General features: G+C 32.5%; 7 protein-coding genes, 3 long non-coding RNA genes and 2 other non-coding genes across 14 annotated transcripts in view; 7 read left to right on the top strand and 5 right to left on the bottom strand.

Moving 5' to 3' along the window:
* Nucleotides 1-6,394: 6,394 nt before the first annotated feature.
* Nucleotides 6,395-9,551, top strand: LOC133038739 (uncharacterized). The gene is made up of 3 exons (XR_009688256.1): nucleotides 6,395-6,592; nucleotides 8,492-8,556; nucleotides 8,952-9,551. It is a non-coding gene; the product is annotated as an uncharacterized LOC133038739 (long non-coding RNA).
* Nucleotides 9,552-16,628: 7,077 nt separating this feature from the next.
* LOC133038738 (uncharacterized) lies at nucleotides 16,629-20,643 on the top strand. 2 transcript variants are annotated; one of them, XR_009688254.1, is made up of 8 exons: nucleotides 16,629-16,963; nucleotides 17,046-17,157; nucleotides 17,632-17,706; nucleotides 17,830-17,912; nucleotides 18,033-18,113; nucleotides 18,894-18,985; nucleotides 19,702-19,770; nucleotides 20,629-20,643. It is a non-coding gene; the product is annotated as an uncharacterized LOC133038738 (long non-coding RNA). The 2 variants fall into 2 exon arrangements; XR_009688255.1 differs by lacking the exons at nucleotides 18,033-18,113; nucleotides 18,894-18,985 and having other exon boundaries at nucleotides 16,657-16,963.
* Nucleotides 20,644-39,994: 19,351 nt separating this feature from the next.
* On the top strand, nucleotides 39,995-40,663 carry LOC133039123 (disease resistance protein SUMM2-like). Its single transcript, XM_061117941.1, has 2 exons — nucleotides 39,995-40,425; nucleotides 40,555-40,663. The coding sequence occupies exons 1-2, from the start codon at nucleotides 39,995-39,997 to the stop codon at nucleotides 40,661-40,663; spliced, it is 540 nt and encodes a 179-aa protein (XP_060973924.1).
* Nucleotides 40,664-43,998: 3,335 nt separating this feature from the next.
* Nucleotides 43,999-44,106, bottom strand: LOC115711743 (small nucleolar RNA R71). The gene has a single exon (XR_004010621.2). It is a non-coding gene; the product is annotated as a small nucleolar RNA R71 (small nucleolar RNA).
* Nucleotides 44,107-56,769: 12,663 nt separating this feature from the next.
* Nucleotides 56,770-116,333, top strand: LOC133038992 (disease resistance protein At4g27190-like). The gene is made up of 6 exons (XM_061117746.1): nucleotides 56,770-59,633; nucleotides 78,337-78,774; nucleotides 81,082-81,483; nucleotides 108,240-108,765; nucleotides 108,893-108,977; nucleotides 115,969-116,333. Exons 1-5 carry the CDS (start codon nucleotides 56,841-56,843, stop codon nucleotides 108,940-108,942), a joined length of 4,209 nt encoding a protein of 1,402 aa, XP_060973729.1. The 5' UTR covers nucleotides 56,770-56,840; the 3' UTR covers nucleotides 108,943-108,977; nucleotides 115,969-116,333.
* Nucleotides 88,267-97,523, bottom strand: LOC133038993 (uncharacterized). The gene is made up of 3 exons (XM_061117747.1): nucleotides 96,746-97,523; nucleotides 95,762-96,011; nucleotides 88,267-88,796 (listed from the first exon to the last, which is right to left on the bottom strand). Exons 1-3 carry the CDS (start codon nucleotides 97,040-97,042, stop codon nucleotides 88,663-88,665), a joined length of 681 nt encoding a protein of 226 aa, XP_060973730.1. The 5' UTR covers nucleotides 97,043-97,523; the 3' UTR covers nucleotides 88,267-88,662.
* Nucleotides 91,787-92,309, bottom strand: LOC133038995 (uncharacterized). The gene is made up of 2 exons (XR_009688541.1): nucleotides 92,261-92,309; nucleotides 91,787-92,163 (listed from the first exon to the last, which is right to left on the bottom strand). It is a non-coding gene; the product is annotated as an uncharacterized LOC133038995 (long non-coding RNA).
* On the bottom strand, nucleotides 93,101-94,484 carry LOC133038994 (uncharacterized). The gene is made up of 4 exons (XM_061117748.1): nucleotides 94,108-94,484; nucleotides 93,718-94,002; nucleotides 93,550-93,615; nucleotides 93,101-93,438 (listed from the first exon to the last, which is right to left on the bottom strand). The coding sequence occupies exons 1-4, from the start codon at nucleotides 94,261-94,263 to the stop codon at nucleotides 93,295-93,297; spliced, it is 651 nt and encodes a 216-aa protein (XP_060973731.1). The 5' UTR covers nucleotides 94,264-94,484; the 3' UTR covers nucleotides 93,101-93,294.
* A 5,854-nt stretch (nucleotides 116,334-122,187) lies between the features above and the next one.
* LOC133039122 (uncharacterized) lies at nucleotides 122,188-124,124 on the top strand. The gene is made up of 5 exons (XM_061117940.1): nucleotides 122,188-122,861; nucleotides 122,994-123,115; nucleotides 123,482-123,776; nucleotides 123,924-123,983; nucleotides 124,103-124,124. Exons 1-5 carry the CDS (start codon nucleotides 122,188-122,190, stop codon nucleotides 124,122-124,124), a joined length of 1,173 nt encoding a protein of 390 aa, XP_060973923.1.
* Nucleotides 124,125-133,491: 9,367 nt separating this feature from the next.
* On the top strand, nucleotides 133,492-136,625 carry LOC115725764 (uncharacterized). 2 transcript variants are annotated; one of them, XM_030655370.2, is made up of 5 exons: nucleotides 133,492-133,717; nucleotides 134,200-134,393; nucleotides 135,336-135,420; nucleotides 136,014-136,079; nucleotides 136,184-136,625. In XM_030655370.2, the coding sequence occupies exons 1-5, from the start codon at nucleotides 133,634-133,636 to the stop codon at nucleotides 136,274-136,276; spliced, it is 522 nt and encodes a 173-aa protein (XP_030511230.1). In that variant the 5' UTR covers nucleotides 133,492-133,633; the 3' UTR covers nucleotides 136,277-136,625. The 2 variants fall into 2 exon arrangements, with proteins under 2 accessions (XP_030511230.1, XP_060973728.1); XM_061117745.1 differs by lacking the exon at nucleotides 135,336-135,420 and having other exon boundaries at nucleotides 133,495-133,717.
* LOC115696132 (U6atac minor spliceosomal RNA) lies at nucleotides 134,712-134,836 on the bottom strand. Its single transcript, XR_004007726.1, has one exon. It is a non-coding gene; the product is annotated as a U6atac minor spliceosomal RNA (small nuclear RNA).
* Nucleotides 136,626-138,382: 1,757 nt separating the features above from the next.
* LOC115725261 (uncharacterized) overlaps nucleotides 138,383-144,179 on the top strand; it is a 7,727-nt gene continuing 1,930 nt past the window's right edge. The window contains exons 1-11 of the mRNA XM_030654715.2: nucleotides 138,383-138,759; nucleotides 138,869-138,908; nucleotides 139,071-139,319; nucleotides 139,421-139,557; nucleotides 139,672-139,821; nucleotides 140,531-140,632; nucleotides 141,432-141,596; nucleotides 141,752-141,862; nucleotides 142,368-142,465; nucleotides 143,165-143,288; nucleotides 143,408-143,497. Of these exons, the coding sequence (XP_030510575.2) occupies nucleotides 138,712-138,759; nucleotides 138,869-138,908; nucleotides 139,071-139,319; nucleotides 139,421-139,557; nucleotides 139,672-139,821; nucleotides 140,531-140,632; nucleotides 141,432-141,596; nucleotides 141,752-141,862; nucleotides 142,368-142,465; nucleotides 143,165-143,288; nucleotides 143,408-143,497 (1,314 nt within the window). The 5' untranslated portion in view covers nucleotides 138,383-138,711. The remainder of the gene's footprint in view (nucleotides 138,760-138,868; nucleotides 138,909-139,070; nucleotides 139,320-139,420; nucleotides 139,558-139,671; nucleotides 139,822-140,530; nucleotides 140,633-141,431; nucleotides 141,597-141,751; nucleotides 141,863-142,367; nucleotides 142,466-143,164; nucleotides 143,289-143,407; nucleotides 143,498-144,179) is intronic.

The following is a 144,179-nucleotide window of genomic DNA, read 5'->3' as shown; positions in this document are numbered from 1 at the left end:
CTAACAAACTTTTTATAGAACTTACCTTCGCGCGGAACGGAGGAATGGGCTGGACGGGCAGTGGGTGAAGCATCGGACTCGTCGACCTGCAGAGGAACGAGCTTGGACGGTTGGGACAGGTCCTTCGTGCGGATGGAAAGGGACATGTCTTCATGCAGCTGGAAAGGGACGAGTCTTAGTGTGGCTAAAAAAGGACGAACGACTAGGACGAGTCTTCGCGCGGGCAGAGTGGGGGATTGGACGGGTGACGAATGGGAAGGGACCAAACTAAAGAGGCAGAGCTACAAGGGACCGACTGTAGGTTTTTTTTGTTGTTTTTTTGGCAAAGAAGGGAAGCGCTAAAGTGATGAGGTTAGAGGGAAAGAGATTTGATTATTTTCAGGTTTTGAAAAATAATTAAACATTAAGGGCATTTTAGGTAAAATAAGAAATTATTAGAATAGTATTATATAAAAAAATTAATGAAGTATTTTTTGTAGTAAATTTTTTTATTAAGTATAAGAAATAAAATTTTCTCTTTTCAAATAGCTGTCTTTTGTAACTTATTATTTTTTTTTTTATGGGTATGTTGTAACTTGGAGTATTTATTGTTTATTTTTTAATAATAATGAAGTTACAAATGTGGCGTTTGGTAACACTTTTATTCATAAAACTTTTATCCATCGGACGGGCATCGGGCCCCATCGGACCCGACCCCTTAAAAGCCTAGAAAAATTGAAAAAAAAAAAGAGTTTTTGAGAGGGGTATTTTTGGGGTTTTGGAAAAGTGGTCATATATTTTCAATGTAGAAAAGTATTAGTTTAGGGAAAAAATATTAGGTATATGTAAGTATAGAAAATTAAATTTCACAACAAAAATGTTTTATAACCACTTTTGTTTTTCAATTTTTAAAATATAAAACAAAAGTGTGTTCTGTAAATTTTATTTTTATTTTTTATTTGTTGATTTTATTTAAGTTGGGTCCAGAGTTGGGTCCGAACTCGGGACCGGGGGCGGGTCCAAGTTCGGGGTTGGGGTCGGGTTCGGTTTCTAAGATTTAAGTTGGGGTCGAAGTCTAAAATATTGATTAAAAAAATTGTGTAAAAAAAATTGAAAGTGATTTTTTTTTGTTATTAAAATTTAGATTCTTAATTAAAAAATTAAAAAGTAAAAACAGTTTTATAAACATGATTTTAAAAAATATTTTAACTTTTTCAATTTTAAAAATAAAAAATTAATTAAAAAAATATTAGCAAACACACTCAAAGTTTTTTTTTTAGAAAAATACAAGGTCTCCAAAACAAATTACCCTTACAGACCAAAAAGCTAACAAACATTTGGAAATTGGACAGTGACTGAACAAAGAGAAAAATCGTGAAGGAAAAATATGTAAATAATTTATGCACCGCACACAACTATACAACCTTTCTTTTTGACTTTTCCCAAACATTACACAATACATTGAGGAAGAATCCAATATTTATAAAACTCATATACATGTTAAATAATATTATATATCTCAACATTAACCAGATACATATTCAAATATATTATATTTTGCTAATATATTACGATATACTCAAATACATGTTACATATACACTAATATGATATATATATATATAAAAAGATAGTACTAAATAATATTAATTTTTATTTGAGTGGAATACTAAATAATATTAAATGACAATATGAAATTAGACCCCCAATTTCAGTGGAAAAGGAAGTAACATACGTGAACAAAAAGAAAAAGAAAAACAGAACACTCAATTTAAGCTTTCTTTAGCTCTCATGTGGTGTTGGAAAATACAATTCTTTAAAATAATTTTAGGTAGTTGGTTGGGAATTTATGTCTCATTAATGAGTGGGTCATCTTAGAGCATCATACAAAACTCATTAATTAATTATATTAAGAGATACTATAAATGCTTCGTAACAATACTCCAAAACAAAACAAATTACCCCTACAAATAAGAAAGCTAACAAACATGGTCACTGACTGAACAAAGAGAAAACGCGTGAAGGAAAATTAATGTAAATAATTGAATATTGATATTGAGAAACTAGTGGTATCTATTGCAGATGTGTCACTTTGCGATTTCATTGATATTTTTTAAAAATTATTATATTAAATTATATAGAATTATATACTTAATTAATAATAATTAATGCACTGCAGACAAGGACAGCCTTTCTTCTTTACTCGTCCTAAGCATTACACAATACATTGAGGAAGAATCCAATAATTTATATATAATATTTAGAAATAGCTACTTGTATTATAAAAAGAAAGTAGTATAGTAATTAATATTGGTTAAGTAAGTTTACACTCCACAGTTATTTCAGTAGATTTTTTATCCGTTTTAATATTTAGGAAAATTTTTTAGTTTATTTTTTTTTTATAACCACATACGCTCTAGTTATTTAGGATTACTCTGTAAATATTTTAGAAAATTTTGAGTAATTTATAATGTCAAAAATAAAATTTAAATATTTTTTTACACACACAATTACTTTTTAGGCAATTTTTATTTATATACAAGTAAATGTATAATGTTACGAAAAAAAAATGTGAAAAAGATATAATTATATATATTTTTTTTTTAGGGAAGATATAATTATATAATTCTATACAATTTTATAAATATTTACAAATAAACATATATGTTTACAATTTTAACTTGTTGATTACTTTCAATTGATTTTCTAAAAAATACGCATCAAGCTGAATATGTAAATATAAAAGTTAATATTTATATTTTGATATATTACTAAAATAATATGTTTACTAAAATCTAATATAAAATTAAATAAAACAATATACAAATACATTTATAAATTTTATTTATATTTTATAAACAATCCATATATATATGTTTGTTAAACATTTGATTAGTATTATTAATATTTATAATGCTATTATTAATCTAGTATGTTTATTATGATAATAACTTGTTTATTAAAATATCATAATAATTTTAAAAATGGAACACTTAATTTTATTTATTTATTTATTTAAATAAATACTTTAATTAACACTTATATTTATTAGTTATTAAAAAATAATCTCCGACATATGAGATTAGCTGGATTAATTATCAAGATTTTGACATGTCCAAACATTAGATTGAACAAATTAGCATGTCTAATGCAATCTAATCCTACGTACCAAACGGGACCAAAAAGTACTATTTTCACACTAATTTTTTTTTTCAATTCTAACTACAACACTATAAATTACAAATAAAAAAACACTAAATTTAAGTTTTTAATATGGGTGTTCGCGGTGCGGGTGGTGCGGTTTTTGACTATTTTTTCAAACCAACCCGCACATGTGATTTTTTTCAATTTCTCAAACCGCACCCGCACTGCGAAATTAAAAAATCGCAAACACTGCACCGTAAAAAATGGTGCGGTGCGATTTATGCGGTTTGGACCATCATTAAATAATTAAACTATCCCAAATACAACAAAGTTTGAGCAACACTTGTCAAAAATACCATAAGACTTGAAAATAAATATGAAAAAAAAAATTCAAGTTTCAACAATACAATAATTAGTGGGCTTAGGTTGGGCCTTCACATATTAGACCTAAATATACATAAAAATTGGTATTTTTATAATATGCGGTGCGGTTTAAACTGCATATTAAAAACTCAAAACCGCAAATCGCATCACACCGCGCGGTTTAGGAAAAACTCAAACCGCGACTGCACTGTAAAAAATTTCAAACCGCATTTTTTGTGCGATGTGGTGCGGACTATGAACTTAAAAAGGGAAAGATGAACTACCATAATAACCCATAAAGCAACACGAGAACAAAAAGGAAAAGAGCACCCAATTTAAACTTTCTTTAGCTGACACGTGTTAAAAACCTCGGTATTTCTAAAATCAACTTATCTCAATAATCCAATCTATATTTTTAACGAAAACCGTTGTGACATTTTGGCCTCCAATCGAGTCTCCAGTTCGTCGAACCTAAAAATATTTTTATTTCACAAATAACTCATATTATATCCACATATTTCAAATAAATCTCCATAATTAACAAATTACGCTTATTTATCCACTTATTAGATCTTCAAGGTCGCCAGACCTAAAAATATTTTTATCCCACATATAGCTCATATTACAATCACACATGCTATATAAATTCCCGTAATTTATAAATTGCGCTTATTGACTCACTTATAGAAAAATTTAAATTTTTTGTTAAAATAGATTAGTATGATCATAATCCCACTTAATACCTGATTAACACATAATATAAATAAAAACTCTAACTATTTACCATTAAACTTATCAGGATATTACACTGCCCAACCTTATTGATAACCTATGTACAACTCGTCGATAATCACTTGATATTCAAACAAGAATTAATAAAAAAAAACATAATTAATTTTTTTATTCAATGTTTCAACTATTGAAAACCTGTCGATAACATATCAGTAACCCGTCGATAATATCTAAACTTACTGACCCTCAACAAAAATCTGTCGATAACCTATCGAAAATCCATCGATAAATAATTAAGAATATACAATATTTTTATTTTTCTCAACCAACACCATCGGATCAAAAAACACCATAACCACCATTCAAAATTGACCAAAAATTCCAAAAAAATCCATAAAAAATAAGTGTATTTCAACACAAACATTGACAATCATTCTAAATCAACTACAACAAAATAAAAATGAAAAATTTAACTAACAAACTTTTTATAGAACTTACCTTCGTGCGGAGCGGAGGAATGGGCTGGACGGGCGGTGGGTGAAGCATCGGACTCGTCGACCTGCAGAGGAACGAGCTTGGACGGTTGGGACAGGTCCTTCGTGCGGATGGAAAGGGACATGTCTTCATGCAGCTGGAAAGGGACGAGTCTTGTGTGGCTAAAAAAGGACGAACGACTAGGACGAGTCTTCGCGCGGGCGGAGTGGGGGATTGGACGGGTGACGAATGGGAAGGGACCAAACTAAAGAGGCAGAGCTACAAGGGACCGACTGTAGGTTTTTTTTGTTGTTTTTTTGGCAAAGAAGGGAAGCGCTAAAGTGATGAGGTTAGAGGGAAAGAGATTTGATTATTTTCAGGTTTTGAAAAATAATTAAATATTAAGGGTATTTTAGGTAAAATAAGAAATTATTAGAATAGTATTATATAAAAAAATTAATGAAGTATTTTTTGTAGTAAATTTTTTTATTAAGTATAAGAAATAAAATTTTCTCTTTTCAAATAGCTGTCTTTTGTAACTTATTATTTTTTTTATGGGTATGTTGTAACTTGGAGTATTTATTGTTTATTTTTTAATAATAATGAAGTTATAAATGTGGCGTTTGGTAACACTTTTATTCATAAAACTTTTATCCATCGGACGGGCATCGGGTCCCATCGGACCCGACCCCTTAAAAGCCTAGAAAAATTGAAAAAAAAAAAAGAGTTTTTGAGAGGAGTATTTTTGGGGTTTTGGAAAAGTGGTCATATATTTTCAATGTAGAAAAGTATTAGTTTAGGGAAAAAATATTAGGTATATGTAAGTATAGAAAATTAAATTTCCCAACAAAAATGTTTTATAACCACTTTTGTTTTTCAATTTTTAAAATATAAAACAAAAGTGTGTTCTGTAAATTTTATTTTTATTTTTCATTTGTTGATTTTATTTAAGTTGGGTCCAGAGTTGGGTCCGAACTCGGGACCGGGGGCGGGTCCAAGTTCGGGGTTGGGGTCGGGTTCGGTTTCCAAGATTTAAGTTGGGGTCGAAGTCTAAAATATTGATTAAAAAAATTGTGTAAAAAAAATTGAAAGTGATTTTTTTTTGTTATTAAAATTTAGATTCTTAATTAAAAAATTAAAAAGTAATAACAGTTTTATAAACATGATTTTAAAAAATATTTTAACTTTTTCAATTTTAAAAATAAAAAATTAATTAAAAAAATATTAGCAAATACACTCAAAGTTTTTTTTTTAAAAAAATACAAGGTCTCCAAAACAAATTACCCTTACAGACCAAAAAGCTAACAAACATTTGGAAATTGGACAGTGACTGAACAAAGAGAAAAATCGTGAAGGAAAAATATGTAAATAATTTATGCACCGCACACAACTATACAACCTTTCTCTTTGACTTTTCCCAAGCATTACACATTGAGGAAGAATCCAATATTTTATAAAACTCATATACATGTTAAATAATATTATATATCTCCACGTATTAACCAGATACATATTCAAATATATTATATCTATAAACCTTTATAAAAAAGAGGATAGCTCTTTGGGCTTTTCATAGTCTATTTACAAAAATAACCTTTCCTAATTATTTATTTACCTATAACTAAAATAACAACTGTCAACTATCTAATGACAGGTGTGATAAGTTATGTTGCATGTTAGCCTTTTCATAACCCATATTGTTTAGTGAGATAACATCTGTCTATATATTGCATGCTTGGCTTTTCATGGTGGACCTATTACATAAAGCATTCATATGTAGACATATTCTTGATGGGCTGTCAATTAGCAAAAAAAAGAACATTACCGCTACCCCAAAATTTAGAATTACCAGTCGAAGTGATCATCGCTTAATCAGATATTTTCGCCGATATTTTTTTCAGGTACGATCAACAACCCAGAAAGCTATCATCTTTAATCCAATTATCCTTTCAATGATCCTTAATTCTTATTGTTTTTAATTACATAATCAATTGTCAATATCCAAGTTTCAATTTTTCTGCTGGCTAAACACCGATTGAGCTAGGTTTTCTTTAAAAAATAAATCTTTGTTAAAGTTCTATATATTGATTTTTGTATATGTTTTCTTAGAGATTTTTGGGTTGCATGCGTTTTGTTGAGGTTTAATAAAGATGTTTACTTTATATGTGATTGAACTTGTATTGTTATGAACTTATCTGGGAATATTGAATTTAGGGTTATGCCAAATTGATAACTGAGTGTATGCACAACATGTTTATATCATGTATCTCTATTTGATATTTCTTTGATGAATTGTAAGAACTCAAGTTGAAGATCCTTTTGATATCAGATTTGATTAGCTAGCTCTCTCTATCCTGTTAAGTTGGTTGATTTGGTCTTGAAGGAGGTAAGAGACCATTTTATTTTTCTCTAGATTTTGTGAAGTTGCTTATCTGATTTTGTGTAAAGTTACTAACTTAGTATTTTGATGATTACCTTATTTATTTAGGAGTTTTGGTCCTGTTTTCTCTTGTTTTATTTTTTCCATAATCTCTTCCATTTAAGAAAACATCAAGAGAAGGGTCTGGCTTTTTTAGAAAAAGCTGTCCGAGTTATTTTTTTGGTTTGGTTATTGAGGAAACTATTTGAAAAGAAAAGTAAAAAAGAGAAATAAATAAAAGAACAAAAGTGATTAATGAATGATGAAATGGGGTATTTTGGAAGGTCTAAGTGAATTAGATAGATGGGAATATATCATATATGCATTGAATATGAGCTATGGGTGAATAAAATGAAAATTAAGGCCTCAAAGTAAAAATTTATTAAGGCCTAAACAAAGAAAAGGTAAAACTAGGAAGAAAGATCAAGGCATTTATTAAGGCCTCAAAGTAAAAATTTGTAATTTCAATTTTGTATTTTTATATTTACACTTTATTGTTTACACATAATTTTCATGGTGCTTCGTAAAAATACCATTACACAAATTCGTCAAAAAAATAATTCATAATTTGTAAAAATATATAATATATATTTTAAAAAAAATGGTGACAGGTGTAAAATGCCTATTACTATTATGACAAAAAGAAAAGAAAAGACTTATTGGGCATAAGCACAATTATAGTGGGAAATGTGCTTACTGTGAAGCTGTACCTGGCAATGGCATGACACAACACAAGCACAAGGCACAAATAAAATCTAAAAATAAACAGATCAAGATCAAAATCAATCAAATGTCCAATAAATAACTCACCAAATCTAAAATAAACACAAAGATTAGAGGGTATAATTAGGGGAGAAATGAGTGAACGTTGTACAAATAAAATTAATAAAGTACTCACCCATGCGAGCTTGAGACCGAGATGAGAGTTTGAGAGCTTGAGATCGAAATGAGAGTTTTAGAGATTGAGTTGAGCCGAGTGAATGAGAGCTGAGGAGAAAGAAGAGAGTGGTGTGAATGGAGAAAGTTCTATTCCCTTCAGATATTTAGGTGCTTACATGAAGGTTATGAATATATTTTTATGTACTTTTTATCTTTTGATTGTTTTGTCTGGTTTGTTTTTAGTTTTGCTGGTTTGGTATTTGACTTGTTAGGTTGTGTTTTATATGTTTTTATTTTTGAACAAAGAGTTTTTTTTAAAAAAAAAAAATTATAGAAGTTTGACTTATTTTACAAAAGTTTTAATAAAAATAGTAATTCTAATCCTCTTTAATCTTTTGAACTTTTTTTTTATTACTAATCAACAACGTAGTATTCCCTAATTTATTTTTAACCTTTGTCTAGAATGATAGCTGATTGTAATTCAAATACATTTTCCATACAGCAAAAATCAGAGCAGGACTAATTGCATTTGGCTTTCACTATCAAGTAATATTTTAGCATTCAAAGGTTAGTCATTTTATTCTGCATAATTACATAATTTTGCATTGATTATGAGACACTCATTGAATTTGCAAGCTTTTTCTTATAATTTTTTCTTTCTTTTATTTACAGTATAAGATTAAGATTATGTATAGTGAGTATTTTGATGATTGCACTTTTTTTTACTGTTTTGGTCTTTAAAGTTGTTTGTTGAGCTATATTGTTTTGACAAATGAACTTTTTTGGATTCCTACGAAAGAGGGTGCATAGCTGGAAGAGATTGTGCACAAAAAAGAAAAATGCCTTTGATTCAAAAGCTATCCACTTGATATGAAAGAGATCCCCAAAGAGGGTTGCTGTCGAGACTAGATTCGAAACTTTTAAACATTCTCTTACTAATAAATTAAATTGTTATTTTATAGGCAAGTGACAGCATCATTCCTAACGAACTTCCCAAACTCCATCACAACAAAGAGATAATAGCTTACATCAAGGCAGTAAAACAAGACTCCGGTGAAGGATAGAAATTCAACATCACTTCATTCCTTAATACAACTCCAGCCTCAAATAAAGAATGAATTGCTTCAACTTTCCATCCTAATCCAACTCCACTTGTGACTCTTCCTGAAAAGAAATACAAAGTTACAGCTGATGATGAAGGGAAAAAACATGAAGCTACTGGCGAAGATGAAAACAACCACAACGCTTCTAATGAAAGATCAGATGCAATAGAAAGCTTGGGTGTGCATCTCTTCTAAATAGGCTTGCTCTTTTGAAAGTTATTTTGAAAGTTCCATAATAGAATATATATGTAAAGAGGCCACTTGTTGGAACACTATATTATAGGCTTTCACTTTTGAAAGCTCCATCACTACTAGATTGAATGATTATGTAAATAAATAGCCACAATTTGGGAACTCTTAAACAATCTTTTGAGTTCCATTACAACTTGGAATGAATGTAAGTTACAACTTTAAAAGCTACCATCATGTTGCAACATTAAAAACTTTTGTCACCTTAAATTACTATGAAGTAAATTATTATAATATCAATATTTTACATCCTATGTGCTATCCACGTTTGGAGCACGTATAGCTTCACTAGTATTGCTAATATATTACGATATACTCAAATACATGTTACATATACACTAATATGATATATATATATATAAAAAGATAGTACTAAATAATATTAATTTTTATTTGAGTGGAATACTAAATAATATTAAATGACAATATGAAATTAGACCCCCAATTTCAGTGGAAAAGGAAGTAACATACGTGAACAAAAAGAAAAAGAAAAACAGAACACTCAATTTAAGCTTTCTTTAGCTCTCATGTGGTGTTGGAAAATACAATTCTTTAAAATAATTTTAGGTAGTTGGTTGGGAATTTATGTCTCATTAATGAGTGGGTCATCTTAGAGCATCATACAAAACTCATTAATTAATTATATTAAGAGATACTATAAATGCTTCGTAACAATACTCCAAAACAAAACAAATTACCCCTACAAATAAGAAAGCTAACAAACATGGTCACTGACTGAACAAAGAGAAAACGCGTGAAGGAAAATTAATGTAAATAATTGAATATTGATATTGAGAAACTAGTGGTATCTATTGCAGATGTGTCACTTTGCGATTTCATTGATATTTTTTAAAAATTATTATATTAAATTATATAGAATTATATACTTAATTAATAATAATTAATGCACTGCAGACAAGGACAGCCTTTCTTCTTTACTCGTCCTAAGCATTACACAATACATTGAGGAAGAATCCAATAATTTATATATAATATTTAGAAATAGCTACTTGTATTATAAAAAGAAAGTAGTATAGTAATTAATATTGGTTAAGTAAGTTTACACTCCACAGTTATTTCAGTAGATTTTTTATCCGTTTTAATATTTAGGAAAATTTTTTAGTTTATTTTTTTTTTATAACCACATACGCTCTAGTTATTTAGGATTACTCTGTAAATATTTTAGAAAATTTTGAGTAATTTATAATGTCAAAAATAAAATTTAAATATTTCTTTACACACACAATTACTTTTTAGGCAATTTTTATTTATATACAAGTAAATGTATAATATTACAAAAAAAAAAATGTGAAAAAGATATAATTATATATATATATATTTTTTTAGGGAAGATATAATTATATAATTCTATACAATTTTATAAATATTTACAAATAAACATATATGTTTACAATTTTAACTTGTTGATTACTTTCAATTAATTTTCTAAAAAAAATGCATCAAGCTAAATATGTAAATATAAAAGTTAATATTTATTTGAACTTCAATCAAGGTAAGAATCCCTAGGTATTTTATTTGAGCTTTAGTTAAAGTTAGGTTGCATATAGCATGAATTTTGGTGTTTAAGTTGCTGTAGGATCTAAGGAGGTTTGATTTGATAATCTGGAGATTATTTGATATTGTTTAAGTTTATTTGAACTGAATTTATATGTTGATTTGAGGTTTGAGCTAAGTTAGAGTTTGGGAACTCAAACCTAGCTCTTTAATGGTGAATTGGAAATTTGTGGGAATTGTTGAATTCTAATGCTTGGGATTGGTTTAATATAGTGTATACAGGTATTCTGGAAGTTTTTAAAAAATTTAGGATTAAATTGAGGTGTGGAGGTCGGATTTTTGGTTCCCAATCCAGAACCGGAATTCCGGTTCCTGGGAGCCTGTGGCAACCAGTTGACCGGTTGGTCCCAGGAATCGGACTTCCGGTTGGGAACCGTTCTGCCGGTTGGGGCTTTTTTCCGAGCCTTAGTTTTTCTCGTTTTTGCGTAATTTAGGGTATTGGCACCCTATTTATCAATAGGGTTAATCTTAGTTTGGTTTTTAAATCCCCGATAAGTGTTTTAGCGTGTCTATCATCGAGTTCTCAATATTATGATTTAGGACCCTGTAAAGCGTCGAACCGCATTTTCCACTCAGGCTGACCGGCACACTTGAGCACGGAACGAGGTAAGATAGCATAAGAATATATATATATATGAATATATGTTTGTTTTAGATATTTGCACTACTAGCACTAGTTTAAATGTGATTTATAGAGTGTTAGTATAGTGTTGTTTATAAATGTGGATACGGTGTTACCAACACGACGTACCCTCGTGGTACAACACTTAGTAATTTCCGGGAGTACAGTTAGGGCTCTACCAACACGAGTACAGAATTGGTACTTTAGTGCATTTGGTACAGTAGTCGTACTTCCCTTAAGAACATTCTTATCCATTTGGTGAGCTTAATTATTGAGCTCAGGGCGGGCGGCTTAATCATTAAGCCGGCATCGCATTATTTTTACATATATATATATCTTGCATATCTTACTGAGTCTGTTGACTCATCAGTTTGGTACCTTATGTAGGTAAAGGAAAAGCAAAGCTGGAGGAACAGTGAGATAGAGCTCGGCAGTGATTGTACATATCGCGGCAGTGCAACCCGGAGGGTTTCGGTCTTTTACTATTTTGGAGTCTGTATTTTGATGTTGCATGCTAGCAAGTTTAAAAAAAAATTATATATGTACATATTAGTAAAGTACTTTTAAATCGTATTTTGATACTCGGGATCCCGACCTATATAAGTATGAAGTTATGAAATATATTAAAATATCGTTTGAGTTTAAAAATATTTAAATACGGGCGTTACAATACAAATACATTTATAAATTTTATTTATATTTTATAAACAATCCATATATATGTTTGTTAAACATTTGATTAGTATTATTAATATTTATAATGCTATTATTAATCTAGTATGTTTATTATGATAATAACTTGTTTATTAAAATATCATAATAATTTTAAAAATGGAACACTTAATTTTATTTATTTATTTATTTAAATAGATACTTTAATTAACACTTATATTTATTAGTTATTGAAAAATAATCTCAGACATATGAGATTAGCTGGATTAATTATCCAGATTTTGACATGTCCAAACATTAGATTGAACAAATTAGCATGTCTAATGCAGTTTAATCCTACGTACTAAAAGAGACCAAAAAGTACTATTTTCACACTAATTATTTTTTTCAATTCTAACTACAACACTATAAATTACAAAAAAAACACACTAAATTTAAGTTTTTAATAGGGGTGTCGCGGTGCGGGTGGTGCAGTTTTTGACTATTTTTTCAAACCAACCCGCACATGTAATTTTTTCAATTTCTCAAACCACACCCACACTGCGAAATTAAAAAATCGCAAACACTGCACCGTAAAAATGGTGCGGTGCGATTTATGCGGTTTGGACCATCATTAAATAATTAAACTATCCCAAATACAACAAAGTTTGAGTAACACTTGTCAAAAATACCATAAGACTTGAAAATAAATATGAAAAAAATTTCAAGTTTTAACAATATAATAATTAGTGGGCTTAGGTTGGGCCTTCACATATTAGACCTAAATATACATAAAAATTGGTATTTTTATAATATGCGGTGCGGTTTAAACTGCATATTAAAAACTCAAAACCGCAAACCGCATCACACCGCGCGGTTTAGGAAAAACTCAAACTGCGACTGCACTGTAAAAAATTTCAAACCGCATTTTTTGTGCGATGTGGTGCGGACTATGAACTTAAAAAGGGAAAGATGAACTACCATAATAACCCATAAAGCAACACGAGAACAAAAAGGAAAAGAGCACCCAATTTAAACTTTCTTTAGCTGACACGTGTTAAAAAACGTTCCAATAATAAAAAATAGTTAGGTAGTTAGTTGGGAATCAATTTAGGCCCATCTCTCTTTGCAATGTGATGTATAAGGTTATTTCCAAAATCATTGCAAATAGAATTAAGCCTATCCTCCCGTCGCTCATTTGTCCAACACAAGCTGCTTTTGTCCCAGGTAGGAATATTCAAGATAATAATGTGTTGGTTCAAGAGATCATCCACTCGTTCAATAGGAAAAGAGGAAAAGAGGGTTTTTTTGCAATAAAGATTGACCTGGTTAAAGCCTATGATAGGCTAAGTTGGAAGTTTATCGATCATGTCCTTGGGTGTTTCGGATTCCCTCAAAAGTTTTGCAGTTGGGTCTCTCAGTGTATCTCCACCGCTTCCCTCAATATTTGTCTTAATGGTGGTCCGGTAGGAAAGATCCTACCCTCGTGTGGTGTCCGCCAGGGGGACCCGTTATCTCCCTACCTGTTCATCTGTGCAGCGGATGTGCTCTCTAGGCTGGTAGAAGAAGCTATTGGGAAGGGAGCTATCCATGGAATTAAGCTAAGTAGGGGGGGCCCGGTGCTATCCCATCTGTTCTTTGCTGATGACCTCATTCTGGTAGGTCGGGCTAACCTAGCTGAGGCGAAAGCCTTGTGGGATTGTCTCGACCAATTCTGCTCTTGGTCGGGTCAGGCGGTAAACAAGCTTAAAACATCTATTTTTTTCAGCAAAAATACCCCTTCTGGTATGAGAACAGGAATTAAGGAAGCCTTGGGTATTGGTACTCCAGAGGGAGTAATCAAGTATTTGGGTTTGCCGATGTTCAGATCTAGACAAAAAGATGCTGATTTTAACTTCATCCTTGATAATCTCACTTCTAAGCTCCAGGGATGGAAGGCCAAAACCTTATCAAAAGCGGGAAGGGCTACTTTGATTAAATCTGTTGGGCTTTCCATGCCCATCTATGCTATGCAATCCACCAAGTTGTCTAGCCGGCTTGTTACTAGGATTGACGCCTTGATCCGCGACTTCTGGTGGGGTTTTGAGAAAGGGAACCATGGCCTCTATCTCAAGGCCTGGGATAAGTTGTGTCTCCCTAACTCCTTAGGAGGCCTGGGTTTTCGGAAAACCAAAAAAATGAATCTCGCTTTTTTGGCTAAGTGGGGTTGGAGCTTACTGAATGGTAGTCAGTCGCTTTGTTGTAAAATCCTGGAGGCTAAATACCTAAGGGGAAAAGAATTTCTCCATTGTAAGTATAAAGAGTCGGACTCTTGGTTCTGGAAGAACGTTGTTAAAGCTAATGTAATCCTCCGGAAAGGGGCCTGTAAGAGGGTAGCTGATGGAAGAGGCACTAGCATCTGGAGGGACCCTTGGATCCCTCACTTAAAAGGTTTCGTCCCGAGACCAAACAGAAGTGTTGGAATGGATAATATGTGTGTGGCTGACCTCCTTTCCCCCATGGGTGGGTGGGACACTCTTAAGCTATCTAGTTTGTTCGATCAGGAAACTGTGTCAGCTATCCTGAAAATGGGCCCACCTCGAGGTTCGGGAATTGACGGTTGGATGTGGACTTTGGAAAGTAATGGGAATTTCTCCACCAAATCAGCCTACGTGGCCCTGGCCATGGAGAGAACTCCTCAGAGTAGTGTCGCCCCTGCTCTTTGGAATAAGCTTTGGAATAGTAACATAATGGAGCGACATAAGGTTCTTTGGTGGTGTATTCTTTCCCAAGCTCTCCCGGTTCGTGCAGTGATTAGAAGAAGATTTCAGATTGAAGACACAAGATGTCCGTTGTGTGGTTTGGGCGATGAAACTATGGAACATCTGTTTCTTACCTGTGATGTAGCGATGCATTTATGGCGGTCCTCCCCCTGGGGGATTTTCCCTGTGGGTGACACTGGTATTAGAGTCTGGGATTGGGTGAAGTTTATTTGGAGCCTTAATAATAGGGGGCTCCGCGTAGAGGAAGTGTTCCTTTATGCCTCGATAGTTGTGGACAATATATGGAGAATGCGCAATGACGTGGTACATAACAACTGTTCCCCTAATATCCATAGTTGTATTGACCTTATTTGCTCTTCTTATGCAGAGGCACATTCTTCTCTCTTGCCTAGTCCTTCGCCTCCCGGGAAGGACATCTGGACGCCTCCACCTCTGGATTGGATAAAGTTAAATTGTGATGTTCGTGTGGGCTTGGAGAGTATGTGCACAGCTGTTGTTGCGAGGAATCACCTGGGGAGGGTGATTGCTATTCACACATCCCGATTGGACTTCTCGGAAGCTCTGGTAGGAGAAGCGGCGGCCTGTTGCCTGGCGGTATCAGTAGCTCTAGATTTAAAACTTAATTATGTTATTGTGGAGAGTGACTCGAGGCTAGTTATCAACGCTCTCAATGGGAAGGCGTCCCACTGGGCTCTTGAGAACTATGTCTCCTTTTGTTCTAAGTCTTCTCCTTCTTTCATGTGTTGTACTTTTTCTAATATTAGTAGAAACTGTAATTTTGCGGCTCACAATGTCGCTAAGTGGGCTTTTACCCACCAGGTTTATGGATCGATCCCGATCAGTTCTGTTCCGGTAAACATTTTATGTAATGACCATGAGGTCTAGATTTTATCTATTTTAATATAAAACTACGCTTGTTTCTCAAAAAAAAAAAAAAGAGTGGGTCATTTTTCTTACGTTTATATTTGTCACTCTCTCATTTCTCATTTTTAACTCTCATTCTCTCTCTCACTCTCAGCTCAATTCTCATTCTCACTCTCATTTCTTCTACTCTCATTTTTCTTTCTAAGATCTGATTTCAAAACGTTTTCTTTCTTCTTCATTTCTTTCGTAAAATTATATATAAACATAAAAAAGCAAAAAAAAAAAAAAAATTGTTCTATTTATTTCTTTGTTCTCTTAATTTGTTTTGTCGTGAAAGAAAAGCTTTAAAAAAAAAAAAAACAACCAGCGTGTCCTCTCCTCTGTTTGAAATGAAGAATCTTAGTGTGTAATTTAGTACTTCAGTCGCTTTTGATTAATCTCATTCAAAAAAAAAAAAAAAAGAAAAAAAAAACCAGTGTGTCCTCTCCTCTGTTTGAAATGAAGAATCTTGGTGTGTAATTTAGTACTTTAGTCGCTTTTGATTAATCTCATTCAAATAAATAAAAAAAGAAAAAAAAACCAGTGTGTCCTCTCTTCTGTTTGAAATGAAGAATCTTGGGGCTCGTTTGGAACGTCGTATTAGGTCGTATTGTATTGTATTGTATTATATTAAATTGTATTTTATGCAATATTTTTATGTAAAACTATATGTGGTATTAACTTGTATGGAGACCTAAATATATAATATTTTAGTATAAATTAAAGTTTAATATAGTATTATATAAAAATATGATATATAATCCAATTCAATATAATACAATACAATACAATACGACCTAATACGGCATTCCAAACGAGCCCTTGGTGTGTAATTTAGTACTTCAGTCGCTTTTGTTTAATCTCATTCAAAAAAAAAAAAAAAAAAGAAAAGAAAAGAAAAAGAAAAACAATGATCTTTTCCAAAGTTAAGGATTTTGTGTTTTATTCTTAAAGAAAAGAAAGAAAAAAAGATTTTGGTTGTTATTTTGTTTAGTGTCATTCATTTCATTGTTGAACCTTTTCCTTAACGTAAAGGAGAGAGAGATCTAGCCTTTAATAAGTTGTGTTTTGATTCTGCAAAGACCAATTCCTGTCCTAACCATTAAAAGGTACATTTTTTGTTTTACTCCTTTAATCCTTTTTAGTTTTACTATCTCTACTAAACCATTCTACTCTTTCTTTTTTCCAAAGGTAGCATTAAAATTGGTTGCTTTGCTTGAGATAATTGTTCTCTTATATGTGGTCAAGTCAACGCAGCAAGCGTGAACCAGTTGATGAGCTGACCATAAATCACATGGCTTGGGTAATTTCACTAACTATTCTTTTCATTTTCTTTTTAATAATAAAAAAATGAATTTACCGTGCAGAATATGTGATTGAAGTAAAGATGTAGTTTTGGTTACATATTTATTTGGGAAATTTTTAAAAATATTTATTTTATGTTTTATTTAGAATTTTACTGCTTAAAATTTTTTATTACACAAATAATTTTGTAAAATTTTAAAATTATAAAAATGTACTTTACTTAAACAAAAAAAAAAAGAAATTAAATTTCACAACAATTATAAATAAACTATAAAATAACTAAAAAAAAAATTAAAAACGTATTTTTATAAATAAATTATAAAATATAGTTTAATATTTTGATTGAAATTGTATTTTTATAAATAAAAGATTTTAAAAAATAAAAGTTTGTGTTAACTATATATTTTTGTAATTTTTTTTTAAAATTTTTGGCAAATATTCTATTTATTATTATTTTGTTTGGTATTGTCAGGTTCTTTCACTTTAACTTGTGCTTTACTTCAGATCTGCTTGGCTCCTTAATATATAAGTTTCATTTCAATCATAGGTTAGTAATATCATTTTATTTTATTTGTTTCTTTTACTCCTTTTTACTATCTCTACTAAACCATACTATATATTTTTTTTTCTTAAAATTAAAATTGTCAAAATGAAAAATTGGTTGCTTCAGAGAAGTGGTCCCTTATGTGTGGTCAAGTCAACGTCAAGAAGTGTGAACCAATTGATGAAGTAATCATAAATCACATGGCTTGGGTAATTTCACTAACTCTTTCTTTCTTTTTCTTTTTTATTTACTGCATGTGATTAAAGTAAAGATGTACAGTTTTAGTTACTTTACATATTTATTATAATTATTTAGTTTGGTATTGACAGGTTCTTCCACTTTAACTTGTGCTTCACTTCAGATCTGCCTAACTCTTGATCCTAAATATATAAGTTTCATTTTAATCATAGGTTAGTAATATTATTTTATTTATATATGTATTCACAACAGAGAAAGAAGGTCCACTACTCCTACCTACTGTCCAAAATAGTGACATTAAATTATGAAAAATTTAAGTTGTGCACTTTATACTAAAAATAATTATGAATTTTAGAGTGCGTTTGGTAATATTTTTTTAATTAATTTTTTGTTTTTAAAATTAAAAAAGTGAAAATATTTTTCAAAATCATGTTCTATAAAATTGTTTTTACTTTTCAATTTTTTAATTAAGAATCTAAATATTAAAAACAAAAAAAAAAATTACTTTCAAAATTTTTTTAAACAACTTTTTTCTAAATCAATATTTTGGACTCCGACCCTAACTTGGACCTTGGGACCCGGAATCGGACCACGGCCCCGGCCCCTGACTCAAATCTAAACTGGACTTAAATAAAATTAAAAAATAAAAATAAAATTGAAAGTTATAGAACACACTTTTATTTTTTGTTTGAAAAATATAAGTGGTTATCAAACACATTTTTATTTATTAAAAATACAAATTTTACTTTTATTTTTTGTTTTTAAAATTAAAAAAACAAAAAGATTACCAAGCGCTTAAGGACTCTTATGTAAATATTAAATAACTTAAATAATCAATATTTAAATTTTAATAACTTTGTTATAATACCTAAATATATTTTTTATTCAATCCGTGTATCTTATTTATTATTTTTAGACATTAAATTTATTTTCTTATTTGCATTTTATTGTTAATTGATTAATTATTTTTTGCTTATTTTGTATGACAATAGGTGGACTGGTGGTGTGAATAAAGTGAGTATTCAATCAGTGATCTTTTGGTGTTTGATGGAAGACTGAACTACAAATTTCAATTTACTTAGTGGTAATTAATCTTTATCAGTTTAGTTGCTAAATATTTTATAATATTTAATTTTTTATATGCAAACTAATAAGTAGTTAAGTGATTGTGTTAATTTTTATTATACATGATTATATATTAGACTTCAAAGAGTACAAAATATGTTCCAAAAAAATCCAATTTTGGGGTTATAAGCATAGGGTTAATAGTTTCACACTTCTCCTCACAAAAAAAAGGTTTCAAGTTCGAATCCCCTCTCAATATCAAAAAGAAAAAAAAAAGCGCAATTTTGAGGAGGATAGAAGAAAACAACATGAATTGAATATGACTTAAAAGAAGCTGAAGGCTTATTTTAAAAGCAAAAAAGAGAAAGGTATTTGGTAAATGGTATACATACAACAATATAATGAGAAAGGTCCTAGAGGATTAAGCTAATAAGGAGGGACTCTCTATAGCCTGATGATAAGATAAATTTTGATTTGGATGCATATCAAGATTCAATCTCACAATGTACTTACTCAAAATGTGGGTTTGAGATCTATATGATTAAAATGTGTATTAACATTTTGTTATAGATTTTTTTTTTTATGAAGAAAATTAGTTTTATTGAAATCAAAGATCAGTAATATAAACTAAACAAACATTAAGTGGAACAATAAACTGCACAAAACTACAATCAACTAATTAAATATCTACTTTTGTTTAATATATTTTCCTTGTTTTGGTATTGCCAATGCTAGGTTGGACTTTGATTTGTGCCTTCATTGTGGCTCTGTTTCTGAAGATATAAGTTTCAGTTCCACGCATAGGTTAGATCATTTTATTAATGCTTCAAATTATTTTATTAAATCGTGTATTTTGAACTTGTGTGTTTCGTTTATAAATTTGACTCTCACAAAAATAATATAGTTATATAATTTATTTATATCAGATTGAGGAGAGTGCACATAACTTGAAAAATGAACTTTTTATGCAAATAATTGCTTATATGCCTATGATGCTACATAATACTTATAACATAAACATTAAAAGTGATGCAGCATATTAGAATGGTGAGCTATGCTCAAGCTAAATCTGTGTCAGCAAAAGGGGATAACCTCTAAAATAAGAAACTATTGTGTTTGCGGTGCGGGCAGTGTATTTTTTTTGGCTATTTTTTCAACAATTTCTCAAACCTTGATCACACCACAAGATCTCAAAACTACAAACACTAAAATGTGGTGCAGTGTGGTGCGATGTGTTAGAGATAGGTTATATTAGCCTTGTTCGTTAGCAAGTTCGTTAATAACTAATCTAGTTGGTTTATGTTAAATTAACTATAATCACAGTTGTTAGCTTTCTTGTTACTTTTCTATGAATTTTTGTAATTATTTTTAGCTTTCTTTTTTAGCTGATTTATTTAGTTTTGTATAAATACGATTCTCTTTGTAATTCTCATCAGACAATCAAATGCAATTTCTTTCATCTCTTTTCAAAATTTTTACATGGTATATGAGCTAATTTCTTTTTATGAAATGGCTGAATCTTTCGGGGGTGGCCCTAGCGATTCTTCCAAGTCTGCTACTCTAGGCCTCACAACTTCTGTTCCTAAAACTTCTCTAGTTACATTTTCTCATTCTCTCTTAATTTGTTTGGATAATCCCAACTATCTCCCATGGCGGCACCAGATCTTTGCTGCTATCAAGGCGAGTCTACTCGAAAAGTATCTTAATCCAGTTCAAACTCCTCCGCAATTCCTCAACATGTGCTAACAGAGTGAGTCCAGAGTATGATGGGACCAGCAGGATTGTTGTGATCGAAGATCACCTTTGCAATCGAGATTGAACACTAGGAATTAAAGACAAAGATTAACACAACTAACAGCAGCAATGCTGCAGCAATGTTCCAGCAATGCTGGTACAAAACCAGTCAAGAACTAATGAACAAAATTGATGAACAGATTGAATAATCTTGAATTGTTTTATTAATCTTGGAGAGAATTACAATTAGAGAGTATGTACAAGGCTTAACTAAAAAATGAGTTGACAAGCTATTTATACAAGCTGAAAAATAAAAAGGACAAAAATGCAAAACTGTCAAAAATTAACAGTTAACAGAATTAACTGTCAAAACCGAACAACCAACTAACTAACTCCTAGTTTGCACGTGTGAATTTGGTTTGCATGTGACAGATCATAAACAACAAATCCTCCTTGATCTGACACAAATAACCAAAAGGATCAACAGAAAATTGAACCCCATAAAACCTGGTCAGAATTAATCTCAGCCTGCAATGTTAAGTAGATCGAGGCAGTGTTTGAATTTGGCATGAGGCACTGCCTTGGTGAACATGTCTGCAGGATTGTGATTAGTATGGATTTTCTGAACTTGAACTTCCTTGCTTGAGATTATGTCCCTAATGAAGTGCACCTTAATGTCAATATGTTTTGATCTCTCATGAAACATAGGGTTCTTCATTAGGTGAAGAGCACTCTGATTGTCACAGAATACAGTGACATTTTTAGTCTCGAAACCCATCTCCTTTGCTAGACCCTTTAGCCAAATTGCTTCTTTGATTGCCTCAGTAGCAGCCATGTACTCAGCTTCTGTTGAGGACAATGCTACAACCTTTTGAAGGTTTGCCTTCCAACTCACACATCCTCCTTGCATTGTGAAAACATAGCCAGTAATAGATCTTCTTGTGTCAATGCAGCCTGCATAGTCTGAGTCAACATATCCTGAAACTTGAATTTCTGAATTGTAGCTTTTGCTGTAGGTGAGGCCTAGGTTAAGAGTGCCTTTGATGTATCTCATAATCCCCTTCAGTGCATCCCAATGCTTCTCTCCTGGGTCTGCAATGAACCTACTCACAATGCTCATTGCATATGCTATGTCTGGCCTGGTACAGACCATAGCATACATTAAACTTCCAACCCCACTGGCATATGGAATTGAATCCATTAGCTCTTTGTCTTGCTCTGTTTTGGGTGCTTGATCTTTAGACAGTTTGAAGTGAGCAGCTAATGGAGTTGACACAGGTTTTGAGCTGTCCATCTTGAACTTCTGCAGTACCTTTCTAAGGTAATTTCCTTGTGTCAAAGTTAGGGACTCAGGTCTATTCCTTCTTATTTCAATTCCTAGGATTTTCTTAGCCTTTCCTAGATCTTTCATCTCAAATTCTGAGCTTAGAAGTGCCTTCATTTCTTTGATTTCACTCTTGCTTTTCCCTATCAGCAGTATGTCATCAACATACGGGAGAAGAAAGAGTGTATCATTGAAGTAAACACAAGGGTCATAGGCACTTTTAGTGAAACCACTTTTCAGCATGAAATCATCAAACATGAGATTCCATTGCCTAGGAGCTTGTTTCAACCCATACAAGGACTTCTGTAGCAAGCATACTTTGTCCTTGTCTTCATCAAACCCCTCTGGTATCTTCATGTAGATGGTTTCATCTAATTTTCCATTGAGAAAAGCAGTCTTCACATCCATTTGCTCGATTTCTAGATCTTCAGATGCAGCCTTGGCCATTATTGCTCTAATTGAAGCCTGCTTCACAACAGGTGAGAAAATTTCATTGAAGTCTACCCCTTCTCTTTGAGTAAACCCCTTTGCCACAAGTCTAGCCTTATATCTCTTGCAATCATCACTTGACAGACCCTCCTTTTCCCTAAAAATCCATTTGCAACTAACCAGTTTGCATCCTTCTGGTTTTCTGACAACAGTCCATGTTTTATTCTTTAACAAGGATTGTTTTTCTTCATCAATGGCCTGCAGCCATTTGTCTTTATTCTTGCAGTTTATGGCTTCATCATAGGTTGCAGGTTTAGCATTTTCTATTTTCACTAGCTATGGTTAAAGCATATGCAGTGTAATCTGCAAATCCAAACCTAGCTGGTGCTCTTGATTCCCTTCTAATTCTGTCTCTGGCAAGCTGATAGTTGTCAAGTGAGCTATCTTGTTGCTGATCAGTTTCTTCTTCAACTTCCTGATCAGTATTTTCACTGGTTCTTGCATCTGATCTGACTTCAACATGAACCTGTCTAGCCTCAGTGCTAGTTTCAGCTTTGTCTTCTGGTTTCATGGCTATTGCCTTTTCATTAAAAACCACATCCCTGCTCACTATGCACTTCTTGAAACCAGTTTCTAAACACCAAAGTTTGTACCCTTTAACTCCATCAGGGTACCCAATGAACATGCATTTAATTGCTCTGGGCTGCAATTTGTCTTGTTTGACATGCACATATCCAATACAACCAAAAACTCTCAGATTCTCTAGAGTAGGAACCTGACCTGTCCACATTTCTTGTGGAGTTTTAAACTCAATTGCAACAGATGGGCTTCTATTTACCAAGTAGCAAGCTGTTTTGACAGCTTCTCCCCAAAACTTTCTCTCCAAACCAGCACCCTTCAGCATGCATCTAACTCTTTTAATAAGAGTTCTATTCATCCTCTCAGCCAAGCCATTCTGCTGTGGTGTCCTTGGTGCAGATTTGTGTCTTCCAATACCAGTTTCTTTGCAGTAGTTTGTAAACTGTGTAGAGCAAAATTCTAAGCCATTGTCTGTTCTTAGCTTCTTAATTTTCTTGCCAGATTGGTTTTCAACCAATGTTTTCCATTCCTTGAAAGTCTTGAAAGCCTCATCTTTGGTTTTGAGCAAATGTACCCAAACCTTTCTTGAGTAATCATCTACAATACTCAGAAAGTAGCTTGACCCTCCCAAACTTGTCACCTTAGATGGACCCCACAGATCTGAGTGTATGTACCCAAGTGGCTCCTTGGTAGTGTGTTTCCCAGTACTGAACTTTTGCCTGCAACATTTTCCATAGACACACTCTTCACAAAAATCAAGCTTACCACCAAGTTTACCCTTAAGAATTCCTTGCCTTTCTAATTCCAACAGACCTCTTTGACTTACATGGCCAAGCCTTAGATGCCATAATTTAGTTTGATCTATATCATGATTAGATGAAACTGTGTTGACACAGCCAGAGGCAGTTTCACCAATCATGATAAAGAGTCCATTTCTAAATTCTCCTTTGATCACTGTTTTGGAATTCTTCATGACTTTAAGAAACTTGTCATCAATTTCAACCTTACAACCAGTTTCAGTTAGTACACCAATTGACAATAAGTTTCTTTTGAGGTCTGGTACATACCTGACATTCTGAATCCTCCTCTTGATACCATCATGCATTTTGAGCATAACTTATCCAGTACCATGTATCTGACAGGCCCTGTTGTCTCCAAGAAAAACTGTTCATCCTTTTCTTTCTTCAAGATCATTGCACAGTTCCTTAATTGGACACATATGAAATGAGCATCCTGAATCAAGAACCCATTCATGACCAGAATCTGCATTAGAGGCCACCAATACATCTGCAGATTCATAGCCATCTGCTACAACATCAGCTTCTCCTTTCTCTTTGTTCTTTCTGCCTTCTTTCTTAAGTTTGGCCTTCAAAGCCAAGCATTCATCTCGAAAATGGCCTTCCTTCTTGCAGTAAAAACACTTCTTGTCTGTTGTTCCCCTCGAGTCATCCTTTGACTTTGTTTTCTGGTTTCCCTTGTAGCCTCCTTTCTGGTTCTTGAAGTCTTTCTTTTGTGTCTTTCCTCTAGCAAACAAACCCTCTCCATTTTCACCTTGATTGTCCTCTGTTTTCTTCTGAATTTCTTTTGAATTCAAAGCAGCCTTGACTTCGGACATTGTTAGAGTTTCTTTACCATAAAGCATCGTATCAACAAAGTGTTCATAGGATCTTGGCAAAGAACTCAAAAGTATAATTGCTAGATCCTCCTCTTCCTGTTTCACTCCAATATTGCAGAGATCAAGAGTGATCTTGTTGAACTCATCTAGGTGATTCCTCAAATCTTTCCCCTCATCCATTCTAAGAGTGTACATTCTCTTCTTCAAATACAATTTATTTGCCAGGGACTTCTTCAAGTATATGGAACTGAGTTTGTTCCATAAACCAACAGCCTTGTCTTCACTAGATACCTCCCTTAGGACTTCATCACCTAGACTGAGAAGAATGGCACTATGTGCCTTGGTTTCTATCTCTTTCTTCTTCTTCTCATCTTCAATTTCTTTGAGACTCTCTTCATCAATTGCTTCTGAGATTCCATTATGAACAAGCAATGCCTTCATCTTAATCCTCCATAACCCGAAATCATTAGTTCCATTGAACTTGTCGATTTCAAATCTTGCTGCAGCCATCTTCTTGAGTTTCTTGATGTCTTTGAGTTCCAATCTTGATTGAGCTAAACACCTTGCTCCGATACCACTTGTTGTGATCGAAGATCACCTTTGCAATCGAGATTGAACACTAGGAATTAAAGACAAAGATTAACACAACTAACAGCAGCAATGCTGCAGCAATGTTCCAGCAATGTTGGTACAAAACCAGTCAAGAACTAATGAACAAAATTGATGAACAGATTGAATAATCTTGAATTGTTTTATTAATCTTGGAGAGAATTACAATTAGAGAGTATGTACAAGGCTTAACTAAAAAATGAGTTGACAAGCTATTTATACAAGCTGAAAAATAAAAAGGACAAAAATGCAAAACTGTCAAAAATTAACAGTTAACAGAATTAACTGTCAAAACCGAACAACCAACTAACTAACTCCTAGTTTGCACGTGTGAATTTGGTTTGCATGTGACAGATCATAAACAACAAGGATAGTGCTATTGTATCTTGGCTTCTTTCTTTGATGTCCGAAAAGATATTGGTGAGGATGTTGGGCTGTGATATTGTTTCTCAAATATGGACTAATCTCCGTGAATACACTGCTTTCAATCAGGCTAACATCGGGCAATATAAACTTAACTCTGCAATACGCACATGCAAGGTTCTTTGGAGGATTATGTGCATAGTCTTTTTTTCCCATGCACATGAACTAAATAGTGTTACTAAATATAAACATAGGCACATAGTTAAAAGTGGTCTCACCCTACTCAAGCCTCCTTACCCCTAAGATATTGGGATGAGGCTTATCACATTGCTGTTTTTCTCATAAATTGAATGCCAACACCAAAGCTTAATTTTTCTATCCTTCTTGAGCTTTTATGTCACACCAAATCAGATTACACAACTCTTCGTGTGTTTGGTTGCTTGTGTTATTCTAATCTTAGGCCTTACAATAAAGTCAAACTTCAATGTAGATGTTTATACCTTGTGTGTTATTAGGCTGTAGCTTATTTTACAAAGGTTACAAGTGTTTGGCTAAAGATGGGTGCCTATACAAATCTAGGGATGTCTTATGCGATGAAAATGTGTTTCCTTTTGCACGGGCAACAACTATTGAAAGACAACAAACTCATTTTAGGCCATCCTTACCATCTGCTAATCTTGTTTCTACCTCAAATTTTACGAACAACACTACTGCCTCCATCCCTCCAAATGACCTTGTCCATTGATTAATCTGTATTCCGTTCAACAATAACCTTGTGTGTTAGTGTTAGTTAATCTTGTTATTTATTTAGTTAGTACAGCTGTCATTTGTAACTAACTTATACCTGATTGTAACTAACTTATCTTATATATACTCTGTACAAATGCTAAGCAATTCAACTAGTGAGAAGTAATTTCATTCATCAGATCTTTTGTTCAAAAATGGTATCAAATCTATTTTTCTCTCTATTTTGTCCCTAGTTTTTTTTCACTTGGTGATCACTTCTTTTCCTCAAGCTTCTCCAATGGCAGCACCTATTCAAGTTTCTCCTAAATTGTCAGTCAAACTTGACAATCAAAACTTTCTTCTCTAGCAACCTCAAGTTATTGCTGCCATTCAAGGTCACGATCTCATTGATTTTATTTCGGCAATGCCTCTTGTTCCTCGGCGATTTCTCACTGAAGCCGATGAACAAATTGGTACTCTCAATGCTACTTATCTTGTATGGATTAAACAAGATCATTTACTTTATGCTTGACTGTCATCATCCATGCCTGATACAATACTCATGCGCATTTTTGACTGTGAAACCTATTATGTTGTTTGGAACATTCTCGATCAATACTTTGCATCTCAGTCTGCAGCCAAGATCAATCAGTATCAAACTCAGGTTCACAACTTTAAGAAAGGATCCAAATCAACGATTATCTCCTTGGTGTCAAGTCTCTGGTTAATCTTCTTGGATTTGATGGCCAATCTTTGACGCCTAAAGAACACATCTGTGCAATCTTCAATGGTCTACCACAAGATTACGATATCTTCATCATTTCGATCAATTATGCGATGAAGATTACACCATTGGAAAAATATAGTCGCTACTTTTGGCTCAAGAACATCTGATTGAGAAACACAGTCAAGATCTGGATTCTGCTCCCTCTACTAATCCTGCTTACAATTGAGATGCATTTGAGAATTGCACTTCCTTCTCAGATCAGTCTCATCAATCAAATACTAGTACGAATCGTGGAAATTTCTCTCAGTCCCCACGAGCTCCTTACTGAAATCTCTATGCTACTAGTCCTCGGAGTTCAACTATTGGTAATTTTTGTTCACCATCTACAACATCCTTCAGTAATCCTCGTGGACCTTCTCTTGCTCAATCCACCTCCAGACCTATTTGTCAGCTATGTGGCAAAGTTGGTCATGTCTCCTCCAAATGCTACCAGCGATTCAACATGGACTTTCCAAGTCTTGGTGCTAGAAATATGGACAAAAGTCCCTAACAAATGCAGACTATGCCTGCCTCAGCTACCACAGTGACTGATCCAGCTTGGTACCCAGAGTTTGGTGCCACTAACCATTTTACATTCAATGAGCGAAACCTGATGCAAAAGCAGGAATACTATGATACAAATCAAATTCATGTTGGTGATGGTGCTGGACTCCCTATCAATAATGTTGGTAAGACTTTCTTTGAAACCTCTCGTAATCCTCAAATTCTTATTCTTAATAATCTTTTTCATGTCCACCAAATCACTCGAAATCTCCTCAGTCTATCTCAATTCGCAGAAGATAATCATGTTTTCTTTGAGTTTCATCTAGATTTTTGTCTTGTGAAGGATCAGGTCTCTCACCAAGTTCTGATGGAAGGCAAACTTAAGAATGGCATGTATGCCTTCAACTCTAATTATGTGTCTCCTTGCCATTCAAAAGACACTTCTCTCCCATTTGCATTTACTATTAATAATAGTATATTTGTCTACAAATGTAGCTTATCCTACTTCTAATGTTTTCACATTTTCTCTTTGGCATGGTAGATTGGGTCATCCATCTCCAAAACTTGTTAAGAATGTATTACACCAATGTAATCTTCCCAATGCTAATAAAATCATGTTCGATTTTTACATTGCTTGCTGTCAAGGTAAAATTCACAAATTATATTTTCCTAACTTTGAAACATAGTACACTAAACCTCTACAACTAATACATTCGGACCTATTGTTGTGGTATTTTCAACGCAAGTATACATCTCGTTAACAAGTAATAGACTCACTAGAGTGAGGTTGATCCTACAAGGATTGTAGTTAAGTACATTAAAATTAAACTTTTAATTCTATTTGGCTATATCAAAATTTAAGAGAAAATTAAAACTGAAAAAATAATAAAAATAAAAAGCAAGTAAATTAATGTGTAAATTAACAATGATTAGAACTAGGGTTATTGATTTCAATTGTATTTATCTATTATGGTCTAATATAATTTAATTCTCAGTACCAATTTCTATGAAATAGTAGGTTTACTCAAGTAATTTATAGTCTTTTCAGATATATAAATCTCAATTTCATGCAAATAATTTTTTACTTTCGTGATAAATTTAAACATGTAAAAGACATTAGGCACATAAACTCTATAAGCTATCCAAACCACATAGGTACTCACATCCCATATTAAAATTTATTCTTCTTTTACTATGGCATAATTGACACTCACTTCTCAGATCTCGTATCAAAATCATGAATTTAATTGATGACCAGACAATTAAAAGAAATAAGTACGAATGTAGAATACATAAAAAATTCGGGGAAGAATCAAATCATATTAAAATCAAATAAAGATGTCAAACAATCTCCATCAATACTGTGGAAAAATTACGACTAAATGCGTAAAATCAAATCAATGAAACTCTAAACAATCGAGTGATTAGCAATGACAAGATTATCAAATCGAGAACAACATTTGTATAAAAACAAGGGCAAACAGAGTAATGAAAAACCAAAAAATAATAAATGCAGAAAATAAAGAAATCAACACCAAAAAATATTTAGGTTTAAATCTTATAGATCGATTTGATCTATGACTCTACTCCAGTTCTAGAACACTACCCGAAATCTTTCTTTATTGATTGAGCAAGAATAGATACAATACAGTCGAGACGAGATTCTCTGTAGAGTTCTCACAAAGTGTTTCAACTTTCACACTTACACCCAAGAATCTTCTTCATCTAGAGAAGATTCTTCTTACAAAATCCAATCTCAATCTCTCTCTTTTCTCTGCACCTCTCTCCCTCTCAATCTTTTCTTTCTCAAACTCTATCTCATCTCTATTTCGTGTCTTCAAATAACTGGACAAGATGGTATTTAAAGGCTTAGGATCAAGATCCTAAAGTCGGTGGTTGCAAGAAACAAGGTTGTTAAGTTAGTTAGAAATAACTAACTTAACCAATTCCTTTTAGAGTGAAGTCTCCACATTAGTTTAAGTATCAGAGCCTCCGGGAGTATATATGAGCATCCAAACTCATGGACCAAGGATACTCGCTGATGACGCTTCTGGGTAGGATATGGACTGCTGAAGTTGACTATCCGGATCTACCATTCCAAGAGTGGCAACTAGCCAGCTGGAACTCATTTCTAGAGGAGGGCTAGCTAAACTGGAGTGGACATGACAGTCATTTGGGAACATCCTTTCGAACTCGACTATCATTCCTCAAGACTCCTTCAAGGAATGACAACCGTGAGTGAAGAACTTTCCAGAAATGATGCTTGTGAAGACCTTTTTATTTGGAGGAACTATACCACAAATTCCACGTAGTTAGTTCAAATTAGAAGAATGTTGATGATGAAGAAAGAATGCAGCCATCATTGGTTGGTGTTCCAGGAATCTCAGTATACTAACTTCTGAGATTGATCAAGTTCAAGTAATGCTTGAACTTGTTTAAGGTTAAGACCTTACTCCCAACATCAGCAAGATTATCTTTAGTTCTGACCTTCTCTAAATCAACCAATCTTTCTTCTATATTCTCTCTAATCCAGTAGAGTCTTATATTTATATGATTATTCTTTTCATGAAAAACTGGATTGGTGGATGGACGACTGGCTGTCCAGGAACACAGTCACTCTCCCTTTGATTTGTTTAAACTCATAAAGAACTCCCCGAAGCGATAATGCTTCATTGAATGCTTCCGTAGTCACCATAAATTCTGCTTCCGTGGTGGAAAGAGTAACTACGGACTATAATTGGGCCTTCCAACTTACACAGTTCCAGTTTGTAAAGAAAACATAAGAAGTAGTTAATTTTTTGGTATCTCTATTCGAGTCGTAGTCCGCATTCACAAACCCTTTTAACTCCAATTCTCCTTTTCCTTTCTCATGAGTCAGACCATAATCCCATGTGCCCTTTAAATATCTCAATAACTATTTAAGGGTTTTCCAATGTCCCATGCCCGAATTGGACATGAACCGGCTTAGGATGCTTAAAGCGTGAGCTTTGTCCAGTCTCGTGCTCACCATCACGTACATTAAGCATCCAAGAACCACTGCATAGGGTACATCCTTCATTTCTTCTTTTTCTTTCGTACTGTTAGGACATTGTTCATTTGAGAAAATAAACTGTCCCCTAACAAAACAGATGTACTCTTTGCATCTTCCATGTTGAACTTCTGAATAATTTTCTTGATGTACCTGGACTGCTTTAAGCTAATAGTCTTTTCTTTCTGGTTTTGTGAGACTTCGATACCAAGTATCTTTTAAACTGGCCCAAGCTTTTCCATCTCAAATTCTCTCTTGAGCTTGGCTTTAATACTTTTGATCACGAATTTATCCTTGCTCATGATGAGCATATCATCCATATAGAACAGAAGAGCATGGGTGTAGATTGCTCCAGATTCTTGAAATATAAGCAGTGATCGTATGCAGATTGTTAAAATCCAATTTGATGCATGTACATGTCGAATCTTTTATTCCATTGTCTTGGGGACTATTTCAAACATACAGAGATCTGTTGTGCTTGCAAACTGATTCAACTCCTTTCCCTTCCACCTGAAACCCAAATGGTTGTCTCATGTAGATCTCTTCATCCAAGAATTCATTCAGAAAAGCAGTTTTAACATCAAGCTGTTCAACTTCAAACTCCAAATGTGTTGCCAAGGACAACATCAACTTTATTGTCTTGTATTTTACCACAAGTGAGAAGATTTCAATATAGTCTATGCTTTCCACCTAAGTAAAACCCTTTGCCACTAACTTGGTTTTGAATCTCACGGGTTCATCCTTATTGATTCCCTCTTTCACCTTAAGAATCCATTTGCACTCTACAATCTTCTTCTCCAGTTTCAGCAAAACTACTCAAGTTTTGTTTTTTCGTAGTGAATCGATCTCCTCATCCATGGCTTGAAGCCATTTAGACTTGTTTCCACCTGAAGTTGCCTCTTCATAGCTTCGGGGCTCTTCAATTTCAGTCTATTGAACCACCGCCAGTGCAAATGCTATTATGTCTGCTTCCGCGAACCTTGCCGGAGGTTGAATCTCTCTCTGGGTTCTATCACAAGCCAACTGATAACCTTCCAGACCTCTCTGTCCGAACCCTTCTGGCTTCTTTGTTTGGTCTTCGTTATCTTGTTCTTTCGACTCCACAACAGCTTCCGTTTATGCATTGTTTTCTGGTTCCACACTACCTTTCGCATGTGAACCTTCTTCTCGGAGCTTCATTCCGTACTCCACTTCCACACTTGAGGTGTCTTTGTTTCTTGTTTTTCCTGTAACACACACTACCCTTCCCGAAAGTCAAGTAAGCATATTCTAACTCATAAAAATAACATTTCTAGCAATCACAACCTTTGGTTTACCCTTCCTAGAAATGTAGATTCTATAACTCTTGGTTCCTAAGGCATAACCTAAGAAAGTTCCCTTCACGGACCTAGGTTCCAGCTTCTCTATAGATTGGTGTACATATGATGTACAACCAAATATTCTTAAATGCATTAGGTTGGGGATTTTGTTGTACCACATTTCATAAGGTGTCTTAAGGTCTATAACTCTATTTGGGCTCCTGTTTATAAGGTAGGTTGCGGTTGCTAAAACTTCCCTCTAAAATGGTTTTTTTGATTCGAAACTAAAGAGTAAACATTTAATTTTGCTCAACAAGGTTCAATTAATGATTTCAGAAACACCATTTTACTCTGGGGTCTTAACTACGGTTCTATGCCTAGTGATCCCAAACTCTTGACACATCTTGTCAAATTCAGAGTTAACCAACTCCAATCCATTATCAGTCCTAAGGTTCTTAATTTTAAGATCAGTTTGGTTTTACACCTGAGTTTTCCAAATTCTAAACTGTTCCAGACACTCATTTTTGGTAGTTAACAAGTAGGTCCAAACACACCGACTATAATTATCAACTATTAAAAGAAAATATTGCTTAGCTGAGTGAGTAGGCACCTTGTATGGCCCCCAAAGGTCAGCGTGCACATATTCTAGTATCATTTTTGGTTGTCTTCCTTGCCAGAGTGAATTTCAGCTTATGTTGTTTCCCTAAAACACAAGCTTCACAAAATGGTAAGGCACAAGAATTTAAATTTTCAATTGTACCTTGTTTGTGTGGTTCTTTGAGGCCTTGTTCACTAATATGTCCATGTCTATGATGCCATAACTTCATATTCGATTATAGCCCTTTCACCATACTTGCCTCTCTAACTGGGACATTCTTTCCTTGGAGAACATATAGATCATTGATCGTTTCACCTTTCATCACTACCAAAGAACCTTTGCTGATCCTCAAGCTTTCGTGCATGGACTTGTATCCGTATCCTTCATCCTCAAGAGCATCTAGGGATATGAGGTTTTGTCTAAGGCCTGGGGTGTGCCTTACGTTTATCAGCACCTTAATTTTGCCATCATACTGTTTGATGGCCACCTTTTCGGTTCCAATGACCCTGTATTAATGATCATTACTCATTAGAACTTTAACTCCATCAACTAATTTGTAATCAAAAAATGACTCTCGATTAGGACACATGTGATAAGTGCATCCAGAACCGAGAATCTACTCACTGTTCATTGAAGACTCTAAGATAAAGAACAGCTCTCCGTCCGTGGAGCAGTCGTCACTATCTTCAGCGATTGCAACAAAATCCTTCCCGTGGTGATGGTGCCGAAAGTCCTTCCTATCTCCTTTGTGAGATTTGTTAAAGCCTTGTTGCTCCTTGTACTTCTTGCAAAATCTTTGCAAGTGTCCAGACCTTCCACAGAAGTGACACTTCCTTGTTTCCTTCTCTCTGGATTTCGATCTCGATTGAGAGTGATGGTGTTTATTCTTCAAACTCACTTTCTTGAGTGATCTTCCTCTTCCAAAATACACTTCTTTCTTGGATTCATTCTCTAACTGTAATCCGAGATCTTTCGAGTTAAGTGCGGCAAGAACATCTTCCAAGGCAATAACATTTATGCCATACTTTATGGTTGCATCGACTTCTTGATATGCGATTTGAAGTGATCTCAACAGAATGATGGCTTGACTTTCTTCATCAACCTTGTGATTTATATTAGCCAAATCTACAATAATCTCATTAAATCTATCAATATTCTCATCTAAAAAAAGGGAAGAAATCAGTTTAAAACTGCATAACATTTTTAGCAAATTAATCTTGCTAGCAATTGATGGCTTTAAGTGCAATTCTTCCTATTTATCCCAAACTCCTTTTGCTGTCTTTTCTGCAATGAGTTTCCTTCGAATACTATTTTATAGATAAATGATGATCGTGTAGTATGCCATCTCCTCCATTTTTGCTTTTTCCTTTGGTTTCTTTTTTGGTGTACTAGGATTCCTTTTAGACTTTCTCTTTATAGGGCAAAGTCCCTAGTTCCATCGAATCTCTCCAATTCGAATCTTGCCATTGATGATATTTAAAGTTCCTTTAAGATTGCAGCGGAAAGAATCTTGATTCTGAGATCTTGATCGATTACCAAGCTCTAATTTGTGGAAAAATTACGACTAAATGTGAAAAATTAAATCAATGAAATTCTAAACAATCAAACAATTAGCAATGACGAGATTATTAAATCAAGAACAACGATCGTATGAAAACAGGGCAAACAGAGTAATGAAAAACCAGATAATAATAAATGGAGAAAATAAAGAAAGCAACACCATGAAATATACTGGTTCAAGTCCTATAGATCGATGTGATCTATGGCTCTACTCCAATTCTGGAACACCACCAAAATCTTTCTTTATTGATTGAGCAATAATAGGTACAATACAGTCGAGGTGAGATTCTCTGTAGAGTTATCACAAAGTGTTTCAACTTTCATACTTACACCTAAGAACTTTCATCTATAGAAGATTCTTCTTACAAAACTCAATCCCAATCTATCTCTTTTCTCTGCACCTCTCTCTCTCCCTCTCAATCTTTCGTGTCTTCAAATAACTGGACAATGTGGTATTTAAAGGCTTAGGATCAAGTTCCTAAAGTCGGTGGCTGCAAGAAGTGAAGTTGTTAAGTTTGTTAGAAATAACTAACTTAATCAACTCCTCTTAGAGTAAAGTCTCCACGTCAGCTTAAGTATCAGAGTCTACAGGAAAATATATGAGCATCTGGACTCATGGACCAAGGATACTTGTTGATGACGCTTTCGGATAGGATATGGACTACTGAAGTTGACTATCCGGATCTACCATTGCAGGAGTGACAACTAGCCAGCTGAAACTCCTTTTCAAAGGAGGGCTAGCTGTCCTGAAGACTGAACCCGGAGTGGACATGAAAGTCATCCAGGAACATCCTTTCGTACTTGACTATCATTCCACAAGACTCCTTCCGGGATAGGCAACCGCAAGTGAATAACTTTCTAGAAATGACGTTTGCGAAGACCTTTTTATTTGGAGGAACTATACCACAAATACCCTAATAACTATTTAGCTACTCATCTTCATTGTAAACAATCGATAAAAATTAAAGAAGTGCATAAGAAGGAAATAGAAGAGAAGAACACCACAAATACCCTAATAACTATTTAGCTACTCATCATCTATTGAAAAGTGTTGAAAAGAGGCCTTTATTTTATATAGCTAAAAAAAGATTAAAAAAACCTAATTTTTGCAATTTAAAAGAGGCGTGCCACGACACTATCTTGTAGTGTCGTGGCCCTTGAAGCACGATTGTTGGCAGCGAGCTTCTTGATACGTTGACTGATAATGTTTATGCCATAACTCTTTTAATATTGCTCGGAATTAGACGATTCAAGATGTTTTGGAAAGATAAAAGAGAGACTTAGAACTTTTACTCACAATATTTTTCCTTAAAGTGAGCACACCATAGTCAAAAAATTACTTTAAGCTTTAGACTTGGTTTTTGATCACAAACGGAACGTGTTGAGCATCCAAAACTTAGAATTTTTCACTAATTATATCCTAGAACTCCAAATTCTATGATAATTCATCATATTCATTTCATTTAACATATTTCTTCTCATTTTCAATTCAAATTATGAATTTTATGATTTAAACCTGAAATAAATAGAAAACAAACGTAATTTTGCACAAAATGAATATAATCAATTGAAACACACCTTTAAAATACTTTATTAAATGCACCTAAAACTAGCCTATCACCTGTGTGGTCCATCTACATTTATCAATTTCAGAACTCAAGTTGAAAATGAATTTGATTGTAAAATCAAGGCTCTTAAATCTGATTGGGGAGGAGAGTTTCAGGCCTTTGAAAATACTTCTTACTCATGGTATTTCCCATAGACTCTCATGCCCCACCACTCATGAGCAAAATGGAGTGGCCGAGAGGAAACAAAGACATCTTATTGAGTCCGACCTCACTCTTCTTGCTCATGCCTCTCTCCCACTTCAATTTTGGGATGAGGCTGTTAGAGCATTTGCATACCTCATTAAAAAATTACCCTCACCTATAATTGACAATATCTCTCCATTTCAGATCCTTTACAACATTAAACAAGATTACTCCAAGCTGAGAATATTTGGATGCTCTTGCTATCCTAATATCAGAACTTACAATAGAATTAAATTACAATTTAGGTCTAAACAATGCACCTTTCTATGATATAGAATCAAACATAAAGGTTATAAATCTTTAGCTAAATCTGGTAGAGTATACATTTCCAGAGATGTCCCGTTTTTTTTAAAAAAAAAGAGAAAAGACCCACTTATCCAGGGTCCTTCCCATTATTTATTAATAAACCTCACTTATGGCGGAGGAAAACCATGGTTACAATTAGCATCGAAAAAAGTCCTAAGACAGGATTATACTAGAAAACTTATAAGAATGTTTTCCATTCTCTGCATAAGTCTAAAAAGGAGTATGCTTTTCCCAGAGATGTCCCATTTGATGAGTATGCTTTTCCCTATTCTCTAACTCCATCTACATCTTCTCCATCACCACACTTTTCTGCATCTGGTTCATCAGTTCCTATTCCCATGGTTCCTTCACCTCCTCCCAATACAGATTCATCTAGTCCATCCTCTCTCAATTTTGTTCCATCTCAGTCCTCTACAATCTCTGATTCATCTCCATCTCCATCAAACTCTCCCACATATTCACTGTCCTCTACCTCTGCTTCCGCACAACAACCCTCTCATGAGTCTTTATCAACATCAAAGTTCTCCACCACTGCACCTACAACTGTGAACAATCACAACATGATTACTAGATCAAAAGTTGGAGTCTATAAGCCCAAAGTTTACATTGCATCCAAAGAACCACTGACTTTAAAAGAAGCTTTACAAGATCCAAAGTGGTTCTAAGCTATGCAACATGAGAATACAACCTTGAAAAAGAATAAAACATGGATTTTAGTACCATAGAAAATCCGGATGGTAGTGTCAATAAATACAAGACTAGACTGGTTGCTAAGAGATTTCTCTAAACCTATGGCTTTGATTTTCATGAGACTTTTAGCCCTATTATCAAGCACGCTAATGTCAGGGTCATTCTCACCATAGCTCTCTCAAATAGTTGGGGTTTACATCAGCTGGACATTACTAATGTGTTTCTAAATGGAGACTTGTTTTACATTGTCCAGCCACTAGGGTTTGAAGACACTTTCAACCCAAATCCAGTATGCAAGCTAAACAAAGCTATGTATGGATTAAGACAAGATCCTTGAGCAAGGTATGACAAACTAAGTGTTACTCTCAATTCATTTGGATTTCATACTGCAAAGTCAGACTAGTCTCTTTTCACCAGAATTACACCTCAACACACTACTTGTTTTAGTTTATGTCGATGACATAATAATAACAGGGAGTTCTTCCTCTGCAATTACTGGTCTTATACAATGCCTTCGGTCAAAATTTGCATTAAAGGATCTAGGCTCCCTCAAATACTTTCTTGGTATTAAGGTTCATTACACTAATGATGGTATTGTGCTCTCTCAAAAGAAGTACATCACAGATGTTCTGTTGTGCCAAGATGCAATTCGCCAATCCTATAACTGCTCCAATGACTGGTGGTGAGACACTTTCAGCTATAGGTAGTGATCCTATACCAGAACCTCATGTGTATAGAATCTTGGTTGGTGCACTTTAGTATGTATGCATTACCAGACTAGAGATAGCTTTCTCTGTCAATAAAGTCTCTCAATCCATGCAAAACCCCTTATAGTCCCTTTGGAAATCAGTTAATAGGCTGCTGAAATATCTCAAGGGCACACTTGATCATGGTCTTCATCTTTAGAAGCCCTCAAATTTGGATATACTGGCTATTGTGATACTGATTGGGCCAGTGATCCAGATGATAGAAGTATTTCTGGGTACTATGTTTTTCTTGGTCCAAATCTAGTTACACGGTCCTCCAAAAAGCAGCAGATTGTTTCCCGTAGCAGCACTGAAGCGAAATATTGAAGCTTGGCTCCCTCAACATCAAAAATTACATGGCTTCAGTCTCTGCTCTCAGAAATCAAAGTCCCTCAAAATAGACCTTCTATAGCATGGTGTGATAATCTTAGCACAGTTCTAATGTCAACTAATCCTATGTTACATGTTAGAGCAAAGCATATTCAGCTTGATCTTTTTTTTTTGTGTGGAAAAAAGTTCTCAGCAAACAACTGAGTGTTCATCACTTACCTGATGGATGTGATCAAGTAGCTGATATCTTTACCAAAGCTTTAGGCTGCTCTAAATTCACTCTTTTGAGGTCTGAACTTAGTATTCATGATTCTACCACACTAAATTTGAGAGGGGCTGTTAATGTTAGCTAATCTTGTTACTTAGTTAGTTAGTACAACTGTCATTTGTAACTAACTTATACCTGAATGTAACTAACTCATCTTATATATACTCTGCACAAATGCTAAGCAATTCAATTAATGAGAAGTAATTTCATTCATCAAATTTTTTGTTCAACATTGTGCACCTCTACCTCTTAATAAAACACCTTAAGTCACTGTCAACCCTTTTCTTCAACCGCCAGTTATTCCACCCAATTCAGCTCCTGTTGCTCCAGTTATCTAAGAACAAACCAGTACTCAGGTGCTACCACCTTCTGCTATTCCAAAAAATCGTGTTTCAGCCATTTTTGAACAAGCCACCAAATTCATAAGACCCTGAATGTTAGACCGCAAGAGAGAGTAAACATTCATTGATATATCAAATGTGGAATATTCTACTAAATTTGTTACAACATTTTTCTGTATCACTACATATTTTATATCATTTTTATTGTTTTAGTAGTATATCTATTTTTACTTTTTTAGTATTAAATTATAAACTAATTATAATTTTTTAATTATTATTTTACTATAAAATGATAGAATTATTATTATTTTTTATTTTTAATAAAATATAAATTAATTTTTGCATCAAATTTTATAATAGTGTATTGGAGTACAATGCTAAAATTTGATGCAGATTTATTATAAAATTATTTTTTGTGCTAAATATATAATGATATTTACATGTTTCCTTGGAGATGGTCTAATAGTAATTTTAAATCTTCTTATGGAGATGGTCTAAGAGCATTCTTTTAATCCAAACATGAATTCATTTTGAGAACATTCAAATAAATATGTTTACAAATCTAGGCTATAAAGTTTAAACCTGAATTATTGTTTTGTTATTTATTTGGATGAAAGAAGTATTAAAATACACGAATTCATTAAACTGAAACTTGAGTCCATATACAGACCAAGAAAAACAACAACAGTCCACGAAAGAATAAAAACCCACAGTAACTAAAATAATAAAGAACAGTGTTAGCTTCAGTCAACCTTGTTTGTCTCTTTTAGATTGAAAACTTCTACAACAACCTTAGTATTGTGACTAATGAGAAAGAGTTAACTCAGAAAAGTGTTCGTTTTGTTATGTGTGTGTACTGGTCCTGGTTTTATTTTGGCATTTGGTTAGAAAATATTAGCTTAATATATATAGTCTTTCTTAATCAGGAAAGCAAGAAGACAGAGAAAGAAGCAAACAAGTGTAGGCCAATGTGCGAATCGATTGGGTCGACGGTTGCGGCCGAATTAATCAAAGATCTAATTTACTGGTGCTTTGGACAGGCAAATCGACTTTGTCACTATGCAACTCACAGAAGGCGTGTAAAGACACTGAATGAACAACTAGAAGAACTAGTGAAATACAGAAATGAATTGTCAAGGGAGGTTGAGTCGAAGAAACAACACGAACTAATTCATGAAGAGGTTAACGATTGGCTCCGTGAAACAGAGAATAATATCTTTGAAAAGCGTGAAGAGGCATAGCGTGCAAGCCAAAGCTTTTGTTATTTCACATTCCATCCAAAAGCAACGATTGATGAGGACACCTTTCTACAGATCAAAAACAAAATAGATGGTTTCATCGAACGTTACGTGAAATTTAATGGCCGGTATTTTTATCCTTCTCCTTCTTTAGACAAAGATTACATGGCCTTTGAGGGAAGAAGAAGAATTTTGGAAGATGTGATGAATGCACTCAAAGATCCCACTGTTCAGATGATTGGGCTGTGTGGAATGGGTGGCATCGGCAAAACCACACTTGCAAAAGCAATAGCTCGACAAGCAAAAGAAGTGAATCTGTTTGATAAGGTGATGGATAGTGCTGTTTCTCAAACTCCTGATTTTTCAAAAATTCAATGTGAAATAGCAAATCATCTTGGTTTTAAATTCGACACTGTTGAGACCGAACCCATAAAAGCAGATAAGCTTCGCCAAGAGTTAAGTAAACAAGTGAAGGTTTTGATTATTCTTGATGATATTTGGAAGGAAATAAATCTGTTTGAAATTGGAATACACTTTAGCAATAATCAAAACGGGTGCAAGATCATTAACCACGTGAAAGAAGCTCAGAGGAACAGGTATCTAGTGGGTCAGAGAGGCCTTTTGCATGAAGTCCTGGGTGTGTGGTAGGGCCGGAGGGCCAATATTTTGAATACTTCGCTAAGAGATTTTGTGCAAGAGTGCCCTTAGTGCTGCATTGGGTGCAGTTGGCTTGCGAGCCTCGTCCAGGTGGGACGCATCAAATTTTACCCTGCAATAAGAGTGTTTTGCTCGATTTCCAATAGGAGGATGGTGCGCCATGGAATTGGCGTATGAAGTTTTCAAAGGGACTTGTTTAGAGAGACTTAGCTTCAGTGGAAGTGTGTTCTGTAGGTGTCGTTGGGTACGGTTGCTTGGCAAACCTCACCCCGAAGAGTGCACCATACTTAGTCCTTGTCAAAAGGTGTATGCATTGGACAATTGGTGAGTGAGCTACTATCAAAGGAGGTGTTAGCTTCAGGGTCAGTGTTGCAAGGGCTACTTAGTTGACTGGAGGGACATTGTGAGTGACTCGAAGGAGTTCATGTTGGGGGAAGTATTCTAGTGCAGAGGCACTACTCCATGGGTGGTTCTGAATAGCGACAGTGGCACAGGTTCTTTGATCAAGTCCAAGAGTGGGCGAGGGAGATCGTCGCCAAGAGGGTGGGTACAAAGATAAAGGGACAAGTGCAGACTTAGGATTCGAATGAAGCTTGGAGTAAGCTTAAGAGTCGAGATCAGGAAGATTTGCATGCGGTCTGTCGATGAGGGCATCGACATGTTAAAGTGGGGGAGAATGTCATGTGCATGTCAAGATGGCACGTTACAAGCTAGGTCATGCCCACAAGTTGGCCAAGTGGTGGTCAAGTGGTGGCGCATGTTGTTGTGCATGTTGGTGGCATGCTGATGCTTAGTTTGTACGACAGTGGCATTTTCGTAAGTATCTTCAATATTGTCCGGATTAGGACAGGACTTGGTATTCGCTATTTATTCGGGTCTACGAATACAATGACGCAATTGGAAGTGAGAAACTATGTGATTTGGTATATGGTTTGACCATATGTCTACATAGAAAAAATCATATATGCACCTGGTAGAAGGCTAAAAGCTTAGAATGTTCTTTAAGGGGGGAGTACCTGGTGTCAGCTCTCCACCACCCCATGGCACCTTGGTGCTAAGTGAGCTACTACTAGTCAGTGGGACTAATAGGGCGGGCATATGAGGACTACGAGGGGGCTCATATGTCTCCATGAGTTGGAATACTCATGGACATTATCGGGCCAACCCGATAATGCGTCTAAGAATGCTGTCAGAGGTTAACGGGTACGTTTCCATTAGCTTGTCGGTATCCCGCTTGCACGGGATGTGGCCTAAACCTACAAGAGATGTTGTGGTGCGTCTTGGCCACGATTCTCAACACGGATGACACGGGTAGTCATTCGTGGGCTGGTTTGCATACGCGCATGGGACAGATGCACCATGTTGGAGAGAGACAGATGTCTAATGTATGCAACTAGTTTGGTGGCTTGTCTCGAGGGCCTGCCACATGCGTGGAGGCATGGTGCCTTGAGGATTGGTCGATGAACGTATGGGAGTGCTTGGACGATGAGAGAGACTGTTCAGACAGTATCGAATTGGGCATGATAGAAGCGTTGGCACGTCAGCTTAGTGTTGGCATCTTGCCACACATGCTACCTTGGTCACGAGTGACTAGGTGAGTGTTAGGCTATTTTTAGCCTATGTTTTGGATCCAATTTATGTGCATTTTTAGCTGTGTTGGGACGGAATTACGCTTGTTTTCTATGTTTTCAGGTTCTTTGGAGTAAAAGAGGTTTCGGGTGCAGAAATTCATTGAAAGACGTGCTGAGCCGAAGAAAAACTTAATTTTTGAGTTTTTGCATATCTGGCCGCGGCGATGAAGAGGCTCGCCGCGGCGAGATTCGACTTACAGAAAGCACCTAAAATTGGCAAATTCTCGCCGCGGCGAGAGGAAGCTTGGCCGCGGCGAGATCCCGTACGGACCAGGGGTATTTTCGTCCATCGAACCCTAAATTTCAAGTATAAATAGAAAACTGCGATTGGAAGTCAGGGAGAGCGATTTGGAACCCTAAAACACAGCTGAGAGCGGCAGGAAGAGCATAGAGATTCAAGTGAAGATCCAGAATTCATCCTCCAACAGTTCTTTTCTTTATTCCTCTTTAATTTATTTATGTTGAATATTGCTATAGGAATGGTTATGGATTTATTTCTGAACTAAATTTCCCATTTAGGGAGGATGATGATTGTTGTTTAATGTTTTGCCTAGTTAATGTTTAATTACCATTCCTCAATTCTTGTGTGTGAAATTATCTTAATTTGTGTTTAATTTCATGTTTAAGATTGATCACCTTGTGCATGTTCTATGATCTCAATTCAAAATCTGAAAAGTGAGAATTGAGAATGCTAAAATTAAGATAATCAATGTTCTATGTGAAACGAAAGTATTTACATGACTTATGTGACGAGTAGATTATTACTTAATGCTGATTTCATGTTAGTTTAATTAAGGAATTAATTAGATAACATGTGATTTAGAATCTAGAAGATCTGAAAGGAGCTAGGTTATTTCATAATCTGTCATTCACTTCAAGAATAGGATAGTAATTAATCATTAACAATTTGGGTAAACAACAACAGGATTCTCCTCCCTATTGTCTCATCCTGCTCAACTTTAAACTGTGTTATTAAGTTTTCTGAATTTCTTTCATATTTTACTGTTTTTAAATCATAATTGCTTTTGATTTACCGAATAGAATCATAAGTATAATTTAGTGGTACTTAATCCAATTCCCTGTGGGATCGACCTCACCTGTGTGAGATTTACTACTTGATTGCGTATACTTGCGTAGCGTTTAAAAATATAGCAACAAGTTTTTTGGCGCAGATTCTTGGGGGAATTGTTAAAGATTAATATTACATAAAATTATACTAACTTCTACTTTGGTATATTTTCTCTTGCTGATTTTTCTAACCTTTTTCTTGCAATATTTTCTTGATTTATTTCAGGAATCCTAAGTGCATGCGCCGTCAAGGACAATCAGTCATATTACCAGTTGATCCTGAAATTGAGAAAACTTGCAGGAAGAATCGAAAGAACAAGAGGCAAGAAAGAGTTTCAGCAACTGCTGAAACATCAGAAATCATGGCTGCCAATGTGAACAATAATGTTGGGAACAATGGGCGTAATAATGGTAATAATGGAGGCGCTGTGGAAGATCAAGCTAATGGCCGTAGCTTGAGAGATTACATTCTCCCTACTCTGACGGGAGTGCAGTCATGTATTAGGCCACCGGCAGTGGATGCAAACAACTTCGAGATCAAACCTGCCATCCTTCAAATGGTGCAGTCTTCGCCCGGTTGGTGGTCTCCCTTCTGAAGATCCTAATTTGCATCTCTCTAACTTCATGGAACTTTGTGAAACTTTTAAAGTTAATGGAGTTAGCGACGATGCCATTAGATTGAGGTTGTTTCCATTCTCGCTCAGAGAACGAGCCAAGAGTTGGTTGAATTCTTTGCCACCGAATTCTATTGCTACATGGAATGATCTGGCAACAAAATTCTTGTCAAAGTTCTTTCCTCCAGCGAAGTCTGCAAAGCTAAGAGGAGAAATCAATAATTTCTGCCAACAAGATAATGAATCTCTCCATGAGGCTTGGGAGAGGTTTAAAGATACGATCGGGGAGGTGTCCCCATCATGGTATAGAGAAGTGGATGCTGGTTCACAACTTCTACAACGGGTTGGTTGGTAATACTAGAACTCTAATAGATGCAGCAGCTGGCGGAGCTTTTATGAGAAAGAGTGCTAATGAGGCATATGATCTATTGGAGGAGATGGCTCTAAACAACCAGCAGTGGCCAACTGAAAGGAGTCAATCCAAGAAAGTAGCTGGTGTGTTAGAAGTCGATGCCATCACAAAGTTAACAGCTCAGGTTGAGGCATTGACTAAAATCATTGCAGGGCAAGCTAAGCAAGCCCAAATTGTTTGTGAGTTATGTGGAGGAAGTCATCACTTTTCGGAGTGCCAAGCAGATGTGGATGATTTGCCAATGGATGAAGCTAAGGCCATTGGGAATTTTTCACAGAACAACAACAACAACAATTATGGGTTCAACCAGAATAACAACCGAAGAAATAGTGGGTTCTATCAACAAAGAAATCAGAACCAACAGTTTAATCAGCAACAAGCCTGCGGTGGAAGTTCTAGTTTGCGGACAGATTCTTGCTCCAATTCATGACTGAAACTAGATCTTCAATTAAAGACCTGCAGACTCAGATGGGCCAGCTAGCAACTCAGGTAGCAACCCGCCCTCAAGGAAATTTGCCTAGCACCACTGAAGTTAATCCTAAAGAAAATTGCAAGGCAATTACCCTGAGGAGCGGTAAGAAGTATGATGGGCCTGAGTTACCACAACCAGTTGAGGTAGATGTAGAAATAAATGCTCAACCAGTTCCGACACCAACACCGACAGCAGAGAAAGCTACTGATAGCCCAGCTTCACTTCAACAGTCTCCACCGATTAGTATTGATCATCATGTAAAGATACCCTATCCTCAGAGGCTGAGAAAGTCAAGCTTGGACAAGCAGTTCACCAAGTTTCTAGAAGTCTTCAAAAGACTTCACATTAACATTCCTTTTGTTTGAAGCTCTAGAGCAGATGCCAAGTTATGTGAAGTTTATGAAGGAAATTTTGTCAAAGAAGAGGAAGATGGAAGACTATGAGACAGTGGCTCTAACTGAAGAGTGTAGCGCTATTCTACAGAAGAAACTCCCTCCAAAACTCAGAGATCCAGGGAGTTTCACTATTCCTTGTACTATTGGTAAAATTGAAGGGATAAATGCACTATGTGATTTGGGAGCCAGTATTAACTTAATGCCCTTGTCAGTGTTCAAAAGATTGCAGCTAGGTGAAGCAAAGCCGACTACTGTAACTCTTCAATTGGCAGATCGATCGCTAGCTCACCCTAGAGGAGTCATTGAGGATGTGTTAGTAAAGGTGGACAAGTTCATCTTCCCAGCTGATTTCATTGTTCTGGATATGGAAGAAGACAGTAATGTTCCTATCATCCTGGGGAGACCTTTCTTGGCAACAGGGAAAGCACTAATTGATGTTCAGAAAGGAGAGTTAAAGCTAAGGGTACAAGGAGATGAAGTTGTATTTAATGTGCTCAAAGCAATGACCTATCCTACAGCTAGTGACAACTGTTTTGCAATTGATGTGGTGGACCAGTTGGTGGAGACAAAGACACATGCTGAAGATCCTCTTAATCTGACTTTGGTACAAGAAGAGGTGGTAGAACAAGATGGTAAGGAAGCTTATGAATATGCTATGTGGCTCGATTCTTATGGACCGCTGAATAGAAAGTATTATGAAGAGTTAGGAGTCATACCAACAAAGCCTACCCCATCTGCGAAAAGCCTCCTCAACTAGAGTTAAAAGTCCTACCAGAGCATCTCAGGTATGAATATTTGGGTGAAAATAAGACACTTCCTGTTATTGTGGCTTCTTCCCTATCTTCTGTAGAGACAGATAAGCTATTACGGGTTCTAAGGAAGCATTCAAAAGCCATTGGATGGACTTTAGCAGATATTAAAGGGATCGGCCCTTCAACCGTAATGCATAGAATCTTAATGGAGGAAGGAGTGAAACCAACCATTGATGCACAACGTAGATTAAATCCACCAATGAAGGAGGTTGTCAGAAAAGAAGTGTTGAAGTGGTTAGATGCGGGGTAGCGTATCCTATTTCGGACGGTAAATGGGTGAGCCCGGTCCAAGTTGTTCCAAAGAAAGGAGGGATGACGGTGGTAAAGAATGAGAAGAATGAACTCATCCCAACCGGAATCGTCACGGGATGGAGAATTTGCATTGACTACCGAAAACTCAACAAGGCCACAAGAAAAGATCACTTTCCACTCCCATTCATTGATCAGATGTTAGACAAGTTGGCAGGACAAGAGTACTATTGTTTCCTTGATGGGTACTCAGGGTATCACCAAATAGCTATAAGACTAGGAGGATCAAGAGAAAACAACATTCACATGTCCATATGGTACTTTTGCTTTTCGACGAATGCCATTTGGGCTATGTAATGCTCCAGCAACATTTCAGAGGTGTATGATGGCTATATTTTCAGATTTAATAGAAAAGTGCATCGAGGTGTTCATGGATGATTTTTCAGTGTTTGGCTCATCGTTTGACCAATGTCTGAGTAACTTGGAGTTGGTTTTAGCAAGATGTGAAGACTCTAATTTGGTGCTGAACTGGGAAAAGTGCCATTTCATGGTTACAGAAGGAATAGTGCTGGGACATAAAATCTCAAAAGAAGGTATTGAGGTTGACAGAGCCAAAGTATCTACAATTGAGAACTTGCCTCCTCCAATTTCAGTGAAGGGAGTTCGAAGCTTTTTGGGTCATGCCGGGTTTTATAGAAGATTTATCAAAGATTTCTCCAAAGTGGCCAAACCGCTATCCAATCTTCTTGCTAGTGGAGTACCTTTTGAATTTGGGAAAGATTGTCTTGAAGCATTCCAAATTCTCAAGGCGAAGTTAATCTCAGCACCGATTGTGACTACACCAAACTGGGAATTACCTTTTGAAATCATGTGCGATGCAAGTGATTATGCTATTGGAGCAGTTTTGGGACAACGGGTTGACAAGGTATTCAGAACCATTTATTATGCAAGCAAAACCTTGAATGATGCCCAACTAAACTACGCTACTACAGAAAAAGAGATGCTGGCCATAGTATTTGCATGTGACAAATTTCGACCCTACTTAATTGGTAACAAAGTGATAGTGTATACAGATCATTCTGCAATCAAGTACTTGATGACTAAGAAGGATGCCAAACCAAGACTAATTCGATGGGTTCTTCTTTTGCAAGAATTTGATCTAGACATAAAAGACAAGAAGGGTACTGAGAACTTGGTGGCAGATCACTTGTCAAGACTAGAACTAGAAGAAAGTCGGAATACAAAAGAGGTACAAATAAATGAACAATTTCCCGATGAACAACTCTTTAGTGTGAGGGAAAGTCTGATGGTACCATGGTATGCTGATTATGTTAACTTCTTGGCTGCCAATATCACTCCTCCTGAGCTATCTCGACAACAACTAAAGAAGTTCTTTTCTGAGGTGAAACATTACTATTGGGAAGAGCCAATCCTCTACAAGCACTGTGCAGATCAGATAATAAGAAGGTGTGTGCCTGAAGAGGAGATGTACTCTATTCTTAATCACTGTCATGCTTTACCATGTGGGGGACACTTCAGTGGAACTAGAACAGCTGCCAAGGTGTTGCAAAGTGGATTCTTTTGGCCAACACTTTTCAAAGACGCTAGTACTTTTGTGAAGGCATGTGATCGTTGTCAGCGTACAGGAAACATCTCAAGGAGAAACGAAATGCCTTTGACAGGAATCTTGGAAGTAGAGTTGTTTGATGTATGGGGGATAGACTTTATGGGTCCTTTTCCTTCATCGTTTAGCAATCTATACATCCTATTAGCTGTGGATTATGTGTCAAAATGGGTGGAAGCTGCAGCCACACCAGCTAATGATGGTAAAACAGTCCTTCGGTTCCTTCAAAAGAACATATTCACTCGGTTTGGAACTCCCCGAGCAATCATAAGCGATGAAGGGAGTCACTTTTGCAACAAACAATTCGAAGCACTCCTTTCGAGATATGGTGTTCGTCATAGAACAGCTCTACCTTATCATCCGCAAAGTAATGGCCAAGCTGAGATTTCTAACCGAGAAATAAAGATGATTCTGGAGAAAACGGTGCAGAGATCAAGGAAAGATTGGTCAAGAAAGCTGGATGACGCATTGTGGGCTTATAGAACAGCGTTCAAGACACCAATCGGGATGTCACCATATCGGTTGGTGTTTGGAAAGGCTTGTCATCTACCGGTGGAACTAGAACACAAGGCGTATTGGGCAATGAAAACTTTGAACATGGATTTAAAGGCTGGCAGGCGAGAAAAGGCTACTACAGTTGGATGAGTTGGAAGAATTTCGAAATGAAGCTTATGAAAACGCCAAGATTTACAAGGAAAGAACTAAGAGATGGCATGACAGAAATCTAGTCAGGAAGGAGTTTCAACCTGGTCAACAAGTTCTACTCTTTAACTCAAGACTAAAGTTGTTTCCTGGTAAATTAAAATCAAGGTGGTCAGGGCCATTTACGGTGATCAAAGTGTTTCCCTACGGAGCAGTGGAACTAAAAGGTGAAGGTCCTAATACTTTTAAAGTGAATGGACAGCGATTAAAGCTCTACTTGGGAGGTCAATTTGATCAAACCAAGTCCGCCATGATTCTGGCGCCACTTTAAAGATCTCGATCAACGTCTAGCTGAGCGACGATAAAGTTAGCGCTAATTGGGAGGCAACCCAAGTGTTCTTTTGATTTAGTTGAACTTTTTTTTTTTAAGTTTGCTGTTATTTTTCTTGATGTTCATTCTGTTTCGTTATTGAAAAAAAAAAAAAAAAAAAAAATTTTGTCAGTGGCCGCGGCCATGAAATGTCTGGCCGCGGCCAGAATTGTCTTACAGAGAGGAGCTTATTTTCGAGATTTCTCGCCGCGGCGGGGGGGGACATATCGCCGCGGCGAGGTTGAACTTACAGAAACAGCCATATTTTCACGGATTCTCGCCGCGGCGAGGGTATAGGTCGCCGCGGCGAGATTGGTCAGTTTCCCCTTTTTAAACCCCAAATCCCTAACATTTCAAATCAAACCCCACACTCAAACCCTCTCTTCTCCACGCCGAAAACCACCCTTTTCACCCTAATTTCTTCATCTAACCCCATTCAAACCAATTTTCCTCAAAATTATCCATAAACTTTCATCCCAAATCATCATAATCCCTTATTTCTCTCATCTAACACTCTTTCCCTCTAAAAATCCATTCCAAAATCCCTAAACCTCACCCAAAATTATAAAAAAACCTTATTCATCCTTTGTCTTTCTCAAAAGCTTCAAGATGTCAACAATGGAGGATGAGTAAAGGAACATTGTCATTGAGGTATTGATTCTAAGACTTCCATTCCAATTTTTATTGAAAAAATTTGTGAATTTGTTGGATAGTTTTGAATTATTTGGTGGATGTTTGGGATTTTTGCTATATACATTGTTGAAATTGATTGTGTGAATAGAATTGGGTTAGATTGAAGGGGATTTAAATCCCGGGAAGTCAATTTTTAAGGGGAAGTGCTGTCAAAATTTTTAAAAAATCTTGAGAGTTAGAAAAAATTTTGGGTGCTATGGGTCCAAAGAGGTCAAGGGTTAATGAAGAGGGAGCTTCATCATCCAACCCATCTAGGGGACGCCCTAATCTAGATAGAGTTAGGTTTACCAACATGGAGGCTCAAGAGCGGTTTTTGAAATTGAAAGATAGGGCATTCATTGAAGATAGAGGGATAGACATTGTCAACCTAAGCCAAACTGCCAACATTCCCCCTGCTTTTGCATCTATTAGGGATCAAATCCTACAGAGGCAGTGGACTAAGTTCGTAGATGTCACTGAGCGTGGTAATCAAACTCTAGCTTTGGAATTTTTAGCCAACTGGCCTGAAAGAGAAGAGGGCAAAGTTAGAGTTAGGGGGGTTAGAGTGCCTGCTACCACAGACGCTATTCATGCCCTTTATGATCTCCAAACTTTCACTTATGAAGAACAACCATTGAAACGACAATTTTATGAGAGAAGTACGAATTATGTGGATATGGCTGAGACTCTAGGATACCCTGGCCTTAGGTTCCATGAGCTTAGTGGGGAACCATACCAATTGTACCGATGTGAACTCAACCCAGTGGCCAAGGCTTGGCTTTACTTTGTTAGTGCAAGGATGCTCCCCAACAAGCATTTTTCTGATGCTCAAATGGACAGACTTAAATGGGTTTACGGCATTATGAAAGGGTATAATTTGAATGTGGGGGATATTGTTCGAACAACCTTTGACATTATGGTTGAGGGATCTTAGGTGGAGGATCGGGGTTGGCTGGAATAATCACTGACCTCTGTGAGAAACATGGAGTACCACAGTACTCATATGATACAAAGGTACCGCCCCAGCGCCCTATTAACTTGGCGACTGTTCTGCGCTTCAAACCTCCTCATCCTCATGGTCAACCGCCAGTTCAAGGAGGTCCTCCGGCAAGAGAAGAAGCGGAACGTGAGGACATTGAACCACCACGTCTTGTCGGGCCTCTTGACCCTGCCATGCAGTACACTCACAATCAGCTGAATTATCTGATTCAGCAGAACATGCATATGCAAAATTACATGGCCCAGAGGAGTATCTTCGATGAGCAGCAGGTGGCTCAATTGAACACACTTGTCACGAGGATGAATATCGGTGTGGATGATCCAAACTATTTTCCCATGCCACCCCGTTTCAACCCTTATGACCAGCCACCGCCGCCAAACCCCTTTTAAGGGGCTCAGGTAAGTTGCTCTCACCCTGGTTTATTTTCACACATTGGGGACAATGTGCATTTTAGTTGGGGGGGGGGGGGAAACTTAATTTATTTTTTCGCGTTTATTTGTTTTAGTTTAGTTTGTTTTAGTTTTTTTTTAGTCTTGCGTGATAGCTAAATTGAAAAATGGATTGAATTGTTGTTATTCACTTGTGCAATGGATTGAAACATAACTGTGTGCTTGACTTGCAACTGTTTGAATTAAACTGGATGTGTGTTAGGAAGTAATTCATGTAGATTTAAAACATTTGCTATTCTCACATATCACCTCTGTTCTATTTGGTTTGTGGAATGACTGATTGAACATGGAATAGAATTTGTTTGACATACTCTCTTGAAGCGAAATCCTTGATGATTTTTGTTTGGAAAGTGATTTAGGCAAGTTTTCTTTGGAACGATTGAGCCTTTCAAGCCTACCAAAAAAAAGTTTTATCCATAGTATACCCAAAGTTGAGCCTTAGCCTGTTTTAAAATTTTTCACCACTTCACGGAGCTAAATTCGTTATCTTCAACTCTTTTCACCCTGAACATATTTTGTTATGCCATGAGCCTTGAAGCAAGTTTGGGGGGGAATAAGTGCTGTAAGTGAAAAAATATAAAGTGTAGGAATGAGAGATTGAAAAAAAATAAGAATATTGTGTGTTGTGCCTATTAAAAAAAAAAGAAAAAAAATGTGTCTTCTTGAAGAAAAAAAAAAAGTTAAGAAAATTATGAGGTACACACACAAGAAAAATTACAATCTCTTATTTCTGTTTTTGGGATATATGGAAAGAAAGCAAAATAAATGTCTAGGCTTGCTTGGTTAATAGTGCTTATGGTATAGTATAGCCTAAATGACTTCTCACCTACCCATGTACCTAAGCCATGTGATTTTAACCGAAAAAGACCTATTGATTCCAGATAGAAATTTGTCAACATTAGTGGAGAGAGGTATGTCATTCAAACTTATTGATCATGTGTTAGTGGGATGTTGGAAAGTTAGAACAGTTGTGATATTGATGGAAATTGCGATGCTTTATGTTTGTATGAATTACTTACTTGTAAACTGCACATTCAACTTAGTTCTTAGAGTTGGCAAGTTGAAATTCTGGTTAGTGATGGATTGAAGTTGTGCAGGTGGTGGTAACAATTTAATTGTTGGAAAGTTCAGCTATCGTTGTCAGTTTTTTTTTTTAGTTTAGTCTTAGTTTACTCGGGGACGAGTAAAGAGTCAGTTTGGGGGAGTTTGTTAGGCTATTTTTAGCCTATGTTTTGGATCCAATTTATGTGCATTTTTAGCTGTGTTGGGACGGAATTACGCTTGTTTTCTATGTTTTCAGGTTCTTTGGAGTAAAAGAGGTTTCGGGTGCAGAAATTCATTGAAAGACGTCTTGGCCGAAGAAAAACTTAATTTTTGAGTTTTTGCATATCTGGCCGCGGCGATGAAGAGGCTCGCCGCGGCGAGATTCGACTTACAGAAAGCACCTAAAATTGGCAAATTCTCGCCGCGGCGAGAGGAAGCTTGGCCGCGGCGAGATCCCGTACGGACCAGGGGTATTTTCGTCCATCGAACCCTAAATTTCAAGTATAAATAGAAAACTGCGATTGGAAGTCAGGGAGAGCGATTTGGAACCCTAAAACACAGCTGAGAGCGGCAGGAAGAGCATAGAGATTCAAGTGAAGATCCAGAATTCATCCTCCAACAGTTCTTTTCTTTATTCCTCTTTAATTTATTTATGTTGAATATTGCTATAGGAATGGTTATGGATTTATTTCTGAACTAAATTTCCCATTTAGGGAGGATGATGATTGTTGTTTAATGTTTTGCCTAGTTAATGTTTAATTACCATTCCTCAATTCTTGTGTGTGAAATTATCTTAATTTGTGTTTAATTTCATGTTTAAGATTGATCACCTTGTGCATGTTCTATGATCTCAATTCAAAATCTGAAAAGTGAGAATTGAGAATGCTAAAATTAAGATAATCAATGTTCTATGTGAAACGAAAGTATTTACATGACTTATGTGACGAGTAGATTATTACTTAATGCTGATTTCATGTTAGTTTAATTAAGGAATTAATTAGATAACATGTGATTTAGAATCTAGAAGATCTGAAAGGAGCTAGGTTATTTCATAATCTGTCATTCACTTCAAGAATAGGATAGTAATTAATCATTAACAATTTGGGTAAACAACAACAGGATTCTCCTCCCTATTGTCTCATCCTGCTCAACTTTAAACTGTGTTATTAAGTTTTCTGAATTTCTTTCATATTTTACTGTTTTTAAATCATAATTGCTTTTGATTTACCGAATAGAATCATAAGTATAATTTAGTGGTACTTAATCCAATTCCCTGTGGGATCGACCTCACCTGTGTGAGATTTACTACTTGATTGCGTATACTTGCGTAGCGTTTAAAAATATAGCAACAGTGAGCGTCGATGTTGGGATTTGCCTTATCTTAGTGGGAACCTATGGACAGTGCGAGTATCTTGGCTAGAGAGTCTCGATGCATGGATGCACTCATGGATGCTTGCGAGCATGACTCGGGGAGAGTTGTTCGAGAGACAGAAGTGTGCACGAGGCACACGATCGCGCAAAAAATGAGCCCATTATTACTCGGATGGTTGGAAGACTGACCTTGTCTTAGAGAAGTCAAGGTGCCGCACGGGTGATCCGCTACCTGAAAAGATGAGCCCGTGACACCAGGGGATGTGCAAGTTTGGCACATGGACGCGTAACTTGCACATCCATGGCCAAGTTACTTTCATGTTTGCATGGCCAAGGAATGTGAAAGTTTGACACATGGCCAAGTGACTTGCACATCCATGGCCGAGTGACTTTCATGTTGCATGGCCAAGAAATGTGCAAGTTTGGCACATGGCCGAGTGACTTGCACATCAATGGCCGAATGACTTGCAAGTTGCATGGCCAAGGGATGTGCAGGCTTAACACATGGTTGAGTGACTTGTACATCCACGGCCAAGTGACTTTGGTCTTGACATGGCCGAGTGACCTTGATGCTCACATGGCTGAGTGATCTCGATCTTAGCATGGCCAAGTGACCTTAGTCTTGACATGGCCCAGTGACCATGGTTCTTCACATGGCCGAGTGACCTTGATGCTCACATGTTTGAGTGACCATGGTTCTTCACATGGTCGAGTGACCTTCAACCCTACTTGGCCGAGTCACCTTTATCCCTACTTTGTTGAGTGACTCCCAAGCTAGGGTTTGGTTGAGTGGTCACAGGATATACGCGTGACCTGGTCATTGCTTGGGTGATTCTTAAAGTCAGTTTCTTTCACTTCTTGAGACTAATCGTTGACTAATTTCGAGAATTAGCCTTATAATTTTTCAGGATTAACAATAGGTAATGGTTACAAATTGTGGTCATTATGAGATCGTTATAAATAATAATAATAATAATAATAATAATAATAATAATAATAGTAAGTATTTAATTGTACTAATTACAACGGTTATAACAGTTCTATAACTCCTTGATTAATGATACTTGAATGTTTGATCGTTATCTTTGTTGATTTAATGCGCATTTGCACTATTCCTAGATGATACCGCAGTTTGATCAAATATAGAGAGGTCTCTTTCGATAATGCAAAGTACCTATTTTACTTAATATTGTGAGGTCTATCATTAGTATAGTCTTTCTCGCGGGGAGAGAAAATTTATCCCAATAACATTTATCTATAGCATTAAATTATGAACTATTTATATATTTTTTTAATTGTTTTACATAGTAAAATAATAATTAAATTATTTTTTTTTATATTTTTAATAAAAATATTAATTAAATACTTTTGCATCAAGTTTTACAATTGTACATTAAAACACAATACTATAATTTGATGCAAATTTATTACAAAATTACTTTTTGCATCGAATACATCTTTTACCTCTCTCATTGGAAATAATCTAACAACATTATTTTTTAGGGTTTTTTTTTTTTTTTTATAATTGTACAATAAAAATAACATAATTACAAAAAATATGTCAAAAAAATAATTTTTAAAATGTATACATTTGAAGACATATTTACATAAAACTATACAAATTGATCATTAAATATTATTATGAATTAATGAGTAAATTTACTATAAATATATATAACACTATCCTTAACAATAAATATTTTTAGAATTGTAATACAATACAATAAATATTCACATTGATATTAAATATGTGGACATGATTCTAATCATGTTAGTGATTTTCAAAAATGTTTTCTTACTCAATAAAGAATAAAATCTCAATTAAACCCAAATCAACATTATACTACATTTTTTATTTAGAAGAATTATATTAATAATATAATAATGTAGTAGGCTTATTATAGTAATGTTTTGGAATTTTTTTAATAATAATATAATATGTCATTTAAATAAAAAAATTATTTTATATAATAAACATACTAAATATTTATTTAATTATAATATAAATGTTTATGATCTATTTTAATATGATTTATTATAAATTTATGTTTATTTTATAATATAATTATTAGAAAATATATAATTTATTACAAATATAAGTTGTTTTTTAAATATAAATAAACATGTTTCAAAATAAAATTAAATAAATAATAAATAGTTTGATATATAATAAACATACTATTTTTTTTATTATAGTATACATGTTTATTATCTATTTTAGTATGATTTATTTTAACAAATATTTAATAAAAATAATAAACAACAATGTCTTGATAATTATATATGTTTAATTAAAATTAAGAAAAAAAAATAACCGTACAAATAATTTTGCAAGTTATAAATATGTTTTATATCTATAATAATTCTATATATTTTTTACCAATATATATCTTTATTATTTATAATATCATATGTTTATTAAAAAAAAATTAAATAAACGATTTCATAAAATTAATTAAATAGTCAGAATATTTTTTCAAAAAAAACTAAACATACTAAATATTCTTTTAATTCAATAATTAATATTTATTATTTATTTTATTATGATTTATTATAAATTAATATATAAGGTAAAATTACATTAGTATTATTTAGTGGCGGATCCCCAATTTAATTTTAAAGTAGGCTTAGTTATACATTGAAAAAAATCCAAAACAATAAGACTTTAATGTTAATTTTCATATATACATATAGATTTGATGTATAACAATATAAAATCTAATTACTCATCCAAACTAAATGAAAATACTAATTAGTTCGATTGGATGTTGGATGTATTGGATTTTTAGACACCTCATCCACCATCCGATCCGATCCAATTGGATATTTAAAAATAACATCCAATCCGATCCGATCACAATTGGATATCCAATGTTTGGCGGTCGGTTGTAATTGGATCGGTCGGTTCTCATTGGATTGGATCGATTTATGCACACCCCTATATGTGCAACCAACAATTATATATTAATACATTATCAAATCTTAAGGTGGGCTTTAGCCCTCCTTCAACACTCTTAAGTCCGCCTATAGTATTATTGCTTGAGCACTTAACGTTGCTAGCATAAATTTTCTGTTAATATATCTATGTATTAAATTTTAAATTTTTTATTAACTTTTTGTCATTTTTATTATTTTGTTAATATATCTATGTATAGTATTAAATTATAAACCATTTATATTTTTTTTATATAAAATTAATAATAAAATTGTTATTTTTTATAGTTTTAATAAAAAATATTAATTAATATCTATGCGCATTAGAGCAGAATACTATAATCTGATTCAAACGCATCAGAGAATTATGTTTTTGTTACAATTTTCACTTCTCCCATTTTACTTTATTTTTTTATCCAAACATAAATTCATTTGAGAACATTTTCATAGAAATATGTTTACAAATCTAATCAGTCAAGTTTAAACCTGATTTTATTTTGGCATTTGGCTAGAAAAGATTAGCTTAATACATATAATTTTTGTATAATCAGGAAAACAAGAAGATAAAGAAAGAAGCAAACAAGTATAGGCTATAATGTGTGATCCTGTTTCATCGATTTGTGGGGCGGTCGTGGGTGAATTAATCAAAGATCAAATCTACCGGTGCGTGAGACATGTGAATCGACTTTGTCACTGTGCAACTCACAGAAGGAATGTAAAGCAATTGAATGAACAGCTAGAAACATTGCACAAATACAGAAATGAATTGTCAAAGGATGTTGAGTCGAAGAAACAAAAACAAGAACAAATTCATAAAGAGGTTATCGATTGGCTCCACGAAACACAGAATAATATCTTTGAAAAGCGTGAAGAGGCAGAGCATGCAAGCCAAAACTATTGTTATTTCACATTCCATCCAAAAGCAACTATTGATGAGGACATATTTCTACAGATCAAAAATAAAATAGATGGTTTAATCGAACGTTACGTGAATTTTAATGGTCGCATTTCTTATCCTTCTCCTTATTTAGACAAAGATTACATGGCCTTTGAGGGAAGAAGAAGAATTTTGGAAGATGTGATGAATGCACTCAAAGATCCCACTGTTCAGATGATTGGGCTGTGTGGAATGGGTGGCATCGGCAAAACCACACTTGCAAAAGCAATAGCTCGACAAGCAAAAGAAGTGAATCTGTTTGATAAGGTGATGGATAGTGCTGTTTCTCAAACTCCTGATTTTTCAAAAATTCAATGTGAAATAGCAAATCATCTTGGTTTTAAATTCGACACTGTTGAGACCGAACCCATAAAAGCAGATAAGCTTCGCCAAGAGTTAAGTAAACAAGTGAAGGTTTTGATTATTCTTGATGATATTTGGAAGGAAATAAATCTGTTTGAAATTGGAATACACTTTAGCAATAATCAAAACGGGTGCAAGATTTTATTCACTTCAAGACGTCAAGGTTTATACGTTTCTACTTCTACAAGTGAGTTTGCTCTCGGTCTTTTGAAAGAGGGTGAAGCAAAGGAGTTATTTCACAGAGTTGTTGGCGAAACACTTGATGAAGAACGCGAAGACCTCTCAAAGGAATTGGTTTCAGAATGTGGAGGACTTCCGCTTATTATTAATGTAGTTGCATCTGCATTAAGAAGAAAACCTGCATATAGATGGAGGACTTTCTTAGAAAAAATGAAAATAGCAGACCCGGAAAATGTTGGTGATGAAGTGAAGTTAGTGTTTCAGCGTATAAAGCTCAGCTACCAATTTTTGGATAGCGAGGAGGCCAAATCACTACTATTGCTTTGCACTATATTTTCAGAAGATCAACTCATATCTGACAATCATTTGTTAATGTACAGTGTGGGTTGGCCCTTGTTAAAGCATGGCAACACATTGCAGAATGCAAGAGACAATCTGCACACCCTAATAGATACATTGAGAGAAAATTATCTATTGTTGCCTAGTGATGTAAGAAGCAATCACATTCGATATCACTGGGTCAAAGTTCATGATGTAGTTCGTGATGCTCTCAAATCAGTTACCTCGGAAAGGAATTGGTTTCCTCTGTCTAAGTATGCAAAGAATGGAGAATTGCCTAAAGGTGACCTCAAAGATGTTGTTGCAATTTCGTTACGTAATGATTTTACAGAGAAGCTTCCTGACAAATTGGCATGCCCAGAACTTGTTTCATTCATTGATGACTTTAGAGATGAAAAATGCCTTATGGATAGCTTTTTTGAAGACACAAAAATACTAAGAGTTCTGAAGTTAACAAATGTTGATCTGCACTCACCACCTTCATCCTTTAGTTGTCTACTTGAGAGTCTCGAAACTCTTTGTCTAAACTATTGTGACTTAGAAGACACAACATTTCTCGGAAGTTTCAAGAAATTAAAATGTCTAGATCTTTCACGGTCTAGATTTAAATCATTGTCAAAACAGGTGGGTCAGCTAACTCATCTACAATTGTTAAATTTGAATGATTGCAAAGATCTTAAGGTGATTGAACCTGATGTTATCTCAAGCTTGAAAAATTTAGAAGAGTTGAACATGAGAGATGTGAAGATAGCATGGGAGGTTGAAAAAGTCAGCAGTGAAAGAAGTAATGTCAGTCTTGCAGAGCTAAAGAATTTGCCCCGGCTGAACACATTATATTTGGAAATCCAAAATGATACTTGTTTGTCAAAAGATTTCATCTCTAGAAACATCAAGAGGTATCACATAACTGTAAGTAGTGAACCTGACTATTTCTTTCATTACAACTTCGAATCATATCCAAGAGCCTTCATGTTGGAGCTTCACAATGCTAATTTGATAAAAGAATGTGGTTTTGATAAGCTTATGAAAGAATGCCAAGTATTGCAGTTGAGAGGATGTGAAGATGTCACCATTGATATTTACGTATCAAATGCTGATAGTTTCCCCGAATTAGAGGTCTTTGAATTACATGATGCTTCTAATGTTAGATACTTGATGGAGTGCAATCATCTCGTTTTTCAAAACTTGAAGAATTTGACACTCACAAGACTGCCAAACCTGCAAAAGATGTATGCTGGAGAATTGGTAGCAGGCTCATTTAGTAAATTAAAAAAGGTGAAAGTACGTGAATGTCACACACTGAAAAGTCTATTTCCAATCTCAACTATTGCTGGACAGCTTGAAAAAATGGAAGTAGAGTCTTGTGATATGATGGAGAACATTGTTTTCCATAGAAGAGAAAATGGCAACCACCAGAAGATTGAGTTTCTCAAACTACAGAAATTGGTTCTAAAAAGATTACCAAAATTAATTCAATTCTGTAAGGTTGAGTGGGATCAAAATTTGGCTACTTCATCATCATTAGATTCGTCACCAAGCACCAGTATATTCCCATTTTTTATGGGAGAGGTACGTTTCTTCTTTCAATTAATAATACTATTATATATCTTTTCAACTAATTTAAATGAAATTTTATTTTCAGAGATATAGTTTGGTTGAATATGGAATTATTATTTTTATTTTTTTATGAAATTAACGAATGCTCTATTTCAAATGTTGTTGATGATAATTATGTAAAACACTGCTCATCCATAGAAACCAAATAAAAAAGTGCAAAAGAGAAAAAAGAAAAAAGAAAGAAAGAGAGATTTAGGGTTTTATTGTCCAAAAGATAAAAGGGGGAAAAAAGAGAGAATAGGGCCAAAAATTATACGATGATGATTATAGGTTATTTTTATGAATTTGTTCATAATTAAATTTTTTTTATATATATATTTTTATAGTCGTATTTTTTTTTTTTTAGTTTTACTATTTTTTAAAAAAAATACAAATTTTATAATAAAAAATAAATTTACTCAGAAAAAAAAAAAGTGTAAGACTAAGAACACAAAAGTAACTAAAAAAAAGGGGTTTTTTTTATTGGTTTTTAAAGTACAAGTTTGCTAATATATATTTAAAAAAGTTATTTTATGAGAAAATTTTAGAATAAAGTTAAAAAAATGAGAGAGATAGAATAAGGTACCTCGTTACCTCCTCATGGTAATTTGTTATCCTTACCTGATTTTTATATATTTTTTAGGGGAGTTCTATTTGCACTCCATAAGAAAAAATATATAAACTTATATAATTTTTTAAAATTACTCTTAATATTTTTTTAACTTTTTTCCTCGTATTATTTTATATTAATTTCAATAATTATTTTGATTTTATTTTTATAATTTTTTCTAACTTATGGATATATATTTTTTATTTTTTTTTTGGAAAATTTTATGTAATTTTTATTTTAATCTTTTTAATATTTAAAATTTATATAATTTATTTTTATTTGATAAGTATATTTTTTAAGAATATGAATTGAAAGAAGAGTTAAAGAAATTTAGTACAATTAAAGACTTAAATTTTATATAAAATAAAAATTATTAAAATGGGGTGCCTTTAGAAATTTTTGGGGTGTAAATAAAATTTCCCTATTTTTTTTAGCTTTTTCTACAATTTTCCCATAAATAACCTTTTTGAAAAAAAAAACCATATTTTTGCACAAAAAGTATAAAAACTTATAAAATTTATAATTTCCTCTTAAAATAACAAAACATCAACTAAATTACATCAAATAAAAAAGGGAAAATAAAATTTTAGATCATTTATTTTGTGAAAGTTATAAATTCAACTATTTGTTTTGTTAAATAATAATTCAAACTTTGTATTTTTTAAAATGGTACAATATAATACGCTGAGCTAGGGGTGTTCATCCGATCCAATCCGCACTTTTTTGGTCAAACAACATCCAATCCGCACTAAGTGCGGATTTCATATTTTGGATCCAATCCGATCCGCATAATAGTTTAAATCCAATCCGATCCGCATAATAGTTTAAATCCAGTCAAATCCAATCCGCAATAGTGCGGATTGGATCGGTTATTTTGGATCGGTTGTTTTTTTTTTTTATGATAAATTATTTAATATTTCATAGAAAAAAAAATAAAAAAAAGACTATTGTTTTTTAATCTCCAATAATAATTTATTTCCATCTACATTTATATATAAATCAAACCAATATACATATATGTCAATATATATGTACTCATCTTTAAATTTGCACTAAAATATATATGCATTCATTACTAAAATAAATAAGTTAGTATATATATTTAAATTTATGTGTAGAATAATTTTTTTGGTGTTTTTTATTATAAAACAAATAAAATACACCAACTCAATATATTACTAAAAACATTAAGAAATATAGAAGTTTGTGTTTTTTTTTAATATTAATAGAAAATTAATATATATTATATATTATAATTTTTAAAATATATATATATATAATTAAGTGCGGATTGGATTGGATCGGTTACTTTTTGAGGTCAAATAACATCCAATCCGCACAAGTGCGGATTTTAGATTTTTCAATCCAATCCAGTACGCGCAAGTGCGGATATCTGCACTTTGCGGATTGGTTCAATATCTGTAAACTGTTTTTAAATTTTAAATATTGAATTTATGATTGGCACAGAATTTAAAAATATAACAATATCAGAATATGTGATTGGTTTAATTGAATTAGAAAAATATTTTAATTTTAAACCAATGATAGTATATAATATGAGATAAGTCTATAGTACACCTCCTAAATGAGTGTTTTGGTAGAACCTATCAATTCTGGCATTCAAGAGAATTTTTCAGTCTAATTTTTTTTCTTTTATAATCATGTATATTATAGTTATTTAAGATCACTTGTAAATTTCATAAAAATTTCTTATAATATATATTTATATGTATTTGATATACACTAATTTAAACAACATTTTATTTTCTTTTAGAAAAAAATTATATTTTATTTATATATGTATAATCTGAAAATGAGAGAATGAAGAGAAAATCTCAAAAAGTAAATATTAATTATATATATATATTATATATGCAAATAAAATTCTCTTATTATAAATTACAATTAAATTGTATCATTTTTTATTAAAAATAATTTAGTCAAATAATTGTAGAATGGAAAAAAATTTAAAGATGAGAATGAAAGAAAAAATAAGTTAGGAAAATAAGAAAACAAAGAGAAAAGGAAAAAATAATAGTCAGGAAAATAAGAAAACAAAGAAATAAATGCACAATAATAGAATATATTTTAAAAAAAATAGAAGAGAAAAAAAAAAACAAAATCAAAAAAACTTATTTTAGAGAAAAAAAAAAAAAAAGTTGTATTCAAATTCACTAAAAACGTGAATTCCTTGCTTTCAATTTTAAGCTTAATTTTTCAATTCAGATTCAAAAACAGTTTTTAAAAATAGAGTAACCAATCATGTTTTTTTTAGGGGCCCACAACTTTTAAGTTTTTAAAATGATAAAATATGATTCAAATCTTAAACCAATCAGTTAGTTACTTTAGTACATGTACACTATTTTTAAATTTTAAAATATTGAATCCCAAATTGCTAAAAAAAATTATAAGAATATAATATCATCATAAGTAAATTTAAGATTAGTGCATTGATTAAATTCATAATAACGTGAATGTTTTTTTTAAAAAAAAAAAAATTAACTATGTTAACACACTTCAAGTCTGTTAGTTAGTTATTTCTGTTAGTTTTCTGTTAGTTAGTTAGTGGTTATCAACTGTTTTCTGTTATGAGCTAATTGCTCTGTTTTTGTATCTGTATATATACTCTCTTCTTCAGTTGAATACAGTGAGCTTTCTTTGCATTCTCTTTCTCTCTTTTCTTTCCTGCTTTCACTCTCTACATGGTATCAGAAGTCTTGACGAAAGACCATGTCATCGTCTACCTCCGATCCACAGGCACCTGCCATGAACACTGCAACACAAGCTCCTCAGGCACCTGCCGTACAACCCGCTGCAACTGGATCTTGGAATCCATTCTCCAATTCTCTGTCTTCCTCCCTCACTGTCAAACTCGATCGTGTGAATTTCCTCTCCTGGAAATCTCAAGTAATTCCCACTGTAATTGGACATGATCTCGATGAGATCTTGTTCACAGGCGTTCCACCTCCTTCTACACTGCTCAATGGTAACTCGAATCCTGCATATCTCCAATGGCGTCGAAAGGATCAGTTACTCCTCTCTTGGTTACGATCATCAATGTCAGAAACTGTTCTTGCATCTGTTGCAAATTATGATACCTCCTACTCTGTTTGGCGTGCGCTTGAACAGAAGTTTGCCTCTCAAACTAAAGCCAAGCGTCTTCAACTTAAGGGCCAATTTTCTCATGTGCATAAGGGCAATCTCTCTATTTCTGAGTTCTTTGACAAAGTACAATCTATAGCTGATTCTCTGGCTATTGCAAGAGCACCTGTTGATGATCAAGATTTAATTCTACAGCTCCTAAATGGCCTTGGCCCTGAGTTCGATTCAGTAGTTTCTGGAATCACATCAAGAAGCGACACCTTGTCGATCGAAGAAGTTCAGGCTCTTCTTCTCTCCCATGAAAGCAGGATTGAGCATCATCTAGCTATGAATGAGCTCAATGTCAAACTGCAGGCCAATATGACTCTTGGTCAAGGACGATCCTCAGGTGTTCGATCTTTTGCCCACAACAATCAATCCACTGCACCTGGCCGTGGCAGAGGTTTTTCCAAGTTTCCCACTCAGAAAGTTGTTTGCCAAGTTTGCATGAGAGTTGGTCACACTGCGGCTGTGTGTCACTATCGTTTTGATAGGAACTGGACAACACCAAAACCAGGTAATAATCGTGCTTTCTTGACTGAGATTGATTGTGAATGTGATCCTCAGGCCTATGCTACCACAATGATACAAGACTTTGGCGAGGACAACTGTTGGTATGTTGATTCAGGAGCCACAACCCATGTGACTTTCGACCCTGCAAATCTTGATGATTCAAAACCATTCTCTGGTCATGACACTGTAGCCATAGGAGATGGTAAGAAATTACTTATTTCTCACACTGGTTCTATTTCAGTTCCTTCTTCTCATAAATCATGTCCTTTACATATGAATTCTGTTCTAACCGTGCCTTCCATGACTAAGAATCTTGTTAGTGTTTCTAAGCTTGTCCAAGATAATGACGTTTTCCTTGAATTTCACAAAAATTGGTGCTTTGTCAAGGACAAGACAACAGGGTCTGTACTGCTCAAAGGGAAAGCTAGAGATGGCCTTTACCTTCTTGGTGATTCCTCAAGTCCCACACGATCCTCTCTGCAATGTAACCTTGTTACTTCTGAGTCTTCATCCACTGCTTGTATCTGTAATACAGAATGCAATTGTAATCCTAAGTGTGCTAGTACACACCAATCTTGTAACACAAATTCAATAAATGAAGCTTTTCTTTCTCCCAATGAGCAGTCTATTTTTCATGTTTCCCATTCCTCTGATATCAATCTCTGGCACTGTAAGTTGGGACATCCAGCTATGTCCACATTACAGAAACTTCTACCCACTATTCCACACACAGGCACCTTAAAGAATTTTCAATTCTGCAATGCTTGTCAGCAAGGGAAAAGTCATAGACTTCCCTTCACTAATTCCACTAAAAGAGCCACTCAACCACTTGCCCTCATACATACTGATCTTTGGGGGCCTTCCTTTGAACCCTCCAAAGATGGCTTTCGTTACTATATTCATTTCTTGGATGACTATAGTCGCTTTACATGGATCTATCCAATGAAAGTCAAATCTCAAGCCTTCGAAGTGTTTATTTAATTCAAGAGTATGGTTGAAAAACAGTTTGGGTTACCCATTAAAAGTGTCATGGCAGATGGTGGTGGTGAGTATAAACCGTTTGCTAGGTTTCTAGCTGATCAGGGCATCTTGTTCTCTCATCCATGTCCTCATACTCACCAACAGAATGGTAGAGCAGAAAGGAAGCATCGTCACATCACTGAAACGGGCTTAACACTTTTAGCTCAAGCCAATTTGGGTTTAAGCTACTGGTGGCATGCTTTTCAGTGTGCTACTTACACTATCAACAGGCTGCCAACACCTGTAATTGATAATATCAGCCCCTATGAGTGTTTATTTCACACAAAGCCTGACTATTCTATCTTGAAGTCCTTTGGATGTGCCTGCTGGCCACACTTAAGGCCTTATAATTCTCACAAGTTGGAATATCGATCTGATGAATGCTTGTTTTTGGGATACTCACCTGCACATAGATGCTATATCTGTGAGAATAAAAATGGTCGCGTTTTCATTGCTAGACATGTCATATTCAATGAGACACACTATCCTGGCATGACTCATCACTCCCATACTGAACAGGTACCTACTGAAACCACTTTTATGCATCCTACTGCTACTTTTTCTACTAAAACATGTACTAATGTGGTCCCTGTTGGTCCTTTTCCTCGAAACACTGAGCCAATGGTCCCCACAGCTGCTGTAGAGCCACAACATGTACCACAAAGGCCTCAAAGCTTACAACCAATCCCAGAAAATCACCCTTTGCCTCTCTCAGACCATACTACAAATACCAACACCCTTAGTTTCCACCCTGTAATGCCACCAGAAACACCCAGAATCCTTCCCTTAGACACTGGTGCCTCTGTACCCTCTCCCATAGAGAATAATCCCACAAATCCACCAAATATGACCCTATCCCAGACCTCCACCATTGTCTCAACACCTGCAGCTTCTATCCCTGTCCTAAACACTTATCCCATGGTAACTCGATCAAAAACTGGCATTTCCAAGCCCAAAGCTTATCTAGCCACAAAGCACCCTCTTCCCGAGTCCCTACTACCCTCTGAACCAAAGTCTCTACAAATGGCTCTCAAAGACCCTCAGTGGCTCAACTCTATGCAAACTGAGGTTCATGCACTCAAGAAAGCTAGCACCTGGACCTTGGTTCCCAAACAATCTGGAATGCATATTATCGACAACAAATGGGTTCATAAGATCAAGTTGAATGCGGATGGATCACTTGACAGGTTCAAATCAAGGTTAGTAGCTAAAGGATATCTTCAAGCTCCTGGCATTGATTATGAGGAGACTTTTTCTCCTGTGGTTAAGCCTATTACAGTTCGTACTGTACTCTCTCTGGCTGTTAGTTCTAATTGGAAAGTAACTCAGCTTGATGTTAGCAATGCCTTCCTAAATGGCTTGCTCACTGAAACTGTGTTTATGAAACAGCCTCCTGGATTTGTTGATCAGTCCAAACCTGACCATGTATGCCTCCTTCACAAAGCTCTTTATGGACTGAAACAGGCTCCTCGAGCCTGGAATGACAAGCTCAAAACAAGTTTGCTGCAGTGGGGTTTCACTAGTTCGAGATCTGATGCTTCATTGTTTGTTCATGGCTCGGGTGATACTCTCATTATTCTCCTTGTCTACGTTGATGACATCCTTGTCACAGGCCCTAACCAGAATCTTATCAAACGGTTGATCACTGATCTGAATAAAGAATTTTCTCTCAAGGACTTAGGTGATGTACACTATTTTCTTGGTGTTGAAATTTTCAGAGATCACAGGGGTATGTTTTTGTCTCAAACAAAATACATCACAGATCTCTTAGTTAAAGTTCATGTGGAAGGTGCCAAGGTGTGTTCCAATCCAATTTCCAACACAACAAAGCTCTCTCTCCATGATGCAGAGGTGTTTGAAGATCCAACTCTGTATAGAAGTACTGTAGGGGCTTTACAGTATCTCTCTTTAACACGACCTGATGTAGCATTTGTAGTTAACAAACTTAGCCAATTTCTCAAAGAGCCTACTGTTTCACATTGGGAGGCCTGTAAACGATTACTCAGATACCTTAAAGGCACAATTACAGATGGGTTATTGCTGAAACCAACCAAAGATCTCACTTTACAGAGTTACTCTGATGTTGATTGGGCCAGTTGTGTTGATGATAGAAAGTCCACAGGAGGCTATGTTGTGTTTTTGGGAGACAACTTAATCTCATGGTCAGCCAAGAAGCAAAGTGTTGTAGCTCGGTCAAGTACTGAGAGTGAATTTCGTGCTCTGACAAACATTGCAGCAGAGTTAAAATGGATTGGTTCTTTACTCTCTGAGCTGCAAATTCAGTTACCTCACTGCCCTGTTGTTTGGGTCGACAATCAGGGAGCATCAGCCTTAGCTGCGAACCCAGTTTTTCATGCCAGATCGAAGCACATTGAGATAGATTTGCACTTTGTCAGGGATCAAATTTTGGCCAAAAGTCTCTCAGTTCGATACGTTCCAAGTCATGATCAAGTGGCTGACATGCTCACTAAACCACTATCCAATGACAGATTTCTGTATTTGAAGTCCAAACTGAAAATGGCAGAAACCCCTTTTCGTTTGAGGGGGGATGTTAACACACTTCAAGTCTGTTAGTTAGTTATTTCTGTTAGTTTTCTGTTAGTTAGTTAGTGGTTATCAACTGTTTTCTGTTATGAGCTAATTGCTCTGTTTTTGTATCTGTATATATACTCTCTTCTTCAGTTGAATACAGTGAGCTTTCTTTGCATTCTCTTTCTCTCTTTTCTTTCCTGCTTTCACTCTCTACAAACTAAGCCATATTTCTACTAGTATTTGATATTTTTTTCTATCTCTTCTCCAAGATAGCATTTTCTATGTTTAGCCTTTTTTTTTTGCCTAGAGTTATTGTTTGTAATTCATTTTAGCCAAAAAAAAAAAAATCAATAGCTAAAAGTATAAACTTATTTTTCAAAAAAGAAAATTAATTAAACTAGCAGTGTTCATAGAATGCCTAATTCATGAATCCAATCCACACGATCAAATTTATTCCATTCCGTAAAGTGCATATATCCACACTTGTGCGGATCAGATGCTAATTCACATGTAAAAGTAATCGATCTAATTTAATCCACACATATTTATATATAATTTTATGAATTATATATACAATAAATATTTTAATTAAAAAATTGTACTTTAAAAAACATCTAATACATATGATACAAATATATTTAAAAGTTTAATAAATTAAATGTATATTTTATTTTTATTTTTAAACAAATATAATCCAAAATAAAATTAAATATTATTTAGTTATACATATATTTTTTTTTTCTTCTTCCTTTTAATTTGTTGTTTTTTTATTAATTTTAATTTATTGTTGGAGACATAAGACTATAATATAATAATTTGATTTATTTTGTTGTTAGTAATATGAGAAAAAAACTTATTTTTGTTAAATTATCATATAGATTATGAGATATTCAAACAATTAAATGCTAATCTTCTTTACTCATAATCATTAACCAAGATCTATATTTTATTTAAAGCATCACAAACCAAAATAAACATACATACCTTCCATTGATGAACCATCCATTTGATCCATGTTAGAGCATCCAAGAATCCAAACAATCCAATGTAAAACCAAGATTGGAGAGGAGCACAATGTGGAGCTATCCCCTCTTCATCTTATTACCATTAACTTACCTTAAAACCACTTCTTCATATATAACATATATATATACATCTCATGCCCCTTTAACCCTAAAGGGTTATTTACTAATTGGGCTTAAGTGGTCCAATAATGGTATACTATAATTTAATGGGCCAATTATAGTTTTAAGGGTGCTCTCATGTGCCTCTAACATAATATATGATTATTAACCATCCCATTATGGTAGTGAACAAATATTGGGCACATAGTTAATGATTGCGTTTATGGTATTAAGCTCATGATTATATTAGTCCACAATAATAATTCTAACATTCTCCCACTTGGACAATATAATCAACCACCATAACATTGTCTATCACACATAAGGTAACCAATTAAGACGTACATAATATCATATCGACAGGATACATGTATTATGTATGAATTGACCTTGAAGACATTTATCCATTAACAATCATTAACAATCGAACTAAACATGCACGAGGTACGACAAAAATGAGATTATGCGCATTCATCTCGTTTTGTACCTGTCACTTCCTTGAACAACGACATATATGTATAAGCATACATATGTAATAACAATAAAGAAGTGACTTCAGTATCATAATGCATGTTCTTAACAAAACACAAGCCATAAGCAATCCGTACAAAATACTAGCATGTTCAATACATAAATAACAAACTCCCACTGAGCTTAATAAGCTAGGCTTCCAACAATCCCATTCGGGCAACATGCTCCAAAAAACACATATGGGTAAGCCTTTCGTTAGTGGGTCTGCTAACATGCCAGTGCTAGGCGTGTATTCAATGGAAATAGGAGACTTTGTAACTTTCTCTTTAACAAAATAGTACTTTTGTCAATATGCTTTGAGCGAGAAGTACTTCTAGTGTTCTTAGAGAGAAAGCTACTGCTGCAGAATTACCACAATATAATTTCAGCGGCCTCGCGATAAAGGCTACAGCATCTAGTGCTGAAATGAAATTCTGCAGCCATATTGCAACAAGTAGCCTCATAACACGCCATATACTCTGCCTCCATTGTGGATGAAGCTATGAGTGTCTGCTTGACACTTTTCCACGATACAGCTCCTCCAGCCATCATATAAATATAGCCTGAAGTGGACCTTTTATCGTCCACGCATCCCGCATAATCGGCGTCACTGAACCCAACTATATCCAGAGTGTCAGCTCGCCGATAGGTCAACATATGATCCTTGGTACCCTGAAGATACCGCATGAACTTCTTAACCGCTTTCCAAATGGCTAAGTCCGGGATCACTCAAGTACCTACCCAACACGCCAGCAACAACGGCAATATCAGGGCGTGTGCATACTTGAGCATACATAAGGCTACCAACCAGTGACGCATACAGAACAATTTTCATTTCATCTCTCTCTTTATCATTTTGTGGACATTGAGCCTTTGAGAACTTGTCACCCTTCACTATCGGTGCCTTCCCAGAAGAACATGAATGCATATTGAATCTTTTTAAGATCCAATCAATGTAAGTTTTCTGAGATAAAAGAAGAATACCATTGGCCCTATCTTGAGGGATTTGAATCCCAAGCGCATAAGAAGCACTTCCAAGGTCTTTCATGTCAAAATGGTCAAACAAGAGTTGTTTATCTTAGCCAACAGGTCAGAATTATTAGATGCAAGAAGGATGTCATCAACACACGGTACCAAGAAAATGAAACTGCTCCCACTGACCTTCATGTGTATACATTGATCCACCATATTCTCCCACTTACAATCATATCAAACTTGAGATACCGCTGTCTTGATGCTTGTTTAAGCCCATATATTGACTTCTTGAGTTTGCAAACCATGTGTTCTTAGCCAAATTTCTCAAAACCTACATGTTGAGCCATGTACACATCCTCAGATAGGTCACCATTCAAGAAGGCAGTCCTTACATCTATTTGTTTGAGTTCTAGATCAAAATGGGCTACTATAGTCACAATGATTCGCAGCGAATCTTTGGTGGAAACAGGCGAAAAAGTTTCTTTGAAATCAATGCCCTCTCTCTGACTATAGCCTTTAGCCACAAGTCGAGCCTTGCACCTCTCCACTTGCCCATTTGAATCACGTTTGATCTTATACACCCATTTGCACCCGATGGGTCTACAACCTTTGGGTAGTTCAACTAACTCCCAAACTTCATTTTGTGACATAGAACTCAATTCTTCTTTCGTTGCATCCACCCACAATGCAGATTTAGGGCTATTCATTGCTTCTTAGTGTGGGCGCTCAGAATCATCTCGCACATTAAACTCATGTTCCTGCATATAGACAAGATAGTCATCAGGAATAGCAGGCCTACAGGCTCTTTGTGATCTTCTCACCACAACCTCATCGTCCCCCAAATCAAGATTTTCATCTTGTACTGGATCTTAAGGTTCACCATGAGCTTCTATTGGAACTTGTTCAATCATAGGATCATTAGTAGGATTAGCAGCGGAAGCGGAAGCGGAAGCAACAAGTACAGGGACATAGATACGTTCTTCCCTGAATACAATTTCTCTTGACCCTTGACTTGAACCAAATTCATCCTCAAAACAGACAGCTCGGTCTGATTCCATCACCCTGGTGGTGTGAGAGGGACAATAGAACTTAGAACCTCTTGAACCAATAGTGTAGCTTACAAAAAAAACTCACTGATAGACTTCGAATCCAGTTTCTTAGATTTAGGGTTATAAGGTCTTACTTCAGTCTTGCATCCCCAAACGTGAAAGTAATGCAAACTCGATTTCTTGCCTGACCACAACTTGTATGGCGTCTTTGGAACCGACTTGCTAGGCACTTGATTCAAGATATAAGCAGCAGTCCTTAATGCCTCACCCCATAAAAAACTCTGGTAAGCTAGAATGAATTAACATACAACGTACCATATCAAGAAGTGTGCGATTTCTTCTTTCAGCAATTTCATTCTGCTGGGGTGTACTTGGCATTATATATATCTTGCATCAATGCCACGTTTCTACAAGTATCTGGCAAACGTCCCGGGGTTCCTTCCAGTTTCATCATAACGCCCATAATACTCTTCACCTCTATCAGAATTGACAACTTTAATCTTCTTTTCCTTTTGAAGCTCAACATTCGTCTTGAAAAACTTAAAGGCATCTAAAGATTCAGATTTTTCACTAATGAGCTCAATATGACCATATCGGGAAAAGTCATCAATGAAGGTAATGAAGTAATTATAGCCGCCCATAGCAGGTGGAACAAAGGACCCACAAATGTCAGTGTGAATAAGCTCCAATACATCTGTGCACTTATCTGACTTACTCTTTCTAACCTTAGCAGTTAACTTTCCCTTTTATACAATCAACACATGCAGTGAATTCAGAGAAATCGAGATCTTGAAGTACACCATCTTTCACCAATCTCTCCATTCTATCTCTAGAAAAATATGGCCCAAACTTTTATGCCAAAGCATGGAAGATTTCAATTCTAATCTTGCACGTTTGGAACCAACAACAACATTAAGAGAAGAAGAGGAAAGGTAAGAGGGAGAAGTAACAGAAACAACATCATATAAATCAAGCTTATATAAACTAGGCAATATAGAGTCAAGATACAAAATTAAATTTCTAGTTCCAAAAGAAGACTATAATCTAGTCTATCCAAAAAGATACAGAAAACAAGTTCCTCCGAATAGAGGGCAAGTAAGCAACATCTTGCAATTCCAAAAATGTTCTGTATTTATCTGTAGTCTAACAGTCCCAAAAAACTCTATTCTGACTTTAGTATCGTCTTCCTTATATACGTACCTTTCCGAACTATTCGACCTTCTTTGATTTGTCACTGCCTTTCTTCTCTAAGTGGACTTTTGGTAACTAGAGTTGTTGGAAGTGGACTCTCTCTTCTGAGAATTGCTTGGGTTCGTTACCAGGGAGATGCTTCTTGCTTTTCCCTTTTTCAAGTCCTCCTCTTCCTTAGCAAGAATGGCAGTCATCTCCTCAATGGTCCATTGCTCCTTTTGAGCATTGTAGCTTGATTTGGTCGAATCAAACTGAGAGGGAATGGTTTCCATCACAAACTACACCATGTAATCCTCACCAAGATCCAATCCCATACCTTTGAGTTTTTGGTAACAACCCATCAGTTGTCAATGTGAGATCTAATGTCGCCTGAATCAGCATAATTAGTCCGATGGAACAAAGTCAAGCATTCATTTTTCTCATTCTTTGAGAAGTTCTTGTACTTTTCCTTGATCGCATTGAGAAAATCTTTTGCAATCTCAGTTTGGGGAATACTATCACGAATGGACTCATCCATGTGATATCTCATAAGCATCAGACAACAACGATTGGAATGCTCTCAATTCTCATAGGACATTCTATCCTTTTCAGTGGTATCATGAGTAGGTTTCGGAGGTGCATCAGTTCTCAAGGCCAAATCCACTCTCATGAGAGTTGAATTCATCATGAGAGATTCTACCAATTGCTTGTGGTTAGTTCTGTTCAGCGTCAACATGGCAGAGGTTCTTGGATTGCTTAAAGCTAATGAGAAACATGAGCAATAACCATTAAATGCATGTTATAACATAATCATGCCATTTGTGCTCTTTTCTCATAAATAAATGATCGCAAAATAACAAATGATCATTATGCATGCTAGAGTTCTCAGACAAATTAACAAGATGGAACTCATACACAGGTAAGAACAATTTATTAAATATTATAATCAAATACATTAATTCACTATCGAAAGGATAGATAAATTGTGATTCATAATATTTAATAATTTTCTTCACCATACTAAGCATCTTTAATAAGCAACCATCATCGATAGGATAATTAATTACTTATAAAGATCTTAATGTTATTTGGAGGAAAATACAATACTTAAATAAATTAATATTTAAGTGTTCCTCATTACCAAACAATTTTACATGCTTAATTTTACGATAGGTAAGAAAATAAGCATTAATTGTTTAAATAAACATTAATTTATGCCATAACAAGATAATATTAATAACTAAGATTATGAATAAATTCATAAATTAATATTATGCATAAATTAAGATGTGAAAATGGTAGAATGGTAAAAATGGAATCAATTGGTGAAAAAAGGCCCAAAATTTGACCTTGCACGCGCCCCCACGCGCCCAGTTTTTTATTATTTTTTTTTTTGAAACCTGTCGTACGACATGTCGTTTTGAAAAACGACATGTCGTTTGGTAGAAACGACGCATCGCAGGGTCATAAACGACCCGTCGTTTTTCGCTGGAAATGGGCTGAGCCTTCGTGCGTACGACATGTCGTTTTCGGAAAAACGACATGTCGTTTGTAGTGGACGACGTGTCGCAGGGTCAAAAACGACCCGTCGTTTTCTGCCCCAAAAAAAGACCTTCATTCAATGAAAAACGACACGTCGTTTGGCTGACAGAGCCCAAAAGACATGTCGTTTTTATGCTCCAAAAAACGACGTTTTTCACCAATGATAAACGACATGTCGTTTGACCGACAGAGGCAAAACGACATGTCGTTTTTCGTCATCCCTGTCACCCAACAAACTTCCCCATGGGTCCGCGGGTCTGCAACTCGGATCGGCGCGACCCATTTCGTGACCCGATTGGTTGGAGCATTCCCGGCCACCAAAACCGACGACGTTTGAGGGATTATGTTCCATTTTCAACCCTCTATCAATTTCTTCCATTCATTTCATCCATTTTTACAAGAAAAACCATTACTCATAAAATACAACAAATCCGAAAATGGCTTTCACCATTGATGAACACCTCCATAGCAATAAAATAAAAAAAAAAACCATAGAAAATATATATAAACCCATTTAAAGAGTAAATCTCATATTTACATTTCATGAAACATATAAATCCGAAAAAGACAAAAAATTGTAATAAATTTCAGATTTGAAAATAAAATGGGTTAGTTCAAAATATTATGGAGCTCTAAAATTAAATATACTAGCTCTTGATACCAATTGTTAAATTATCATATAGATTATGAGATATTCAAACAATTAAATGCTAATCTTCTTTACTCATAATCATTAACCAAGATCTATATTTTATTTAAAGCATCACAAACCAAAATAAACATACATACCTTCCATTGATGAACCATCCATTTGATCCATGTTAGAGCATCCAAGAATCCAAACAATCCAATGTAAAACCAAGATTGGAGAGGAGCACAATGTGGAGCTATCCCCTCTTCATCTTATTACCATTAACTTACCTTAAAACCACTTCTTCATATATAACATATATATATACATCTCATGCCCCTTTAACCCTAAAGGGTTATTTACTAATTGGGCTTAAGTGGTCCAATAATGGTATACTATAATTTAATGGGCCAATTATAGTTTTAAGGGTGCTCTCATATGCCTCTAACATAATATATGATTATTAACCATCCCATTATGGTAGTGAACAAATATTGGGCACATAGTTAATGATTGCGTTTATGGTATTAAGCTCATGATTATATTAGTCCACAATAATAATTCTAACAATTTTTTCATAATTATTATTAAATAATTCAATATTAAAAAATAACGAATTTAAAATATTTGATCCAATCTACACTTTTGTAGATTGAATTTGAGTTATTATGCGGATTAGATTGGATTCAAGATATGAAATCCGCACTTAGTGCCGATCGGATGCACTATGGAAAAAATAGTGCAAATTAAATTGGATGAACACCCCTAATTTAAACTCTTTAGATAATTATTATATAAATGACTGTTAAATTAAAAAAATAATTACTTCTATTTTTAATTCAATACACCCCTAAAATAATTACAAATAGTCAACTATTCTCGTCAAACTATTTTCCAGCAAAACCACAGCCGAGAACACCTTCACTTCTGAGTTTCTAAATCTCTCTTTAAATGATATTTGTCATGAATGTAAAATGCTAACCTAAACTACATCTTTTTTTTCTCAGCTTATATTTTCTGATAATTTTAGGAAAAAACAAATGTTCACACTCAAATAAAATTATATTTTCTGATAATTTTAGGAAAAAACAAATGTTCACACTGAAATAAAATTATATTTTAGAATGCTTTGATTTGTCTTTATTCCTTTGTTTTTGGTTGATTTTATATTATACATTCAGCTGGTTACTCAATAGTTATATTTTTATTGTAATGATTACATTTTTCTTAACCTATATTAGCAAGTTACCAATAGGTAAATTTTTTTTTTAGAATTAATTAATTATAATTAACTATTTTCTTAAAATAATTAATTGAATATTTAACAAGACCTCTTTTAGCAATTAATATTTATAAATAATTTTTTTTATATAACTCTTGTTATACTCGAAATTCGGCCATCATTTCAAAGAAAGGCACGTGTCAAATTAGGAAGAATATGAATTAATGAATGTAACAGTAATTATATTTGAAAATAGAATAACTCATTAATGGAGAAGTAACAGAGTATATTTACAACTCGCTGACTATAACATCTTAAGCGAGATAAAAATATACAAACGGTTGTCTCATACGTTAACGAGAAGTCATATGCCATTGGATGTGTAAGGCGAGGCATCAACCTCATTACACATGAATAGATGAAGGCGAGATATAATGATTGTTAAGACACTTAGCGTATAATACACATTATATTAACTAAGTACAACAGCTAGAAGAACTTCAGTGACGGATAGCGAGACGTCCATCTCGCTATAGGAAGGAATGCTTTCGGTACTTTTACTAATCAACTTCAGACATCTTTCAATGAGATTCATAGTATCAGCGAGTCAGTTCTCTCGAACAGAAGGTGACATTCAACTAACGTTGGTTGTTGAAGTTCATCTTGTCACCAAGCTCGCAGAAGTGACAAGGCTAACATTATTAACCTCGGAGAAGATGTGGGAAAAACTCTAGCTCGTTATCAAGGTTATTGATAGCGTGTTCCTACCGAGACATCACAGAACATTACGATTTACATTATGTTTAATACACGATTACCTTGATCCGGTAAAAGGAGACCTATCACAGCTGTGTGATTTTCAAATACTAACCGTATTTATTTTACGTGGTATGTAATCAAACCCCACGATTTCAGGGGATAATTGTTGTAAAGATATCAGCCAACTATGTAATTAACTGCCTGACTATGTAATTATAAATAAAGGCATGTTACACTAATAAAGGGACGAAAAATTCATAAGAAAAAAAGCCCTAGAACAATATCAGAAATCTAATAAGATTGACTAGTGGACTATGCAGAATTTTAACTACAAAACCAAACCTTCGTGTTCTTGCTTTTTTGTCTTTACTATTTCTATTTTCTGTGCAAGTCTATCACCATTTAGGCTCAAATCTAGTTGACGAAAATCTGCGTTAACAAATCTCTACTATAATTATTTTAACAGTTAAACTATTTTATTATATTATTTACAATGAAATTTTATTTTTATTTTTACAAAAATTAGACTTCTTTTTACACAAATTAGGATTCTCTTCCTGTATAATAAATTTTTAAATAATTAATTATTTTTAAATGATATTAAATTATTTTTTACAACTAGAAAAACTAAGTGTGTATTTTTCTATTCGAGTTTGTGGTTGCTTCATTTTCTGGGGGAGCTTGACTTTATTTTTTGACTCTGGTTTGATTTTTTGAGTAAATGACTCCTTATAAAAAAAAAAGAATAGAGGAGTTTAGCCTTTTTTTTTTTTTTTTTGAAAAATACATTCAACCTATTTTAATTTTTACTTTTAAAATATTTAAATAAAAACTAAATAATTAAGTGTAATAATTTTAAATTAAAGTTATAGGTATAATAAAATTTTAATTATGAAATTATATGAGTATAATTTTAAATTATAAAGAGTTTTCCTATAAAAATTTTAATAATTTAAGGGCAAAAAAAAATTGCTAAAAGATTCTTTTTTAATAATAAATTACAAAAAATTAATTAATAATTATATTTTATTTAATTTTAAAATATAATTAATTTTCATTGAAGTTTAATAAGAAAATAAATTATTAAGTGACTATTAGGTTATAAGTTGATTATTATTTATTTTTATTTAATTTTTAAATTAATCACAATCATTCAATAATAATTTAATGGTTAAAAAAAATATAACCATATTGGTTACATATTTAATGTAACTATTGAAACTTCCTCCAATACATTATAATGTTAGTAAATAAATTAGGATTTTAAGTTTTCATGTGATTTCGAGATATATTTATTATTTTATATAATCTCTTATATTGTATGTAGCTGTGGGTTAAATAAATAAATAATAATAATAAAAAAAATACTTGGCTGTTTTCTATTTAATACTTTCTTCCAAATAAATTCTCAAAAATTATTGTGAAAAAAAAAATCATTTTCTCCGACAAAAAAAAAAAAAAAAACCATATTTATCAAAATTTCTTTAAAAATGTCATACTTTGTGTATTACATAATTTTGCATTTACTCTCCACTCCCACCCAAGTAGATATTAAGATAATACGTACATACATACCTTATTAATTATATAATACAGAACTAATGTTTGACTGCATTATTTATTGATTTTGTTTTAGTCGTTATATGTAATGCTGCTAACATTCTCATTTTACATGCTAAATATTTTAAAACAAACTTCAATTTTTTTTTCTCAAAAAGGAAATAAAATTAATTAGAGTTTAAAAGTGTTGTTTTTTTCTCTTTCCTTTTCCTAGTTAAAGTAATCCATAAATAAAATTTTATTTTCAAACATATATATAGTTGGTTGAATTTGACAAATTATTTATTTTTATATATCTTTTTCCTTCATATTTTGCAGGTGGTATCATTTCCTATTTTGGAGAAATTAAAATTGTACAATCTTGATTCTGTAGAGATGATCTGGCCAGCTAAACTTCAAGATGCATCTTACATGCAGAATTTAAAAGATTTAACTGTTTATGAATGTCATAAGTTAAAGTATCTGTTTTCTTCTGCTGTGGCAAGAAGTTTCATTCAACTTACAAAACTAACTGTAAATTACTGTGAGAATATGGAAGAGATTGTAGTGATAAAAGAAGAAGGTGGAGAAGAAGAAGGTAGTTCCAATGACACCATTTCCTTCCCTAAACTAGAGAAGATTGAGCTTGAGTATCTTAAAAACCTCAAAAGGTTCAGTGGCGGAAAGCATTCTCAAATGGAATGTGAAGGATTAATGAAGAGAAGTTGTAGGAATGAATTTGAAGAAGCTAAATTACAACCTTTCTTCAATCAAAAGGTACGATTTACATTTTATTTAGTTTCAATATGTCTCTCATGAGATGCATACCTTGTTTCAAAAGTGGTCAATAACACAATATGTTTTAGAAACCTAATTAAATATAACAAGAGTTAATAATTTGAAAGGGAAACGAATCATCACTAAACATAAATAAATCTTTATATAATATCACTAGGTAACAATGTCGCGCTTCGCGCAGCTCTTCAAATATTTTTAAACTATATTATTTTTTAAAATACGACAAACTAAAAACTAACTAAAGAGTCATCGTCAATTTAAATTAATAATTTTAATATAAAACATCAAAACTATATAAATTCCCTTAATTTAGCAGCTTCTTATTGATTCGAGCTAATTATTTACATACATTTTATTTTATCAAATTAATCTAACTTAAGTTTATAACAAAAATTCAAACGTCTAATATTTTGGTACATATATTTTCTAAATTATTAAACACAATAAAAAATAATAATCTTATCCTAACAATTTGTATAAGCTTAAATAATATGCTATAAAGACAAAACAAAAATAATAATTATGTTTTGTTGAGATGTACTTTTATTTCATAATTGAGAATGTTTATTTAAATATAAATGATACTCGATCATCTTTTAATTCTTTGGAAGACGTTTTCAAATCTCTCTTTATTTTATTGAGATGAGATCATACACATTTTTCATAATATATTATATATTACATCTAAATTATAAATATATTTTTTTTTTTGCTGAAAAAAAAACAATTAAAATTCAATTAAAAATATAATCCTCTTCACTTAATCTCTAAATAGAGAAGTTTTCTTTATATTTGTGTATCCAAAAAGCTTCTTTCTCTAAAGTTAGCTATAATTTGATGAAAAATATTTCATGTACAACAAATTATTATGTAAAAGTATCTAGAAAAATGACTTATAATAAGAAGTTGCTCATATCTCTTTATTATATTGCATATATATATATTATTTATATACAACTTAATATTAGGATGGTATATTAATATAGAGTTTTCATAATATTAATTAATATAATGCATATTAATATAAATGCATAGTTCTATATTTATACTTTGTATACATATAATGACTTAGTAACTAATAGAGTGGTGTTTAAATATGAGTTTTTCATATTCTTAAGAATGCAACCAATTTTAATGTACATTCTTCTTTTTGTTATTGTTTCTTTTATAATTATTAAAAAATTAAAAAACTAAAAATTAGAAACAATAGAAAAAAATAGTAGTTGTCATGTCAATCACACTTTTATATTTACCTTTATATGAATATATAGATATATAAGATATAAATATAAATAAATGAAAGATATAAATTAATATTTATTTCTTATTATTATAATTATATGGGTAATAATGTGCATAGATTTTATATTTGAGTTTTATTACATATTATTTTGTTTTAATAATTGGAATATATATAAGCAAATAACATATATAAAATATTCTATAAAAAAATATTCAAACAACTGTTATATATTTTAATAATTATTTATGTATTATATATGTAATTAATATATAAATATTAAAACCAAAACTTATTATATAATAAATCACTTAGTATACTCTATTATACCTATTATCAATATATTAATTAGAAATACTACATATTTTTTATTTTAATTTATATTGTATTATAATCTCATTTTTCTTTTGGTAAGCAAGAATGATCATATCAAATAATATTAATTAATAATAATAGATAATAAAACTAAAATAATTAGTATTATTATAAAATTCGGTTATTTTTGCATCTTTTAATTGGGTAGGTTAGTTTTATTTTTTTAATTATTTAATTTTTCTCTTTTAATTAATTAATTATTATTTAATAAATCTTAAAAATTAGAATAATATGAGATTAAAATTTAAAATAACCACAAAATAAATAAATTAGAAAGTAATAAAAAGATCATGCCACAAAAGTATATCAAATAAACTTTCATTCTATGTGAGGAGCTTATAACATTTTCCAGTAAGAAATTTATTCATCATTTACCTGATAAACATCATTAACATGTATGACAAATGTGCTATTTAAGAAAGTAGAAAACTCATGAGGCTTTCAAAGATACTTCAAGATTGGTGCTAGTTCTCCTTAATTAGCATAGCAAAAATTTCTTTACATGAATGCTTGTTGATTGACATAACCTACACTTAAAATTGATACAAATGTAAGTACATATGCTAATTATATAAACATGTATATATGTAAATAAATATATTTATACACTTAAAATATTACATATAAGTTGCCTAACAAAGATGATTATTTTTATCCTTTATATTTTGCAGGTGGTATTATTTCCTGTTTTGGAGAGAGTAGAATTAAGGACACTTAATTCTGTAGAGATGATTTGGGCAGATGAACTTGAAGAAGTATCTTACATGCAGAATTTAAAAGATTTAACTGTTATAGGATGTAGCAAGTTAAAGTATGTTTTTCCTTGTGCTATGGAAAGAAGATTGGTTCAACTTAGAAATCTGAAGATATGGCATTGTGATAATATGGAAGGGATTTTAGTGATAAAAGAAGGAGGAAGTGTGATGGAGGAGCTTCACCTTATAAATCATCATCATCCAACAATGGCCTTGGAGAGATTGGTTATAGAAAGATGCCGAAAAGTAAAGATGATGAAGAGTTGGAGGAGTAGAGAAGTCGTAGAGGGTGAAGACCATACGTTCAATGAAAATAAGGTACACACCCTTTCATTTCATTTCATTTCATTTCTTTCAATTATATTTATTGCTATGTCATGCATCCATATAAATGTTCATTTTCAAATTGCTAAAATACATTAGATTTTACACTGACTTTTTAAAATGTAGTCAAAGAGTTGACTCCTAGGAAAAAATATTTTAAAAAATGAATTAGGTCGTTCATTTTAGAAAAAAAAAATGAATTACTGAAAATATATTTTTTTAAAATGCTATGTTTAGTAGTCTTTTCCAAGTGTGATATCTAGATGTTTATTCATGATTGAGTTTATATGGTGAAGGTATACAATAGTAATGTAAATTAGAATTTTAAGTTTTCATATCATTTGAAAATAAATTTGTTATAGCTAGCTATGGTTTAACTAAACTAAAACTAGGATTTTAAGTTTTCACATTCTCTTTTTTCTTTTGTCTAGAGCATACAAATATATCACAAAAGTACTTTTTATGTCAAATATAATTAATACAATTTTTACATCTTTGATTGAATGGTAGAAGGAGAAATTATAAACAAGTTATATAATTAAAAGAGGAATTTATAATAGGGCAACAAAAACAATATTATTAAGAAAAATGTGTAAAAAAAATTATTCTAAAAATTTATACATTTTGAAAACTTATTACATGAAACCATACATTTTAATTATTAAATAATATAAATAATTAATGATTAAACAAATTACCATAAATAGATTAATGTAATTAATGTTTGTAATATTATTTTGTAATATCTTATCCTTATATTTATTATATTAATGTTTTAAAAATTATTAATAATAAAATATGTTTATTAAAACTCAAAATAAATAATTTCGTAAACTTAATTAAATAAATAATAAACAGTTTTATAAAATAAACAAGTTGAATATTTCACTACAACAAATTTAATTATTACCGGCGGAAGCATCCGCCGGTAATAAGTATGTAGGCCGCCGGTAATTATTAATACCGGCGGAATCCGCCGGTATTAATTGGTCGCTAATAATGGTTATTACCGACGAAAGGGGGGTTCCGCCGGTAATAATATTAATACCGGCGGATTAATAGCGGTGGGGTCCGCCGGTATTAATATTTTTAAATAATAAAAAAAAAAATATTAAAATCATAAATACCGGCGGACCCATCCGCCGGTAATAATAATTTTAAATATTAAAAAAAAAATATTATTCTGATTATTTAATATAATTAAATTAATTATAATAATTATTTTATAAATAAATATATTAATTAGAAATAAAATATCAAAATTAAGAAATTAAGCATTAAACATTAATTAAGAAATTAAGTATTAAAATTAATTTGTCCATTACAATAAAAAATATATTAGCTTAAATAAAATTAGAAATTGTCTTTAAATAAACTTTAAAACATAACACATAATTAAAAAAAAACTAACTATCATTGTTCAAATCAGTAAACTCTAAAAATTCATCTGCATTTGCGTTAAGTCTTGAACCATCAATATTTTCACGGGATTGAGCCGGCGGGGCAGGGTAATAAGGTTGTCCAGTCTGCGGCGTAGGTAAGATCTCCACATATTGTCGAGGGTGCGGTCGAACCAAAATTGGTTGTTGTTGTTGTTGCTGACTCTGAGCACTGAAAAAGACTCCATACATAGGCTGTTGTGGAGATCCTCCCATTTGACCATACACTGGTTGTTGCTGCAACAATGACCCAAATTGACCGTACACAGGGTATGGTTGTTGGGATGAGCCTCCAATATTACCAACCATAGGTTGTGTCTGAGATCCTCCAGCGGCTTCCGAAAAAAATATAGGAGGAGACTGTGAGGGAAGCCCGAACATGTAATGCAACTGAGGCGATTGTGAAGAGCCAGCAGACATGTTGGGAGAATGTTGTTGTTGTTGTTGAAAAAACTGGGGCTGCTGAGGCGATCGTGGTTGTTGTTGTTGTTGTTGTTGTTGTTGTGGCATTGACGTTGGAGGGGGGGCTGAACTGGACGCGCTACCTTGCGGTTGTGATGGTAAAAATTTTTGTAAAAAATTATTAAACCTCGGGTCATGCAGAGACGCGTCACTGGAGGTGCCAGACTGATCAATCTTATCACGCATTTTTAACATAAACTCGGCGAAGACTCCCATATCTTCCGGAGTAATGGATGAAGTCGGTACTTGTGATTGAGCTCGACTTTGAGTACTAGAACTTGATGTCGAGCTGCCTTTCAATTTATAACCCAATCCTCTTATATAGTCCGACCGGCTCCCAAGAACTTTATTCATAGCTTTCAATTGCTTGTATTTGCTAGCAGACCCATCGCTGGAATCATCTTCTGTATCTGTCATGCTAGCAACCTCTTCAAGCATTTTCTCCTGACCAAATAAAATATTAGAAATACAATAACAACAACATGCATTAGTTGGAAGAAAATTATTAAAAAACATATTTAAACTTACATGTAGTTCTTTGCATGTCTCGCTGATCCAAGTGTTTTCTGTTCCTTTTTGATGTGGCCTTTCTTCCAAGTATCAATTGCGTAGTCTTCGGGGACGTCCTGTTTAAAAATAGAGTTAGTTTATGCTTAGTAAAAGAAATTTCTAATAAAAAGTTGATAATTTTACTTACATGTTCATTTCGAGACGCTGCCATCGACCTCGAGCCTTGCGTTGACAAATACTGCATTTCTCCTCTATTTTTCTTGTTTTGATTTGAACGCGCCCTGAATTTTGGGCTCAAAAATAAGTCAATGATTTGCTTCCAACTCTCGGTAGTGCAGTGATCAGGTACTGCTTCAATTACACTTGCCAAATCATTTGGATCCCCGGAATAATGTTCCTGAAACCACGTGTGCCTGAAACCAAATCATTATAAAATAAACAGCAATTGTGCTTGCACACATGAATTGACTCATACCCCAATCCTAATTTTTTCAATCTTTTCTTGGCATCATAATAGTTCGATGGAATTTTATTTTCCTTTGGAAAAGCAAATTTTAGTAACTTCAGTAATTCATCAAATATGTTGTTAGGAATTTTTCCCCTAACTTTCAAATGCAATAATTTTGCCAAAAAGTTAAGAGAAGATATCCAATCACAACCAGGATACAACTCGGCCTCAATTTCTTCAAATAATTCGTCGCGCCATTGATTTGCATCAGGATTATCATCCATTTCGAATGACGGCTGAAGGAAGTCATCCACTATTGGAATCATCTCGTCAATTTCAGGATCATCATCAGCAGCATCATGGTCGTTCATTGCATTAGTGGCACTAGATTCTGCTTCCCCGTGGTATGTCCACTTCTCGTAACCAGTAAAAAAACCCCAATCGAATATGTGTGCTTTCACAACAGGTAAAGTTTGAAGCCTATTGTTCACACATCTTATACAAGGGCACCTAATCCTACCATCACAATCTTTACATTTCGAGGCCATCTCTAAAAATGCATTTAGACCATCCCAATATTGTGGACATCTACGATTTCGCAAAGTGGTCCAAGACTTGTCGATTGTCATCTAAAATTTTATGAAGACATAAGATTTAAAAGTATAACGAAAAATTGAATCATCAAATTTTATGCTATTTTATGATATTTTATGCTATTTCATGATATTTTATGCTATTTTATTAAAAAAAAAAATCATTATTATTTTAATATTTACACAATTATTTATATATTATTAAAAAAAACATTCATTATTAAATACATTTTCTATTTTTAATTTTTAAAGATATATTATTTAAAAATATTTTCCTATATTGAATCTTTTTCTTAAAAAAAAATTATATTTAAATTCGTACAAAGTTTTTTAATTCATTACATCAAAATATTTTTTTTTTTGCTTTTATATTTATTTTTCAAGTATACATAATACAATAAAATTTTCATTTATTAATTTTTTTATATTAAAAAAATTATTATTTTATTAATATTTTTTTTACATATTTTAATGTTAAAATTTTATTATTTAATTAATTTTTTAAAGAAATATTATTTAAAAATATTTACCTATATTCAATCTTTTTCTTAAAAAAAATTATAATTAAATTCGTACAAAATTTTTTAATTCATTACATCAAAATATTTTGTTTTTGCTTTTATATTTTTTTTTTTTCAAGTATATATTATAATAAAATTCGCATTTATTAAATTTTTTTAAATCAAAAAAATTATTAATTTATTAATATTTATTCTTTACATATTTTAATGTTAAAATTTTATTATTTAATTAATTTTTAATATTTAATTATTAAGTATATATTTCATAAAAATTTTTTTGTTAAGTATATATTAAAAAATTATAATTTAGATTTTGAAATCTTATTTAATAATTTACATGAAAAAGTTTATTTTTTATATTGTATACACATAAAAATTAATTATATTTTTTTACATTTATATACTTAATGTTAAAAAATATTATACTTCTAAGTATTTTTTCCAATAATAAAGATTTATTCTAATTTTTTAATTACATTTTTCAAAAATAATCAATTATATATCAATTTTATAATTTTCTATATATATATATAAGTTGTTTATATATATTATATATACAGTATATATACTGTATATACTATATATATACATTATATACAGTATATATAATGTATATACACTGTATATACAATATATAAAATACAATATCCAATATACAATATACAAAACACAAAATACAATATTTCCAAACACATATATATTATATATTAACATACACACAGATTTATATATATTTATATACCATTTACAAAAAATTTCACAATACACACAGATTTATATATATTAATATGCATACATATTTTATATAAAAATAATATACACTTATACTTACACTATCAATACACACAGATTTATATATATTAATATACCATTTACAAAAATTTTCACAACACAAAAAATAAAATACCAACAGAAAACTAAAATCACCAACCTCTTTATTTTCTGGTAGAAATTTGTATTCCTCCTCCGACGTTGCAAATCTCCGTTAGCTATTATACTCCTACCCAAAACTTAAACCAAAGATAACAAAAAAAAAATAAAATTACAAAACAAATTTTAAAACCGAAATAATATAGCAAAAAAAAAAAACAACAAAAACTTTACCTTTGCTATTAAAAGCTTCGTCGGCGCCGGAGATGGAGGAGGAGAAGGAGAAGGCGCCGGAGATGGAGGCTGAGCACAGGAGGAAGAGAGGGAGACGGAGAAGGAGTGAGGGCTGGAATGGGTTTTTTTTTGAAAGGAAATGAAAAATGTTTTCAGCGTTTGGGGGGGATAATTTATAGAATTTAATTACCGGCGGGACCCGCCGGTAATAAATAGGGTTCCGCCGGTAATAATACAACGGTCAGACTCCCATGATTATTGCCGGCGGAACCCGCCGGTACTAATCCGCCGGTAATAATTGTTTTAAATTTTGGGCGGTCAAATTCCCGCCCAAGGAATTAGAGGCGGGATTTCCGCCGGTAAAAGTGTGGTCCGCCGGTATTACTTTATTTTTTTTTAAATATTATTTTTTTTTTTATTTTCAAAAAACAGTACCGGCGGATGACCAAATCCGCCGGTAATAACCAATTAATACCGGCGGTTTAGCCCCGCCGGTACTAATTCCGCCGGTAATGATCAATTTTGTTGTAGTGTTTATTTATGAAAGAATAAATATTTATATTTTAGTATGAATTAAGCTTTTTTTTTTTTAATAAAATACAATATAAAAATTATAAAAATTAATATATAAAAATATAAATCAATGTTTAAAATTACTAAAAATAAACATGACACACATAGAGTGACATAATAAATATATGTGAATATTATTATTTTGTTTATTAAATTAGTATGTTTAATAAATAGAAAACAAAATAAACATATATATACATGCGAAGTATTTTATATTATTAACATGTTTATTATAATTGTAAACATAAAAATAGACATAGCCAATTTATACTAAAATAAATATATTTTCTTTCTATTATTTCTATATATTGATTATTTTCTAATGAGTTAGTGAACGAATTTTCTATTAAAATACAATTCTTACATCAAAAAATAAATAAACAAGCATAATTTATAAACTCCAAATATTATTTAATTAGAAAAAATAAACATGATATAATAAACAAAAAAAAAAGATAAAAAAAAATTTATATATATTATTTATTTTTAAAAAATTACTAAAAAATAAACATGTCACACATATATAGACCATATAATAAACATATGTGAATATTATTATTTTGTTTATTAAATTAGTATATTTAATTAATAAAAAATAAAATAAACACATATATACATATAATAGTGTATGAATATATTTATATTGAAATTATGTATTTATGTTTAAATTTAACAAGAATTATGGAATCTAAAAAAAGAAATATAAGATAGTCAATAATTATTACCATATATATTATAAAAAAATTAAAAAGAAAAAGTTTTTAATTGTATATAAAAATGTATGAGAAAATGGTAATAAATTTTTTTACACATATTTTGTAATTAATTAAAATAATGTATACAATAAAATGCCCTTTATAATATTATATAGGGAAATTTTTATATATATACATTATATACATTAATATTACAAAAAAAACGTTAAATGAAAACAATGCATTTGTATGCCGTGACACGTCATCAAGCTTACCGTGATTAGCTTGAATAATTTTGGAACCACCGGCGATGAAGGAGACGCGCCCACAATTCCATATTTCTCGGCCATCTCTGCGCGTGGTTCTACTGTTTAAAACAGAAATCTATAAATACCGTAAGAATAATACACGAAAACGAAAAACAGAAACCAAACCAACTTTGAACGAAAAAACACCATTGACGGAAAAATACAGATCTCGACGAATCTGAAAATTAGAGAATCGATCATCATATCTCTCAAAACTGTTGCTGTATACAACAAGCAAATCATCGTCTCTCTAATTCGACCTACAATTCAATCCATCAATAAACCTATGAGCTGATCACAACAAACAAAAAATCGAAAAACCAGAAATCGTTGCTTCGAGGAAGAAGAAGAAGTCCGTCAACTACAACATCGAAAACTAAATCTGAATAAGGTACCTATTATACATTACGATACATACTACTGCTTATAACACATTACACCTTCCAATTCCTGAAAACACCTAAAAATCCATCATGTTTGTTAATTCTGTTAAACATGATTATTTGACAATTAATCAGTACTAATCAGATAGTTTACCAGTTGTAATCATAACTGATAGTAAACTAATCAATACTAAGTACTTTAAAAAATACAGTACACTATAAACCTTCGTAATTGTAATCGCTCCAACATTATAGTTCAACATATAGTCATCTAATTAGTAAAACTGCATATAAACCTTACTATAAAAAATATAAAATTTAGTTTATGAACATCACACCTATTACATGTTTATTATTTTTGTATATACATAATGTTTACTGTATACAATACTTAACATGATTAAACTAAACAAATCACGCAGGAATATGGATGTTAGAACGGTTGATTCTTTTTTACAATGGAACTTGGGTTGACAAAACAACATACGTTGATTATGAAGTCGAAGGTATACTAATTCCAACAGATTGTTCACATTATGAGCTTTCTCACATAGTATACGAAGCTTTGAATTTGGACAGAAACAAATATACGATTGATCTTCACTTTCAAGTAACTGAAGGCATACCACCAATAAGAATCAAAGACAATAGTGGATGCAAGTTTTATGAACAAATACGAAGGAAAAATGATGATGAGACCAAATATCCTATCTGTGTTAACATCTCAACATCCACAACCGACAATGAACACAATGATAGAGTAAACTATACCTACAATGGGGAAACTAGTTTACAAACAAGGCAACTGCTACCAACAAGAACAGAATATGCAACAAAGATGGCAGATTATGTGATTGAACAAACTCAAATATCGATGGAAGAAAGCTCCGAAGAAAATCAAATAATTTTAAATCCTCAAGTTGCTGAAATACACATTGGCCAAGTTTTTGCAAACAAGGAAACCCTCCAATAAGCAGTAAGCCTTCACTCAATAAGATACAATCAACCTTTCAAGGTAAAAAGATCATCAAAACTAGACTATAAACTAGTCTGTATTGATGATAACTGCAACTGGACATTCTTAGCATCAAAACATGGAAAGACTGACATGTTTATCATAAGAAAAATAGAGCATACTCATACATGTTCATTGGACATCACTGGAGACCATCCTCAAGCTACAAGCAACTCTGGTTGGAAAGGTTATAAAAAACAAGTTTGTAAACCCAAAAAGAGATTACACTCCAACAGAAATTGTGGATGACATGGCAGATGATTACAGTGTCTCTATATCTTACCAAAAAGCATGGAGAGCTAGAGAAAAGGCAATTGTGGATGCTCGTCGCTGCCCACAAGAATCATACAGTGAGATACCATCAATTTTATACATGATGCAAATATCAAACCCAGGTAATAAAATACTTCATCAACATAAAGTACTAATATGCTATATAGGAATTTATACTATAAACTAATTGGTTACTTTTGAAACAGGAACAATCACAGACCTAGTAACAGATGAAGATAACAAATTCAAATATCTATACTTTGCAGTAGGTGCTTCAATAAAAGGTTGGCAACACTGTACACCAATAATAGTCACAGATGGAACCTTTTTGACAAACCAACATGGAGGCACTTTGTTGATAGCAAGTGCACAAAATGCAAATAGACATATATTCCCACTTGCATTTGCAGTAGTAGATTCCGAAAATGACAGCTCTTGGGAATGGTTTCTTCACAAAATAAAGGAAACTTATGGCGAAAGAGAAGGTCAATGCATCGTATCAGATAGACATGAGAGTATACTAAAAGCGATAAAAGAGACCTTTCCGGATATAATGCATGGGGTATGTTGTTACCATTTGATGAAGAATATAAAAATGAAATTCAAAAAAGGAGGTGATGAGCTCAAGATTGCATTTAATAGTGCATCTAAAGCTTACAACATAGAAGATTTTGAAAAGAGCATGCAAGACTTGGACAATATAGATGTAAGAATAAGAGATTACTTGGTGAATGAAATTGGTGTCGAAAAGTGGACAAGACTATATGGCATGAACAGGAGATACAAAACAATGACATCAAATATTGCCGAATCGATCAATGCGGCCTTGAAAGCAGTAAGAGACCTACCCATCGCAACTCTACTAGAATGCCTACATTCATTGGTGCAAAGATGGTATTGGGAAAACAAGAATAGAGCCCAAAAAAATACAACAACACTGGCAAAAATACTCGAAAAAACATTAAAGAAACAAAGAGATATGAGTTTAAAGTACAAGGTAATTATGTATACAGAAAAATAAAAATTGCTTACAAACATATTTACTCTGTTGTAAACTTAATAATCGTTTACTTGATTAATACAGGTTGAAACAGCAAACCTTCTGGTATACCAAGTACACGACAACAACAGATCTCACATAGTAAACTTGGAGAATAAAACATGCAGCTGCCAACGATTTGAATATGATGAAATGCCTTGCTCTCATGCAATGGCTGTACTAAGCAAAAGGAACTGTCTTGCTACAAATATTGCTCATACTACTACACGAAAGAAGCTTTTATGGCAACATATGAAGACAGTATACTCCCATTAGGTGAGGCAACATCATGGAATATACCAGCATTTAATAAGAAATATTGTAGTCCTCCCACCTAAACATAAGAGAGCTTAGGAAGACCAAAGAAACAACGATACAAAAATGGACTTGAAGCAAAAGCACAAGTGGTATGCGGTCAATGTCACCAGAGAGGACACAACAAAAGATCATGTAAAAATGACCCAGTACTAAAACCACCAAGAAAAAGAAAAAGATCATAAGATCCTGAGGTAAAATGAATAAATGTTGGTAAGCATCAAACATGGTTACTAAATAGACAGTATACAAAAACAATTTACAATGATAATTGTTAGTTGATAAAGCTTTTCAATGTATTAATACAAACTTTTAATAAAATGATTACAATTCGCTTAGATTCAAGTAAGTTTTTTTCCTCCTCTATATATGAGCAGTTACCAAATATATGAACGATTACTAATCGTAATTTATTTACAACCATTTTAAAGGTTAATAAACCATCACATTGGTTTATATCACTTAGAATGGTATACAGAAATGTCATTGGTTTATAAGATCAAACAAAATTAAACAAAAATCACATAAAAAATGCCAGAACACTAAAACTAAATTCTAAATCCAAAAAATTAACATATTGTCTCACGTAAATACATAACATAAAAACTGCAAAACATACTGTGCCAGTAAACCAAAAGGTTACTTCAAAATTAAAATAGGCAAGAGTCTCCTAAAATATTACTGTTCCAAACAGTTTCTTAAACAAACACAAACATAAACCTAAAAACAAAACAACATGACATAAAAATACACATAAAGTTCAAAAAAATGTAAACTAGGTTTCCAACATGTTGTTCTATTACATAAAACTATGGCATCCTTCCTGGATGCTCCGAAGTAGACTCGTACCCACCCAACTCCTTCTTCTTTGCATGAACAAACAGATCAACACACAACTTCTTCCGAGTGAATGCAATGTCCAACTTCTTAGGAATCTTATCAATCAATCCATGCATGAAGAAATGAGCATACTTTATGATAAAAACACCACAATCACTACATCACAAAAATAAACCCATAGCAATTGTCAGATAACAAAAAATAAACAATAACATAGAATCATAAATATAAAAAAAAAAACAAAGATAGTTACCTATCCTCTTGTTGTGGCAAATTATCAACCACGACAATATCAAACGCATCGATATCTTTTACCTTGCCGGTGCTTACTACTCCCGTCAATATCTTTTCTCCCCTCATAGAAATTAACATGTGACAGTAAGATAGGAATTATTACAGCAAATGCACGAACAAAACTCTCTGAGTTGTTCTTGTACCTCCCAAACCTCATAGAATTCAACACTTTTAAGCATCTCATCTTAATGTCAGGAATACACAATATCCAATGAGCAAGAACAATCACGTTAACAGCATTAGTACGAAATCAAGCTCGGCTGGGTTTATTGCATAACATATAAAAACCCGCTATGTATGCAAATTTTGCCTTAGAATCCTTCTTAACCGAATCAACATTTTCACCACTTGCAACAAACTCATTATATACTTCAAAAATTTGAGAAGCAAAGAAGCAATCGGTAGTATTACCGTAAATTTTCACGGATTTGGTCATACTTTAACTTCTTTCTCAAATAGTAGAAACAAACATCAATATGCCGCAATAAACATAAAACAATCCAAAGTTATAAACAAATATACGAAAAAGTATACAATAAACAAAAAAAAATATATAATAACACACTAACCGAGCATGACAAGTTCTTCCCAACAGTAAGCAAATCATAGAACCACATCTTATCATCAATTTGACAAACCACAAAATCCAATGGAACCTTAAGCTTCCTATGACATTCTTTAAACTTCTTCACTTTGTTTTTATCATTAAACCCAATCTTAAACCACTGATCAAAAGATTTAGCTTGCACATCATCAATCACATTGAAAAAGCCAAATCCAAAAGCACATGATCCAGGACGTCCACCTTTTGGTTTACCAATACTACCTGAACCAAATTCTGTGGCATACGGACTGTTGTATACAGAACTAGGTTTCCTCTCTCTATTTCCAACTGTAGGAGTTTCTTCCTCCAATTTTATAGACTTTCCCTAGCATTCAAAACAATTACAAACAAATAAAAAAAAAAGTAAGTGAAAAGAAAAAAAAAATAAACTACCAAATAACATAAACAAAATAAAAATAAACCTTTTTCAAACTGTCTTCATAGGAAACCAAATGATCATTAACAACCTCCATGGTAGATACAGAAAAGCTTTCTTGAGAACCATGCTTCTTCTCAACACCAACAACATCAGTCTTAAAATATCATGCAAAAAAAAAAAACAAAATATATGTAAACATAGTAAACCAAAAATCAATACTCAGAACATAATCAAGAATTAAAAAAAAAAAAAAAAGTAAACAAACCTTGTCCAACCCATAGGTAGATAAAACATCAGCATTTGTTGCCTCTAATTTATTTAAAGACTTATCCTAAAAACAAAAAATAAAAATAATTAAACATGACAAAATGATTCAAAATATAAAATAAACTAAATAAACAAAAAAGTATACAGTAAACAAAAAATGACAAACCTTTTTAATGCTTCCCTCATAGGCATCAATCTTTTCATTTATAATCTCCAAAGCAGACACAGTGATACTATCCTCAGTGCCTTGACTATCAAACAACTTTCCCTTACTACAAACACCTTCAACATCATTTACACTTGCATCTACATCAACTGCTCTGCCCTCAACATTATCTTTATTACTCCCATCTGCAACATCTTTTGCTTCTTCAGTATTCTTTCCCTCAACATTGTCTTTATTTGTCCCATCTGAACCAATAGCTTTAACAGCATCACCACCCCCCAAACCCTGTAAATATACAAAACAAACATAAAAAACATTTGACAGAGACAACAACCAACATAGTAACAAATCATCTAAATAATGAAAAAACTAAAAAATAAATAAACTTGCCTGGTCATCACCACCATCATCTTCATCCTCCTTAGATTTTTTAACAACATCCTTAAATAGGCCATGATCATCAACAACCTGTTCTTCATCATTCAATTTATCAGTATTCTTTTTTTCTTCAGTAAACCAATCAGGTTTACTAGAAATAAAACTCATAATATCAAATGAAGGAGCATCATCATTAAAAACCTACAAAAAAATAAAAAAAAACCCATTAAACAATAAAAACATTAATAACATAAATAAAAAATATTCAAAAAACAAAAAATATTCAATAAACAAAAAACAATATACTAGTTTACAAAACAATAATAACCTGAGTATATTGGATATTCTCATCGAGTCCAACAGTTTCAATTGCATCTTGACTTTTCACATCAAAACTTCAACATCATTTAAATCATCATTCTTGCAACAAAAAAAAAGAAAAAACCAACAAAATCAAAATAACATATGAAAAAACAAAGAAACATCTAATAAACTAATAAAATAAACATAATCAAACCTTGCCATCGCTCTCATCAGGACTATCATTTCCATCTTTAGAAATTTTTGCATTTTCAATAGCTTCCTTCAACTCATTAAACTTCAATTCCATAAAAAAAACCAAGCCTTCACTGATCTTTGAGTCAATATACGACTGAAGACTTAACTGCAACTCCTTGAATCTACCCTCCAACACATTATTCAATACTTCAATAGACTCATCAGTCTTCTTTTGCCTAGAAATAAACTCCTTCATCTTACGCATCACACCATCGACATCAAAACCACCAGTAAACTCCTTCTGTACACCAGAAGATCCAACTCTATCAACATTAAACTTTGAGAATGGAACATCATCAAAGTCATCATCTGACTCTTCTCGGCCAATAAACTCCATTCCAGTAAGCACCAATAAACCTTTTATTTCATCTTCAGTAGGCACAATATGTTTTCCTTTCAGCTAGCAAAACAAGAAAAAATAATTAGTTTACAAAATATAATAAAAACAACAAATAAACAATTTACAAAATATAAAAAATACCTTATTTGAAGATAGAACTTTCTTCTCAACTTCACTTGAATTAGGATTTCCAATACTCTTCCATCTACAAAACCTATATGGTTTACCAGAATCATAGGAACAAAACTTTGCCTTCAAGCACAAAGGAATGGTTTCATACAACCAAACCAAAAATGCAAAAGGTAAACCAGGAAGTTTATAAGATCGAGGACCCTTTTCCAAATGTTTCCCTTTAACCTTAGCAAGAGGCTTAGCAACACCTTTTCCCTTCATAACACCCCTCAGACCAATCTTTAAATTGTGCAAAGTTAATTCAAACACTGGTATACCCCATGGAAAACTACCATACTCATCAACCCCAATTATGTTCAAAATCTCAACAGGAACTTTTTTTGAGTAAACACTACTAATCAAACAATTAGTAACAAGGTACAAAACAGCCATCTTCACAGCATACTCATCTGACTTGAAATCACTATACATAAACCTATGCTCAACAAAGACTAACGATCCTTTGTCGATCACAAAAATATCGATCAACAAAAGCATTTTCTCCGTGTGTATACTTACTCAAATCGGCATCACCAACACACAAGAAACCAGAAACAACAGCAAACTCAGCTAAACTGAATCTGAAATTCTCATCACCAAACTTAAACCACATTTCTTTTTCATTTTTCTGATATACCTCCCTATGTAAGGCATTATGAACTAATTGAGACTGAAAACCAACAGGATGGCTATCCAAAAAATAACCAAAACAAGTATCACGAAACAACTTACGTTGATCTTTAGTCAACTTGGAATTAATATTTTTGACAACAATGTTATCCTGATTAGGGAATAACATCACTTTTCCCTGAATCTTTTCACCAGGCTTGAAATATAAATCCCATTCCTGTAAAAAAAAAATGATATACAAAGAAATCCACACATTAAACTAAAAATAAGCATCAATAAACAACTTCACAGGATACAATAATCATTTAAATTTGTAAACCAATACTTTCCACTGTAAACAAAAAAAAAATACACATCAATACCTAAAAACTATAATAAACCATAAACATACAAAAATAAACCAGTAAGCTTAAACATAAACCTAAATAAACAAAATCGAAAAAAAATTAACAAATAAACTAAAAAATCAATAACAATAACCTAAAAATAAATAATCAAACCCTATAATAAACAAAAACAGAAAATATATTTGTAAGCCAAAACTTTCCATAGTAAACAAGAAAAATACCCATAAAAAATCTAAAACCCAAAAATAAACAAAATAAACAAAATAAAACAAAATAAACTTAAACATAACCTAAATAAACAAAATCGAAACAAATTAACAAATAAACCAAAAAAACACATAAACAGTAACCTAAAAACAAATAATCAAACCTAAAATCAACAAAATAGATTACAAACATCATGAAAAATAACAAAATAAAAACAACACCCAAAAACCCACAAATAAAAACCGACTACAATATAAACCAAAAAAAATATTACAAACAAACATCAAAAACATTTAAAAAAATAAAACAATAAACTATAAAATCTAAAAATAAATTAAACCCCTAAAAATCGTAAACCCAATACAACCAAATAAAAAATTAAAAATCATAAAAATACCTTCAAATCATTACGAACTTCAACCTCCAAGTCTTCACTATCATAATCCTCAGGCAAATCTTCAGCAACTTGCTTCATCTTTTTCACATTTCGAACATCTTCTTTCTTCACTTTATCAACAACTCTTTTTCTCTTTTGCAATGCCGAGCCACGGCTACCATCCGATGATCCACCAGAACCACCAGAACGATCAGAATCATCACGATCTCCATCATCGGAGACATTTTCCATTTTCTTCTTATCAGCAGCTACCTTTACAGAATGCGAAGGAGAAATTGAGGAACGAGTTTTAACCATTTTTTAGGTTTACAGATGATAATAACAAGGCAATAAACGAAAATGATGCACTCAAACTCTCTTGCTAATACAAAAATAAACCACCCCAAGAAGAAGAAACCCTAACCCCTATACTCTGTATAAAACGAAAACAGAGAAAAGAAAAGCTCAAGATGAATATTTATAAAAACAAACTTACTTTCCTTTTATACAAACACTTAAAAAACCATAAAAATGGTAAAATAGAATATAAAAATAAAAAAAAAAATGATTACAATCCTCTAAAACCGTCCATAATTTGAATTACACATGCAAAAAAAGTGGCGCGTGAACAGTTGCACACTGCAACATGGAAGACGTGCAGGACGTGATGTGATGACGTCATCACACATCACACGTCCCATCCAGTTATTTAAAAAAAAAAAAAAAATGAATTAAATTAAAAACGGTATAAAAAACGGTACATTAACATATATAAATGACAGCACCATATTTTTGTAAAAAGAATGCAATTAAAGTACTGGAGTGTAAATTTTCCTATTATATATATATATTGATATATATATATACATTACAAACAATTATATTACTATACATATATTTTCATTTTCTTATACTATATAATAAGTAAGGTTTTTTTTTTTTTTTTTTTTTTTTTTTTTTTTAGAACTTGGTAGTTGATGACTCTTTTTTATTCAATTTTTATATTAATTGTATATAGGTTATATTTATGGAAATTATTCACTTTATTCATTCAATAAATTAAGACTCCCTTTTTCTATCCCACTTTTGATCATTATTATGCTTATCATTTTCTTTCTCAAATACAAGTTTGAATGTTAATTTTGTTAAATAATTTTATATAAGAAACATAGACACTATTTATTAAATACACATATAAATCGTAAATTTTTATGTATGCATATAATTATTATAGATATTAAATTTAATAAATATATGATATTGATAATCGAAAAATAAATGTTTATATATAAACTCTAGTGTCATATATTGACATTGTTCATTAAACATATATATTTTGTAAACTTATTTATACAATTTTTAAGGGCTTTTCTCACAAATGTACAACAAAAACAACACAATTATAAAAAATGTGCAAAAAAAAAAAAAATTATTTTAAAAACTTATATATTTTGAAAACTTATTACATGAAACCATACATTTTAATCATTAAATATATAATAAAATATGTTTATTAAAACTCAAAATAAACAATTTCGTAAAATTAATTAAACAGTTTTATAAAAATAAATAAGTTAAATATTTTTTTATTAAAACATAAATATTTATTATCAATTTTAGTATGAATTATTATAATTTAATAAGATTTTTTTTTTTTAATAAAATAAAATATCAAAATTATAAACATTAATGTATATAAATATAAATCAATACTTAAAATTACTAAAAATAAACATGACACATAGAGTGATATAATAAAGGGGTCTTTTCAATATTATACCTAAAATTGATTTTATTTATAAAAATACCTTTAAGAAAATTATTTGCACAAATACCGATTGCCACGTCAGCATAAATACCGAAATATAAAATAATTACCGAAAATTGAAAAAAATAAAAAAATCTCGCTTCCAGAAATTTCAGTGTTTTGCAAATTTTAAAAAAAGCAACCTTTTGGTTGCTTTTGATGTAAATAATATATCAATTAGTTACTTTTTATTAGAAAAAAATTAATTCAAGATAATTTTTTTCTCATACACATTTAGTTGCTTATTTTGATCAGACAACTTTAAAGTTAATATATATAATAATTTTTATATTGTAACTAATTCTATTATGTTTTAGATACTATTTGGTAACTTTATAAGTTTTTTTATTAACATATTAAATTCTTTTTATTAAATAAATTTATTATTAGTATACTATATTTTAACTTTTAAATACAAAATAACAAAAGACTTTAAGTTAAGTTATGATGTTACTTGATATGTTAAAGTTTATTAAATTTTAAATTTTATTACTTTTTGTTACAAAATATAAAAAAGGAATAAAAAAGTTTCTTTTAACACTGATCGTCCTTTTTCGGAGTCACTAAAATGTAAGAGAGATATCTAAATGTTAGAGGAAAAATACAAAAAACTAAGAGAAATAATAAATTTAGAGAAAAAGAATAATAAAAAAATAATAATAAATGAAGAAGATTTTTTCAAAAAAACAAATTAATAAATAAATGAAGAAGATAATAATGTCAGAAAAAGAAAAAGTAAACAAAAAGGAAAAAAAAAAGTAAAAAGATAAATATTGGAGGAGACTTATAATTTCTTGTTTAGATTTTAAATTATAGTGTGTTATTTTGTTGTTTAAGAAACCTTAGTCTAACTTTTAATTTTAGTCATTTTTTTTTGTAGCAGAAAAATATATGCTTCTAACATGTCAAAATGATCACTTTAAAAAATAGATTATAATAGTGTAATTTTTGTGTCCAAATAATAAATTGCGTGGCTGAAAAAACTTTTGAAATAAACAAAAAATAAAGAAAGTGAGAATAATAACAATTTGTGTCGTTTATTCACATAATTTTTTTTTTTTTTTAAAATCTGATTGTATATCAACTAGGAGAGTCAATAAAATGTAAAAGAAAAACATATGGTTAATTTTTAATTTTAGTAGGCGTGTAGCGGTATTTAAAACAATAAAATGGTCTAAGAAAATTTCATAAATAATTTACAATTCACGTTGATACATATAATTATTTTTTTCTAAAACTACTAATTAGATTAAAAAACAAAAAAGAATGTAAAATAAAAAAAAAAAAAAGAATAGAATGTAAAAAAAAAAAATATATTTGATCAACCTAGTTTACTGTTATTTTGAAAAAATAAGATTCTTATTAAAAAAAAAAAGCTACTGTGTCTGGAAAAAAAATAAAAAAGCTAGCATGTAGGCAGAGTTTAGGAGAGAGAAGCAATAAATATACATTGGTATACCTATCAAAAAGAAATGCCTAAATTGTGAGTATTAAAATAGGTAAGGGTAAATTCTTAAATAATTTAATAATAATAGTTGTTGGTGCAAATATTTCTATAATAAACATACGTGAATATTATTATTTTGTTTATAGTATGTTTAATAAATGGAAAATAAAATAAACATATATATACAAAGTATTTTATATTATTAGTATGTTTATTATAATTGTAAACATAAAAAAAGACATAACCAATTTATACTATACTAAAACAAGTATATTTTCTTTCTATTGTTTCTATATATTGATTATTTTCTAATGAGTTAGTGAACGAATTTTATATTGAAGTATAATTCTTACATCAAAAAATAAATAAACAAACATAATTTTATAAACTCCAAAAATTATTGAATTAGAAAAAATAAACATGACACAATAAACAAAGAAAAAGATAAAGATAAACAATTTTTTTTATGTATATATTATTTATTTTTTAAAAAATTACTAAAAAATAAACATAACACACATAGAGTGATATAATAAACCTATGTGAATATTATTATTTTGTTTATTAAATATAGAAAATAAAATAAACACATATATAAAATGTTTTATATTATTGGTATGTTCATTAATCATTATAATTGTAAACATAAAAATAAACATAGCCAATATTATCATATATATATAATAATCAATAATTATTACCATATATATTATAAAAAAAATTGAAATTTTTTTTATAATATATATGTAAAAATTATGAGAAAATGATAATAAGTTTTTTTGTACATATCTTGTAATTAATTAAAATAATATATACATAATTGTAAAATGCCCAATTTTTAACTTAATTTTAGATAAACATAATATTATATTAATAATCAGAATATAAATATTTACATATATAATTGTTTATATCTATTTAAATTTCAGCGTTTACTTTTTAATAACGCAATTGAAAATTGAAATAATTAGCATTTTTATAAAATAAATATACTTTGGTATTATTTATACCATATATTCTGTAAACTTATCTGTATATTTTTATTTTATATTGTGTTTAGTTTTATTAATAAACATGTTATATAAAGTAATTATAATATATATGAAGGGATAATTATATTTTCTATGACAATAATAGTTAATATTATTATAATAATACCACATATTAATATTTCACTTTTTTTTTTTTTTTTTTTTTTTGTAGGGTAACCGATACAGGTTAAAATAACAAAGGTAACAAAGTTACACAACCAGAGGAGAATTTTCTTCCATCTATAATAGTTTATTGTCTATCCTAAGAGCATGCAGAGATACCCTAGGAGAGCTAGACAATAAAACCATAATATCAGAAAAGAAAACCTCAAAACTGAGAGTTGTCACTTCCGAACCACTAGTAAAACACCTGCAAAATAAAGAGAAATTAATTAATACATAATAAATATTTAATAAAAAAAATGAAATTTCCCTTATAAATAAAATAAAATAAAATATGAAATTTTATATAAATAGTCACATAGAATTCTCTGACGTAGATACTTATCTATTTTCATCTCCATTCCTGACGGTGATTACACTTACAAAATTAAAACTAGCCATACTGGCCTTACAAAACCAAAAACTAGCCATACTAGCCTTACAAAACAAAAATAGCCATACTGGCCTTACAAAACCAAAACTAACCACATTGGCCGTACAAAGAAAACTAGCCACATTGGCCATACAAAAAAACTAGCCACATTGGCCTTACAAAAACAATAAAAACAAACCATTTACAAAACTAGATATATTGCCTTACAAAAACCAAAAAACACGTGCCATAAAAACTAAAAAACCATATTAGTCATAATTAAAATAACAATATTGATAATTCCAATACCTTTAAATTAATAAAGACAATTTGACTCATAAAAAGAGCAACTACAATAGAGAACTTTTTGTAATGTAAATAAAAGGAAAGAAAATCATGTAACTAAGATAATAAAAAATCATAAATAATCTAAATCATATTTAAAGGTCAATACAAAAAAGCCACCACTCAAGCAATTACATAAATTGTAATTAAAGACTTTAACAGATAAAAATAATTAATAAATTAATGATAAAAAACTTACTGTAATGTAAATAAAAGAAATGAGAAAATAAATAATAAAAATAATAAAGATCATAAATAAGGACTTAAAAGAAGAAAATATAATTAATAAATTAATGACCAAAAAATCCACTAACCTTAAATACAATAAAACAATAAAATTAAATCATTAATAGCTTTATGAAAAACAAAATCATACATTTTAAGTAAAAAATACTAGTAAGAAGATCTAAAATATTACACTGAATTATAAATGGTAAGAAAAAATAAAGTGATAATGTAAAAATAAATTTCATTTAATGTAATTTAATGAGTTTCGTAAATCTTTTCCTAAAAAAGTATCATATATAATAATCAAAATCAATTAAGATATTGAAAATAAAATTGAAGTCAATCACGAGATAAAATTGGCTCAACCATTAAAATGCAATCAAATTCTTAAATTAAATATATCATTAAAGATAAAAAGTCAAAAACCTATTAAGTAAAATTAGCCTAGTAAAACCTAATATATTATAAAAGCTATTAAATTACAAAAAAAGTAATTATACTCTTTAATTTGAAAGAAAGTAAAAAACAAACATAGGAAAAACGTCGTAAATAAAGAGAATATAATTACTATTTAAAAAATAAACATGTTATATAAAGTAATTATAATATATATGAAGGGATAATTATATTTTCTATGACAATAATATTTAATATTATTATAATGATACCACATATTAATATTTCACTTTTAGGTACAAATCTTAACTACTTTTTGTTTTTATTGTTAGTCTTTTCTTTTTTTTTTTTTGAAAAACTGTTAGAGTCTATTTATGGTAAGTTAACTGTGTACATTCATTATTTTGTATTTAAATAAAATATTTTTCTATTTAATTTAAAAATTTGTGTATATTATCTTTCTTTTCAGATTTCTATATATATGTTTACACATTTTTGACTAATTATATTTTTTAAAACAAATTTTTGGATATACGAAATATGTTTATCTATCATATAACATGAGCAATAAATAAATTAAATATTTTAACGTAAATAAAATAATATGATAGTCATCATATAAAACTTAAATATATATTTATAAGGAAATTCTACAATGTACTCCCTTAAAATGGATATATTGATGCACCCTTATCTGTTTTAGCATTCGAAATTAATAATTTTTTAGTCAAATTTTTTTTCATGGTCATGTACGTTATAGTTATTTAAGGCATCCTGCAAAATTTTAAAAAATTCAAAAGTTTAACGTGCCGAAAAATACGTTCAAACAGTGTGTTGCACGCGTGACTATTTTATTTTATACGTTTGTAAAATAGATAGTTTGAACATTGTTTTCTATATTGTAAATTATTCTGAATTTCTTAAAATTTTGTAGGTTATCTTAAATAGATATAACGTACATGAATATGAAAAAAAAAAAATAGACTAAAAAGTTCTTCTGAATGCCGAAACAAGTCAAGAGTACATCAGTACATCTCTTTTAAGTGATGCATTGTAGAATCACCCTATATTTATATACTTAACCATCAATTAATTAAACTAAACAATAGAAATCAAAATTTTTGCAGTACAAGAAAGAAAAAAAAACAATTTCACTAAATTGGTCACATATACGTTTCTTTTTATTATGAAGTTTATTATTGTTATGATAATTATTACTAAATTGTTTTTTTAATATAGTGAATTGTTTACTTAACCTTAAAAAAATTGTTATTTAGCATATTGATTTGTTAAGTATTTAAACATAAGATTTTTAAGTAAAATATACAAATAAATAAATAAAGTAATTATTATATATATTAAAAGGGGTGTGAATTATGCTAATATTGTACCCTATACCATTACCATACATGAATACTACTACATGTGTGGGCAATTATCAATTGTTACCAGTTTTTCCACTCTCCTTCATTTGGATTCAAATACCATCACTAACAGTCATTAACTATAAGCTACACTATCCTTTATCATATACCTAAACAATTACTAAGATTAAGATTGGTATTATTGTTTATTATTGGAGTTTTATTAATATGTATTGTCAGAAAAAATTTAAACAACAGCTCACGATGCGTTCTTTGTTTACTAATTATTTAAAACCATAACATATCAAACCACAATTTTAAATAACTACTCTTAATCTTTATGGTCATACTAAAACATTTTTTTAAAAACCACACTATTCTTTGTTGAATAAATTACAAAAATAAATTTCAAGGAATTGAGTAAAAGATATTATGATGTTAATTTTGTTTTAGTTTTGATTCTACTTAGAATGTATATGTCATAGTTATTTATTTATGAAAATTCCTTATTTAAAAGTGTTAACTCAAAAATTCTTTAACGATAATGAAACCTTGTAAATAAGCGTAAAATATTTATATATGCTAAGTATATGTGAAATACAAAATTTTTTTACGTGATTTTGTAGTTAAAATTTACATACTCCACAAGTCAGTATTAAATCTGATTATTCTTCTACAGTAATTATGGATACACAATAATATTTCTAGGTATTTCTAACACTTTATCTCTGAAGTCTTTTTCTCTCCAAAAAATTGATCCCTATACTCGTAGGCTCCATCTCTATTTATAGAATTTTTAGGAATGACAGTTATTCTATTTTGATTTTATCTAGGTAACCGTTCATGAAACGCACGTGGACAATTCCCATAAGTGGATAAATGAAATAAATGCTGATAACTGCTTTTTATCCTTATCATAAAGTAGTTTTCTTTACCGAAATAACATATTACAAATATGGCCCGCGTTCTTCAATGATGTTCAAGAATAGCTGGTCGTATTACGTGAGACGCTAGTTAAAACGTTTGTCCTCGCGTTTGCTTTTTATGACAATTCTCGAAACAGCCTTTAAGAACATCGAGATAGGCCATAGTTTGCTTATTTTCCTTAGTCTTTCAACATACTCACGAGTATGTGGATCAATGAGTAAGAAGTTCTTAAAGAATTCATTCTCTACCATTTCCAACAATATCACTTTGGATCTTGTATGCTTATGGGTTATCCCTGCTAACTCCAAGATAATCACAGAATGTCGTCGCGTCTAACCATGTACTTTTATCGTCGTCATATGTTGGCGTTACTGTAACACAATGTGAGATAGATATCTCAGTTAATTGTAGCCTATCCCAAGATAAGATAACCGATGAATTAATTTATGAATCTTCTTTAATTTTGAGACTAATATCCCTGTGTCATGTCTAGGGGTGTGCATAAATCGATCCAATCCAATGACAACCGATCGATCCTATCACAACCGACCGATCCAATCACAACCGACCGCCAAACATTGGATATCCAATTGTGATCGGATCAGATTGGATGTTATTTTTGAATATCCAATTGGATCGGATCGGATGTTGGATGGAGTGTCTAAAAATCTAATACATCCAACATCCAATTAAACTAATTAGTATTTTCATTTAGTTTAGATGAGTAATTAGATTTTATAATGTTACACGTAAAATATATATGTATACATTAAAATTTTACTCTTTTTTTCTTAGATTGGATGGATCCAGTCTAATCCAATACATATTAGACCTAAAATATTGGATGGATCCGATCCGATCCAAAAAATATTAGTCTAAAATATTGAATAAATCCAAATTAAACCAATAAATATATATATAATACATCCAACGGATCGATTGGATGACTGAAATCAATTGGATCGGATCGGATCGGATGGTAAAATCTAACATCTAATATATAATTGGATTAGTATTGGATAGGCTTAAAAACATTGGATGTGATCTAATGAACACCCCTAGTCATGTCCATATTTATGGCTAGAAAAATGGGCATAACAAAAAGTATAATAAATATGATTTTTGCTTTTGAACTATAAATACTACTTAATTGTGTTCCCAAATTTTTTTACATTGTTTTAAATTCTCTTAAATTATGGGAGAGGGAAGCGTGTGGGATTCAATAATGTTAATAGTTTGGGTGTACTATTCATCAATTCAATAATATAAAAGGCACAAATATGCCGTGATTATACTTTGGAGATGTGAGATATAGTTATTTGTCAAATTTTTAGCTTGTCACGTCAATATTTTTGGATAGAAGAGTACAATGTTAGGCCTTGGAATACTAGGATTTTTTATTTTTTGAAAAAAGGGGGTGAAATTTTATTCAATTTGAGAAACTATCCTCCCTTACAATAGAAAGCAAATCTGATGGAGCAAAAAACTCATCAAATATACAACTTGACGTAAAACAAAACTGTCTTGCAATGTAATGAGCAATCCTATTTGCAGATCGTATAACAAAAGAAAGAAAAACATTATGTAACTCAGAGAGAGTAGCAATCGACAATCTTGAACAAGTAAACCAAATTGAGATGGCATTTGAACTGAACCCTTAATAGCCTGAACAACTACTAACGAATCAGTTTCAACTTCCACTTCAGTTAACTTCTTCATCTTAATCTAACTTAAGACTTCCTTGACACCCACAACTTCAGCAATCTCAGGGGAAATCATACCAATTTTTCTATTTGAGAAAGCTTCAAGAAGCTTACCATTATTGTCTCTAAGAATGAAGCCAAACCCAAACTGATTCTCAGTTTCAAAGAGAGCCCCATCGACATTGATCTTGAGCTTAGTTAAAACAGGTTTCGTTCAATGGTCTCTACCATTACTAAAGTAAACATTAAGTAAAGGTATGGAACCATTTGATTGAGCATTGTTCCAATTGTCAAGATTAGTCTTAGTCGATCGAATCACCTCAGAAACTTTGGTTGATTTGTTGCTCCATAAGAGATATGGTACCTAAATAAAAATATTATGTCATTATCCACGTGTCATTTTCTTATTGTCATTACCTAAATATTTGTTGATTAGTCTAACCGTTAAATATTATGTCATTATCCACATGTCATTTTCTTATTAGAATATTTAAATTAATTTTTTTTTTAAAAAAAATAAAAATTTAATGGCGTGGACTAATAAGGAATTGTCACGTGGCAATTTACTTAACAATTAATAGTCAGGTACCTACAAAAGTTAGGTATTATTACCGCCAAAAATTAAACTTAGGTATTTATTTGTAACTGAGAGTTAAACTTAGGTATTTGTGCCGCAAATTACTCTACTAAAAGTGACAGTTTTTTATTTAAGTTTGGTTTTTCATTTTTCGATTAACTTAGTTGAATATAAGTTTTTTTTTTGTTAATTAACATTATTTTTTCTCAATTCTATGCAAATATATTTTTGACTATATTATATTTTAGGTTGTCATGTACAATTTTTGATTGATTGTATTTAAATTTTTATAATTTTTTTTTATTTATGATCGTTAATTTTATTTTCGCTTTGATCACAACTTTTTTGTATTATTACTTTTTTTTTTTTTTTTGAAAAAGATCTTGCCTCATTATCATCACAACTTTTTAGTTGTCTTATTTTACAATTCCATCATGAATTCTATTATAAAAATTAATATATTATTATTATTCAAAACGTCATTATTATCTTTTTTTAATATATATATATTTATATATATATAATATATATATGTGCGTGTTTTCTTTTAATTTTTATAAATATACAAAATTTCTTCATTTAATTTTGAAAATGTTATTATTTTTTTTAATATATTTTGAATTCTTTTTATTGTTCTAAAAGTTTTATTTTGTTTTTTGAAATAAATTATTTTAAAAGCTTTAAGCATTTGTATTTATTTATTTTTTTTCAAAAATATACTATTATATATTTCTTTTTATAGAGCTTTAAAATAAATATTTTTTTTACTAAAATAATATTATTTAGTTAATTAAATTATATATAATATTTTTATTTTAACCTTCAAAAATTAATTAAACAAGTTGGATCTATTTAATGGACATATTTTATCTTTATTATTACATTATTCGTTTTATTTTTGAAAAAAAGAAAATTTTACATCTCATGTGATGTCACCATGTATATATGTGCATACACATGCATATATAAACCAATATTTTCATGGAAGTTCACATATTTTGTCAAATGTTTTATAACTTTAGAATCATTGCTTGTTTTCTTATTGACTAACTTGTACGAAAAGAATTGTATTGCTATATATGTATTCTTTGTGATTAATTATTGTTTTAGTTAGTTTTATTTAATTTTAATAACAATAATAATAATTAATTTTAGGTTGTGGTCCCTAATTTAGAAGAAGTGAGTTTGAAGTGGATGTTCATGCCATCCTCTATGTCCTTCCAAAATTTGAGAGAGATTTGTATATCAGTGCATGATGCAATGATAAATTTAATGAATTCCTCCACCGCCAGAAGTCTAGTACAACTTCAGTGTATGAGTATTAGCAAGTGTAAAGAAATGAGACAAGTAATTGTGGATGAGGAGGAAGCTGGTGAGAATGTGATGGTCTTCCCCAAATTAAAGGCTTTAGCGCTTCATCGTTTACCCAATTTGAAAAGCTTCAACTGCGGAAATAGTGAGATACAGTTTCCTAATTTAGAAAAAGTAATTGTGAGTGAATGCCCTCACATGGAGAATTTCTCTTCTGGAAATGTAATCACTTCTAAGTTGGATAAAATCATTACAAAGTTAAAGCTTGGATACCTCATCAATGTGATGGATGAAGAGGGCATAGAAGAGGTTTGGAAGGGTGATCTCAAAACAAGCGTAAGAATGATTTGGGAGGAAAACAAACAATTGGGTATGTATATGTAATTATTCTTGTTTTTATTATAACTTTATTATGTGTATCAATTATGAATTATTCCTCTCTGGAGTACATGTACATTATTTTTATGTATAAATTCCTTGATTGATTGTTGTTTCAGAACGAGCAACTAATGAAGAGCATGCAACTTCTACTTCTTCATCCAAATAATTAAGTTGGTTCAACACAAAACTCAAGACAAAACGGTAAGAATATTTTTAAAATATTCCAAACACTTTTTTTTTAAAAAAATATTTATATATCTTAGTTTGTTAATTCATGTTTATTATTTACGTTTTGGGGTTCTTGATACAATATGAAATTGTGCTATTATTGTGATCCATTTATTAGAATTAATTAGAAGTTTTGAATAATTATATAATTTTATTATTATGAGTTTGACCTAGTTTTTGTTTGGGAATTATGACAAAAATCTAGAGTTTGGAATTTTACAAAATTAGAATTACTTTTTATTTTTAAATCAATTAGAATTACTTTCATATAATTATAATAAGTTGGATCACATTTTGCATGGCATATATATGCTATAAATTATATTGTTTTTTTTCTTTAATTTATTAATTTTATTTATATTATTAATTGAGGAGTTAGATGACAAACTATATATATATTTATATTATTAACGGGTAAATATTTAATTTAGCCATGTACCTTATTAATTTATTTAAATAAACAACTTGTTACTCAGTTTTAAGTTTTTTTTAATAAATAATAGTGAAATATTTATTTATGTGATTATTACAGCTTAATTTTTTTAAAATAATACTTGGAAAATCATATTTTAATTTAGTTATGTGAGTGGATTGTTATAGTATATATAGTATTGTGTTGTTTAGTGTTATAGTGAGAAATACATATTTGATTATATAGGTTAGGTATATTACTTTCTTTAGAACCATAAGATAATTCTAGAAAGTGTTACATGGTAAATTTAATGAAACTAAGTTATATATTATTACAAAAAAAAAAAAAAATTACTTTTAGTGACAATCCTTGTAATGACAATATAAATTTTTTGTGATTAAATGTAACTTTTAGTCATAATAAAAAATTATTTGTGATTAAAACATAGTATTTAAATATAAGTTATCAATATAATACTATATAATACAATACAATGTACTACAGCGTACCAAGCTGTTATGTTTAACATATCACACAATGAAGGATCAAAAACTTTGAACACCAAATAAGAACAACCAACTAGTAGCAAAAATAGAATTGAAAAATAAACCAAGAAATTAAAGCAAAGAAATAGATGATGGAGAAGACTTAATGCAGAAAGAATAGCTCAGGCTTTTATTACACTTCTTGTTCAATTAACTTGAGAGTTTGATTACAAGAATAAAGATAGCAAATCACACTAATGAGCACAGCTCCTTTTTACAAAACACGCTATCGATACTCTAAGCTAAAAGAATTAAAAAAATTGGATAATGAATGAGTTAGTTATTACAGTTGCTCGGTTAGGCTTTTATAGGACTAAACAACTAATTAACTAAATTTAGTAGCAAATGAAGTGTTGTCAAGTGTACAAGACTAACTGACTAGACCATAAACTAACAAATCCACCTTGGTATAAACACAAGGGCTTGAACACTTGAGAGAAGTGAGAGGCAAAACCATCTGAGGTTGGATGAAAGCTCATCCAATGTCACTGATGTTCACCAAGTTCAGGCAGTGATTGAATTTGGCTTGAGTAACACATTTGGTAAAAATATCAGTTGGATTGTGATGAGTGCTCACCTTCTTTACTTGAATCTGCTTCTTGGCAATCATGTCTCTAATGAAATGGATCTTTATGTCGATGTGTTTTGACCTTTCATAGAATATTGGGTTCTTCAATAAGTGTAGGGCACTTAGATTGTCACAATGTATTGTCATGTCTTCAGATTTGAACCCTAGCTCCTTGGTAAGACCATTCAACCATATAGTTTCCTTTATTGCCTTTGTAGCAGCCATATACTCAACCTCAATAGATGACAGTGCTACCACCTTATGGAGATTTGATTTCCAGCTTATACATCCACCTAGAGTTGTGAAAATATAACATGTGAAGGACCTTCTTGTGTCAATACAGCCAGCATAGTCTGAGTCCACAAAGCCTTCAACTTAACAACCTTCTCTCCTGCTTGCTTTGTAGACCAAACCAGTGTTTAAGGACCCTTTCACATACCTCATCACCCACTTGACTGCATCCCAATGTTTGCTGCCAAGATCAGCAATAAACCTACTGATTATGCTCATGGCATAGGTCAAATTTGGCCTTGTACATACCATAGCATCATTAGACAGCCAACACAGCTAGGATATGGTATGCTGTCCATATGCTTTCTTTCTCAGTCTGAGGTGACTAATCTTTTGAGAGTTTAAAATGTTGAGCCAATGGTGTGACAACTAGCTTGGCTTCACCCATCATGAATTTCATCAATACTTTCTGTAGGTATTTCTTCTGGGAAAGCATGATGAGATCATGCCTTCTTCTCTTAATTTTAGTTCCCAGTATCTTCTTGGCTTCTCCCATGTTTTTAATCTCAAATTCACTCTTTAGTTGATCTTTCAGCTTGTTGATCATTTTGTGTCTATCTTTTCCTACTATTAATATGTCATCAACATATAATAGGATGTAAACATTGTCATCAAAGTAGACATAGGGATCATAGCAACTCCTGGTGAATTTAATTTTTGTCATGAATTCATCAAATCAAACATTCCACTGTCTTGGAGCTTGCTTCAAGCCATATAGTGGTTTGTGTAGCAAGCATATCTGGTTTGGGTCTCCATTGTCAAACCCCTCAGGTTGCTTCAAGTAGATCTGCTCATCTAGATTTCCATGGAAAAATATTGTTCTTACATCCATTAATTTGATCTATTTCTAGATCTTGATTTGCAGCTTTAGCCATAATGGCTCTGATGGAGGCTTGTTTTACAACTGGTGCAAATATCTTATTGAAGTCTACACCTTCTTTTTGAGTGTATCCTTTTGCCACTAACCTTGCCTTGCATCTCACGTTTTTCAGTGCCTGGCATTCCTTCTTTCTGTCTGAACAACCATTTGCTGTTAATTTGTCTTTGACCCTGAGGTTTAGGGACAACAGACCATGTCTTGTTCTTTATGATGGATGCATTTTCCTCATCATTAGTGTTTAACCACTTCTCTTTATTGCTACTTTCAATGGCTTCTTTGTAAGAGGTAGGTTCTGAGTTTTCTAACTCATTTGCTGCTGCAAGTGCAAATGCAGCATAGTCTACAATGCCATACCTGGCAGGGGGTTTAACACTTCTTCTACTTCTGTCTCTGGCCAAGAGATAATCATCAAGATCTTCTTGAGCTTTCTGAGAGTCAGCATTATCTTCTTGAGTTGGCATTTCACCTAAGTTGCTGGGAGGATCCACATCAATGTTCAATTTGGTGGAGTTGCTATCTGTATTCAGTGTTAGGACAAGTAGGGGTTTCATTGCCATTTCTTCCTCTCTGAAGATTACATCTCTACTGATTATGCACCTTTTGAAACCTGGTTCGAGACACCATAGCTTGTAGCCTTTGACGCCATCAGGGTATCCAAGGAACATGCACTTCAAGGCTCTAGGTTCCAATTTGTCTTGCTTCACATGTGCATAGGCTGTACACCCAAAGACTTTTAGGTGATCACAATTCTGAATCTCACCTGTCCATTTCTCTTGTGGTGCCATGCAACTTATTATTATAGATGGACACTTGTTAATCAAATAGCAGGCTGTATGCAAAGCTTCCCCCCAAAATTTTCTTTCAAGTCCAACACCTTTGAGCATACATCTAACCCTCTTCAGGAGGGTCCTGTTCATCCTTTCAGCAAGTCCATTTTGATGTGATGTGTCTCTAATTGTCAAGTGCTTTGCAATCGCTTCCTTGTCACAGAATGCCTTGAATTGGTTAACCCAAAATTCCAATCCATTGTATGTTCTCAACTTCTTAACGCTTTTTCCAGTCTGGTTTTCAATCAGCTTTCTCCACGTAACAAATGTGTTGAAAGCTTCATCTTTTGATTTCAAGAGGTAAATCCAGACCTTCCTTGAGAAATCATCAATGGTGCTTAAGAAATAGTGAGCACTACCAAGGGTAGGAATCCTAGATGGCCCCCACAAATCTGAGTGAACATAGGCCAATTGTTCCTTGGTGTTGTGCCTGCCAGGGGTGAACTTTTGCCTGCAACTCTTGCCATAGATACTTTCTTCATAGAATCCTAGCTTGCCTGTTATTCTTCCTTTCAAGATTCCTTGCTTCTTGAGTTCAGCAATGCCCCTTTCACTCACATGGCCTAGCCTCAAGTGCCATAGCTTGGTTAAGTCATCATCGCCTGCATTTGAAATATTGGACACTAAACCAGTAACTGTTTTCCCTTTTAGAAAATATAGGCCATTTTCATTTATTTAATAGACCATCCTTTAGATGCTAATGTACCAATTGACAAGAGATTTCTTTTAAGGTCAGGGACATACCTTACTTCTGTAATGGTCTTCTATGATCCATCATCCATCTGCAATATCACAGAGCCAATGCCTTGTATTGTACAGACCTTGTTGTCTCCTAATAATACAGTTTCCCCTGTTTTCTTCTCAAGATTACTGAACAGATCCTCAGTAGGGCACATATGGAAAGAACATCCTGAGTCAAGAATCCATTCTTAGCCAGAATCTGCATTAGACACAACCAAGACATCAGCAGAATCATAATCATTTGCAATCACATAACCTTGACCTCTTTCTTTCTCTTTTTCCTTCTTCTACTTGTTCTTCAAAGCAATACATTCATCTCTAAAATGGCCTTCCTTTTTGCAATAATAACATTTCTTGTCGGTGTTGTTTCTAGGATTAGATTTTGACTTCTGGTTCCCTTTCTCATTAGAGTGCTTGGATCCTATGTATCCCTTCTTATCATGTCTGCCTTTAACAACAACCCCTCTCCTCCAATTTTTGGTTTTTCATCTGATTTCTTCTGCATCTCCTTTGAGTTCAAAGCTGCCTTTACTTCTAACATTGTAAGAGTGTCCTTGCCATAAAGAATTATATCAAAAAAGTGTTCATACACTTTAGGCAAAGAACTTAGTAGAATGATAGTTTGGTCTTTCTCATCTACTTTTACACCAATATTGTTCTAATCAAGAACAATTTTGTTGAAATCATCTAGGTGTCTTTTGAGTTCTTTACTTTCTTCTATCTCAAAGTGTATAGCTTCTTTTTCAGATATAGTTTATTGGCAAGAGACTTCTTCAAGTAAATTGTATCAAGTTTGTCCCATAGACCAAGAGCCTTTTCTTCATCTGCAACTTTTCTGAGAACTTCATCTCCAACACTAAGGAGAATTGCAGAGTGTGCCTTGGCTTCGATCTCCATTTTCTTCTTCTCATCTTCAACAACTTTGAGTGCATCAAAATTAATGGTCTCCTATATACCTTGATGCACCAACAAAGCTCCCATCTTGATTCTCCAAAGATTAAAGTCATTGGCACCTGTGAACTTGTCAACTTCATACTTTTCTGCTGCCATTTCTTGATCGAGTTCTTGATGTTTAGATCTTTAGTCAAACAGTTCTAAATCACTCCAATTCAAACCTTACTCTGATACTATTTGTTGTGATTAACAATCACACAATGGAGGATCAAAAACTTTGAACACCAAACAAGAACAACCAACCAGTAGCAAAAATAGAATCAAAAAATAAACCAAGAAATTAAAGCAAAGAAACAGATGAGGGAGAAGACTTAATGCAGAAAGAATGGCTCATCCTTTTATTACACTTCTTGTTCAATTAACTTGAGAGTTTAATTACAAGAATAATGATAACAAATCACACTAATGAGCACAACTCCTTCTTACAAAACCAGCTATCAATACTTTAAGCTAAAAATAATAAAAAAATTAGATAATGAATGAGTTCGTTATTTCAGTATTTTTGTAAGTTTTCCTTTGAATTCGGAGCTTGGGATACTCTAGAAATCACAATCTTGGAAATAAGATCCATAAAGTATTTTGGGGACTTGGAATGCTTTAATAGGGATAAATTTTGCTTTCAATTAGGTTTGGATAAATGTTAGGCTCAGGTTTGGGGCTCGAGGCTTGAGAATTTGTAATTTGACTTATATTTGGATTTTTTATTTGAGAATTTAGACATAATTTAAAATTATATTATCACTATAAAAAATTTTACTTGTGAAAAAGTTGTGTCCAATTATAAATTATCATTCCTATATTGTGACTAAAAAGTCTATGGCTAAAGTTAGTCACAAAAATTACAATTTGTTGTGACTAAATGTATTTTTAGTCACAATACTTATCGTGATTAAACTAAATTAGTGACAACTTGTATCTTAATAATATGTTTTAGTCACAAGTAACATTTTGTTGTGATTAAAAACCACATTTAGTCATAAAAAAAGTATGTTACTAAAAAGTTGTAAATAAAGGTAACAGTTTTTTATAGTGTATTATTATTAGGAATAATAACTTAAAATGACCACTTTAAGAAGAATATTTTGGTCATTTTACTCTAAGACGGATCAGGGCCAATGACTTGGAATGTGAATTTGGACTAAGTTTTATTACATTATTAGTATATAACCTAATTGTTCAAAAACTAAGTTCAGTTTCCTATTGGCAACAATAGGAAAACAAAGGAAGTGTAGATGGAAGTTAGAATGTGTTGTTAGTATGTTATTGAATTCTTTGTATGCCTCTAGCTAGTATAATATAATGATAGTAGGCTTATATATAGACAGACTTTATACATAATATATAGTACTTTGTCTGCATGTTGAACTCAAATATAGTTTAAAGTTTATAGTCAGCAGTACTGTAGTATATGGTGTGTTTGTTGTGTACTCACTGATGAAGTACTCCATAATTGTGGGACTTATCACATCTGTTCTTTGGAACAACCATGCATTACACACAGTGGTTGTCATGGATTAGTGAAGTTTATTACTCTTGTTGAATTACTCTTGTAGAAGGTCTTAATTAAGATTGATCCCCTCGTACTTAGCCTGATGACATACATAGCTGATGATTTGGTGTCATATAATTGCATTAATAATACTTATGACTATGAATACGTTTTTGGTTGTTGAGTTACATATATATAGTTGTGATTAATTTACTGGGTTTCTATAACTCATGAGTTGTTGTGGTTTGTATGTGTAGGTATGAGATTAAAAAGCTAAGGATGGAGTCGGTAGCTGATGGGATTGGGGGATCTCGTCCGAGTTATGCATAAATATGCCAGAAATTCGACTTATAGGGTTGCCAAGTTGTTCATGTCTTTCAACAACAATATTTCAGTCTTTTGTTTTCTTTTAAGAACTTATGTTTTGCTTCTTATAAAAAAAAAAAAAAAAAAAAAAAAAAAAAAAAAAACCCTCTTGTGTTGTAGTAACATTACTTTTTACAAATTTCAACTACCAAGACTTGTTTTGTTTTTTATTGTTTGGTCATTTGGGATCCCAACTTTTGTATTAAAGACAATTTTATTTTTGTTTAAATTATCTTTTTACAGTTATTATTCATTACACTTCTAAGTGACTCGTAATCAAATTTTTAAAGGTTGCTGATCATTTGAAATTTGGAGTGAAATTTTCATAGGGACAACATATTCAGGGTGCACTAACTTACTCTTATCTATTTTTGTATCTAGTAAAAATTTTTAGTTCAATTTTCTTTTCTTAATTGTGTACATTTAGATATGTAAGGCATCTTGTAAAAATTTTAAAAATATTTTAAAAAAATTTAACACGTGGAAAATAGAGTTTAAAGTTTCAACAGTTTGTTACACGCGTGACTCTTTATTTTATACATATGTGAAATAGACGGTTTAAACACCGTTTTCTATATTGTAAATTATTCTGAATTTCTCAAAATATTATAAAACACCTTAAATAACTATAACGTACATCACCGTAAAAAAAATTAAACTAAATTTCTTTTTAAATGTTGAAATAGTAAAAGATGCATCGTGCAGTGGCGTAGCTAGCCACAAATATTAGGGGTAAAAAAAATTTAATAAAAAATTAAACTTATAAAAAAATATTATTTTTATTATAAAAAAAAAATATAAATTTTATAGAAACTAGAGTAGATATATGAGAATAAAAATGAAAATATGTGGAGATAAAAATAATAAAAAAAAAAGATATAAATTTATATGGGCAAAATTATAATATGTGATGACAAAACTGAAATAAAAATTAAATTTATAAAGACAAAAATACAAATATATATAAAAAAAAAATACATAAAAAAATAAATTTTAGGCTAATTAGCAATTTTTCTCCTGAACTTTGACATGTACTAAATCATGCCCCCTGAACTTTTTTGACCGTTAAAAATTCCCCTTGAACTATTAATATTGTTAAATTTAAGGACTTTTATCTAATTTCATTCAATTTTACTGTTTCAGTGATTGTTTATGTGCTACATCATGCTCCCAGACTTTGATATCTACCAAATCATGCGCCTCAAATTTTGATATGTACTAAATCATACCCCCTAAATTTTCATCTATGTTAGAATTTTTTTACTAAAATTAGATAAAAATCTTAATTAAATTTAACAATCTTAATAGTTCGGGAGAATTACTAATTAACCTAAATTTTAAGAAGTTGAGTGAGATCATATGCCCCACGTGATTCCATGTCCCTCCGCCAATGGCATCGTGTATCTTTTTCTGGAAATTAACACATAATTGACCAAATAATCATAACTATACCTATCATATCCTTCTTTTATTTATATAAATAAATATAATAATATTTAACTTGGACAAAAGTTATAATACTGAGCTCTTCTAGGCTTAATGGAATCCACATTAATATAGGAATATTTTCATAAATATCAACACCAACAAATAATTATACAAATTTTTAAATATTTTTACATTATATAATTTTTTTTAACAAAATTATTCACTTTCGATATTTTTTTTATGTAATTTTCTTATTATTTTTAATAATAATTTTGTTTTTTTTTTTGTGGTATGTTATTTATTATTTGTATGTTTTTTTATAGGATAGTGTAAAATATAATTGAAAAAAAAAATAAAAAATCGTAAAATTGAAAAAAAAAAAATTATTGATATATATAAAAAAAAAAAAATTAACTATAAAAATGTTAGGGAAAAAACAAGAAAATACAAAAAAGGAAAAAAAAATTACAAAAATACTATGGGTCGGCCCATTAAACATTTATACAGCCCATATACAAATATTTACAAAATACCACATGCTCTAAACCTTCAGCCGCACGGAACGAACGATGAAGATAAACATACCTTGATCGTTTCAAATCAACAAAACAACCAAAATGAAACTAAAACGAGGGAAATACAACCATTGATTCTGGCAAAATCAACTGAAAAAGAAAACCTGCAATGATCTAAACAAAAATTTACAAAAAAAAAAAACCAAAAAAACTGGGAAGAAACTGAAATTACACAATTATTTTCGATTTTATTCAATCAAAACAACTCCCCCTAATATCGAAATCTAGATTCATGAAATGTAAATCTGTAACAAACAGAAATGGAGCTCCCACCGAATCCAAAACAAGGTATGATGTGAAAAAAAAAAATTTAAAAAAACCTCATGATAATAGATCTACGTTATATACAGTTGCATTTTTGTTGATTACAGGTTTCTAATGTGGAATATATTTTTTAAAAAACACAATAAGAAGAGCAAATTCGAATTAAGGGACAACAAATTACGTATAAGTCTGTTTTTTTTTTTTTTGGTTGCCTTATAGTTGCATTATCATTTTATGATAGTTTATATATTATGCAAGTAGCAAAACCATAATAAAACTACAAAACAACTGTAAACAAACTAAAATACAGAAAAAACTCTTTGAACATCAACATCCATGATAAATCAAATTGTTACCCATTAATGATATAAAAATGGACAGGAAACAACTAAACAAAAATATATTCCCAAAAAAATACATACAGAACGTGTTACACTATTAAAAAACTATGAAAAAACTAATACAAACTCAGAATAGATCAAATAAAGAAACTGAAATGAAAAACAATAAAACATCTAGAAAAACAAAAACAGAAAAAAAACAACAAAAAACAACAAAATGAAATAGAAATTAAGACTAAACAAACGAAAATGAAAAACACATAAAAAGAACAAATAAATTAAACTAAAAAAATAGAAGCCCTAAAAAACCAAACAAAACCAAACGAAAATGCTAAAATGAAAAACCTAGAATAGTAAAATCGAAAAACACAAGACACACAAATGCAGGGGCAGACCCACATAGAGGCGAGGTGGGGCAGTCGCCCACCCTGAAAAAAAAAATATATATATATATAGATGCATTTTAATTAGTAACAACAAATATTTATAAATAAAAGTAATATCTATATACGTAAAATAAGCTTTGGTATAATGGTAAAGTCATTACATATATGTAGAGGAGGTCATGAGTTCTAATCCTAATGAAAGCATGTTTATTTAATATTTTAATTTTACTTTTTGAACCTCTACCAATAATACTTATATTTAATGTCTTAATTATTGAACCAAATATATTTTGTTGTTACTTTTTTTTTTACTTTATACTGTATTTAATACTAAAATATAAATTTACATTAATTTTTAACATGTTATGCAATGTAGAAAAAAAAAAAAAGATACACCCCTCACTTATAAAAAAAAAGTGTCGCCCCACCTCAACTTAAATCCTGGGTCCGCCACTGCACAAATGACAAATACAAACGAATTTCAAATAAGGGCTAAACCAAAAAGAAACTAAAATCAAACCTTATTCCGAAGACCAACTCCATCTTGATCATTTTTTTGAGCATCATCTTGAGGAATTTTTTCATGGGCAGCCACCTTTGATTTCTTCTTTGGAGGAGCTCGCCCACGTTTTGACAATGGAGGAGCAAAATCAGAGTCATCCTCCTCAACAACAGGTCGTTTACCCTTGTTTGTAAAGACCGCCTATGAAAGAATACTTTGTATTATTAAATATTTAAAGATTATGTATTAATAATTGTGGAATGCATATTTTAGAAATATATTTTATATTATATATGTTTTTATGCTATTTTATATTTAATTACCTAATTTCTGTGATTGTGTTCGGAAGCTGTGGAAAGCGACGTTGGGCCTAGAGAGTTGCATTTTATAATTTAGAATGTTATTATCGGGGTGTTATCGTTGGGTATTAGAGGTGTTGTGAATCGGTCTGGATTTTGTTAATGACTAAACTACCCTTGGGTGATTTTGAATATTTGAGTTATGTTGAGGGGTATAAAGGTCTTTATGTTGGGGATTCCTTCCTTTGTTTTTTATGGTAATATAGTTTGGTTTTTATTAATTTTATTTAAAAGAAAAGTAATTTATTTTTAAGTTAATGTGAGGATAAGAGCAAAACCTAGAAGCTTATCACTCTCCATACCCCTTTCTTTCCTTCTCTCGATTCTTCAAGACCCAGCAAGAAAAGGAGTTTTACTTGCTGCAATTACAGTGATTTCAGCAAGGATTTTGAGTCTCTAGCCCAAGGTATTTTTCTTTAGAACTCTTCTTGTGGTTTCTTTGATTTTAGAGTGAGTTAGGGTGATGTGTTTGTAATTTTAATTGCTGTGGTAATTGGAGTTGCTGAATTTTGTATTCTGGAGCTAGATTGAAGCTAGTTGTGTTGTTTTTAAGTTAATTATTGGATTGATTGGTTAAGTTTTGAGCAAGATGGATGTTTGAAAGCTCAACCTTGAGCTTTAATGGCATGTTTGAATTTTGGGTATATTGTTGAGTCTTTTTGCTTGGAATTGGCTTAGTATAGTGCATACAGGTGTACTGGAGAGTTTCACAAGATTTGGGTTGGATTTGAGGTTGAGGGGTTAGAATTTTGGTTCCCAGACCTGAACCGGAATTCCGGTTCCTGGGAGCCTGCGTCAACCGGTCGACCGGTTGGTCCCAGGAACCGGACTTCCGGTTGGGAACCGGCCTGCCGGTTGGGGTTTTTTCCCGAACCCTAATTTCTCTCGTTTTTAAGTGTTTTAGGGTATTGTCATCCTTTCCGTCGATAGGGTTAAGCTTAGTTTGTATTTTAAATCCCCGATAAGTATTTTAGCGAGTCTCTCATCGAATTTTGAATATTATGGTTTAGGGCCCTGTAAAACGTCGAGCTGCACTTCCACTCAGGCTGACCGGCACACTTGAGCAAGGAACGAGGTAAGATAGCGTAAGAATATATATATGAATGTTTATGCTTGTTTTGGATGTTAATGTAATTACAGTGTTACCAACACGAGTACCCAGGGTACGTCGTGTTCGTGGTACAACACTTAGTAATTCTCGGGAGTACAGTTAGGGCTCTACCAACACAAGTACAGAGTTGGTACTTTAGTGCATTTGGTATAGTAGTCGTACTACCCTTAAGAACGTTCTTAATCATATGGTGAGCTTCGTTGTTAAGCTCAGGGCAGCTTGATCATAAAGCTGGCAGCGTCCTACTTTTATATTTCTTGCATATCTTGCGAGTACGTTGACTCATCAGTTTGCTACCTTGTGTAGGTAAAGGAAAAGCAAAGCTGGAGGAACAGTGAGGTGGAGCTCGGCATGATTGTACATATTGCGGCAGTGCAACCTGGAGGGTTTCGGTTTATAATATTTTGGAGTCTGTATTTTTAAGATGCATGTCCGCAAAACTTTTAAAAAAAAAATAATATATATGTATAGCAAAGTACTTTTAACTTAAATTTTGATACTCGGGATCCCGATCCTTATAATCATTAAATATCTAAATTTTGAAAATTTAGACTTCGTGTATTATTATTATTATTATAAAATACGGGCGTTACAGTTTGGTATCAGAGCCACCGGGTTGTTCACTGATGACCGTCAAGATATGTACAATCAAGGCCAGTGTCGAGTTCAACTCACGGTTCCGTAAGCTTTATTTCTTTTTGCAAACTGTTTTAAGATATGTGGTGTTGTATATATGATTAAATAAATATTAATTGCGGTCCTGAAATATTTGACCACTGTCTAACCTACGTGCCTTGTGGGTTCGCAGGCTAAGTCCTAAATAATGGACGACCAGCGAAACGTTAGAAGGCAGGGTGAATTGGTTGAGACCGGAGGTGGTCGGGGTGGTAGAAATCCCCAGAACCCCCGTGGACGCGGTAGAGGCCGCGGTCGAGTTCCGAGAGGTGGACAGGAGAATCCACCTCAGGCCCCTGTTGATTGGGAACAAAGGTTTGCTGAGATGCAAACTAGAATTGAGCAACAAGAAGAAGAAATCCGGCGACTCAGGCAACGGGATGCCCCTGTTGAGCCTCCCCTACAACCGGCTGTTGCAATCCCTGCAGCCCCTGCGGTGCCAGCTGAGCAATATGTTGCTGGTAACCGCATGGAGCCTTTGTATGAAAGGTTCAGAAAGCAAGCGCCTCCAGTATTTCTGGGAGGCCCTGATGTTCTTAAAGCTGAGCAGTGGTTGACTGTTGTTGAGAGAATACTGAACTTTATGGGAGTAGCTGGAAATGATAGGGTGGCCTGTGCCACGTTTCAATTTCAGGAGGATGCCCTGATTTGGTGGGAAATGGTATCCCTCACCAGGGATGTGACCAGAATGACCTGGGAAGAGTTCCGGGAATTGTTCAACGCCAAATATTACAATGAGGCGGTCCGCAGTGCAAAGCGGAAGGAATTTATTGAGTTGGTACAAGGTGAGAGTATGTCAGTGACCGAGTATACCACCAAGTTTGACCGCTTGGCCAAGCTGGCTTCCGGAATTGTACCAACAGATTTCAGCAAGAAAGAAAAGTATTTGGCTGGACTGAATGCCAAAATCAGACATGACCTGGTTATTACAACGAGTGATACAACGACTTATGCGGAAATGGTTGATAAGGCTCTTCGAGCCGAAGGGGCAGTAAAATTTTTACAAGAAACCCGAGAGTCTTCTGGCGTTGGTGGGGTGACTACTCTCCCTATGTCGGGCCCTGAGAAAGAGAGTGGGGGTTCTACCTTCGAGCAGAAGAAAAGAACTTTTCCATTTTCGGGAAGTTCAGGGCAAGGAAAAAGGTTTCGAGGAAACCAGAATAGAGGAGGACGTCAGACTTATTCTTATCCTGAGTGCCCGCGTTGCAAGAAGCATCATCCCGGGGCTTGTAACCGGAGAGCCTGTTTCCAGTGTGGTTCGGTGGGACATCTCAGGAAAGACTGTCCTCAGTTGAAGAAAGAGGAACCAAAGCCTGAGGTCAGACCTGTACCTGCCCCTGCACGTGTCTTTGCTATTACTCAGGCAGATGCTGCTGCCAGTCCTTCAGTTGTTGCAGGTCAGCTTCTAATCAATGGTTTTGTTTATACTGTTTTATTTGATTCGGGTGCTACTCGGTCTTATGTATCATCAAGACTTTTAGATCAGTTTGTTAGACCTAGTGAGATTCTCGAGACGGGGTTTGGAACCCTGTTGCCTAATGGGGAATTGATTATTTCAAGAAAGTGGATTAGATCAGTAATAATTAGAATTGAAGATAGAGAGTTGAATGCTGATCTCGTGGAGTTACCATTGGCCGAATTCGATATTATACTTGGTATGGACTTTCTGTCCAAATACTCTGCTAGTATTGATTGTAAACGGAAAATGGTGACTTTTGAACCGGAAAATGAGGAACCTTTTGTTTTTGTTGGTTCGGTTCAAGGTTCTCGTGTCCCTAGGATCTCAGCACTGAAAGCTAGGGATTTATTACGAGATGGATGTGTTGGATTTCTCGCAGTGGTAGTGGATTCCAGTAAACCTGTGTTACTTGGGCCAGAAGAAGTTAATGTGGTTAAGGAATTCCTGGATGTGTTTCCCGAGGAATTGCCGGGATTACCACCTCAGCGTGAGATAGATTTCATCATTGATTTAATCCCTGAGGCAGAACCTGTTTCAAAGGCACCCTACCGAATGGCACCTGCTGAATTAAAAGAACTAAAGATACAACTCCAAGGGATGTTGGATCTAGGGTTTACTCGGCCTAGTGTGTCACCTTGGGGAGCCCCTGTGCTATTCGTGAAGAAGAAAGATGGAACTCTTCGTATGTGTATTGATTATCGGGAGCTGAATAAGTTAACCATTAAGAATAAGTATCCTCTGCCCAGAATTGATGATTTGTTTGACCAACTTCAGGGCAAGACTGTATTCTCAAAAATTGACTTGAGGTCTGGGTATCATCAATTGAGAATTCGAGAAGAGGATATCCCGAAGACAGCTTTTCGAACCAGGTATGGTCACTATGAATTCCTGGTTATGTCTTTTGGGTTAACAAATGCTCCGACAGCTTTTATGGATCTCATGAATAGGGTATTCAAGGATTTCCTCGATAATTTTGTAATTGTATTTATCGATGATATTCTTGTGTACTCTCGGTCAGAAGCAGAGCATGAGCAACATCTTCGAATGGTTACGGCGACTTAGAGATCATAAACTCTATGCAAAGTTCAAAAAGTGTGAGTTTTGGCTGTCACAAGTGTCTTTTCTGGGGCATATTGTTGGAAAAGATGGAATTATGGTTGATCCAGGAAAGATTGAAGCGGTGAAGAATTGGCCTAGACCTAAAACAGTCACTGAAATTCGAAGTTTTCTCGGTTTAGCGGGTTATTATCGGCGTTTTGTGGAAGGATTTTCCAAAATTGCCATGCCGTTATCTGAGTTAACTAGGAAGAATCAGCGATTTATATGGTCAGATAAGTGTGAAAAGAGTTTTCAAGAGCTGAAGCAACGGTTGATCACAGCTCCTGTTCTAGCCTTGCCTTCTGATCAAGAAAAGTTTGTGGTGTATTGTGACGCTTCAAGGCAGGGTTTAGGCTGTGTGTTAATGCAAGCAGATAAAGTCATAGCTTATGCTTCTCGGCAACTGAAAGATTATGAGCAGCGTTACCCAACTCACGACCTAGAACTTGCAGCAGTGGTGTTCGCCTTGAAAATTTGGCGACATTACTTGTATGGTGAAAGGTGTGAGATCTATACTGACCACAAGAGTCTCAAGTATTTCTTCACTCAGAAGGATTTGAATATGAGACAGAGAAGGTGGTTAGAATTGGTGAAAGACTATGATTTGTGAAATCCTGTATCATCCTGGAAAGGCAAATGTTGTGGCTGATGCCTTAAGCAGAAAAGGACCTGATCAGATATCCAACATGGTTATGATTTCCTCTCAGCTAGCCTCGGAAATGACTAGAGCAAACATTGAGTTGGTGACTGAGGAATTATTTAATCTGACACTTCAGTCAGATTTGTTGGAAAGAATCAGAATGGCTCAGTTAGAAGATTCAGAATTGACTAAGATTCGAGAAGATGTCTTAGCAGGCAAAGCTAAGGACTTCTCCATTGCTGACAATGGGATGCTGTTGTTTAAGGCACGAGTGTGTGTCCCTGATTTTAATGAACTTAAGAGAGAAATTTTAGAAGAAGCTCATACTACCCCTTACTCATTACATCCAGGAACCACCAAAATGTATCAAGATTTGAAGCCCTATTTCTGGTGGTACGGGATGAAGAGGGATGTAGTGGACTATGTCACTAAATGCCTAACCTGTCAGCAAATCAAAGCCGAGCATCAGCGACCGGCAGGGTTACTTCAACCGTTAACACTTCCGGAATGGAAGTGGGAAGACATTGCGATGGACTTTGTGGTTGGCTTGCCTAAAACCACAGGAATGTACGACTCAGTTTGGGTCGTGGTGGATCGTTTTACAAAGTCAGCACATTTCTTACCTGTTAAGGTAACCTATTCAGTGGATCAGTATGCTGATTTGTATGTAAAAGAAATTGTTCGTCTTCATGGGGTACCGAAGTCAATCGTTTCAGATAGGGACCCTAAATTTACCTCAAAGTTTTGGATGAGTTTGCAAAAGGCTATGGGAACTAATTTAAAGTTCAGCACAGCCTTTCATCCTCAAACAGATGGTCAATCTGAACGAACCATCCAGATACTTGAAGACTTGTTACGAGCTTGTGTTATGGACTTTGGAGGGTCATGGAGTAAGTATTTGCCTCTGATTGAATTCTCCTATAATAATAGCTATCAAAGTACCATAGGAATGGCTCCCTATGAGCTGCTCTATGGAAGGAAATGTCGTTCCCCAATTCATTGGGACGAAACAGGAGAACAGAAATACTTGGGCCCTGAATTAGTCCAGAAAACGAATGAAGCAATAGACAAGATCAAAGCTCGAATGCTTGCTTCTCAAAGCAGGCAGAAAAGTTATGCAGATCCCAAGCGACGGGATGTTACATTCCAACCTGGTGATCATGTCTTTTTGCGTGTATCCCCGATGAAGGGAGTCAGACGTTTTGGAAAGAAAGGTAAACTGATGAAATTCTGGAAAGAGTTGGGCAAGTGTCTTATAGGTTAGCCTTACCTCCAGCATTATCAGCAGTACATAATGTATTTCATGTTTCTATGCTGAGGAAGTACGTGTCTGATCCAATGCATATTTTGAGTTACGAAGCATTGGAATTGCAACCTGATTTATCATATGACGAACAACCAGTGCAAATTCTGGATAAAAAGGAAAAGGTTCTCCGAACCAAAACCATATCATTAGTCAAAGTACTTTGGAGAAACAGTAAAGTGGAGGAAGCCACTTGGGAATTGGAATCTGATATGAGAGCCCAGCATCCTGAGTTGTTCAGGTAGATTTCGAGGGCGAAATCCTTTTTAACGGGGGGATAATTGTAAAGACCGCCTATGAAAGAATACTTTGTATTATTAAATATTTAAAGATTATGTATTAATAATTGTGGAATGCATATTTTAGAAATATATTTTATATTATATATGTTTTTATGCTATTTTATATTTAATTACCTAATTTCTGTGATTGTGTTCGGAAGCTGTGGAAAGCGACGTTGGGCCTAGAGAGTTGCATTTTATAATTTAGAATGTTATTATCGGGGTGTTATCGTTGGGTATTAGAGGTGTTGTGAATCGGTCTGGATTTGTTAATGACTAAACTACCCTTGGGTGATTTTGAATATTTGAGTTATGTTGAGGGGTATAAAGGTCTTTATGTTGGGGATTCCTTCCTTTGTTTTTTATGGTAATATAGTTTGGTTTTTATTAATTTTATTTAAAAGAAAAGTAATTTATTTTTAAGTTAATGTGAGGATAAGAGCAAAACCTAGAAGCTTATCACTCTCCATACCCCTTTCTTTCCTTCTCTCGATTCTTCAAGACCCAGCAAGAAAAGGAGTTTTACTTGCTGCAATTACAGTGATTTCAGCAAGGATTTTGAGTCTCTAGCCCAAGGTATTTTTCTTTAGAACTCTTCTTGTGGTTTCTTTGATTTTAGAGTGAGTTAGGGTGATGTGTTTGTAATTTTAATTGCTGTGGTAATTGGAGTTGCTGAATTTTGTATTCTGGAGCTAGATTGAAGCTAGTTGTGTTGTTTTTAAGTTAATTATTGGATTGATTGGTTAAGTTTTGAGCAAGATGGATGTTTGAAAGCTCAACCTTGAGCTTTAATGGCATGTTTGAATTTTGGGTATATTGTTGAGTCTTTTTGCTTGGAATTGGCTTAGTATAGTGCATACAGGTGTACTGGAGAGTTTCACAAGATTTGGGTTGGATTTGAGGTTGAGGGGTTAGAATTTTGGTTCCCGGACACAGGCAGGGAATTCGGTTCTGGGAGCTGCGTCAGAGGTCGACCGGTTGGTCCCAGGAACCGGACTTCCGGTTGGGAACCGGCCTACCGGTTGGGGTTTTTTCCCGAACCCTAATTTCTCTCGTTTTTAAGTGTTTTAGGGTATTGTCATCCTTTCCGTCGATAGGGTTAAGCTTAGTTTGTATTTTAAATCCCCGATAAGTATTTTAGCGAGTCTCTCATCGAATTTTGAATATTATGGTTTAGGGCCCTGTAAAACGTCGAGCTGCACTTCCACTCAGGCTGACCGGCACACTTGAGCAAGGAACGAGGTAAGATAGCGTAAGAATATATATATGAATGTTTATGCTTGTTTTGGATGTTAATGTAATTACGGTGTTACCAACACGAGTACCCAGGGTACGTCGTGTTCGTGGTACAACACTTAGTAATTCTCGGGAGTACAGTTAGGGCTCTACCAACACAAGTACAGAGTTGGTACTTTAGTGCATTTGGTATAGTAGTCGTACTACCCTTAAGAACGTTCTTAATCATATGGTGAGCTTCGTTGTTAAGCTCAGGGCAGCTTGATCATAAAGCTGGCAGCGTCCTACTTTTATATTTCTTGCATATCTTACTGAGTCTGTTGACTCATCAGTTTGCTACCTTGTGTAGGTAAAGGAAAAGCAAAGCTGGAGGAACAGTGAGGTGGAGCTCGGCATGATTGTACATATTGCGGCAGTGCAACCTGGAGGGTTTCGGTTTATAATATTTTGGAGTCTGTATTTTGAAGATGCATGTCCGCAAAACTTTTAAAAAAAAAATAATATATATGTATAGCAAAGTACTTTTAACTTAAATTTTGATACTCGGGATCCCGATCCTTATAATCATTAAATATCTAAATTTTGAAAATTTAGACTTCGTGTATTATTATTATTATTATAAAATACGGGCGTTACATTGTTTCTATTAGCTAAAGATTTCAATCCCATTTTAGAACTTTTTTATTGAACAGTAGAAGGAGTTGATGAAGAACGAGTGACAACCATGTTATGCAATGTTATGCAATGTAGAAAAAAAAAAGATACACCCCTCACTTATAAAAAAAAAAGTGTCGCCCCACCTCAACTTAAATCCTGGGTCCGCCACTGCACAAATGACAAATACAAACAAATTTCAAATAGGGGCTAAACCAAAAAGAAACTAAAATCAAACCTTATTCCGAAGACCAACTCCATCTTGATCATTTTTTTGAGCATCATCTTGAGGAATTTTTTCATGGGCAGCCACCTTTGATTTCTTCTTTGGAGGAGCTCGCCCACGTTTTGACAATTGAGGAGCAAAATCAGAGTCATCCTCCTCAATAACAGGTTGTTTACCCTTGTTTCTATTAGCTAAAGATTTCAATCCCATTTTAGAACTTTTTTATTGAACAGTGGAAGGAGTTGATGAAGAACGAGTGACAACCATATTTATATATGGATTACGAGAAAAATAAAAAGAGGGAAAACGGTTATGAGATTCGGTTAATGGGAGTTGAAAAAAAATTTGAAGAACAAAATGAAGAGGGAAAATGGAGTTGGGATCATGGAGAAGGAAGTGTTCAGCTATGGAGGTTACTATTTTTAAAAAAAAATGAAAAGAAATGGAAAATAAAAGGAAAAAGAAGAGAAAAATGAGGGAAATAATGTATAGAGTGATTGATGTAATACATCAATCATTGACGTGTCAAAAAAGTTGAATTGTGTGTGCATGTGGTAAAAATGTAATAAACTTAAAGAAATATGTACAAATGTTGAATCAACCATGTGGTGGTATATATGTAATAAAGTTAGCATTTTGTAATTTTAGTGTAAAAATTTCAAAATGTTATTTTTTTTTTTAAAAAAAAAAACAATATTTAATGTAGATTTCACTAATAGATATACAACTTGAATCTAAGCAACTATAGTTCGATGCTATATATTTGTTGTTACCTACAAAGATCTACTGCAATGCAACAATATATTATAGAGCAATTTGCGGTAAAATTCTCTTATGTTTTAATTTTTATACACTTAATCTTTTTATTTTATTTTTTTTTTGTGGCAAAACCCCCTTATGTTTTAATTTTGATACACTTAACCTCCATATCTTTTTTTTTTGTGGCATAATCCTCTTATGTTTTAATTTTTATACACTTAACCTCTTTTTTTTTTGGCAGCAAAACTCTCTTATGTTTATTTTTCTTTGCAAATTTGATACGCCAATTAAATATTACCGTTAAATATCAACTGGATGACCACTGTATACACCTGTGTAAATGTACCTAATAAAACCTCGAAGTTGATATAGTAGTAATCCAATTAGTATTTAACAGTAATATCTAACTCAAACTTTAAATTTGTAAAGAAAAATAGGGGATTTTGCCAAAAAAAAAAAATAAGGAGATTAAGTTTATAAAAATTAAAATATAAGGAGGTTTTGCCAAAAAAAAAAAAAAACAATAAGAGGGTTAAGTGTATAAAACTAAAAACATAAGGGGGTGTCGCCTCAAATTCCTCTATATTATATGGGGATAATTTCACAAATATACAAAACAACAAAAAATTACAAAAATACAGTTTCACGGAATTTTAAATATTTTTACGATTTTTTTGATTTTATTTACAGAAAATACGGTCTTTTTATATTGTATTCATGTTAATTTTTTGTTATTTGTATGTTATTTTTTGTTGTTGTTTTGATGCTATTTTTTATGTTACTTTTATGTAGTTTTCTTATTGTTTTCGTGTTATTTTTACAGAAAATAGTAAAATGTAAAAAAAAATTATAAAACGTAAATACGTAATTTTTTTTACAAAAAATAGTATCTTATATAATTATTCTTATTATATGTGTCATTATAATAGAGATTGTAGATAGACTTTCGCCATCAAACATGCATTTTATGTTGATTCAGTGGCCGTATTTTTAAAAATATAATCAAAATGAAGTTAATGTCACAAAAGAAAAGTATTTTTTTGCTGCAAACTTTGGCCCCGTTTAGTTATACTTTTATTTTTTAATTTTTCAATCACAAAATGAAAATAAAATTTTTGTTTTTAAACACTTTTGGGATTGGTACTATTAACCACTTTTATTTTTTAATTTTAAAAACAGAAAATAAAAAAGTGTGTTCTGTAAAGTTCATTTTTATTTTTATTTTTTGATCGGGTCTAGGTCCGAGGTCAGATTCAGATTCGGGTCAGAAGCCGGGTTCAGTGCCTGGTCTGTGGGGAGAGAATTTGGGTCCGAGTCTAGTCGAAGTCAAAATATTGATTAAGAAAAAAAAAACTCTTTTAAAAAATATTGAAAGTGATATTTTTTTGTTTTCAAAATTTTGATTTCTAATTAAAAAATTAAAAAGTGAAAACAGTTTTATAGAATATGTTTTTGAAAAATATTTTCACTTTTCTAATTTTAAAAATAAAAAACTGATTAAAAAGTGTTATAAAACGACACATTTATATTATATTATTAAGTGAGCAAAACATGGCATCTCATACCATTTGTTTTGGTATTTGAGTGGAAAAATAATGTGGTCTAAATTATTTAATGTTATTTTTCTATTTCTTTTACTTATGTATCGCACTTTGAAATTTTTTCTTTAACTCACTACATTGGGCAGTTGGATTTAAGAGTGGTATTATATGGGCCAGTTTGGCATAGCTGTGCTGTGGGAAAAAGTAGCTGTAGCTGTGCTGTGAGAAAAAGCAGCGGTAGCTATGCTGTGAGAAAAAGCTACTGAGTGTTAGGTAATTATTTTAAAACAGCTGTGAGTTGAAAAAAGTTGTATATAAGTGTTTGGTAAGCTAAATGATTAAATAGCTGTTAAATATATAATTACTAAAATAGGTATGACATTTGTTATCTAATTTATTTAAATAATTTTATACATATTAATATTAATATATTTATAAATATTATTTATTATATTATAAATTACGATAATTTTTTTCTTATAATATTTAATTCTTTTAAATATTTATATAATAAAATAATAAATTAGACTTTTACTAATAATAATAATAATAATAATAAAATGATTGTTGAGTAGTTTTTGATCAGAAGGGTTTTTTTTTTTTTTTTTGAATAAGGATGAGATTAAAATAATGTAAGAAACTCTAAAATTAATTGGTAAATGGGGAATTTTAAAATTAGATGAGGGCAGTGAAAAATTCATTAAACTAAAATTGTAGCTTCTCTTAGGGAAATTTACAAAAATACTGGAATTTGAGTTAACTTTTACAAAAATACTGTCACACGGAAATCTTTTCAAAAATACTGTGTTTTTGTAAAACACCAGTAAAACACAAAGCAGAACAACTCAAAACAACAGTAGAACACTAGTAAAACACCAGTAGAACACCAGTGAAAACTTAATACAGTATACTGCAGTATGAAACTTATGAAAAAACACAGTAAAAAAGTTAAAAATTCCGCATAACAGTATTTTTGTAAGAAAATGACAAAAGTTAGTATACCATGTAAATTTCCCTTCTCTTAAAAGCTAAAATCCCAAAGTTAGGGTGGGCCAACTTTTCCTAAAACCTATAAATTTCACTTAAATTTTTTAAAAAGCTATTTTTTAATTTTACCAAACACATATTAACACATAACTTTTTTCAAAAGTGATTTTAGATGGGAAATTTGCCATTATATACTTAAAAAAAGCATATATTGTTTTTATATGCTTTTTAAAAAAATGTAAAAATAATACCCTTCAAATATCTTTAATCCCAACTATACCCTCCTCATTTCAAACCCCCACTCTCTCTCTAACTCTCCCGTTTTTCTCTCTCTTTCTCTAACTCTCCAAACCCATTCCCAACAAAACCCCACCGAACCATCCACGAGAAGCACCCGACAACCCACGACCACCGCACCACTTCCGGCGAAACCCATTCGCTTGTTTTCTGCATTTTTTTTTTCTGGTTTTTGACGATGTCGCGAAACATCGCTAAATGTCGCGAAACATCGCGAAATCATGAAACATCTCTAAATGTCTTTAATTCACAATAGCGCTTGTTTTCTACATTTTGTTTTTCTGATTTTTGACGATGTCGCGAAATATCGCTAGATGTCGCGAACATGTCGCGAAACATCGCGAAATCGTGAAAACATCTCCAATTCACTATATCGCGAAACACATCGCGAATATCATCGCTAAACATCGCGAAACATCGCGAAATATCGCTAAATATCGCAAATCATCACTAAACTTCATCCCTGACCTCATATTTGTTCTATCATTGCAAATACATCGCTAAATATCGCTAAATATCGCAAAATATCGCAAAAAACTGGTAAACCAGAAGGAAAAAATGCAGAAAACAAGAGAGGCCGTGAGAGAAGATGACGGCGAGGCCTTGCGACTGAAGTTCTGGGTCTGTGTGTTCGACGGTAGGGGTTCTAGGTCGGGGTTAACGCCGGAGAAAGAGAGAGAGAGACATGGATGTTTGATTTTGATTTGTTTAAGGGTAAAATTGGATAGAAAAATAGTGTGAGTATATTTTGCATGATGCAAAATATGCTAGCATAATTTTAGTAGATAAATTAATTTTAAGCATATAATATCAAATTTCCCTTTTAGATTTGTAAAAAGCTCCCCAAACGAGACCTATATCGTGTTTTATCATTCAAGATACTTATTTTAACACGTGATAAATATACAACGGCCAAAATCAGATGGGCATATTTGCTACAGTCTACACTAGAAAACTTCTTTCTTCTTAAGAATAACAAAAAAAAAAAAGCAAAAATTAAAGAAAGTCATAATTGAATGATAAAATAAAATTAAAAAAATCGTAAAAAATATTTAAAATTTCGTGTAATTGTAATTTTATAATTTTTTATTATTATTTTTTTTTTTATTAATTTTGTGTATCTGTGAAATAATCCCTACCTTATTTATCCTATTTTGTTCAACTTCTACTTTCTTGTTCATTCCTCCCCTACTATGTAACGTTGGGCTTATTATTGGGCCCAAAGCAGTTCTTGAAATTTGGGCCAGTGGCCCAATGTTCATTTGGCATCAGCCAGCTATGACCGACCGCACATGGTAAGTGAAAACAGAGTGAAGGGTAAAATGGACATTTTCATTACACTCCATTGTTCTCGTCTTCTTCCTCTGTTCACTTCTCCAATCTCCGCCACTGTTCCCTGAAACCCAATTTTCAGTGGTTAGATTTTGATCGACTATGGCCAATCAAGGTGCCAAGAAGCGCAAGGAGGAGAACTCTCGCCACATCACCAATCTCCGCCGCCTCATCATCGCCTGCAACGTACGCTTTTTGGCTGCTTCTTCTTCTTCTTCTTCTTTTTTCCTCCCTCAATCGAAGAAAAAAATAATGAATCTTATGAATACCTGTGTAACCCATGAATTCTCTGAATTTTGAGTTAAACATACAATTATGACTATCATACATCTCTCTCTCTGTATATATATGTCGAATTTAGGTTATTTATGCAACTAAAACATTGGGGTTTGATTAACATGTTAATAGGACATTGTCAGTGAATTGGAAAACTCGATTTCATCACTAAATTCTGGCTGGTGTATTAGGAGATTTGAGTTTTCACTAATGGAAATGATGATCTTTATATAATTCATTGTATGTGTCAATGTTTTTTTTTTTTTTTTTTTTTTTTTTTTTTTTAATTTTCAGCTCAAATATGGCCTTGTTCGATGCTGTGTTGCATCATGTATTTTGGTTTCTAAGTTATTTCTTTTCTCCCATTGTGCTTACGGTTTGGTTTCATTCAGGCTATTTATTTCGTATTTAGAATGTTGATTTTCCATTCAAGTTTCACCTGGAAGCATTGGATTGGATTGGGTGTTACATCTGCAGCATATTTTTTACCTTATAAACAACTCGCTCAGATGGCGAATCCTTCTTATACTGATGATGGGGAGCTTTTGGATGGTGGGTTTGATATGAGTACTGGTGGAGTTTGTGGGTATGTCTTCTTGATGTTAATATATTTGTTACCCTATTTTTGTTTTTGGTTTGTTTGTTGAAGAACATGACTGATTTAAGAACAGGAATATTATAAATAGCAAGTGCTTTGATGACATGTTCATGAATTTGGAATTACCGGTTAATTTACTTGCACTGAAGATTATATTGATGCTGCTTAAGAAATTAGGGGATTGAGAAAGAGAAAAAGAACTATTCAGAATGATTTAGACCAATCATTTCTCAAATTTGTATTATTAGTTAAATCTGAACTTAAGTCCAGCTACAACACTGCTTCCTTTTAAAAGGTACCCTTACAATAATAATCGAACCACCCTATCTTACTTGACCGGTGAAACCGGGTGTGTCTATAACAGGGAAGCCCGAAGGCTGTCCCCGTCCCTGTCAGGGGAGATGCCAACCGTCTCTCCTTTCTACGAACACGAACCACCCTATCTTACAATATAGCTAATATGTTGCCATTGAAACAAATAAAATGATGTATGTAGTTGTATGTGGCCTGCTCTTCATCACATGCTGTAGGGAAGTATGTTTCTGCTCATCTTCTCCCTCTCCACCATACTGTCTCTTTTATGATTCATTGATTACTTTTTCTATGATGTCCGAGGCTATTTGTTTGATGGTGCATCTGCATGGAAACAAATTATGTACATTTTAATATGTTCACTTGAAATAGAACTGTTCGACTACATCTGCATGCCTCTTTTATTTTCTTTCAAAGTTGCAACACTTCGACTACAGAATACATTTTGCCCGACTTCCCTAAATATCCTTTGCTTTAGTTGGCTATCTGGAATAGAGTTCATATTGCCTTGACTTGAGTTTTGGTTTATGAGTTTCCTATTGGTATTATTATCATTATTGCCTGGCCATACTCGTTTTGTCTAGTATATTGTTGACCTTCAATTGTTTTTCCCTTCAGTTATTTACATGATATAATCTACATCACAAGCTTTGTACAAGTAGCGTCCATCATCTCTGGAAAATTTTGGTATATATATTTGGTGGTAAGCATTACTCACTACTGCTCATCTTATAATTATGCACTTAAACATACCCTTTATTGAATCGAAGTTAGAACTATAGAAGCGCAGTAATTCCATTGCCATCTATGTCTTGAATTGGGTACTTGTGCTGTATTTTAGCTTTCTGTAGAACTATGAATACCTAAAGAAGAAAACACTCAAAACAAAAAACTGTTCTTAGCCTTATCTTATCTGATCGAAAGACTAATTTTCTTATTTATTGGTTTTTCTACCATTCTGATGAGCTGATTGGTCATCAGTTTGGGCTTCTTTGGGTGTAGATATAAAATTTTGATTCGGCGGTAAATAAAACAAAACCGTAATCTAGTTAGTTAGAGCTGGTTTTGTTATAATTTTGGGATGTACAACTAGTTTGCATTCCTTTCCAGGACCTTCATCCAATATACACACACATACACATATATTATATAGCTCCTTTTATAAAAGTAGGTGTAATTGTTATGTTTAAATAAATTAGTGTCTTGAGAAAAATTTGTCGGGCAACTTTGTTTTTGGTGAGATGGCTGAGACAGAAACAGTTTGGTGGCTAACTCATGTTATGTTTATAACTCTAGATACCTGCTTTTGGAGCATACCAATGTTCTGGCTTTATTAAGCAAATCTTTTCCAGGGCCTCAGAGGTAACTATTACGATTTTCCCCTTCTGTACATTTCGTCAACTTCTCCTTTCTTGGCAGTAAGAGTGTATATTCTAACACTGTATATGTTTCACCTTTTGAAATAGGGAGATGTTGAGGATGAAAAGAGTCGGAAAAAACGGGAAAAGCTGGAGAAGAAAGCTTCAAGAGGCAAGTTTGTCAAACAAAGAACTAGATAATCCACGAGCCCTTTGAGTAAGAGCATGTTAGCTCTAGGAATTGAGGCTCTGCAACATGGCTAACACCCCAAGCGAACATTGTCGATGACTTGACAAAGACAAAGTGTTTATTTTGCAGTAACCATGAAACCCTCTCTGTTCTGTTTATGTTAGAGTGGTTTAGCAATATTATGACAAGGTTAGGGTTAAAAAAACTTTTGTAAGAAGCATTGAGACATGTTTTTGAACAGAATTGTTTCATGTATTTCTTGGGGAACAAGTGAAGAATGAAATACAAGTAAAAAATAATATGTGCATGCATGAATGGGAGGTGATTATAATACAAAAGATGTATTTGAACAATATTAAATATCGTGTCCAAATTTCTGAATGTTTGAATCGATGATATCATGCTAAAGTTTATGTAATGCTGTTAGAAATTAAAATTGAGCATGATGACGATGACGACAATGAATAAAGTAATATTTTAACTAGAGAATGTCATGAGTTTTGAAAATAGCAACAAATAGGTTTGAGTACTTACCAAATTCATATTATGCTAAACAAAACTATGTCTTGCCTAATTAATAGTTTTAAGCACTGTGATAAACAAGATGAACTAAACAGTTCTCTGGTACATAATAACAAGTGCATATGGATCATAACAATAGCAAAAACTCAAAGCAAAGTTTTTATTTTAACATATATATAACTTACTTATTTCTAAAACCTATCATTATTTTATACTTGGTAAAGGATTTCTTAGCAAAATTCATTTTTAAAGTCATATTTTACATTTTGCTTTCTTAGGTTCATTAATTTTGTGCAAAATGGTATCCAATACTTTAGAGAATTGGTCGAAATGTGTCACACAGTTAGTTTAAAAATTAAGAGAGATGGTGAAAACAATGTCTAGTCAAGTTTTTAGTTAGAGACTATTTTAAAATAATTTTCATAACTAGAAAGAAATGACTTCCAAAAATAGACCATTTTACCAATTATTACTTTTGTAAAACATACCTATAATTCTAAAAGACCAAACTCTGATATCAATTTTCAAAAGTTCAAGAAAAAAAAAAATACTATTTTCCTGAAAGATATGACAATAAATAAAGCACATAGGAAGGAAATTTTCTCCAAAAATCCTGGCAAGAGTGAGTCATGTGAATGTGAGTGGCGTTACTGACTAATACTGATTATTCAAATTATTTATTATTATTATTTTTTTTTTTGTAAGGACTGATTATTTAATATTAAATTTTACAAAAGGAAAATGGAATATGGGGTTTATTTTTTTAAGGCAATATTTTCATTACGTAAGCTTGTCTTAACTCTTAACAATGATTTTTTTTAAGCTTGTCTTCACAAATAACAATCATTTATTTATTTCTTTTGAATAAACAATGGTTCTTATTTTTGAACACGATTACACATCAATAATTTATATATAATATATAAGGAACACTATTTGATAAGATTACCCATTAGTTACTAAATGAATTTAGTTAAAAATATTAATTTTAAAAATATTCAAAAATAAAATTTGATCAATAATAAATAATAAAAAAAAATTTTAAAATTTTCTATTAATTTAACTACTTAATTAAAAATATGTTCGTATAAAATTAAACTATAAAACAACCTCAGCAGTTATATGGTATAAAAATAAAAAATAAGAGATTTTTTTAAATAAAAAAATTAAACATAAAAATTCCAATTTTTCTAATTTTAGTGTAATATATGCACCAAAATTATTAATTGGATCATTTATTTTGTTAAATAATAAAATACACCCTATATTTTCTAAAATAGTAAAAATAGGATCATGAGTTCAATTTTCAACAATTTTATTTTTTAATATAACTAACTTTAAGACAATTACAAAAAATATAACCAGTTTGTTATAATTAGATTATTATTAAGTTTTATTTTGATAAAAAAAAATCATTTCATGATCATATTTGTACAATTTTAAAAAATATAAAATTCATTTTATCATTTAGTAAAAAATGTATAATTAGTAACTTTTGCGATCCAAATGGTATTTACCAAAAAAATAAAATAAATCCTATTTAATTATTTAATAGTATTATTTTCATCTGTTTTATCTTATTTTATTCTGATCCTTCTTCCTAAATTTTAGTTCCATGATTATTACTATTATTATTATTCGTTTTGGTTGGTTATTACAATAGGAAAAAAACAAGAAGCAGAGCAAGTAAAAGGGCGGCTACCCAGTAGCAGCAGCAGTAGTAATCCTCATACCCACCTCGATTTTCGTATTTAAACCAAATCCACATTCTTTTACTCCCTCCATTCCTTTCTCCTCTTAAACGTATATATATACACACCACCACTCTCTACAACTCTTTCATTTCATTTCTCTCTCTCTCTTTCTTCTCTACAACACCAACCTTTCAAACCCTAACTTCGGATGCGAACCTCAACCTCCTCCCATGGCTACTACTGTTCGAAGATTTCTCCCTCGTCACTTCTCCGTTGACGTAACTTTTTCTATCTTTCAACCTTTTTCTTGTTCTTGATATGTATGTAATTCTATTCTATTCTGATCTGATCTTCATTTCTGTTTGATTCGGTTTTGCTCTGTTGCAGAGAACTAGCCGGATCTTTTCGTTATCTGGACTTAAACAAGGTTTGTGCTGATTTTCTTTATGAATGTGTGTTGTAATGGTTTTAAAAGATTTTAGCACAAGTTCAGTTCTGTTTGAAATTGCTTGAATTGTGTTGAATTTTTGAGTTGAAGTGTAATTGTGTACGGTATCTTTTTGTTCTTATGATATCTTGAGAAATTTAGGATTGGGAGGAAGTTGTAGGAGTTATGGCGTGATTGGTTCTTCAGAAAATTTGTCATTGAAATTTGAAGATAGAAGTAGTGATAGTTCATTTGAAGCCGAAGGTGTCGTTCTTGATGACGAAGTACAGAAGATTCGTTGTGTATTTGATGCTGCCAAGAAGAGTTTCCTCAGTACTTCGGAGGCTCTTGCGTCATTGCCGAAGATGCATCCTGAAGCGTTTAAGTCATTGCCACAGATGAATCCAGAAGGTTTGTTAATGTTTTCTTGCGTTCTTGGATGGATGCTTATAGTTAATTAGTTAATCAGCTTTTAAACTATTATGTTGACTGGTGTTACTTATTGATATTAGGGATTTATGTAAATAAGAATTTGAGATTGGACAACATTCAAGTTTATGGCTTTGACTATGACTACACATTGGCACATTACTCTAAAAATTTACAGAGCTTAATCTACGATCTTGCAAAGGAGCATATGGTTAATGAGGTTCGTTTTTTTTTTCTTTTTGAATATATATATATATATATATATATGCTAAACAAAAAGTTTTGATCTACATTGTGTATATGATTGAATGTACCATTGCTTGTGGTTTTTCAGTTACGATATCCTGACATTTGCATGGAATTCAAATATGATCCAACTTTTCCCATCAGAGGATTGTACTATGATAAGCTAAAAGGATGTCTTCTCAAGTTGGACTTCTTTGGGTCAATCGAGCCAGATGGATGCTACTTTGGTCGTCAGAAGGTACTTAAACTTCCAATATATATTCGGGTTGTCTAGTTCTGGATCTGGGTTTGGTTGTGAAACAACTGCTAATCAATGTTTACCAGTTAAATCTTCACTTGGATATACACAATGAGAATATATAAGGCATCTAATATGAGATTTCAGCAATGACCTCCAAATTGAACCTTGATAAATTTGGGGTCTGTTCTCCAAATCTGACATCTTCTACAAGTGGCTTTATCATCAAATCTAATTGTCGAAGTTCTTTTCAAGAAACCTTTCCTATTTTGGATGGTTGTTAAGTTCGGTTAGCTTTTATAGTCTTACCAAATTTAGTAAGTTGGCTCTGTATAAAATATGCAGGAAGGAAAAAATGCCTTGTGTGTTAGATTAGCTTTAACATTCAAAAGAAAGAAGATCAAAGTGAGAGTTTACAGAACCTAAGAGTGATGTCATTGCTTGGTTATGAAATTTTGTTGACACTAAAATTTTCTTTTAGCATTTGTAAGTAACATTTATCGTGATCACTCATTTAGCTTTAATTTTTAACTTTGTCTTAAATTAGAGTAAGATTGTTAAACAAAATTATTGATGATGCATCGCCAGTGAAGTTTGCTAGTTAATTTTATATCTTAAATTGTCACATTCAACAATAATTTTTTTGCATTAATCAATTGAGGTATTATCCTTTGGTGTGATTGTTAATTTGTCATTTTCTATGTTGCAGCTTAGCAGAAAGGAAATAGTGGAAGTTTACGGAACTCGACATATCGGTCGTGACCAAGCACGAGGTCTTGTTGGCTTGATGGACTTCTTTTGCTTTAGCGAGGTTAGTTTATTATTTTTATATGTTACCGATCGATATCTGCCGAATCTTACTCTAAGAAGTTGCGCATGTACAGTGTAAAATTACCACATGGAACATTTGTTTCTGCAATATGTGTAACAGGAGCTAGGACACAGGACTCTAGATGGACTTAAAAGCTCATTACACAATTCAGGGTCCAACGACTATTAAATTACAGAATTCTTAATTATGCCAAGATCAAGTGCAACTCATATTCCTAGTGCCAATGAACTGTTTTGTTTTTAATAATTGCTATGTAAAATACTTGATCAACTATCTGATACGAACTTACACACCTCCCATACAGGCACTAGAGTTTAGTAAAGTAAGTGAATACTGAGTTGGATTTGCTTGAAACTATTTGTTTGTCAAATATTTTAGTTGAGTCGGTCTTTGTGAGGCAGGGGAAGACATTTTTTAACAAGAGAAACATCATTATTCTACAAAAAAATAAAAATAAAAATAATGTCCTCTAGCATAAGAGAGTTGGATAAATACCTTGGGGAAGTAAAAAAGTCCCTTCTTTCTCTCCTCCAAGAGGAAGAGGGATATGACGGTATAGTTTATTTAAGTCATTATATGTATCTACTTTTTTTGCTGTCAATCAGAATTCTGTAAAGATTGTTTATTATCTTGATGCATACATGTTTACATATGGAAGGTAAAAATGTACGAAATGTTAAGATAATTGCATGCAAGCTGTGCTTTGTTGAGTCTTCCAAATTTCTTAAGATTCTGTCCATATGAACTTCTAATGGTTTGTTTTATGGCTACTTCACAGGCATGCCTTATTGCAGATATTGTGCAACATTTTGTAAATGCTAAGCTGGAATTTGATGCTAGCTACATCTATCAAGATGTAAATCGTGCAATTCAGTATGTTCACCAAAGTGGATTGATGCATAGAAGAATTCTTTCTGATCCATGTAGATATCTTGTAAAAAATGTAGGCTCTTACTAGACATTATGTTTTCAATCTATATATTCATTTATCTTTTGTTCGATCCATGAGTTATTTCACATAAATTATTTTGTGTTGTTTGTACTATATCTCTTTCTTGGAAGCATTTTGTGATCGTTGCATGAGTATTAAATTTTCAGGATCAGCTATTACATTTTCTGAAGATGCTCAGGGAAAAGGGGAAAAAGCTTTTCTTGCTCACCAACTCTCCATATTTCTTTGTGAATGGTGGAATGCAGTTTCTGTTAGAGGTAATTTGTCTTTTATTGTTTGTGGAGAGGGAAAAAATTATTAGAATGAAGAAAGAGTAAACTAGGTGACCCAAGTCACAAAACTAATGCCTTTATATTTCTGGAGACTGGTTACTCTATTATATATATATATATATATATATATATATAAACAACTGATTACTTTATTATTAACAGCATTTGATAAAGATACAAAACCAGTCTCATTTAAATTTGAATTTATCAGCTGTTTAAACTTGTGTAACTTCAAGTTTCATGCATTTACTCAACTGATGAATATGTAGTATTTTTTAATTAGTTTAAAAAGTTTGCACAGTTTTCCATTTTGAAGATTAAATATATGTGTGCATATGAAATTACACATCTTTATGTATATACATCTGTGAGAATTAAAAATTTCAGGGTTTATATATTTATTTTCATTGTTTCTGTAACCCTTATCATCATTGGGCTGTTTGTGCTTCTGAAATATTCTAAGCTTACTCTGATCTATGATATGATTTAGGATTCTATGGGTGACAAAGACTCGTGGAGAGAACTTTTTGATGTCGTGATAGCCCAAGCAAACAAGCCAGATTTCTACACATCTGAGCATCCTTTCCGGTTTGCATCTTTAGCTTGTTTATTTATCTATCTGCTTCATTTTTCCTTATCATTCATTTGTGTATTAAATCAATATTGAACTTCTTCTTTGATTGATTACCTTGAAAAAGAGGATGATTGTGCTGTAATTTTTTTCTTTTTTCTCTTTTGATTTGTGATTGTTTTTTTCACACACAAAAAAAAAATGGATTTACACCTTTGAATAAGGCATATGAATAGTGTGATCTTACGAGTTCTATGCTATCACTTGCGAAGAGATAGTGATAGTTAATGTGTTACCCTTATCAATTGGTGTGTCGGGAGGCCGTAACAAGATATACAAATTAGTTACAGTGATATCTGCCTTTGTTTGCTTGCTTTTTCTGCTGAAGAGTTCAAATTTGTCGAGTACAAAGTGGGCTCAAGTCTTTGCTCTAAAATCATGAGTTGAAAGTATTCTCTACTTTTCTGTGTTCAAAGACATGCTTCTTCCCTAAAATATCCACACACATACACACCCAACAAAAAAAATTATCAATCCTTGTTTTTTTTTTTTTTTTTTTGAATTTATAATTTCCTAGTCGTTTTTATAGTTTTCTCCCTAGTGGCATTTTGGAGCTTAGATTTCTTTTTGCCCTTAGTTTCACCATGAAATATTAAGAGCTATATCAATAAATTGCATGCTGATCTGTTCTCTGTTTTGCTTTCTGGAACATGAAGTTGTTATGACCCAGAGAAGGACACATTAGCTTTTACAAAGGTGGATAGATTTCTTCCTAATAAAATATATTACCAAGGATGCCTTAAGTCCTTTCTTGAAATCACCAAGTGGAATGGCCCAGAGGTAAGTTTTGTTTTTATTTGTTTGCTGTAAAATAGTTGCCAGTTTTTGGAATCTATAATATGTTTGAAGTCAACTTTCTTTGCTGTTGCAAGAAGATAGTGTAACTCCTTGTCTTATAGGTGATTTACTTTGGAGATCACCTATTTAGCGACCTTAGAGGACCTTCAAAAGCTGGTTGGCGCACTGCTGCAATCATCCATGAACTAGAGGTCTGTTATCTTGACCTTTTGAGTTGTAGTAGCTTTCATTCAAAGTGTTCTGAAGTGTCTTATGTGTACATGAGAAAATCTGTAAAACCAAGAGTTCCTTATCAGCTTTCTAATTATTGTGCAACTGAATCACAGCAGATGATAACTTAATCTTATGTATTTGTAACTAGGGGTTAAAATGGCATAGTGAAACCTACATAATTTATAAAATACATTAGAGAGTCTATTTGAGTGAGTGAAATTTCAGAGAGAATCGTGTAAGGTTGACAGGCAAGAGGATTAATATTTTCTTGCAGCTATTGAGGATGAATGGCTATCAATTTTGCTTTGTTTCATGGTTATTGCACTCTTAGTAGTGATTATATGGCAGTTAGAACTGTAAATATGTTCATCTTGGTCTCAAATGTTGCTATTTTGATGTTATATTATAATATAGGAGTTGAGGATTTGATGTATTTATAATTAGAGTCTGATGATATGGAACTAATAACTCAGGGCTAAAAGAAGTTCAGGTAGGGATGTTATTCTTTGGTAGCTGTTTATGTAAAGTAGCAACGTTGCCATACATAGCATTTTCTCTTGTAGAAAGGCATGGTTGAAGATTTGCATTACTGACCAGGGGAAGAACATTTGTTTATTTTGGATTTGTATATTAGTTAATGAAACATGTTCATGTGTCAAT

The sequence above is a fragment of the Cannabis sativa genome, chromosome 6 (genome assembly GCF_029168945.1).
Source record: "Cannabis sativa cultivar Pink pepper isolate KNU-18-1 chromosome 6, ASM2916894v1, whole genome shotgun sequence".
NCBI classification, from domain to species: domain Eukaryota; kingdom Viridiplantae; phylum Streptophyta; class Magnoliopsida; order Rosales; family Cannabaceae; genus Cannabis; species Cannabis sativa.
The sequence above is the reverse complement of the archived record's forward strand: the minus strand, read 5'-3'. Positions and strand labels throughout refer to the sequence as shown.

Excerpts from the sequence above, each read along its gene's own strand:
- LOC133038992 (XM_061117746.1), top strand. The coding sequence starts at position 56,841 with ATGTGTGATCCTGTTTCATCGATTTGTGGGGCGGTCGTGGGTGAATTA. Across the intron at positions 59,634-78,336 it reads TCCCATTTTTTATGGGAGAG|GTGGTATCATTTCCTATTTT; the intron begins GTACGTTTCTTC and ends CATATTTTGCAG. Across the intron at positions 81,484-108,239 it reads ATACGTTCAATGAAAATAAG|GTTGTGGTCCCTAATTTAGA; the intron begins GTACACACCCTT and ends AATTAATTTTAG.
- LOC133039123 (XM_061117941.1), top strand. The coding sequence starts at position 39,995 with ATGGCCTTTGAGGGAAGAAGAAGAATTTTGGAAGATGTGATGAATGCA. Across the intron at positions 40,426-40,554 it reads AAAGAAGCTCAGAGGAACAG|TTGGCTTGCGAGCCTCGTCC; the intron begins GTATCTAGTGGG and ends CATTGGGTGCAG.
- LOC133039122 (XM_061117940.1), top strand. The coding sequence starts at position 122,188 with ATGGAGCCTTTGTATGAAAGGTTCAGAAAGCAAGCGCCTCCAGTATTT. Across the intron at positions 122,862-122,993 it reads AGTTCAGGGCAAGGAAAAAG|GAAAGACTGTCCTCAGTTGA; the intron begins GTTTCGAGGAAA and ends GGGACATCTCAG. Across the intron at positions 123,777-123,923 it reads AAGATACAACTCCAAGGGAT|AATTGATGATTTGTTTGACC; the intron begins GTTGGATCTAGG and ends TCCTCTGCCCAG.
- LOC133038994 (XM_061117748.1), bottom strand. The coding sequence starts at position 94,263 with ATGAGTTTTATTTCTAGTAAACCTGATTGGTTTACTGAAGAAAAAAAG. Across the intron at positions 94,003-94,107 it reads ATGATGGTGGTGATGACCAG|GGTTTGGGGGGTGGTGATGC; the intron begins GCAAGTTTATTT and ends GTATATTTACAG. Across the intron at positions 93,616-93,717 it reads ATGAGGGAAGCATTAAAAAG|GATAAGTCTTTAAATAAATT; the intron begins GTTTGTCATTTT and ends TTTTGTTTTTAG.
- LOC115725764 (XM_030655370.2), top strand. The coding sequence starts at position 133,634 with ATGGCCAATCAAGGTGCCAAGAAGCGCAAGGAGGAGAACTCTCGCCAC. Across the intron at positions 134,394-135,335 it reads AGTACTGGTGGAGTTTGTGG|TTATTTACATGATATAATCT; the intron begins GTATGTCTTCTT and ends TTTTCCCTTCAG. Across the intron at positions 135,421-136,013 it reads TTTGGTATATATATTTGGTG|ATACCTGCTTTTGGAGCATA; the intron begins GTAAGCATTACT and ends TTATAACTCTAG.
- LOC133038993 (XM_061117747.1), bottom strand. The coding sequence starts at position 97,042 with ATGGTTAAAACTCGTTCCTCAATTTCTCCTTCGCATTCTGTAAAGGTA. Across the intron at positions 96,012-96,745 it reads AAGTTCGTAATGATTTGAAG|GAATGGGATTTATATTTCAA; the intron begins GTATTTTTATGA and ends TTTTTTTTACAG. Across the intron at positions 88,797-95,761 it reads AGAAATGTGGTTTAAGTTTG|ATGACTATATGTTGAACTAT; the intron begins GTGATGAGAATT and ends TTTACTAATTAG.